This window comes from Lissotriton vulgaris, chromosome 8 (genome assembly GCF_964263255.1).
Source record: "Lissotriton vulgaris chromosome 8, aLisVul1.2, whole genome shotgun sequence".
NCBI lineage: Eukaryota > Metazoa > Chordata > Amphibia > Caudata > Salamandridae > Lissotriton > Lissotriton vulgaris.
The window spans coordinates 1,551,494,543-1,551,638,721 of NC_141696.1; the positions used below are offsets into that span (position 1 = coordinate 1,551,494,543).

At 46.4% G+C, this 144,179-nt stretch overlaps 1 protein-coding gene and 1 pseudogene across 1 annotated transcript; both read right to left on the reverse strand.

Moving 5' to 3' along the window:
• Positions 1-14,719: 14,719 nt before the first annotated feature.
• On the reverse strand, positions 14,720-68,877 carry LOC147700363 (uncharacterized). The gene is made up of 2 exons (XM_086935730.1): positions 68,774-68,877; positions 14,720-23,376 (listed from the first exon to the last, which is right to left on the reverse strand). Exon 2 carries the CDS (start codon positions 21,936-21,938, stop codon positions 20,529-20,531), a length of 1,410 nt encoding a protein of 469 aa, XP_086791856.1. The 5' UTR covers positions 21,939-23,376; positions 68,774-68,877; the 3' UTR covers positions 14,720-20,528.
• Positions 68,878-121,271: 52,394 nt separating this feature from the next.
• On the reverse strand, positions 121,272-126,707 carry LOC147700364 (ADP-ribosylation factor-like protein 6-interacting protein 6 pseudogene; annotated as a pseudogene).
• Between the last annotated feature and the right edge of the window lie 17,472 nt (positions 126,708-144,179).

Genomic DNA, 144,179 nt, shown 5'->3' on the forward strand with positions numbered 1-144,179 from the left:
TGCTGTCCTTTGTGTGCCTTGTATGAGAAGAGCCTTTTCAAACTCTTCAAAGAAGAGTGGGCTAGACGGGCAAGCCTCCTCCCTGCATTCCTGTCACAGGTTCATGGCAGCAAAGGTATTCATCATGATGGCGTTTTGATAAATTCAGTTTTGTGGACAAAGAAAATTACATGTGAACAGTTTTTTCCATTTAGAGGATTTATTTAAAAAGGGATTGTTGAATGAGAAACTCGTCCCGCAGGTTTCCATCTGACGCACAGTCCCTTTAGCAGTGTTCATTGTCCCCTATATCCAAAAGTGCAATGAAATCACCTTCCTTCTCACCCAAGTTCTTGTAAAGTCATTATAAATCTGAGATGAGTCAATCTCCACAGATTAAGGGCGTTTGGTTTTCCAACCTACTCAAAGCGTTTAAAAAAAATCTTTTCTTAGTTATTCAGTGTAGGGCATAAAAGAAAGCATTTGCCATGCAGGTACCTGTTTTTTCAGTCTAACAAGGAACATTCTGCAGGCCCTTTATCCATTAACAAGACTGTCGCCCTGCTAAGTCAGAGAATGGACGTGTATGGCAGGGACAGCAGTTTGCCTTGGATTTTTCCCTTCCTGTGGTTTGTGATGCATGCTCCAGAGCAGTGGATCAGCAAGCTTCCTGAGATCCTCCCCTGGACCCGGCTACATATAGATTAGGGGAGCTTAAAGTTACAAAAAGGGGGTGGGGTCGCACACTACTCACACACCGGCGGAAGTTGCCCCTAAGGACTCTGGTCATTGTAGTAGAGTGTTTGCGATGCATCATCTTTCGATCTTGCTATCTTCGCTGTCTTCGCCATCCCTGGACACGTGTTTCGGGTTTTCAACCCTCGTCAGCAGGGATAGGCAGCGTTCTGGGGTCGCCGAAGGCTGCCAATATCTGCCAGGTATAGTACCACTCCGGCGCGTAGGTGCGGGATCCCAGGCTCGTCAGCCTGCTGCTCAAGGGAGCTTAAAGTTACAAAAAGGGGGTGGGGTCGCACACTACTCACACACCGGCGGAAGTTGCCCCTAAGGACTCTGGCCATTGTAGTAGAGTGTTCGCGATGCATCATCTTTCGATCTTGCTATCTTCGCTGTCTTCGCCATCCCTGGACACGTGTTTCGGGTTTTCAACCCTCGTCAGCAGGGATAGGCAGAGTTCTGGGGTCGCCGAAGGCTGCCAATATCTGCCAGGTATAGTACCACTCCGGCGCGTAGGTGCGGGATCCCAGGCTCGTCAGCCCGCTGCTCAAGGGAGCTTAAAGTTACAAAAAGGGGGTGGGGTCGCACACTACTCACACACCGGCGGAAGTTGCCCCTAAGGACTCTGGTCATTGTAGTAGAGTGTTCGCGATGCATCATCTTTCGATCTTGCTATCTTCGCTGTCTTCGCCATCCCTGGACACGTGTTTCGGGTTTTCAACCCTCGTCAGCAGGGATAGGCAGTGTTCTGGGGTCGCCAATGGCTGCCAATATCTGCCAGGTATAGTACCACTCCGGCGCGTAGGTGCGGGATCCCAGGCTCGTCAGCCCGCTGCTCAAGGGAGCTTAAAGTTACAAAAAGGGGGTGGGGTCGCGCACTACTCACACACCGGCGGAAGTTGCCCCTAAGGACTCTGGTCATTATAGTAGAGTGTTCGCGATGCATCATCTGACGAGCCTGGGATCCCGCACATACGCGCCGGAGTGGTACTATACCTGGCAGATATTGGCAGCCATCGGCGACCCCAGAACACTGCCTATCCCTGCTGACGAGGGTTGAAAACCTGAAACACGTGTCCGGGGATGGCGAAGACAGCGAAGATAGCATAATCGAAAGATGATGCATCACGAACACTCTACTACAATGACCAGAGTCTTTAGGGGCAACTTCCGCCGGTGTGTGAGTAGTGTGCGACCCCACCCCCTTTTTGTAACTTTAAGCTCCCTTGAGCAGCGGGCTGACAAGCCTGGGATCCCGCACCTACGTGCCGGAGTGGTACTATACCTGGCAGATATTGGCAGCCATCGGCGACCCCAGAACACTGCCTATCCCTGCTGACAAGGGTTGAAAACCCGAAACACGTGTCCAGGGATGGCGAAGACAGCGAAGATAGCAAGATCGAAAGATGATGCATCGCGAACACTCTACTACAATGACCAGAGTCCTTAGGGGCAACTTCCGCCGGTGTGTGAGTAGTGTGCGACCCCACCCCCTTTTTGTAACTTTAAGCTCCCTTGAGCAGCGGGCTGACGAGCCTGGGATCCCGCACCTACGCGCCGGAGTGGTACTATACCTGGCAGATATTGGCAGCCATCGGCGACCCCAGAAAACTGCCTATCCCTGCTGACGAGGGTTGAAAACCCGAAACACGTGTCCAGGGATGGCGAAGACAGCGAAGATAGCAAGATCGAAAGATGATGCATCGCGAACACTCTACTACAATGACCAGAGTCCTTAGGGGCAACTTCCGCCGGTGTGTGAGTAGTGTGCGACCCCACCCCCTTTTTGTAACTTTAAGCTCCCTTGAGCAGCGGGCTGACGAGCCTGGGATCCCGCACCTACGCGCTGGAGTGGTACTATACCTGGCAGATATTGGCAGCCATCGGCGACCCCAGAACACTGCCTATCCCTGCTGACGAGGGTTGAAAACCCGAAACACGTGTCCAGGGATGGCGAAGACAGCGAAGATAGCAAGATCGAAAGATGATGCATCGCGAACACTCTACTACAATGACCAGAGTCCTTAGGGGCAACTTCCGCCGGTGTGTGAGTAGTGTGCGACCCCACCCCCTTTTTGTAACTTTAAGCTCCCTTGAGCAGCGGGCTGACAAGCCTGGGATCCCGCACCTACGCGCCGGAGTGGTACTATACCTGGCAGATATTGGCAGCCATCGGCGACCCCAGAACACTGCCTATCCCTGCTGACGAGGGTTGAAAACCTGAAACACGTGTCCAGGGATGGCGAAGACAGCGAAGATAGCAAGATCGAAAGATGATGCATCGCGAACACTCTACTACAATGACCAGAGTCCTTAGGGGCAACTTCCGCCGGTGTGTGAGTAGTGTGCGACCCCACCCCCTTTTTGTAACTTTAGGCTCCCTTGAGCAGCGGGCTGACGAGCCTGGGATCCCGCACCTACGCGCCGGAGTGGTACTATACCTGGCAGATATTGGCAGCCATCGGCGACCCCAGAACACTTCCTATCCCCGCTGACGAGGGTTGAAAACCCGAAACACGTGTCCAGGGATGGCGAAGACAGCGAAGATAGCAAGATCGAAAGATGATGCATCGCGAACACTCTACTACAATGACCAGAGTCCTTAGGGGCAACTTCCGCCGGTGTGTGAGTAGTGTGCGACCCCACCCCCTTTTTGTAACTTTAAGCTCCCTTGAGCAGCGGGCTGACGAGCCTGGGATCCCGCACCTACGCGCCGGAGTGGTACTAGACCTGGCAGATATTGGCAGCCATCGGCGACCCAAGAACACTGCCTATCCCTGCTGACGAGGGTTGAAAACCCGAAACACGTGTCCAGGGATGGCGAAGACAGCGAAGATAGCAAGATCGAAAGATGATGCATCGCGAACACTCTACTACAATGACCAGAGTCCTTAGGGGCAACTTCTGCCGGTGTGTGAGTAGTGTGCGACCCCACCCCCTTTTTGTAACTGTAAGCTCCCTTGAGCAGCGGGCTGACGAGCCTGGGATCCCGCACCTACGCGCCGGAGTGGTACTATACCTGGCAGATATTGGCAGCCATCGGCGACCCCAGAACACTGCCTATCCCTGCTGACGAGGGTTGAAAACCCGAAACACGTGTCCAGGGATGGCGAAGACAGTGAAGATAGCAAGATCGAAAGATGATGCATCGCGAACACTCTACTACAATGACCAGAGTCCTTAGGGGCAACTTCCGCCGGTGTGTGAGTAGTGTGCGACCCCACCCCCTTTTTGTAACTTTAAGCTCCCTTGAGCAGCTGGCTGACGAGCCTGGGATCCCGCACCTACGTGCCGGAGTGGTACTATACCTGGCAGATATTGGCAGCCATCGGCCACCCCAGAACACTGCCTATCCCTGCTGACGAGGGTTGAAAACCCGAAACACGTGTCCAGGGATGGCGAAGACAGCGAAGATAGCAAGATCGAAAGATGATGCATCGCGAACACTCTACTACAATGACCAGAGTCCTTAGGGGCAACTTCCGCCGGTGTGTGAGTAGTGTGCGACCCCACCCCCTTTTTGTAACTTTAAGCTCCCTTGAGCAGCGGGCTGACGAGCCTGGGATCCCGCACCTACGCGCCGGAGTGGTACTATACCTGGCAGATATTGGCAGCCATCGGCGACCCCAGAACACTGCCTATCCCTGCTGACGAGGGTTGAAAACCCGAAACACGTGTCCAGGGATGGCGAAGACAGCGAAGATAGCAAGATCGAAAGATGATGCATCGCGAACACTCTACTACAATGACCAGAGTCCTTAGGGGCAACTTCCGCCGGTGTGTGAGTAGTGTGCGACCCCACCCCCTTTTTGTAACTTTAAGCTCCCTTGAGCAGCGGGCTGACGAGCCTGGGATCCCGCACCTACGCGCCGGAGTGGTACTATACCTGGCAGATATTGGCAGCCATCGGCGACCCCAGAACACTGCCTATCCCTGCTGACGAGGGTTGAAAACCCGAAACACGTGTCCAGGGATGGCGAAGACAGCGAAGATAGCAAGATCGAAAGATGATGCATCGCGAACACTCTACTACAATGACCAGAGTCCTTAGGGGCAACTTCCGCCGGTGTGTGAGTAGTGTGCAACCCCACCCCCTTTTTGTAACTTTAAGCTCCCTTGAGCAGCGGGCTGACGAGCCTGGGATCCCGCACCTACGCGCCGGAGTGGTACTATACCTGGCAGATATTGGCAGCCATCGGCGACCCAAGAACACTGCCTATCCCTGCTGACGAGGGTTGAAAACCCGAAACACGTGTCCAGGGATGGCGAAGACAGCGAAGATAGCAAGATCGAAAGATGATGCATCGCGAACACTCTACTACAATGACCAGAGTCCTTAGGGGCAACTTCCGCCGGTGTGTGAGTAGTGTGCGACCCCACCCCCTTTTTGTAACTTTAAGCTCCCTTGAGCAGCGGGCTGACGAGCCTGGGATCCCGCACCTACGCGCCGGAGTGGTACTATACCTGGCAGATATTGGCAGCCATCGGCGACCCCAGAACACTGCCTATCCCTGCTGACGAGGGTTGAAAACCCGAAACACGTGTCCAGGGATGGCGAAGACAGCGAAGATAGCAAGATCGAAAGATGATGCATCGCGAACACTCTACTACAATGACCAGAGTCCTTAGGGGCAACTTCCGCCAGTGTGTGAGTAGTGTGCGACCCCACCCCCTTTTTGTAACTTTAAGCTCCCTTGAGCAGCGGGCTGACGAGCCTGGGATCCCGCACCTACGCGCCGGAGTGGTACTATACCTGGCAGATATTGGCAGCCATCGGCGACCCCAGAAAACTGCCTATCCCTGCTGACGAGGGTTGAAAACCCGAAACACGTGTCCAGGGATGGCGAAGACAGCGAAGATAGCAAGATCGAAAGATGATGCATCGCGAACACTCTACTACAATGACCAGAGTCCTTAGGGGCAACTTCCGCCGGTGTGTGAGTAGTGTGCGACCCCACCCCCTTTTTGTAACTTTAAGCTCCCTTGAGCAGCGGGCTGACGAGCCTGGGATCCCGCACCTACGCGCTGGAGTGGTACTATACCTGGCAGATATTGGCAGCCATCTGCGACCCCAGAACACTGCCTATCCCTGCTGACGAGGGTTGAAAACCCGAAACACGTGTCCAGGGATGGCGAAGACAGCGAAGATAGCAAGATCGAAAGATGATGCATCGCGAACACTCTACTACAATGACCAGAGTTCTTAGGGGCAACTTCCGCCGGTGTGTGAGTAGTGTGCGACCCCACCCCCTTTTTCTAACTTTAAGCTCCCTTGAGCAGCGGGCTGACGAGCCTGGGATCCCGCACCTACGCGCCGGAGTGGTACTATACCTGGCAGATATTGGCAGCCATCGGCGACCCCAGAACACTGCCTATCCCTGCTGACGAGGGTTGAAAACCCGAAACACGTGTCCAGGGATGGCGAAGACAGCGAAGATAGCAAGATCGAAAGATGATGCATCGCGAACACTCTACTACAATGACCAGAGTCCTTAGGGGCAACTTCCGCCGGTGTGTGAGTAGTGTGCGACCCCACCCCCTTTTTGTAACTTTAAGCTCCCTTGAGCAGCGGGCTGACGAGCCTGGGATCCCGCACCTACGCGCCGGAGTGGTACTATACCTGGCAGATATTGGCAGCCATCGGCGACCCCAGAACACTGCCTATCCCTGCTGACGAGGGTTGAAAACCGGAAACACGTGTCCAGGGATGGCGAAGACAGCGAAGATAGCAAGATCGAAAGATGATGCATCGCGAACACCCTACTACAATGACCAGAGTCCTTAGGGGCAACTTCCGCCGGTGTGTGAGTAGTGTGCGACCCCACCCCCTTTTTGTAACTTTAAGCTCCCTTGAGCAGCGGGCTGACGAGCCTGGGATCCCGCACCTACTATTTGATATTTTGATATTTATTGACATTTGTAAAGCGCTAGCTTTCGCTCCGGAGGGAGCATCTTGGCGCTGAGCACACAGAAGGTCGTCTATGGGGGGCATGGATCAAATAGCTGCGAGCACTGAGGAGTCGGACTGGGAATAAATCCAAGTTTTCAGGGATTTCCTAAATAGGCTTTCTGAGGGAGCGTGCCTAAGGTTGGGGGGGAGACGGTTCCAAGCCTTAGCCGCCAGAAAAGAAAAGGTCTTTTCACCCTTGGATTTTAATTTTATTCGGGGTTCAGAGATGAAATTGGCGCCAGATCACCTCAAACAGCGGGTTGGAGTGTAACGCTGGAAGCGCTTGGTCAGGTAGGATGGACCCATGCACCTGTTAGCTTTAAATACAGTGACTAAGAGCTTGAATAAGATTCTCTTATGGCGGGGCAGCCAATGGAGGGCGTTGAGGGCTGCAGAGGCCGAGGATCTACGGGGGAGTTTCAAAACAAGCCTGGCTGCTGCATGTTGGACACTTTGTAGTTTTTTCAGAGAGGATTTCTTGATGCCTGCTAGGAGGCCGTTACAGTAATCCAGCCGGGAGAGGATAAGCGCCACCGCGACTGATTTCCTGGCTGTGATAGGCAAAAAATTAAAAAATTTCTTTAATTGCCTGATCAGACTGAAACAGCGCCCTGCGGTAATACGCACATGTTCATCGAAGCTGAGGGACGCGTCAAATTGCACGCCCAGGTTGCGGGCTGAAACGACCGCGCTAGGTGGTGCTTCGGAGTTATGAGGCCACCAGTCTTTGGGGGAAAAGAATGTGCCTTTACCTAGGGGAATTATTTCTGTTTTGGCGCTGTTGCATTTTAAATGATGCAGGTTAAGCCAGGAAAAGACTTCTGACAGACAGTTTTGGAATCTGATGGCAGCATCCGGAAGTCTTTTATCGATAGTGACGACAAGCTGGGTGTCGTCAGCGTAGGATGTCACGAGAATCCCATGTGACTCAATCAGCGTGAGAAGGGGGGCCATATATACATTAAAAAAGAGGGGGCTCAGGATGGAACCCTGGGGCACCCCTGAGATGATGGATCGTTCACCAGAAAGAAAGGGGCCTAAGGAGACAGTTTGAGAGCGATTGGACAAGAATGAAGTTATCCAAGCAAGCGCGGAGCCCGAGACACCAATCTCACGCATCCTATTAATTAGAATAGCATGTGAGATGGTGTCGAAGGCCGCGGTTAAGTCGAGCAGGATGAGGACAGCCTGCCTGCCCTCATCCTGCAAGAACTTGATGGTGTCTGACAACTCAATCAAAGCGGTCTCTGTGGAGTGGCCGGAGCGGAAGCCAGATTGCTGTGGGTGCAGGATACATTGATTTTCCACAAAATTCTTTAATTCCTCATGGACTAGTTGTTCGGTGATTTTGCCTAGTGCAGGGAGAAGTGAGATTGGGCGCATATTAGACAAATCAGTAGGGGGTTTATTTTGCTTTTTCATGAGGGGCTTGACTGTGGCCTTCTTCCACTCAATAGGAACAATACCGGAGTCGAGGGATTCGTTCACAATCGCATTGATTAGAGGGTTGACGGACTCAATAAGGTGGTGCAAGATGACTGGGGGGCAGGAGTCCGTGGGAGCACCTGATTTGCAGGCTAGTATGGCTTTGTGCGTTTGCGATAGGGAGACTGCTGTGAATTGATTTAGTGAGGGAATAGTTATGTCAGGCTCTTGGGTTGGAATAGGTGCAGGGGGGAAGTCCTTATGGATGTTATTAATTTTCTCCTCAAAGAAATCAGCAATTTGATCACAGAGGGCTTGTGAGGGGGGGATTTCAAGTGCCAGTGCTTTGGGATGAGTAAAAGATTTTACGATATTGAAAATCGTTTGTTGTTTCTGTTTAGCTGAGTCTATTGCTAGAGTGAAGAATGCCTTTTTTGCTTTTTTTATATTGGAGAGATATTGCTTTCTCTGGAGAATGTATATAGATCTGGACGTGGGATCGTAGGTTTTTCTCCATTCTCTCTCCGAGAGCCTACACTTGAGGTGGCAGTCAGCGAGGGCCGGAGTATACCAGGGGGCATTGGGTTTCTTTTTTCCTCGGACGGGTTTTTGGATGACAGATTTTGCATCGGCAGAGATTACTCTCTCGATCCACAGGTGGAAGTTTGTGGAATCTAGTGAAGCGTCACCCATGATGGAAGGGGGGGGTACAGCCGGTTGTGGATTGAGTTTGATGTACTCAGCTACCTTCTTCCAATTAACAGGGAAGGGGGTGTGGGGGGGTTTAATGGGAGGAGGGGGCAAGGTTTTGTTATTGATGGAGAAGGGAATGAGACAATGATCTGTCCATATTTGTGGCAAGGGGATGGAAGCATCAAGGGAAGTCAGGTTTGTGCAAATGCCGTCCAAGGTGTGCCCGGCACGATGAGTAGGATGGAAGACTAATTGAGAGAGACCAAAAATCTCAAGAGAGTGGCGGAAATTGAGAGTGTGGGGGTCAGTATCGGATTCTAAATGAAGATTGAAGTCTCCAAAAAGGGTGAAGGTGGGGTAATGGGTAAGAAAAGCTGCCAGAGTTTCATCAAGGGAATCCAGGAATGTAGAGGCATTTCCGGGGGGGCGATAGACGAGTGCTCCTGAAAAGGCGGAGGAGAAACTGGTTTGGATAACAAATCCCAGGGATTCACAGTCCTTAAAGGAAGCCAGATCAAATGTGTGGCACTTGAGTGCTTTTTTTACAATGATAGCCAGTCCGCCTCCCCGACCAATGGGTCTATCTCGCCTGAAGATGGTGTAATCAGGGGGGAGAGCGGTGGCAAGATCGGGGTTTGAAGCATCATGCAACCAGGATTCAGTGATGAACAAGGCATCAAGATTGGCTGCTATAATAAGGTCATGGATGTCTTGTCCGTGTCGCGCTAAGGATCTGGCATTGATGAGGCCACCATTAAAGGAGGTTGTCTTATGCCGAGGAAGAGGGGGAGGGGGAGGAATGGGGCTGACGGGGCTGGAGGATGACCAACCACACGATCGGCAGATGTAAGGGCCCCAAAGGTGGTCGGAAAAGGAATGCACACAACAGGAAGGACTAGGTGGGGTAGGACGCATAGACAGCAGCTCGGAAGAGTCATACCTGAGTACAGGGGAAGTGAAAGCAGCATGGCCCGCGCCCGGCGCGGTCTTGGCGCGGACGGGCGCAGACGGGCTTGGCTTAGGCGCGGCTTCGGCGCGTATCCGGCGCGCCCGCTGCGCCAGCCCGCTGCGCCGTCTGGTTGCCTTGCACATTACGTAGGGAGATAGGAGGGTGGGAGTGGGGCGCGACTAGAGCGCTCTCCCCGACTGCCTCACTCAAGATGGCGCCCACCGCCGCCGAGTGTCGGCTAAGGAGCGGTAGGGCGGATTTAAAAGAGGAAGAGAGGTGTTTAGGGTGTCAGAGTGCCTAAGATATCAATTCCCCTTAATTTTAAAGCCCCCAGAGATGAATTCCAAACAATTTTAAAATATAGTTAAAAGCGCTCAAAAAGCGGTAATCACGATGCTATTAAAATTCAAAGTCCAGATTGCACGTTTTTGTAACACAACAGTCGCTCGCAGCCCCAGTTCCCCTCGCTAGGGAGAGCTTCTGAAGGGCGCCGAGCTCTGCACAAGTTCGATTAAAATACACCAGGAGGGCGGGAGTAGGGCGCGACTAGAGCGCTCTCCCCGACTGCCTCACTCAAGATGGCGCCCACCGCCGCCGAGTGTCGGCTAAGGAGCGGTAGGGCGGATTTAAAAGAGGAAGAGAGGTGTTTAGGGTGTCAGAGTGCCTAAGATATCAATTCCCCTTAATTTTAAAGCCCCCAGAGATGAATTTCAAACAATTTTAAAATATAGTTAAAAGCGCTCAAAAAGCGGTAATCACGATGCTATTAAAATTCAAAGTCCAGATTGCACGTTTTTGTAACACAACAGTCGCTCGCAGCCCCAGTTCCCCTCGCTAGGGAGAGCTTCTGAAGAATTAAACACATAGTACACATAAAATCAGTCTCATACGTTCAAGTCTTATTTCACCTGGCATTAAAGTCAGGGCCCGCTCCGTAGTCTGCTGCCTTGCTTCTGCTGCCTTAACAGTAGAAATCACCTGCCCGTCGACCTGGGTCAGTGGATTTGTGCCTTAAGCCTGTAAAACACATGTGTGGCAGGGCTGCAAAGTGGTGTACTGGCCACTCTCCTCGAGAGGCCTCCCGGTCCAAATAGGGATAGACTCAGTGGAGTCATAGAGCATGTTGTATGTGAGTGGACCCAGTGGAGGAAATTTGTTGTTGGTGCCTGAACCAGCCTCTCCTGTCCTCTAGCTGGGCTTCTCAAGGGATGAAAGTCAGTTCCTGGTCCAGCAACGCGCCGCGGTCACAAGCTGGTTAACTGCCACTATCACTGCCTACGCGCCGGAGTGGTACTATACCAGGCAGATATTGGCAGCCATCGGCGACCCAAGAACACTGCCTATCCCTGCTGACGAGGGTTGAAAACCCGAAACACGTGTCCAGGGATGGCGAAGACAGCGAAGATAGCAAGATCGAAAGATGATGCATCGCGAACACTCTACTACAATGACCAGAGTCCTTAGGGGCAACTTCCGCCGGTGTGTGAGTAGTGTGCGACCCCACCCCCTTTTTGTAACTTTAAGCTCCCTTGAGCAGCGGGCTGACGAGCCTGGGATCCCGCACCTACGCACCGGAGTGGTACTATACCTGGCAGATATTGGCAGCCATCGGCGACCCCAGAACACTGCCTATCCCTGCTGACGAGGGTTGAAAACCCGAAACACGTGTCCAGGGATGGCGAAGACAGCGAAGATAGCAAGATCGAAAGATGATGCATCGCGAACACTCTACTACAATGACCAGAGTCCTTAGGGGCAACTTCCGCCGGTGTGTGAGTAGTGTGCGACCCCACCCCCTTTTTGTAACTTTAAGCTCCCTTGAACAGCGGGCTGACGAGCCTGGGATCCCGCACCTACGCGCCGGAGTGGTACTATACCTGGCAGATATTGGCAGCCATCGGCGACCCAAGAACACTGCCTATCCCTGCTGACGAGGGTTGAAAACCCGAAACACGTGTCCAGGGATGGCGAAGACAGCGAAGATAGCAAGATCGAAAGATGATGCATCGCGAACACTCTACTACAATGACCAGAGTCCTTAGGGGCAACTTCCGCCGGTGTGTGAGTAGTGTGCGACCCCACCCCCTTTTTGTAACTTTAAGCTCCCTTGAGCAGCAGGCTGACGAGCCTGGGATCCCGCACCTACGCGCCGGAGTGGTACTATACCTGGCAGATATTGGCAGCCATCGGCGACCCCAGAACACTGCCTATCCCTGCTGACGAGGGTTGAAAACCCGAAACACGTGTCCAGGGATGGCGAAGACAGCGAAGATAGCAAGATCGAAAGATGATGCATCGCGAACACTCTACTACAATGACCAGAGTCCTTAGGGGCAACTTCCGCCGGTGTGTGAGTAGTGTGCGACCCCACCCCCTTTTTGTAACTTTAAGCTCCCTTGAGCAGCGGGCTGACGAGCCTGGGATCCCGCATCTACACGCCGGAGTGGTACTATACCTGGCAGATATTGGCAGCCATCGGCGACCCCAGAACACTGCCTATCCCTGCTGACGAGGGTTGAAAACCCGAAACACGTGTCCAGGGATGGCGAAGACAGCGAAGATAGCAAGATCGAAAGATGATGCATCGCGAACACTCTACTACAATGACCAGAGTCCTTAGGGGCAACTTCCGCCGGTGTGTGAGTAGTGTGCGACCCCAGCCCCTTTTTGTAACTTTAAGCTCCCTTGAGCAGCGGGCTGACGAGCCTGGGATCCCGCACCTACGCGCCGGAGTGGTACTATACCTGGCAGATATTGGCAGCCATCGGCGACCCCAGAACACTGCCTATCCCTGCTGACGAGGGTTGAAAACCCGAAACACGTGTCCAGGGATGGCGAAGACAGCGAAGATAGCAAGATCGAAGGATGCTGCATCGCGAACACTCTACTACAATGACCAGAGTCCTTAGGGGCAACTTCCACCGGTGTGTGAGTAGTGTGCGACCCCACCCCCTTTTTGTAACTTTAAGCTCCCTGGAGCAGCGGGCTGACGAGCCTGGGATCCCGCACCTACGCGCCGAAGTGGTACTATACCTGGCAGATATTGGCAGCCATCGGCGACCCAAGAACACTGCCTATCCCTGCTGACGAGGGTTGAAAACCCGAAACACGTGTCCAGGGATGGCGAAGACAGCGAAGATAGCAAGATCGAAAGATGATGCATCGCGAACACTCTACTACAATGACCAGAGTCCTTAGGGGCAACTTCCGCCGGTGTGTGAGTAGTGTGCGACCCCACCCCCTTTTTGTAACTTTAAGCTCCCTTGAGCAGCGGGCTGACGAGCCTGGGATCCCGCACCTACGCGCCGGAGTGGTACTATACCTGGCAGATATTGGCAGCCATCGGCGACCCCAGAACACTGCCTATCCCTGCTGACGAGGGTTGAAAACCCGAAACACGTGTCCAGGGATGGCGAAGACAGCGAAGATAGCAAGATCGAAGGATGATGCATCGCGAACACTCTACTACAATGACCAGAGTCCTTAGGGGCAACTTCCACCGGTGTGTGAGTAGTGTGCGACCCCACCCCCTTTTTGTAACTTTAAGCTCCCTTGAGCAGCGGGCTGACGAGCCTGAGATCCCGCACCTACGCGCCGGAGTGGTACTATACCTGGCAGATATTGGCAGCCATCGGCGACCCCAGAACACTGCCTATCCCTGCTGACGAGGGTTGAAAACCCGAAACACGTGTCCAGGGATGGCGAAGACAGCGAAGATAGCAAGATCGAAAGATGATGCATCGCGAACACTCTACTACAATGACCAGAGTCCTTAGGGGCAACTTCCGCCGGTGTGTGAGTAGTGTGCAACCCCACCCCCTTTTTGTAACTTTAAGCTCCCTTGAGCAGCGGGCTGACGAGCCTGGGATCCCGCACCTACGCGCCGGAGTGGTACTATACCTGGCAGATATTGGCAGCCATCGGCGACCCCAGAACACTGCCTATCCCTGCTGACAAGGGTTGAAAACCCGAAACACGTGTCCAGGGATGGCGAAGACAGCGAAGATAGCAAGATCGAAAGATGATGCATCGGGAACACTCTACTACAATGACCAGAGTCCTTAGGGGCAACTTCCGCCGGTGTGTGAGTAGTGTGCGACCCCACCCCCTTTTTGTAACTTTAAGCTCCCTTGAGCAGCGGGCTGACGAGCCTGGGATCCCGCACCTACGTGCCGGAGTGGTACTATACCTGGCAGATATTGGCACCCATCGGCGACCCCAGAACACTGCCTATCCCTGCTGACGAGGGTTGAAAACCCGAAACACGTGTCCAGGGATGGCGAAGACAGCGAAGATAGCAAGATCGAAAGATGATGCATCGCGAACACTCTACTACAATGACCAGAGTCCTTAGGGGCAACTTCCGCCGGTGTGTGAGTAGTGTGCGACCCCACCCCCTTTTTGTAACTTTAAGCTCCCTTGAGCAGCGGGCTGACGAGCCTGGGATCCCGCACCTACGCGCCGGAGTGGTACTATACCTGGCAGATATTGGCAGCCATCGGCGACCCCAGAACACTGCCTATCCCTGCTGACGAGGTTTGAAAACTCGAAACACGTGTCCAGGGATGGCGAAGACAGCGAAGATAGCAAGATCGAAAGATGATGCATCGCGAACACTCTACTACAATGACCAGAGTCCTTAGGGGCAACTTCCACCGGTGTGTGAGTAGTGTGCGACCCCACCCCCTTTTTGTAACTTTAAGCTCCCTTGAGCAGCGGGCTGACGAGCCTGGGATCCCGCACCTACGCGCCGGAGTGGTACTATACCTGGCAGATATTGGCAGCCATCGGCGACCCCAGAACACTGCCTATCCCTGCTGACGAGGGTTGAAAACCCGAAACACGTGTCCAGGGATGGCGAAGACAGCGAAGATAGCAAGATCGAAAGATGATGCATCGCGAACACTCTACTACAATGACCAGAGTCCTTAGGAGCAACTTCCGCCGGTGTGTGAGTAGTGTGCGACCCCACCCCCTTTTTGTAGATTAGGGGAGCTGTTGGTGCTCCCAGCACAAGACATATACTTGGTGAGATGTGCAGGACTGTGCGGTGAGTGCAGTACGGCTCCAGGGCCAGTGTCGAGGTGAAGGCTAGAGGGCAAAGAGCAGATTTGGAAATGACTGGTGCAGCTGAAACACACTCATATCAGGGGACTCCCCAGATGAAAGATGGTTGTACCTGATTAGTTTCACTCAAAAATTGAGACGCACAATGGTGTATGGCAGCTATGAGGAAATCCTCCCTCCGTGGCCGATTCTGTCACCAGGCCAATTGGAGGACATTCAAGTAAAAATAAATATAAAATGATTTAAAAATAAATGGTCCTCATTTCTGTTCAATAATGACATGGCCAGATTCGCCAAATTTTTGGGAAAGATTTAGCCTGGTTATAACCACTATAGAAAATTTGCCATATGTAGGTCAGCAAGCCAAAATGTAACCATATTTTAATTTTCTTTGAAGGTTTATCCTCTATGAAGTCTCACTGTTTTCTCCATACAAATGTCACAAACTTGTTATGTATAATAAAACTTTATTATTTTTTTCTTTTTCAGAACTGTTCGGTGTCCATGCTCTTGTCAGGGGCAACTGCAATGCATATCTTTGTACGGCATCAGAACACAATGCTCCTTCACGTCCAGCAGTTGCATCTGATCATGATATCAATACCAACATCAACCTATTTAGTAAATAATCATGCAACAATTCTGTAGTTTTCAGTATCTCGTTAGCCCCTTCTATGTAAACTAGGGTCTACACTCTGCTTCTAAGGTGGAGGCATGTACAAAGTACAAAATATATCAGGCATCTAAGGATGCTTTAAGTATTACTACCACCTTGTCATGCTCCTTGAGATGGGATCCTTGATTTTATTACACTAACTACTTCCAAAGGCAATGAGTCACAAATATTCAGGGGAGAGCTGCTCTATCTGCAATTATGTAAATGACACATTTTCAGAAAAACAATAGCCAAAATGCAGTGATGCAATAAATACCAAGTACACTCAGGAAGGGTAAATGGAGGGAAATATTAATTTTAAAAACACTGATGGCAACAGATCTGTCCCTTTGTCTCCGATTTCTTTGTCCCAGATATCTTTCCTCGCTGTGTGCCAAAGACCCTGAAGCTGCCAAGCTAACAAGGGACTGCAAAGAAGGGAGTCGCTTCATCAGTGCATTGACTGATTTTCAGATCCAATTAACTATTTCTGTTAATCCAATAATGTCTCCAAAATGGATTCATATTCACAAATATATATGTAGTGCCTTAAAGTGAAAAGCTCAGTTTCCAGCATTCTTAAGATAGAGAGATGCATTTTATGTTATATATTTGACTTCGCTAGACTGCAGAAATTTCAATTTTCTCTAGCTCATGATCCCAGTGTTTCTTCCATACTGTAATCTAGTATGTGGAACAATACTGGAATCTGGTAAAGGGACCAACGTCAGCTGTATCTTTCCTGTATTGCAGATCCTGCATCTTTTGGATTGTTCACTTTTCTCTACACATTTGGAAAACCATGTTTTAGAATGTCAACTAACCTAGTATGTTAGGAGTAATCTACCATTTCTGAGTTTCATTTTATCTTTTCATGAGCACATATAACTGCTTATGTCTCTATTTTAATCATTATGAGGTTTCTGTAGTACCTTATACTTTTCACTATATGTGTTAAGTTCCGCCCAAGTGTCTAGTTTCCTTCTGGTTGCTCTGTTGCTTAAAAGGTTATTCAGTTATTCTGAGTGATGTCCTGATTTTTCTTCATTTACTGGGTTTCTTCTATAATAGTTTTGAAATGTTCATTGAGTGGCGACATGTAATGATGAAATCAGCACATACTCTCATCTCCCCAGGCTGTACGGTATTCTGAACATTTAGGTCAGTACTGTTGGCGAAGGATGGATTCCTGTAGCCATGTAACATTTCTTTATGCTAAAGCCTCTGTCTGCTCTGTATCAGGTATAATTATTTAATTAAAATCATGTTAAATTGGGAAATATTTAGAGGATTTCCCTGGTGTGGAATTTCTGATGCCATGAGAGACGACATTTTTACTTGAAGGTCTTGTCATATTCAGAACATAAATACGGGTTCACACTCATGCGAGTTCTCTTGTGTATTAGTAGTGATATATTTGTAATGAATATTTTGCATTCAGAATATGTATATGATTTCAGTCTACAATGACTGTCAAATGATCACCCTATGTAGTGAAGGACTTTTTACACTTGGGGCCTATTAAGAGTTGCTTGTAATATTAACCCCTATTCAAGCATGGGTCGGAATTATGAGTTTGAACGTATTTACCACATTAGATATTTATAGGGTGCGTTAAATAACAATCTTAGTTAAATTTCAGCAGGTCATACCCACCAAAATTTAACTGGGGAAAACATACTGTATTTACAGTATTAAGCACATTTTGGTGCATCTGCATGTTAATCCCCCATAAACTCTTAACAGGTGGTATTTATCACTAATGAAAAGAACGTACCCTGTGGTATCGTCATTTATCAGTATCAAGCAGATTTTGGTCTGTTTAACACCAAAATCTGATTTCCCATATTTTAAAATATGGGAAAAACCTGAACTAGCCCCTCCCTGTAATTGTGATCACTTCTCTACCCAAGACACCATGCACTTTGTTATGTTTTGTGGTTTTTATTTAGAACCAAGGAAAAAATATCTGGTACCGGTATTGAAGGAGGCTGGTTTCACTCAAGTGAGACCAGCCCTCCTCTACCTACAATTATTGTCCAACCCACGTACCACCTTTTGCATGGCCAATTTCTTGGTAGCTGCAACAAGAATTAAGAAACATATCCATTAGTTTACGACCCCTGTAAAAAGTGTAAATTATGAAGTGGGATTCTGGTCTTTTACTAAATGAATTACGTTTTATCAATCCAACGCATACTCTGAGTTGTTTGTTGTAAATGTTTTGTAAATAGTTGTATTGTATATATTTTTTAATGTCTGAAATGTTTTTATCTCTTTGTGTGATTTTTAATTAAATCGAATAAAGATATTTTGACAGACTGACTGGCTATCTCTTTACTATTTCTGCCTTCTTGAGGTTGCCTGATTAACCTTTGTTCAAGTTTCCTATTGTACATAGGTTCCCTCCGTCACCATTCGTTATGCCTGAGTGGAACCTTAATTTGGGTCCATAACGGCTCAGATGAAAGGGAGTGTCTGACAGGGAACCAGGTGTGACTTAGGCATCTTGATAGTGAACCCTAGAGAGTGCAGGAGGTTCAACGTTACCTGGAGATGGGAAACAACAGCCTAGGATGAGCCCGCCTTCAACAGTCAGTTGTCGAGGTTGGGGAAGATTGGCACCCCAGATGAGATGCAACCACCACCATCAGCTTGGTGAACACCCAAAGGGCACTGGTAAGGCCAAAAGGGAGCAAAGTGAACTGAAAATGCTTGTGGCCTACACTCCCCTGCAGATAGCGCCGATAGGAAGGCTGGATGGGTGTGTGAAAACTGGCGTCCTGCAAGTCCAATGCTACCATCCAGTCTCCAGGGTCTAGGGAAGACAAGACCTGAGCCAACTTGAGCATTATGAATTTCTCATTCCTGAGAAAGAGATTGAGGCTTTGGAGACCGAGGATAGGATGAAGGCCCTTGTCCGTTTTGGGAAACAGAAAGTAGCGGGAATAACAACCACAGCCTACTTCTGGCACCGAAACCCTCTCAGTGGCCCCCTTGACCAAAAGTATTGTGACCTCCTCGTGGAAGATGGTGCCATTGGGGGAGGGATAGTCTCTGCAAAACTCACCAGTTACTGTTAGGAACTACTAGCGGGGCAGGCGATGGCGAATCCTGCCCCAAACTGGATAGCCATGGTGGTAAAGGAGTAGACTAGGAGGGTTTGGAGACTGTTGTAGTGGCGGTGAAGCTAGACAGACTAGACTGCTATCACCTGACCCAAGAGGTCGGTGGGTACCACGCCCTCAGCCACGCAGAGGCTGGGAAGCCTGCACAACACGGTGACTGGGCTAAATGGTCATGGCTAGAAGCTTTGAAGGCAGTGAAAGGCAGATTGCGGTGGACGTGGGGCCGCAGAGAGGCCTAAGGACCTGGCCGTAGTACAAGAATCCTTAAATCGATCGAGCACTATATCTGCCTTTTCCCTGAAGAGTTGGGTGCCTTCAAAGGGCATGTCCATGAAGGAAGCCTAGATATCCCCAGAGAAGCCAGGTGTTCTCAGGCTGTCGCTGAAATCACTCAGGGTCGCGCTAGGGAAAGCACCATAGGAGGTGGAGGCTTGGCCCACCAACCTCTCAGGGGTAGGATGTTGGGAGAGGAAGTTGAGATCCCCATGTGCAGGGCAATGGCAGCAGGCAATTGTCCAAATCACAAGACTAACTGTGTTTTGACCAGGTACCCAAAAGGACATCAATGAGGGCAACATCGAATGGAAGTAAGGGTTCCAAAGCGGAGATTCCTGGTTTCAGCAGAGACTCTTGGTTGCAGCACCTCTGTCAAAAGATTAGTCTGAACTACCACCATGGGAAACTGAAGGTTCAGGACCTTATCTGCTATACGCACCACCATTGTGTATGATGCACTCTCCTCCATTGCCATGATAGAAGGTAGACCAACATATGGAGAAGTATCCAGGCCACTGGCCTCCCACAGGTCCTCTGATCATCATAGGGCTGGTATTCTAAAGGGAACAGCGACCCCTCACCGCCCCCCCTACCCCCGAGGCCTAGCCAATGAAAATGAGACTCCAATCTGGGAGGCAGGGCTCCCGCCAGTGTCAGTGTGGGCAACGAGCGACACCTCTCCGGCTCCGTGAGGATGCCAATAAAGCCGGTCGTGTGGGGAGCACTGGTGCTGGGGAAGGTCAAGGTGGCTCAACTGGTGGCAGTCTTAATCCAGGAATGGATCCCATGGTGCCCCACCCGAGCTGGCGGCAAGAAACCAGAGGTGGTCCCCTTTGACCCCCACGGCACCTGAATGCACGTTATTGGGCCAGACCACCCAAAATTAAGTGCATGACCTCATTGAGCTGGGATGGAGGTGAGGGTTGATCCAGCCTTCAGAAGTTCAAGAAGGCAGGAAGTCGCAACAGAAAACGAGGCCTAGATCGCAAGGCTCTCATCTTCTCAGCAGTTGAACAAGAAGTCAAAGAATGCTTTGACTTCTTCTGCTTCTTCTTATGCCTCCTACCTGAATTTTTCAATGACTTCGAGCAGGACAAAGAGGATTTCGGGCCGCACAAATGATCCCAGGACCCTCCCCTCGACTAGGATTTCGTCTGCTGTGGAGTCGCTTGTCGGGCCACTATCAGTTGCAGGGACTGCTCCCTCTAAGCCTTTGGAGCCTTGGGGCATCAATCGGAGCATACCTTGGTGCTGTGGCTACGCTAAAAACACAAAAGGCAAACGAGGAGCAGGTCCGTCGCCATCATCGCCCGCTGAGAGGCACCACAGGGCTAAAAATTTGACTTATGCAAGGACACATCAGGAGGTAAACCTCAAAAGAAGTCAACATAACATTGAAAAAAAGGCCTGTCAAAAAGTGACAAAGGGGTAGCTCTTCTCGCGATCAAATTAGGCTGGCACAGAAAGAGAAGAACTGATGTCAGCACGCCTGAGTAACATATATATAGGTACCGCAATGTCATTTTCGGTGCAGACGAAGCAGATGGACGCGAAGCCGACCCGGCGTCACCTACTGGTGGCCAGGGGCACTCCTCATAAAAAATCTTCCGGATCCAGTCTGACGCATGATTGGAATTTCCAAGGTAAGGAATCTGCAGCTAGAAATCTCTATCATGTAGAAGATTCATATTGTTTCTTCCCTCTGTGGATTTTCTGATGAATTGAAAGATGACTCTTTTGCTTGAAAGCCTTGTCACATTTAGTACATTTATATGGTTTCTCCCCTGTGTGGGTTTTCTGATGAACTGAAAGATGACTCTTTTGCTTGAAAGCCTTGTCACATTTAGCACATTTATAAGGTTTCTCCCCTGTGTGGATTTTCAGATGAACTGAAAGATGACCCCTTCGCCTGAAAGTCTTGTCACATTCCGTACATTTATATGGTGACTCCCCCGTGTGGACTCTCTTGTGTATGTACAGATTATCATTCCGCTTGAAAGCCTTATCACATTCAGAACATTTATAAGGTTTCTCTCCAGTGTGAGTTCTCTGATGTACTGTCAGTCTTTTCTTCAGAACGTATGATTTGTCACATTCAGAACATTTAAAGGGTTTCTCTCCAGTGTGATATCGCTGATGTACTAATAGGTCAGTCTTCAGAACGAAAGCCTTTTCACATTCGGAGCATTTATATGGTTTCTCTCCCTTGTGATTTCTCTGGTGTAATGACAGTATATATTTTTGTTTGAATGCCTTGTCACAGTCAGTACACTTATATGGTTTCTCTCCAGTGTGATCGCTCAGATGCCGCATTAGAAGAAATCTGGTTTTGAAACCCTTATCACACTCAGAACATTTGTATGGAACCTCACCGCTGTGAGATATGTGATGTCTCCTTAACTGTTCTTTTGTAATGAAAGCCTTTTCACATTCTGAACATCCATAAGGTTTTATCCCAGTGTGAACTCGCTGATGTATTATCAGCGGTGCCTTTGTACTGAAAGCCTTCTCACATTCAGAACATTTATATGGTTTCTCACCAGTGTGAGTTCTCTGGTGACTGATTAGTCCACCTATTCCGTTAAAAGCTTTTTGACATTCAGAACATTCATATGGTTTCTCACCGGTGTGATTTCTTTGGTGTATTATTAGCTGGCCCTTTGTGATGAAACACTTGTCACACTCAGAACAGGAGTATGGAGTCTCACCACTGTGAGACATTTGATGTCTCTTTAACTGTCCTTTTGTAGTGAAAGCTTTCTCACATTTAGAACATCCGTAAGGTTTTATCCCAGTGTGAACTCGCTGATGTATTATCAGCGCTGACTTTGAACAGAAAGCCTTCTCACATTCAGAACATTTATATGGTTTCTCGCTAGTAGGTGTTCTCAGACGGCTTATCAGACCTGCTTTTTCACTAAAAGCCTCATTACATTCAGAACATCTATTTGGTTTTTTACCAGTGTGAATTTTCTTATGTGATGGTAAATCACTCTTTTGCATGAAAACCTTATTACATTCATAGCATCTATATGTTTTTTTCCCAGTGTGAATTCTCTCATGTGATGATAAATTATTCATTTTCTTGAAAGTCTAGTCACATTGAGAACATTTATATGGTTTCTCCGTAGTGTGATTTCTGTGATGTAGTATTAGTTCACCCTTTTGATGGAAAGCCTTGTGACACTCAGAACCTTCACCTGTAAGAGTTTGTTGATCTATCATCTTCTGTGCCTTTGTAATAAACATCTGGTCACACTCAGTGCATTTATACGGTCTTAGTTCAGTGTAGACAGACTTTTGTCCAATGAGAGAGCCATTTGTGATAGAGCCTTTACATTTGGGTCATTGAAATGTTTCTTTTCAGTATAGTTTTGTTTGCCTGCTATCAAATAGCGTTTTCTAATAAAAAGTCTTGATAAACACTGTAGATGTATTTAGTCTTAATATACTGAGATCTCCTTGATGTTTTTATATAAAAATCTCTATCACATTCGAGCATTTGTAGGTCTCCTCCAAAATGCACACATTATGTTTAAATAATTATTCCTTGAAATCCAATCCTAGAGTAACTGGGTAAATGCATGTAGCTTCTCCTGTGTCTGTCCAAGTTAGTACCTTCAAGTTAGATACATTTTACTTGCACATATAGATGAAAAATAACCTCTCTACACTCTAAAGTCTTACCAGTAGTGTTACAACTGCAAAGTTGTTCACCTAAATGAAGTGCCTTTGCATTGATAAACCAAATAAATAATTTCTATGGATATTCCCACTGTGTACAGGTGTTCAGCTAAGTTAACAGCGTGGTGGCATAATTTCTCAATTGGCTATCTAATTTCCTTTCTCGTCGTTATGAAGTCAATATTACAGCATTAGGTGCCATTTTAAAGCACATCTAGTGCACAAATATGATCTTTTCCCAGTATGGCACATGTGCTTTGTTAGAAGATATCTGTTTTTCATATTATGCACTCTTCTCATATCCAGTTTTCATTTAAATGGCAAAGCTCTGTGCTAGCCTATCAAGAGGGGATATTTTGATGTGTTTTTAGAGTCGCCTTTTACGCAGAAGACAGCAAGGAGTTGATTTGCCCATGGATAGTGTTCCGTGTATACATTTTCTATTGTTATCCTAGTTCCTTTAGCCTGGAAACATTACATTCTACACATTTGTGTGGTCTTTCTCCTTTGTAGGTCTCTTGAGTTCCTTGTAATGTTAATATGTAGACATACTCATGAGATACTCATTACTCCTTTGTTTTGAGGTACTATGTCACGTTCATCAAGCACACATCATTCCATTGGTGTCTGCTTCCAATTCTGCACTGTTTGCACAAGGAGCACACATTGGTAACAACTGTAGAGCTTCTTTAGTGGAATAAAGTCTCCAAAAATTGTTTTGTACTTTTCAGTGGGATAGAGTCTTTTAAGTGGGATAGAGTCTCAAAGGTTGAATTGCAATTCCTGGTGTCCACGATATTCATTGGACCATTGCTGTTATTCTGGATTTCTTTCACTTAATGGATGAAAAAATATATAAGTGTTAGCATTTTATGAGCCAAAATACCAATATCAGCATTAAAATAAATCTATTTGTTTCCATATATGGAAATGAAGTAACAAAAGCCAGGAACACAATTGTAAGTGATAGTTACAGCGCATTACTATAGAAATAGTATAAACATAATCTAGTACCCATAGCGTTTTATTCACATAAACCAAAACATTTGTAAACTTGTAACGAGCTCCAGAGCAGATTGTTAGTCTTCCACTAACAATGTTCACAACACAAATTATAATCCAAAAACCAGACACACAGTAAGAAGCAGGTACAATTTGTAAACATGACTCTGCTGACACCATGGATTAAAACAAAAACATAGATGTGAAATCCAATGAACAACATGAATTGACATAAAGACATTATCAATAAATGGTGATGTCCACAGCATGTATTGGGATAAATAAGAAAGCTTTAAAGACATTTATTTATTCCTGTTATTCAAGGAGCACAGCAATACCAACTGCAGTTTTCAGGTGCTAAAGTAGAGGAATCTGCAGCCAGAGGTTAAGGTTTTATTGAACAAATAACCAAGTTTTTTAGAAGCTTTATACAAACAAGGTTTTCAGGCATCGATCAGGGATATAAAGGAAGATAATTCCACAGTTTGGGAACAGTGTTTGGAAGGCACACACACTTTTCTGTGACTTGCAATGCAAGGCTGAAGAAGAACGAAGAGTTCAGGTTAGAGAGTACGAACACAACTACATGTTGAATGTTTCCATGTATATTTGTGTGACAGATCAGAGCTCTCAAAGGCAGAGTTTCAAACAATGATACCTGTAATCCAATTAGCAAGGCATGGATATGCCAAAAACAAAGATGCCTTATACTTCCTTGATCAGAGCTTTAATTAACACAGAAACTAAGGACCTGATCTTGTTTGGCAGACAATCATCTGCTACATTTATAGATCACTGCTGGCCCTGCAGTTACCGTCAAGGTACTAAAAGTTTGGTGGACAGCCGCTGTTGATTTTGACAGTCATTTACCAAAATTCACTACAGTTTATGATTTTCAACAAGTGGGAGCTTGTAATTGGAAACAAAAAACAATTCACTGCCACACTCAGGGAGTTTTTTCTGTCGGTATTAATGTCTCTGTTTATTTCATCCTCTCACTGCCAAGTTATATTGGCAGGTAACCGGGAGAAAAAAAAAAAGACTTCACACTGCTAACCCTAAATAAGGTGGACGGTGCTATGCCCTTGGTCAGATGTCCCGTATTATGTTGTGCCGCCTGAGGGTGCTTTCCGTCAACAGAATCAATGGGGGATTTGTTCACAGAAAGTTGTCAATTCTTCTGACTAAATAGGTTGGGAATACCATTTGTTTGGGGGGAAAGCAATCACCGTAATTTTTGTGATGAAATACCCTCCCTCCACTAAACTGTAAATTGAGCCATAAGATTAGGGGTGGGTGAAGAATTATGCTCTGCTGGCGGAGTTTGTGGAGTTTTTCCCACTCTAAGTGGAGGTCCGAAATACTCCGAAAAGTGACGCAGAGCAGAGTTTTTTCTCTTGAGCGGCTTATCAACGGTAAGTTGGCGAGGGGTCATGATACAATTGCACCCTGAACCTCCTCCTGGCGAGATTTTCAACACTGGCGATTCTGGCAGAAATCTGCTGCTCGTTTTAAGTAAGCGGTCACCCGAGTACAATGTCTAATCAAGCAGCAGCACCCTCTGGTGCAACGTGTAGTGCTGTTTGAGCTGATTATACAGCGTGGGGCAAATTCTCGGCGCTACAAATCAGTGCGAGCAGCGCAACTAAACAGACTCGGCCACTGGCGGACCGCGTAGACCAAGGTAAAGTTTTTCCGGCACTTCGCAGAGTTCTGTGAAGTAAAAGTCCATGAATTCCTCCCAGGCCTACATAAGTTTTCCGTGATCAAATGCGCACAGAACTGCACTATACAGAAACAAAGATATCTGTAATGCAAACACTGTGTTAAAGGCAGTTACTCAACCTGAGAATCTCATCACAGAAACTGAATTCTAATTAGATTTATTCATGGTTATATGAATGCTATAACATGCAAGCCATAAATAAATTAGCACAAATTCAAGCCTAACAAATTCAGTAATAATGAACAAATAAATTAGTTGCCTCTAGAAGCTTTAATCATATACTGCAACCTTTTGTGGGTTTCATAATTGCGTGGGTTTGATTAAATATGCTTAGCATTTTTGAAGGTGTCACACTACACTCTAAAATGACATGCAACTCATGTTGGAACCAGTAATGACTCGCTTTTCTTCAATTCCTCCATCTCAGAAGGGGGCAGCCAGAGAGCCCACGAAAACATGACTGTACATTAGTGTTGCTCTGCCAGCTGGGTTCTAAATATCCGTTTATGATCAGGCCATCCTCCACCATCTGTGGTAAAACCTAATCTCTACGATGGCCTACACTGACTGGTGTGCCCGGCGACAGACAAACCCGCTGGGCAAAGTGGAACACCACTGAGAGGAGGAGGGCATGAAGCGGCAGGCTGGGAGCTAAGGTCGGCTCCTTGGGCCACATAGTCCCTCGGTCTGCGAACCGAGACACAACCAAAAAACTGAGCGCAGCCTAAGAGTGTTGCGCAGGGTGTGACCAATAGCTGAGATCGCTGAGCGCACATGTGCACAGGTCGTCACGGCATCCCATCCGCAACATAGCGGCAGACGGCGACACCCTTGCAGGATGTGTGTACTAATCCAGGCCACAGCATAGGCCTACAGAGGCGCATATCAAAGTGGGTGGAGCCGGACCACGCTGTGGGCGGAGCCAGACCACGCTGGAAGAAGAGTGGGACAGGGCCTGCTCCGAGCTGCTGTGCGAGAGGTGAAGGGCCTAGGATTAGTGGAGCGTGAGCCAATGGCCCGAGAGCTGCGAGATTGACACCGCCGGAGATCTAGTAAGGCATTATGTCCACCTGCCTGTAATTGATTATTGGCAAGGCTGCGAGGCCCTTCACACCCTCAAATGAGGGCACATAGACCTTGTGCTGGAAACAATTCGCCGGAGGGCTGATAAGTGACTGTGCCTAACCGTTGCAAATAATGCGATGCTGCATACTTCCTGCATGCTGGGCCCTTGAAAGTTATGTCACTGTTGTAAGTATGCATGTTCATTGTTTATTGGGGATGTCATTGGCTATTTGGGCCTGCTTAAGTGTGAGTGGGTGGATGTTGGGCTACTGTGATGTTATATACACATGCATGACATATATGGCTCCCTGGCTCACACTGTTAGTGCAACATAAAAAGAATAGTACATCATTATGGAGCGAGAAGACAAATTGACCAGAACAAGTGATAGTATTAATTTTATTACATGGAATGTTCGTGACCTCAACGATTCCTCCTAAGGTCAGATTGGTGCTTCGGTTCCTAGAACGACACAATATACCCGTCGCTTTACTACAGGAAACGCACCTAGTTGGGCGCTTGGACTGCACTGTTGGCACTCGATGGGCGGCGTGTTGGTTGACCTCCTCCTACTCCACATTTTCACGGGGTTCTATTATTGATTACACGTGGGGTCCACTTCACGCTTGCAGCACACTATGCAGATGACCAGGGTAGGCGCCTCAAAGCGCAGAGGAAGTTGGCGGGCACTGCGTTTTACATTGGTCAATACTTTTGCACCAAACATAGAGGACCCGGAGTTCTTCATGTCCACTTGGAGACAACTACATTTCGCAACACCGACAGATGTAATTTAGGGAGGGGATCTAAATACAAATCTAAATCGGATGGAGGATCGCTCTGCAGACATGGTGTGGCTTGAGAAACAAGCAGCCAAGGTACTACGGAGTGAGATCAAGGAGTCTAGCCTGGTGGATACCTGGAGATTGAGACATCCCTCACAGAAGGAGGGCACATTTATATCCTCAGTCCATGGTACATGGTCCTGATTAGTTTACTGGCTCATCTCCGCTCAGGTGTGCCAGTGGATACAGGAGGTAAGGCATCTCCCTAGGACACTGTCCGAATATGGACCAATCCTGATGAGTTTACAAATACCGAATGCGACCATTACACAATTTACCTGCCACTTCCGTCCGACAGAGCTCCTTGATGGAGCCTTTAAAGAGGAAGGTCAGAGGGCGATTGTCGATTTTTTTGCATTAAACACAGGCTCTGTAGTTAGCCGGAGCTCTCTGTGGAAAGCCTTTAAAGACACGATACACGGGACATGCTTAGGCACTCACGCGGGTGTACAGAAAACTATTTGGATACAGTTAAACAATACCAAAGAAATGCTAAGTTAATTAGAAAGAGAGTATGAATGTTGACCAACTGAGGCCATTTTGGCAGCAATTAGAGAACACATGATAGAATTCGAGACCCTTGCAGAACAAAAATCACAGGCCATGTTCAAGTGTCACGTAGCTGGAGCATATGTGGAGGGTGGGAGAACTGGGCACTGACTTGCACTGAAATTGCTGAACAAGTGGGACACTTAGTAGACGAGGATGGCAATGCAATATATTCAAACTCAATATACTTGAGACCTTCAGGAAATATTACACGAGAGACTATGAGCCACAGAACACAGCACCATTCACCGAACTGAGTTAAAACTTTGGATATGTGGTTCTGGCAGCCTCTCGCCAGAGCAGAGACAATATCTAACGCAACTAGCGAGAGTTGAAGACGTAAAAGAGGCTATTCGAAATCTGCCGAATGGCAAAGCCCCTGGCATAGATGGGTTCACTGTGAAATTCTTACAAAGACCACGCTGAGTTATTGGCCCCACAATTATGAAACCTGATTAAGCTCCAGAAAGGTACGAATCGTATAGGCCGCTATCTCTCAAACATGGATGCAAAAATTCTAGCCAAGGTGATTGAAATATGTTTACAACCTCTGATACCCCTCTTGGTGCCACCAGATCAGGCTGGCTTTATAACTACTGGTTTAACCACGCATAACCTACGCACCATTTTTGCGCTATTACACCAAAGAGAACCCACATTGCAGGCGGCAGCGGTACCGTTAGATGCAGCTAAAGCCTTCGACTCCATTGCATGGACCTACATGTTCACAGTATTGGGCCACATGCGGATGCCAGAGTCGTTCTTGAGATGGCTTAAACTCCTCTATGAATGCCCAACAGCATGGGTACGTTTTAATGGCCACACATCAGATACCTTTTAAATATGCAGAGGGATGCAACAGGGTTGCCCCTTGTCGTCACTGTTATTTGTACTTACCATGGAGCCGCTTGCTTGCATCATTAGACATCTTTTAATTTGCATTAAACTCAAACAAAAATGTTCAAAGGGAGGGGTGTGTGGTTGTGATGAGAGATGTAAAAGATGTGGCACTGAGCAGGACCGCTATTGTACACATGTTTTATGCATGTCCAAAACTAGTGCTCCTGATACTAGGGATAGGTGGCTATTTGAGTAATTTCACTAAGGCACCAAGGTGGTCACCACAGTTATGATGATGCTGGGGGTGGTTGGGGAAAGAGGACGAGTGAGGATAAGTGATTTCGACCAGTTTTCGAAAAAACCTAAACTACACAATGCTTCCAAAACCAATGTCATGTTAGATTTAAAAATGTTGACTGCTCGGTTGCTTATCCCCTTTACTCGCTTTTAAAGCTTGAGGGACCTCTTCCAATGTAAAAGACAGATTGATGGGAGCTTGGGCGGGGCATAGGTGGAAGACGGTGCCAATAAGAAGCCGAAGACACTCCACTTCTCTTTCGGCATTTTAAAGTATTGGAAAAATGGCTTACCCATTAAATTTGCCCAATTGCAATATCTAATCGCGGTCTCAGGAAAGAGGCATTTATCGCAACCTAAAAAAAGCAGTGTTATCTTTGTCAATGCTTGCAAGCTTCATGCAAGGCCTCCAATGATTCATCTCTCTGTCCTTTTCTCCGTTCTTTTAAGGCTTGTTTATACTCCCATTTACCCATCTTTATTTTATATCTACACTTCGGTGATTTATGCAAGGCATCTTTCAGTTTCTTATGGGCCATAGTACATCTTGTGTCATACCATTGTTGCTTATGATATTTTGGATTTCTATTTGTTACGGATAAACCCTCCTTAATCCCGGTCGTAATTGGTTCGGAAGGTTCTAGAAATTTTGCATGATCCAATAGATCATCCAAACAATGTATAAAGGCTTTCTTGTATATATTCACTGCTTGTTGGGTACATTTATCAGGGTCAACTTTAGACCAAACGCAGGGAGTAGCCATTATTTCTATCAAGCATGATGCCATCAACCAATTGTGGGTTCATCATTGTCAAACAATTCAAGACACGCACTCTGGGGGACATAGCTCTGGCTAAGTGTCTATTAGACAGTAACACGTAATCTATGACAGTATTTGCGACAGTCCCGTAAAAAACACAACCAAATGGAACTGGCGGTGTACATAACTCATTACTAAATGCTAAATCATACTAAAATAATAATTCATTTAGGTTGTCCCCATAAGGCGTGTGCGGAAAGTGGGTATAATCAGTCTTTTCACTAGATATTCGGCCACGTGTTTTTCCGGTTTAAACACAAACTGGTATTAAAATCCCCACCCCAGAGAATGAACAAATCTTTGGCAGCACCACTCTGAATATACTCAAGCCCAGTTGTCTAAGGACTAGGCATATTTCCTTGGTCAACGCATTATTATAATAGTTCACAACAGCTAGTAAACAATCAGGAGATAATTTGATGGTGTTAACTTAAAAATAAACATTGGACACTAGCAGGTTTATCTTAATAAACATTCATGTATTTCGAAACATAAGTACACAGACCCCCTTCAGACCGTCCAAATATGGATGATATCGCTGGAGTATGGTATGTTTTAAAACCACTAATATGTATTGGGTCCACATCCAAGTTTACTGCAATCAAAAAATACTAAAGTTGCTGACAAAATCTGCCCACTCAGTGTGTCAGTCTTAGAACGCCAACCTGTGACATTCCAGAATAAGACCTTGGTTAGACCACCTGAGGTGTTAGTTATAGATGAGCTAACATTTGGGAGTTGGGCAGAGTTAAGTATCAATATGGAGGTACTACAGAAAGAGTATTTTAGTTGTCTCATAAATTCTTGTCACTTCCCTAATGAGGACAGAACAGTTAGCTGATCTGTCCCCATTACATTTGGGGCCTTAGAAGGTTCTAGGGCAAGTCAATCTACACCATCTAGCATTGTCAGGCTATCAAAGCAGTAATTAACTGGTATGTTATAGGGGGACCTCATATGTGCCCCCCCCCCCCTTTCAAACGTGTCGGATCGATGCTGGTTGGTGATTGGTAAATATAATCCAGCAGTAGAAAATTACACTTTGACGGGAGACTGTTGGTGTGCTAGCTCTTCTGACGATTTGAATGTGAAAGAACCACAAAATCTCCTTGTAAGGTTTCACTAACCCTCCCAATCCATCTCACTCTTCTGACCATTTTTAGATGAGAAAAAAGGACCAGTGTTAACCCATTTTTACTTCCCACCCAGTGCAAGGCTTTGGGACACTTCAAAGTGTCCTAAGATTCAGTTTCTGGTGCTGATAAAGTTGGGCCGTTACCCCAAATCACCACATATGGTGTTGTTGCTTGTGGCAAATCGAGGATGTCAGAGAGAGTGTACAATCTGACTGTACAGGATTGCCTATTCTGGGATGCCTATTTAATGGGAACTTGAATTTCCTGTCTTATAGGTATTATTGATCCTGCACAAGGCTGAATTAGGGTAGGATGGAGGTCCGACAGTGCACTCTTTACATAACCCCCTTAGATTCAATAGTTCTCTAGTAGGGCTCATCTGTATGTTTTTTCCTCCTCACTGTGTGCCCCTAAGGCTTTTAAGTGATTCTGAGTTGCGGCTGTGCCTGCTTCTCCATCATATTCATGCAGATGGTAGCTAGCGCTTCCATTTGATTAAATCTGGTGGTTAGGGCATTCATTGCCATCTTCACAAATGTATCTAGCAATTCTATCAAGGAGGTCAAATTTTTTATATCTCCAAGTGGTATTTTTGGTGGCCACTATAACTGGGTCTTGGTTGGAATAAATGATTTTTGTCTGCTTGCTTCCTACCCCCGTCTGTCCTAATTTAGGACTAATCGCTGGGTTCCTGGGGATTTTGAAGGAGGTTGCAAGTCGGGGCCACATATAAAAATATATTCGGAAAAAATTTGGACACAGCCATTTTTACTATTCTAGACAGACTCATCCCCATTCTCAAGTAGAGGATTGGAAGAATCTAATTCACACCCCTGGGAGGTTAAAGCTACAGAGCCCTCTGCACCAAAGGACAGGGTCTTTTCTGCGGTTAATATTTGCTTTTCTATTGCTCTCCTTAGGCTTTGTCTGATAATTAATTAACGTTGTGCATGCTTTCCCTTGAGATTTATTCTTTACCATGTTGCTAGGGGCCTTTCTTTTGCCCATCTCCAAGCAAAAGGGAACAAAATAGTCAGCATATTCATTATGGAGGTTTATATTTAACAATCCAGTGAAAAATTACGTTATTGTCAGCAAATAGCCCTGGGTCAATCAGGGATATTGACACAAGGTGGTTGAAATAGTTTATCACCTGTAGAAGATCTCCAGCCAACATCCGATGATACGCCAGCGTCCTGCAGAGTTTTATCCGTTGTCTGAAGTAAAGAACCAGTAGAAGAAACAAAGAAGATCATAAGTTGGAACTCCAGGAGAATTGCAGGTACATTACCAACTTTTCTACACATTTTGGTCTGTTCCGATATAAAATGCTGAGTTTCAGTGCGTCATCCACTGCAGAGCTTTTTCCAAGATGTCATTCGACATGCCATACAGCCTGTCATGAATGCTGTCAATTATAGTGATGGCATTTTGGTTTTCTGAGCTAAACAGAAGGAACACGATAAAGTTTACACAAAAGTGTGTCTGTTACTTGCTGATGCAGCTTTAACTTTGAATGTTGAGAAATGTGAGTTCAATAAGACAAAACTCAAATTGTTTGGCCATATCTTTTCTGATGGGGCTAAGATACCCGATCCTGCTAAACTGCAAGCCTTATCAACTGCCAGCCCCCCACAAGATTTGACCATGGTACGTTAATTACTTGGCATGGCCAGTTACTGTTCCAGATATAGAAGAGACTTTCCCACAGTGACTGCTCCGTTGAGAGACTTGCCGAAAAAAAATGTTTCCCTTCATTGGTAACATGAATGCAAGCAAAGCTTTAAGACAGGTAAACAGACCATCAAGTATGCCACTAAAATGGCATACTTTCATCCAAAACCTCACCAGTGCGCAGTTTAAGTGTGTATTCCGTGGGTGAAGCAGGCTAATACTGCAGTTCTGCACGATCTAACTTCCTTATTCCTTTGAGGAGAGCTTTTTTTGCGCTTATTTTTGCTAGCCTTTTAAACCCGTTTTGACTAACATGTAGGTTACATACATCGATCAGCCCTAGGGTTTTTAGCCCACTTGACAGGTAGGGATGCCCCGCTTGCCATCGTTATGTATTCAGATTGGACCATAGGTGTTCCGCTAAGCTGCCCTCTTTTGATGACCTCAGCTTGTGGTAGCACGTGAAGAAATTTTTCATTCTACCCAATGTTTGTTTACAGGTGCCCAATTCCAGACTGATTTGTGCCAGTGACGTGGAAGATGTCAGCTGGTAGAATGTTCTAAAATTTTAGTTGATTAAAAATGTGCATGTATTTGATAAGAATGAGAGGCCAGGAGGCTTGTCCGGAGTGAAACGCCCATTGAGGGCTCGAAGGCAAAGGTGTTCTAGGTTTCCTTGTAGGGTGCTGCCTTTCTAGTCATTCTTGCGCCATCCGGGGCAATACTGCGGTGGGATGGCCCAGACACTTTCCTGTGATGTGGTTACCTCATTATTTTGTAGGTCCGACATTGGCCACATATTAAAGTCTCAAGATAATATGATGTCGGCGTTCGAGAATCCTGATCTTATTCTTAGCACTGTGCTATCAACTCTTCTGAGAGTGTTTGCCTGGACACGGAGTTTGGACGAATGTAGACATTCAATAAAATGATGGTCCTGGGCTGGCCATGATGAGTGTTGAAAGAGATTCCCACAGACTGGAGAGAGTGTGAAGGGCTTGCGAGGTCCCATGAGGTAATTGTATTATTTGTTGATATATAAATAGCTAGACCTCCGCTACCACATCCTGGTGATTTCTTTTTGATGCTGCGGCTCTACCAGCAATGTCTCTTGTAGTAGTAAGATCTCAAATGACCGTAAGTAGGAGATCGTGGCTTCATCTCCCAACTTGTTTGATAGCCCTTTGATGGGCAGGCTTCTTGTTCCTTTTGACTGCTGTTTTGTCAGCGTAACAGCCGGGTTGAGTTTAATGAGCCCGCCAACCATGACCATGTGCAGGCCTGTTCCATTCCCCTGTTTGATGTATGCTGGCCATCTCTTACTTTTGGTTCTTACGAGTCGGGGTGGGAGTTTTATCCCGGGCACTCCTCAGAACCGAATAGACCTTTCTCTGTCCGGCTTGCGGGCGCTCGATGGCTCGGATTTTCTGCAGAACATGCGGGACATGTTGAAATTAGAGGACATTATTACACAGCGGTCGTGGAACCAGTACACTCGACCGCTTGCTTACGCCAGTGAATACCAGAAACTTTTAAATATTAAAGATGAACTGTCAGTTACTCAAGAAGGTTTTATCGTACGAGGTTCGAGAATGGTTTTTGCAGAGAGTCTGCGACAACAGATAATCAAAGTGTTCCAAGGAGGGCATTGTGGAATCTTTGCCACAAAATGAGCTCTCTGAGACCGAGTCTTGTGTCCTTATCTTGTTGACCAGGTTAAAACAGAATTGAAGGCTTGTCAGCTATGCAATTGCTTGTCATCAAAAACCACTCAACACAACTTAAACATGTCTGAGTTGCCAAAACATTTATGGGAAAGAATTACTGTGGACTTCTTTGGTCCCCTTGATAATGTACATCATCTGATGGTGATTGTTATGACAAGCAAGTTACCTCAATGAACCAACAAAATGTCTACTAATGAGGATGAAACTTGAAGAAGGACTTATATCAAACAGAAAATGAAAGCATACGCAGAAAACCGCAGATGTGGTAAGGACATTACTTTTACCAGAGGAGACAGAGTGCCTTTTGATGCTGGGCCACTCTATGTTGTGAGTAGTAAAGGACACTCATCGCTTATCAGTCCTTGATGTCACTGCAGAGACTAGTTCTGAGAAGACTATTGAGAACTCCCTGACTGCTGTTGTCCCTACATCGCCAATGCAGGTCATGGACAATTTTCCTGTATTTTCCTAGTTTTTGAAGACACGATCAGGATATGTGATTAGAGCTCCACGAAGACTCATTGTAGAGTTATAATCGTATATATTTGTAATTTTATTTTTATTTAATTGAGGTGGAATGTAGTGTCGTATGAGTTAGCAATGACTGAACCCTTTTGACTCCAGATGGTATTGATATAACTGGGACGTAAGTGTTAAAGTGTAGTGAAGTCAATGCAGGTTCAGACACTTTATGTGGTGTAGTGATTGGCGGGCACCCAAGCTCGGAAGGACGCTACAAGCTATCCTGGAGAATAGGAGAACTGAGCTATGGATGGAGCTTGGGAGGAATCTTAAAAGGCGGCAGGATTGAGGGACTCTGACGACCTTCGAAAGCGCTGCAACCAGTCCTTCTTCTGAGGGTATGAAATTCCAGCCTTGGACTCTCACATTTCTGTTGAAACTTGGGTGGACCATTTTAGTAGCATTTATAATCCAGGAAACATGGGGTTGAATATAGTAAGCAGGGAAGCAGATGTCTGTAATCAGGAGCTGTCTTCCAACTTCAGTGAAACTTATTGAAATCAAGGATGCATTTGCTGCCATTATTCAGAGCTCTGCTTGAAAGGCTACTAAACCCGATGGAGTACCAGTAGACCTAAAAAATATATATTGCACTATGGGTGTCTATTTTAACTAATGTTTTTAGAGTTTATTTGAAAGGGGTCCTCATCCCTTCCTGGAGGGAAGCTATAGTTGCCCCTATTTTTAATACAGGAGATAGGCATTCCCCATCTTGTTACTGCCCAATTTTCCTCCTTGGTAGCCCTCTCAAAATACTTGGTAGGTTACTTGCAGGTAAACTTGAGGCATGTTTGGAGGAAAATCAGGCCTTGTCCTGAGTGCAATATGGGTTTCGTCCTAGAGTTGGCATAGTTGAGCATTGCCTGAATTGATTATTGGTAAATTTGTCAAGACCGGGAGGGGTTACAATCACCTAACGTTTATGGACCTATCCTCTGCCTTTGACATGGTTAATAGAGCGAAGCTCTGGGACGTTATGGCCAGGATAGAAATCGACCAGGCTAACATTGGATTACTTCAAAGGATGAATTGGGATTGTATACTCAGGGTCAGATATGGAACAAAAGGTGACATTTTCCCTGTAATTAAATCTTCACTTGGGGCAGAGCCTGTCTACTGTTCCAGGTGTATATTAATGCTTTGGGATCCCATTTGTAGTGTTCTACCGGTTTTACTGTACAAGGATGATACAGGTATCATTTCAAGAACCGCAAATGGCCTGCAACTCCTCCTAGGTGCTTTTTATAACTTTACTGGGGGGTTATATCTCAAAACTAACCCTAGAAAATCTTTCACAGAGACTATTACCCCTACAAATGTGAAAGCAAGAGCACTTTACTTGGGTGGGACTGAAATTTGGAAGGTTAAGAGATTTACTTGACTTAGCTTTCCCCTGGATCAGAACCTAAATTAGCACAGTCTTTATACTAATAGGGTGTCTCAATGTCAAAGAGCTGTGGAGTCAGTTTTCACCTTTGCTCGTCGGTTGGGATCAAAACATGTTACCGGAAATTATCAATAATTTAAAAAGTGCATTTCTGTAGCAACTTATGGATCAGGTGTATGGGGATACAGGGGTGCAGGGACATTGCAGAAGGTTGAGAATACATCTTTGTGAAGAATCTTGGCCGTCACTCAATCCACACCATCCTTTATGTTATAATTTGAAGTGGGTTTGACCCAGGATAATGCCCTGGTGATAACTTGAATTAATTATATTCAAAAGGGCTTTTTAGATTTAGGCCATCCAGAGTTATTTTTCAATCTGGAAAATATAAATGGAAAAGCTGTGTTTAAAGAAAGGCGAATTTTGATAAACTTTGTTCTAGTGTCACTTATAACGGAATCATTATGTGGTTGGGGTGTGAACTTTATAGGTCAGCAATTCTTATAAGATTTTGTTTTAATATTACATTTCTTAATGGCATTTCCTAGGGAAGTTGCTTAGAGCTTACCATGGCCAAGTTACCCATGTGGCAATATTCCTCAACAAAGCACATTGCATGTTACACTATTTGTCATTCATATTCTTGTGCACCGAAACATTTTGTGACCCCAATTTAAAAATGTTCAAATGGGAGATACCATAAGGAGGCTTTTGCGCTGTTTTTTGATGCCGGAGTGAGCATACACGCTGACAGCAGACTGACGCGTACCAGCGTTCGTCTGACTAACACTTTTGAAGATGTTTATAACTGACTAGAAGAGTTGAAATACGATATTGATACGTTTGACTACTGATGTGGAGGAGATATACGATGTCTGTATTGTGATCGGGGCATACTTGGAGCCTATACTTTTTTGGATTATGACAGTGGATACATATTATGATTTCCCTAAGCAAGTGGAGTCTCGATCCTGTTTTCCCTACTGAAGAATATATTCCTTTTTTCAAGAAGATAACTTATTCTGCCCTGAAGAAGTCGGTATGGCATGATATGAATGCCCGACGAAACACGTGTTGGCTGCTGCAACCCTTTATTGATTGGGAGAAGTGTATAACAAAATCGGATCTACACTGTGATCAACGACGACTCTTGGTGTCTCAGTTGGAGTGACTCTTTGTCTAAATGGACATGATTTAGATACAATTTGCTTGATTTGGATTACCTGGACAGTTATTTGTGACTTGGATTGATATTGTATAGTAACTATGGAATTTGGAGTGCTCAGCAAGGAATTATTAAGAATATTATATTTCTTAATGGCAGTTCCTAGGGAAGTTGCTTAGAGCTTACCATGGCCAAGTTACCCATGTGGCAATATTCCCTAACAAAGCACATTGCACGTTACACTATTTGTCATTCATATTCTTGTGCACCGAAACATTTCATGACCCCAATTTAAAAAATTTCAAATGTGCGATACCATAAGGAGGCTTTTGCCTTCTTACAAAAATTGTCCAATATCGATCTGTGTGTTGCTGTGGCAAATTTAGTTCACTGTGCATTGGGGGATCAGAAATAGATATGGGACTTTGTAATGTATTATGCACAATGATTTTCATCTGGTTTCTTATTGCTTACTTTTTTTAGGATTTATTTTTAAATCTTTTTTAAGTTGGAAGTCCATTGCTTGTGTACTAATTTTAGATGAGTGGTTTAATGGCTGTTGATAAGCCGAATAAAGTTTATTTGAATGACTCACTTCTCTTCAAGTCCTTTAATATCATCCCAGAAACAACATTAAAAGGAGCTGAACCATGTACTGAGCATGTGAAAAAAAATGAATGAAATCAAATGTTAATTTATATAGTGCACTACAACCCAAAGTTTCTAGGAGCTGGTGCTCCATTGGTTTGGAAGTAAGAGAAGAGGATAAAAGACTAAAACCACTATTGGTTAAATAGTGAGGTTTGTAAGGTTTTACAGAAAAGGAGAAGCTGTGTGTTTAGGTTGAGCCTAGCGCAGCGCATGCGCTGCTTGCTCGACTTGTAGTAAGGGGGTTTTTCAAAGTTCTACCAGAGGCTTTTGCTGGCCTCCAGCTTGTGTACACGTGCGCAGCCAGCATCTGTGTTTTCTCCGTCACGGTAATTAAGTCACCCGCTAAGCTCTGCAGATGCAGTTTCTGCCTTCCACAGGCAGCACTTATGAGAGGCCCTGTCCCACGAGACCCTGCAGAGCACACGACCCCACAAAATTGATATAATCTGCAGTTTCTAAATGGCAAAAAATTGCACATTTTACTGAAATTTGAAAGTCGGTTGACGTCTAAGTTCAAAATATACACATTCAACCCATTCAGAAAATGTACAGTAGGTGATAAATGCCGAACAAGTTCAAGCTCAGCGAAGGAAGAGCTTCTATTGAGAAATAAAGCAGCGTATTTAATAAATAAGGTTGTAAGTAGCATGCAAAGCGTTTGAAATAGACTTGTGCGTTACTGTTACAAAAAAGAAAGCGAGTCAGCTTTGTTATCAATCCCTGTTTCTGGCATGGCTCATCGAGACGGAGGCAGCTGTCCAGTGGTATTGTTAACATTCCAGCCCAGTGAGGTAATCATGGGCCCAGCCGGCTGGGCAGACTCGCAGTTGTCATATCCTTCCGCACAGATGGCTGTGAGAGGAGACACCTTAGCGCGCTAAACAAGAACCAGGGGCGGGGAAAATCAGATATGCAAATTAAGCTGGATGCTCCCAAGGCAGCGATGCAGATGAAAACTTCACATTAAAAGAGGAGACAAGGCTTAAGGACATCAACGTACTTACACTGGTTCAATGTGGCATTTTTCAATTACTGGATCCTTTTGTAAATAACACTTACACTGTTTTAATACTATTTTTTAACAAAAAGATTAAGCAGATGGTCCCTAAGCGCTTTACAGTTGATGTCAGACAAGACAGTTCCTTTATTTAGATCATGCTGCACATGAACTGAAGAAAAATATTCATTGCATTGCAATACTTCTGTCATTCACCCGTCTGCGCTCAGATTCAAGAACTACGTTTTTTTTAGGTGAAAAACACTCTTAGAATAAGACGGCTGCAAAATAGAGCTAACAGTATAAGGAAATATTGCTGCCCCTCTCTGCATAGAGACTATCCAGAAATTATTGACAGCATAGCTTAGATATTCAATATAATTGGGTTTCACCAAGCTCACAACAGTGCCAAAATTATTAATAAAGAATCATACCCCCCCCCCAAAAAACAACAATAAAGGGGCATAACACAGGCCCTGCAGCCCCTACAGCGGGGGTCAGCCCTCCATGGCGTCCCAACCCCTAAAGCCCAATGAATATCTGTAATATTTAGGAGACTCAGGGGCCCTCAACACGTTCTGTAGGGGAACCCAGACATTTTGCATTACAGCACTATAACAATGCATACACATCTGTCTAAGTCTGACAGTACACCAGAGTTAGACCTCACCGAGCTCTCAAAAGCACTACACTCTTCATTGCACAATATATGACAACACAGAATTACTGAAACAAAACCAAAGCAACACCCCACAACAACTCTCATTTAAAGGGATACCATGGACTTTTGTGGCAGGATACCTTACTTACAATTATCTCATAAACATACTTTAAGCCAGACAGTCTTGATACCAATACCCCCAGATAGCAGGTAACGGAATTGCTAAAGACCACCGACTACTCACACCAAATATCACTAACATTTACAACACAACCTAACAAACCCATGCAACATATGAACAACATCCACGTTTCCTATAATTCAGCTTAACCCCTTCGATGCTGATGACGAGCTCAGCTCGTCATCACCCACGGGTGTCGTGTGCTGATGACGAGCTGAGCTCGTCATGGTGCCACTAAAATGGCATTTTCCAGCACAGGGGGGGAAAACGCCTAGCAGCCAAGTGGTTAAACAGAAAACAGATTGTCCTCTGAGATGTGGTGTGCGATACCAAAAGGGGGAGGTATACGAACACTCAACACTGCCAGGCCACACTAGAGTCACTATAACACTGAAAAAGTCTCTGTTATAAAACATAACATAATCTAGCAAATGTAAGGAGTACAGAGAACATTGTACATAGAAGAATCAACTCTTTGAAAGGAGTGATGCCAACATTGCTTACCGGGTTGTACTTAAGCATAAAGTTAAATAAAATAATGAAAAAACACCCTTTCACCTCTTCCTTTCCCTCACTCTCTGCACTCATCCCAACCCTGCAGTCTACTACCCTCTTAAACATGCTTTCCAAGCTCTTCCCTCTTTTCAATCCATTTCACTCCATTAACAGGCACACATATCCACCACTCCCTACAACATCTCACATTATTCCTTTACAAACTGAACTTCAATGAATCTATCCCTATTAAAAATACTAGAGAAAAATGCATGAGATCGAAATGGGACAAACTTAATAACCTTAACACAACTCATACTACTAGGAAAAATAATCACATTCCTCAACAATATTTGCGACTCACTTGGTGCCGGAGTGTCAAAGTTTGGATGTACTGAAAGTACACCATTTATGAGACTGTTAAAATGAATGGAAATAATAATTTGTGTCGCCTTTCGTAACAAGAATTTGCTAGTGCGTATTGAAAAGGTGTGCACAGTATTTCTTAACTACTGTATCGGTATTCATTCGGCGTAGAAACACAAAGCTATTTAACGTTTCTGAACAATTTTCAATAATTTGAAAGTGTTTTGTTGAACTGTATATCGTAGAGCTTGAAATGATTACCTCCAAGATGGCTGCTGTATTTACCCGTTTTCTCTCTTCCTAGTGGAGGGATGTACCGAGAGAAACATTTTTTTTCAAGCAAATCAGGTAGTGAGTTTATGCCTCTGTAAAAAGTAGTCCGACTGGGAGGAGGTGGTGGAATGGTGTAGTGAAGACACGGCTCCACATACACAGAGACTGAAAGGGACTGAAAAAAAGCATTGGCATAGCCAATAGGTCTCGCTTTTGGGACCTTATAAGTATTTAGTTATGCAGCACAATATGCATGGCTAAAAACTTATAAGGTCCCAAAGGCAAGACCTATTGGCTATGCCAGGGATTGTTCCTACGATCTGGTGGCATGGAGTTCCATAGCCTGGCAGTACAAGCTACGAAACTTCTACTGCACCAGGTAGCTCTTCTGACTTTGGGAATCACAAGATTGTGAGCAGATGATTGCAGGGTTCTATCGGGCACATACCTCCGATACCATTGCTTATATAATTCTGGACCCAATCCCTGTAATGCTTTAAAGGCAAAACAGAGAGCCTTGAATCCAATCTGTTTTGTATAGGAAGCCAGTGCAACCAAGGAAGAGCAAACGATACAGATTGTTATTTAGGAATGGCCAATAGCAGGCGGGCAGCTGTATTTTGAAGAGCCTGAAGTTTAAGAACTTTTTTGAATATTAAGAAAAAGCGCAGTGCAGCAATCGATTTTTGATAAAATGAGTGCAGAGAACACAGATTACTGTAGATCGTGTGGGATGAACAAGAAAAGTTTCCTCAATATTTTGAACGTAAAAAAAACAAGAAATGATACATATCAAATGGCCTTCAAATGAGAGCTTGTCATCAAAGTAAGCTCTAAGATGTTTTACCTTGGAGACTGTGGAAGGGAGCTCTCTGAACTCTTGCGGCCATCATATTGGTGACCAGAAAGATGTGTATACCTTCCAGTGCAGAAGGCCCTCTGCTGCTAGGGGGTGCCTCCGGTGTGCTAAAGGCAAGCCTTTCTGTGCTTGTATGCCTCTGTTTACTGCCTGAAATGCTGCCTCATTCTTATGAGGTGAGCTGGCTTTTCGTACTTACTCCTCTGAGCATCTACATTCATTGGCAAGAGCTGCCCCGGTCCGCTCTCATTCTCAGGTGGCCCGGTCACGTTTACTTTCCCCACCATCTGCTCAGCATCATATTGTTACAAAATCAAACACCAATATACCATCTGCATTCCTGAAAGTTGTAAAATAATAATAATCAATCAATAGATCATACGGGAGGTGGGATCGCCATTACTCACTGTTGTGACCTTCAAATCCTGCTCTCCTCATACCCAGGTTCTCTACTTCAGCAAGGCATCGCAAGTTCATTACAATGGAACAATAAATCTGTGCAACGAATTCTGCCATATCACCAACTAAACTTTGTTATTACCAAGATCCATGGAATTTACAGCCAACTAAACTTTGCTATTTCCAAGCTCCATGATTTGAAAGTGTTCCTTTGCAAGTTGAAGAACCGGGTTTTAGAACCCAGCAGCGCCAGGGAAAACGCTCGAAGACTTTGGATACCCCTGCCTCGGCAAACAGAGACACGGGACACTTCTCGATGACGTCAAAGACCAAAGTTTATTGGCTGCAACCAGGAACAGAGGTCTACGAAGCACAACACAGGTGGTTCGCTAGAGACTGCACAATTTCACTGAGCGGAGCATGGTCTTTTATGCCAAAAATCACATTCCAAAGTAGCATTGATTACATACAAACTAACCAATCACAGTGTGACATTTCAAAAGTAGCGCATGACGACAATCCCATTTTCCGTTGTCCAGCCCACCAGAAATGACCAAGCACATTCCAATATCCTGTCGGATCAGGCCGGACAAACCCATCATAAAACCTCAACCCAAATCAGTGATTATGTCATAAAGGAAGGAGCAGAAACAGATTAGAAGCAAGATAGAAAGGTGGGAGCAGTGTACTGTAAGCTCAGCAATGTCCTGCTCTTTGATCTTTATCTGACCAGCTGTTTAACAAGGAACTGGCTCAGTGAGGTCAGCCTCGGGCAAGGGAGTCAGTTCGGCCAGGTCATTCAGAAGTCAGCTAAGGTGTACGTGTCCCAAGGACTCGCACGCCGCAGTCATCGGCCTATGTGAGGGCAACCACACAAAATGGCTGCCGTACACAAAATGGAACCTGTAGGTTCAAACGAAATCCCTGAATACATAGTGTTCTCATTGATCGATTAAGACGAAAACACTCGTACACACCGCACTCGTGATTTGCGGTCCGCTGACAACAAAATCGTCTATTTCCGACGACCTTTATTGAACGGGTTTGGAACCACCGAACCACAGACCCTCGAACTACGGAACTACAAAGTTTGCCATCAATGAAGACCACATTACTGTGCTTCAGGACTTTAATTTATGACTTGAAAACCCATAGCAAACACAACAAGATGATGGAGGAAGTGCTGAAACTTTTCAACCACTCACCCCCGTCACAGATCTGGGTTTAACCCATTGTTCTTTTGCTCACTATGCCACCCCAGTTTGGACCAAGCCATATCCAAATCTGTTTTGACCCTGCTCCTCATGTGAACAGTCCAGCCCGACTGCTAGGCCGGGTCCACCCTGGACTGGAAACAAGCATTCTGGGACCAGTTGCCGGGTTTCACCCCTCATCAACCAGGCTTGCTTTAATCCAGTGTTACAACGAGCAAGGGACCCACGTCTGGACATACCTTGGCCACTCAGGGGGAACATAGCGAACACAACAAGATGATGGACGGAGTGCTGACAATTTTCAACCACTCACCTCCAGTAACAGATCTGGGTTTAATTCATTGTTCTTTTGCTCACTATGCCACCCCCTGTTTGGACCCAGCCATGTGCAAATCAGTCTTGACCCTGCTCTTCATGGGAACAGTCCATCTCGAACTGCCAGGCCAGGTCCTTCCTGGACTAGAAACAAGCATCCTGGGACCGGTTTTGTGGCCTCACCCCTCATCAGCCAGGCTAGTTTGAATCCATTGGCACAGCAAGCAATCACGTCTGTCTGAAATCTTCTACTCCACTCAAAATATAGACAGACTTAAACTTCAATCTCAACAACCCTAACATTAACCCTTTCCATGCTCATGACGAGCTCAGCTCGTCATGAGGCACAGTGGAGCTGTGCTGATGACGAGCAAAGCTCGTCATGAAATGATGTAAATCTGAAGTCTTCAGCACCGGAGGGGAAAATGTGCAGCAGCGATGTGGTTAAGATGGTCATTTTCTTGATTGCCTATTCGGTACAGACTACCTTGTGCACATTTAAATGCCTTTCCAGCTCTCGTGTCAGATCATTTTACTGTTACATTGGTAGTCATCTCCTATCCTTTGCAAATAATATTACTGTTCCTGTCATAAATCTACCGTAAACTGGAAAAAATTGGATGCCTCTCTTTTTCAAAAGCTCTAGACTAAAGTAATTTCCAATCAGATATGGACTGCAGTTGATGTATATGTTTTTCTAAAATGCTTAAACAAACTCTACCCATAATTCACATTCATATTATCTTGCAATCACTTTCAGTTGTTGGATTATGCCAGACTGCACAACTCGTTTGCAGTTGTTTTATCACTTTGTTGTTAATAGCAATACCTTACAAATAAACAAGTCAAGCGAAACCGAGGCAAAAGTACCGGCCTGGCCACAACCTCTCTCAAGAATCATGCTGATATACAAATAAAGTGTACAGGAGAACCAAATGGCCGCAGGTAAAATTACGACAAACCAGGAAGAGAAGACCCTGGATCTCAGATATACTTAGATTTCTTTTTGCAGAGTCTGTACTATAAACTGCCTGCTCTGTGGGTGCACAATAGTCCATGCTGCTCTGCCATTCATCTAAAGAGGGAGGTTCAGCCTGACATCAGTGGCGCGCAATATCAAGCTTGCTTATCAAGATTCCCAGCCCTGCATGCGATCTTTGCGCCCTGGAAGAAGACCAGGCTCTCTTATGCCCAAAACGGCAACTTTAGGTTCAAGGTCACGTGGCTTGTGTGCCATACTGGCCAGGGTATACATGGACAAACTCAGATCACATGGTAAAATGTAGCTGGCGTGGTGAGGGGGATTTTGTATTAGGTGCAAGCCAGGCGTCTGCTGCTAACCATCTTCCACACCTTGTCGTAAATTGGCCCGGCCGCGTTAGCGATTAGCTGAACCTACACGTTGTCCTCCTTAACTTGGCTATATACGAAAACGCCATTTTGAATGTTGCGGCGGCCATCTTAGATCATAAGCGGCCTCGTGGCCGGTGTGCCCTTTAGTCCGTTGTCCGTACCACTGACCACTCCAGTCTGCCCAGCAACAGGCTATTTTTAGTACTGGTCAAGCCGCACATGCGCAGTTCTAGCTGACCAGTAAGCCTTCAGGAATGTGCACTAAACTGACCAGCGGAGTTGTGCCCCCTCCAATGAGCTGGCAGTATTCCAAAACATGACCATATATGTCCTTAAAATGCGTCTTAACTTGTGCCGCCTATCTTTTATTGCCCCAAAACTGTATATAAAACGGGGTCACACCGGTGTTCGGTGTGATACCTCTTGCATTACCGAAGGGTGCTGTTTGAGTGTACCACCACCCCATGGGGTCTTAATAAACTTGTTCTTTGCCTTTTACAGTTTCCGTGCCAACAGTTCTTGAGTGTAAGTGGGTTATCTCCGGAGCGTGTAGGCCTTGGGAACCCTGATTTACTTCAATTGGCGACCACGAAGGGACTCATCGGCGACTCGGATGCCCGAAGGAGAGGTCGTGACGAAGGCTTGGAAACTCGCCATGGGCGCGCGCTGCCACGAGTGACCCGAGTCTTGGCTGCCACGGTGTCTTTTCCTTTCCTTCCGATCTGACCTTCCAGGTGGCGCCGGTCTCCGACTGAGTTTTCGAGTGTCTGCATCGCTGAGAAAGTGCCGTTTGGCTGATTTGGCTTACAAGACCTTGGCAGTTGGAATCTGGACATTTGGGAATTTGGGTAAGCTTTGTGTTCGGTAAGGTAGTCTTCGGACGCTTACTGAGGTCCTATGATTTGTGTTCGGTAAGGTAGTCTTCGGACGCTTACTGAAATTCTGTGATTTGTGTTCGGTAAGGTAGTCCTCGGACGCTTGCCGAAGTCCTACGATCTACGTTTTGATTTGAGTTAGCTAACATTGTGAATTTGTGATCTTTGAACTTATATGTGTAGTGCACTTCACATAGTCAGGCATGTAGAGATGTTTCTCTAACTTTGTTTTTTTCCTCTGAGCGGCACAATCGTGTGAAGTACTGTAAGTGCCATTGTGTGTGGTGTCACGCTTTCGTGATACTTTTCGAACATGCCTGTTTTCAGCACACTCCGAGGAATGTGCTGTCTTGGAGAAGGTACCTCAATTAGGTTAGCAGAAGCACAGCCGGCTCCCCCAGAGGGAACTCCAAATCGGGAGATGTACATCAAATATGGCCTTCCCCCTATTATGTACAGTAAATTATGGCATAAGTATACTAAGGCCGATCCTGAATTGCAATGGCCTCTACACGGGTCGTTCGATTTACGTAAAGTACAATTTGTAGAGCAATGTCTGTTTCAACGCAGGTCTAGACAAAACATGTTTGATTGCGTGCGAATGTGGGAGAAAGCGGTGCGTGAGCGAATGAAACGTGAAGTTGCCTTGGCGGACAAAGAGCAGCGCAAGGCTGCTCGGGATAAGGCTTTACAGCTTGAGGAAAAGGAGGCTCAGGAGAAGAAAGAAAGGGAGGAGCGGGAACATAAATTGCAAACGACTGGTCAATTTCCTATCCGCCGACCACTTTATCCTGTCCTTAATAATGAAACTGATGATTTTTCTTTGTTAGATCGGTCACCGCCTCCGTACGTTTCGCCGACGGCTCCAGCTGCGGATTCAGAGGACGATGCACAGGATAAGTTGGGCCAGAAGGGTATATCCGCTCTCAGGTTTACTGCGGAGAGGTCCGCTCATTTACGCAGTTGGGCTCGTAAAGTGAATAAGAATTGTGTTACTCAGGAGCAGTTGTTAACAGAAAAGAAAGCGTGGTCGGATCTTGAATTAATGTATTTTCTGTCCAGTTTGGCGGATGAAGTTGTAGGCGCGTTTCGTGAACTTTCTGATACGTTAGAGCCTAAATCGTTGTCAGTGTATCGTGAGAATTTGGCTAAAGGTGATTTTGATCTTTCAGATGTTGACGACCTATTCAAGCAACTGATCAAGCTGCGGGATGAGACAACCAGATTGCGGGAGGAACGGAAAAGGAGGCAAAAGGAGTCCGAGTCGGGGAATAATGGGCAGATTAAGGAGTGCTCTCTCCGTGGTTCAGATAAGAGTTCTGCATTGCATGTTATGCCTATGCGTGAAGCCGCGCCTTTGTATGTTCCACCTAGAGGGGAAGGTACGGATGATGACAAATTGTCGAAGGATGCGAAAGGGTATTTTGTGTATAATTGGGTATATACGCCGTGGAATAGAGCAGATGTCATGGCATTGAAAAATTCTTTACCCGATCTTCGGAAGAATCCGGCGGCATTTTATGAAGGGGTGGAAGGGGCTATATCGTCTTGTGTGATGACTCTTGTGGATATAGATTTGTTTTTTGGGCTAATTTTACCACCTGATATGTGGAGGCAAATTCGTAAAAATAATGATGAAACGATATTGGGGGGAACATGGAAAGAAATAAATGCTGCAGATTTAGATAGAGAACCAGCATGTAAGCCTTGCCAGCTCATTCTAGACCTTCCGGCAGCTATCTTGACTAAATTAAAAACGCTTGTTCCCTCTAAAAAGATTGATTGGACCATGTTAACGTTGTGCAAGCAGAAACCCGACGAAACGGTCTCGCATTTCTTTACATGCTTCGAGGAGGCATTTCATGATTACAGTGGTCAATCTTTAACTGACGATACGGGTCGGCATCTGTTTGTAGATAAGTATGTGGCTAATCTCCTACCAGAGATTGCAAAGCGATTGAAGTCGAGTGAAAGTTCCTGGGCCACGGCGACCCCTGCGTCCTTGTTATCTATGGCTCAATACTATGAGCGGCAGGAATTGGAGGCTAAAGAAAGTGTGGAGAAAAAGGCGAAGGAATTGAAAACGAAGGTGATGTTGGCACAGGTTCGGGGGACACAGGGTAGAGGGAACGATAGAGGTAGACGGGGTGGAGGAAACGCGTCGTATGGTCGTACGGACATAGCGGAGGATCAGTGTGCTTATTGTAAGGAGTTTGGGCATTGGGCCGAAGATTGTCCGGTACTTCGTGAGCAGCGTAGTCAGCGTGGTCGAGGAGGTGGAAGGTCAAGAGGAGGTTATACGGGAGCGAGAGGTGGCGGAAGTGATCGCGGAAAGGTTGAGGAGAGGGGCCGTGGCCAGGATGAACGGAACACGTTTGATAGGCGGAATCAATATCAGATTTTGGAGGGAGAGACTGTGGAACACCAGGATTATGTGCATGCATAGGACTGCGTAGGATGGGGTAAGGAATCAGTTGAAGTGCCGGTAGATCAGCAGGGTCCATATGTAACAGCGGGCATTCTGGGTTCTACTGATCAATTTCTAGTCGACACAGGAGCTACTCGTAGCGCTTTGTCGAAAAACTTGGTTCCGAGGGCTCCCCTGTCTGGCGAAATGATTACGTGCGTAGGGTTTGATGGCACACCCTCCCCCAGCCCATTGTCCAAGCCCCTTGCACTATGTCTTGACAAATACTTTAGTTTTGGCCAATTTTTGTTATCACCCCATACCCCAGACAATATCCTGGGTATTGATTTGCTTAAATATTTTCGAGCGACAATACGTTGCGCTCCAGAGGGAGTGCGGGTTATCCTGAATGACAATTATCCTGACCCCGACAGGTTTTATGCTATTTTAGATATTCCAGCTTTGGCCTCTCTACCGCATACGTTATGGGCGACCTCAGATACGGATGTGGGAGAGATGCGTATTCCACCAATACACATTACTGTCAAGGAGGGGGCCCCTCTACCACGAGTGCCACAGTATAAGATTTCGAGAGAAGGTGAAATTGCATTGACACATATTGTTCAGGATTTGATTTCTGCAGGGGTTGTGGAGGAGGTCCCTTATAATGTTTGTAATAGTCCTATTCTTCCGATTCTTAAGAGAGACACTGACGGCAAGGTCTATCGATTTATTATTGATTTGCGAGAGATCAACAAAATTGTCATTCCCCAATACCCGGTGGTGTCCGATATTACGACCTTGCTTACCTTGGTTCCACCGACAGCCACCACCTTTAGCGTTATTGATTTAAAGAACGCGTTCTTCTCCATCCCTGTTCATCCTGATAGCAGATATCTGTTTGGCTTTACGCTCAATAATAAATCGTATAGATTTTGCCGTGTTCCCCAAGGATATACTGAAAGTCCTAGCATCTACAGCCAGGCTTTGAAAAGACAGCTGGATTCTTTTAAATTGCAGTCTGGTGTTGCGCTCACCCAGTACGTGGATGACCTTCTGCTTGCCGCTGATTCCTATGCACAATGTGAACAGAGCACACTTGCGTTGCTTTCCTTTTTGGCACAAAACAATCATAAGGTTTCCAAGAAAAAGCTTCAATACTGTAGACCCCAGGTGACCTATCTCGGTCATCTGTTGTCTAAGGAGGGGCGTGCATTAACATCTGATCGAATTCAAGCAATTTTAGACACACCAGTCCCCCGCACGCAGAGAGATGTACGTGCCTTCATAGGGTTGACGTCCTTTTGTAGGCAATGGATCATGGGTTTTTCACATATCATAAAACCTTTGCTAGCATTACTGTCCAAAGCTACACCAATGCCCCTTGAGTGGACAGATGAATGTCAGAAGGCTTTCGAGCAGTTGAGGCAGGCCCTTTGTTCTGCACCCGTGTTAGGTACACCAGACTACACGAAACTTTTCACATTGTACGTGCACGAGAATGATGGGTGCGCATTGTCAGTATTAGTACAATTACATGGGGATAAGCAGAGACCATGTGCATACTTCTCTGCCATTCTGGATCCTGTAGCGCGAGGGTTGCCTGGGTGTTTTCGAGCGGTAGCAGCAACAGCAGTGGCCATACGACAGAGTGAGGGAATAGTGTTATCACACAAACTGTTGGTGTTAGTTCCTCACGCAGTAGATGCCCTGCTAAACCAAACAAAGACCCAATACCTCACGAGTGCACGGCTAACAGGATATGAGTTGACACTCTTGGCGCCACATATTACACTGAAAAGATGTGCTACGTTGAACCCTGCCACTTTATTACCCTATCCGGCCGAGGAGGGTCAGGAAGATAAACATCACGATTGTGTTTTCCTGACCGAGGAACAGACAAAGGGTCGTGTCGACTTACAGGATGTGCCACTTCCAGATGTGGATGGGGAACTGTGGGTTGATGGATCGTGTTTAAGGCTGCCAGATGGTACGACTTCCGCAGCCTATGCGATCACGACGCTTAAGACAGTGGTAGAAACAGCTAGGATACCACAAAAGTCGGCTCAGGCAGCAGAGCTGATAGCCTTAACAAGAGCCTGCGAATTGAGTACCGGTTTATGTGTGAACATATATACGGACAGCCGGTATGCCTTTGGAGTGGCCCATGACTTCGGACTACTCTGGAGAGAACGTGGGTTTCTGACATCACACGGAGAGCACATTATGCACGGAGAGCTAGTGCGTGATCTCCTAAATGCGTTGCTTGGCCCTAAGAAAGTAGCGATAGTGAAGTGCAGTGCCCACAAAAAGATCACGGATAAAGTGGGCCAAGGAAATGCCTTTGCAGACAGCATAGCAAGACAAACGGCTATGTCCCGAACTAGCTCCCCCATGTACGTGATACAATCACAGGCTGAGCGATGGAGTGACGCTAGAGCAGAAATACTGGATATTCAAAAATCAGCTACTGAATCTGAACTCGCGGCATGGGCAGCAGATGGGGTACTAGATGACGAGGGTTGTTGGAGAAGCAAAGACATGGAGAAGTGGAAATTGCCTGCGGCTTACTTACAGGCGATGGTCCAGATGACACATGGACTGGCCCATGTCGGAGCTCTTGCAATCACTCGGCTTTTAACACGAGTTTGGGAACATCCCGAGATTGCTAATACTGCAAAGAGAGTAGTGCAGACCTGCCTGGTATGTTTGCAACACAATCCTGGAAAGGGGACCCATACTCCAAAAGGAGGGTTCGTTCCACCTTCTGCACCATTTGAGGTGCTCCAAATGGATTACATCCAACTCGAGCGCTGCAATAACCTGAAGTATGTCCTAGTGGTTTTATGTGCTTTTAGCAAATGAGTTGAGGCCTACCCCACGAAAGACAACACAGCTTTGACAACAGCTAAGGTGTTGCTTAAGGAATTCTTTCCTCGCTTTGGAGTTTGTAAATTTCTGTGGAGCGATAATGGGCCCCATTTTGTTGGAAAGATTGTGGAATATGTACTGAAGGGGTTAGGGATTCAGCAGAAGTTCCACGCTGTATTCCACCCTCAGTCAGCAGGTCTGGTCGAGCGGTACAATGCGACGTTGAAGCTTAAGCTGGCCAAAATTGTGGCGTCTACATCGTTGAAGTGGCCCGATGCCTTGCCGCTAGCACTACTCTCTCTTAGATCAGTACCCCACTCACGAACTGGCCTTACGCCCTATGAGGTGGTGTTTGGGCGCCCTATGAATATCTGGGGGGTGCCCAAGCCGCGATTAATACATGATGTGCCTTGTGTTATGATGAATGACTATCTGGCACGATTAACAAATGATTTACTCTCTATTCATCAACAGGTTCGAGAAGCGCTCCCTGACAACTCTACTGGAGAGGGCCATGATCTCCGCCCTGGTGACCACGTGATGATTCGCTCGTTTGAGAGAGCAAGCAGTCTGGAGCCCAGGTGGAAGGGCCCCGAACAGGTCCTCCTTGCAACCCGCACCGCTGTACGAGTGACAAACAGGAAGCGGTGGGTGCATTCGACACATTGTCGCCGTGTCTCTCCGGATCTGGTGACTCCTGCTGTGCTGACTGATTACAAAGAGATCTTGGAGAAAGAAAAGAGCCCAGCTGTGACGCCGGCCGAAGTTGAGGGAGCCTTCCCGGACCAAGCTGCTGCCGGACGAGAGCGCTACAACTTGCGTCCTCGATAAGAAGATTTTTTTTTGCATTTTAAGACTGGTTGGTTACCGCTCCAGGTTTGTGAAACGGAAACCGGGAATTCCAAGGGGGGGGGATCAGTTCTGCCAGTGTAGCGACACCCGTCTTGGCCCGGAGAAGAAAACAACGGCTACCTCGGAGTTCAGCACCGTATTTTTCTTTTTTTAGGTATACACGCACGTGTATCTGAGACGTTGTGAACAATTTGTGCTATTTGAGGCTTTGCACGAACATTTCTGAACTATGGCATCAATGGCATCTCGTGATAAGAAAATATTGGGTGCCTTTCTCTTCGTCCTGACTATTGTGGTGATAGCTGTCATAGCCTGGGTAGTCGAACTTGTGGTGCCTGTACGTGAACATTTGCTGCCGACTACCCCGGCTCCGTCTGAACATTTTCATTTTACACTGCCCTTTCATGAAGAACGACACCGACAAACGTATTTAAATAACAGCTTCATTCAGATTCTTCACCACACACATAACATGACAAATACCTCAAATTGCTGGGTGTGTGGGATGTTGCCAGGACACCAGAAGAGAGGGGGCACCCCACTTATTCCACTCCCGTTTTCGCATAATGGATCATGCAACGCTTGGTACACCCTCCTCTTTACTTTGAGATGGCCAACAAAAGGGGGGGGTGCTTTTCCGCTTGAATAAAGTATGTTCCCATGACAAGGATGGGTTTCCACGGGCTGAGGGCACTCGATTTGAATGGGAGGAGTATAGGCCTGATAATGTGTCTGCCCCACGTGTATACAGCAATCAGCGGAACATTAATGTATCTAGTGCACATGTTATAAATGTCATTGCTACAAAAGCCGATTTATGTATTAGGAATAAGGGCTCGATTGCAGTGGGGAAAAGCGAATGTAACACTACTCTCACTTTTGATAGCCCGAATGGCATTTCATTTGTTGCATCACGAAATACGTATTTTATTTGTGGAACGAAGGGCTACCATCAGCTTCCATTAGGGTGGTTGGGCACGTGCTACGTATCGTTTGTGTTACCTCCTGTATTCATTGCCCCTCCAATGTATCACAATGATTACACCTTGTATCACGACTTCGTTCTGAATAGGGTTAAGCGAACTGTTGTTCTGGATGACATTGACCAGACAGACACTGCATTGCAACAGTATGTGGACTTCAATCTAGGACTATTCTCCTTTGTGGGGGCTGCATTGAACAGCCGGAAAATAAGACGACTGACACGTGTTGTCGAGGCTGTAGCGAATGACACTGCCATTGCCCTGGGGAATATTACTGAGGAACTACAGATTTCCAGGATTGTTACGCTGCAAAACAGGATGGTGTTGGATGTCGTTTTGGCTGATCGTGGGGGGGCATGTAGAATTATCGGAAGCAGCTGTTGTGTATATATTCCGGACAATTCTCCATCCGTTTATGATGCCATCTCCAAGCTTCATAAAATTGCAGCTGAAATACACCCGGACAATGGAACTTGGACACTTTCGGGATGGTTCTGGTCCATGCTTGCTACTTGGGGCTGGAAACTGTTAACGATTCTGTGTGTACTTGTGGGAGCTATGTTTTTTATATGCCTATGTATTCAATGTGGCCCAGTTTTATGTTCAATGTGTTTATCAGCTTGCATACCATCAAGACGAGCTCTTGCCCATGACAAAATGATGCTTCACAAAGAGGTGACACAAATTATGTTGATAGACATCGAGGACGAGCATCCTGATTATGTTCACTATGAGGTAGATTCAGCTAAACGCTAAAAGGGTCGTCTGTCGTAAATTGGCCCGGCCGCGTTAGCGATTAGCTGAACCTACACGTTGTCCTCCTTAACTTGGCTATATACGAAAACGCCATTTTGAATGTTGCGGCGGCCATCTTAGATCATAAGCGGCCTCGTGGCCGGTGTGCCCTTTATTATTATTATTGTTATTATTTATTTTTATAAAGCGCATAGTCACCCGGAGGTATCCCAGCGCTGGAGAACCCTAGAACAGTAAAACTGAGGACCGAGGCTGAGTTCACGGGGAGGGCAAAGGAACTAGGGAAAAAGATGTGTCTTTAATAACTTCCTGAAACGCAGATATTGAGGTTCGAGACGTAGGTCACGAGGAAGGGAGTTCCAAAGACGGGCCGCTTGTACCGAGAACCGTCTTCCTCCTGAACGAACTTTCCTAAATCTTGGGGCGTTGATGAGATTTTCTGCGTTGGAACGGAGGGATCTAGTGGCTATGTAAGGGGTGATAAAATTGCGAAGGACTGGGGGGCCTTGGTTGTTCAAAGTTTTGTGCACAAGACACAAGGCTTTAAATTTAATTCTCTCCCTTATGGGGAGCCAGTGAAGGAGTTTGAGAGCGGGTTTGGCCGATGATCTGGCCGGGGTGTTGGTAATAATCCGGGCAGCAGTGTTCTGAATTCTCTGCAGTTTATTCAGAGTCGCTTCCGGTGCGCCCAAATAATCGCATTACTATAGTCTAGTCTTGATATAATAAGACCTTGGACTAGTAATTTTTGCGATTTAGGAGGAAGAAGGGGCAGGACTTTCCTCAAGGATTTTAGAAGACCAAAGCAGGTCCCTACAACCTTCTTTGCTTGCGGGGCGAATGAGAGTTCAGAATCTATCCATACACCCAGACTTTTCACCTCTGTCTTTGGGTCTGGGGGAGGACCTAGACAGGTTGGCCACATGTCCAGGGGAAGTGAGGTTCCTTTTGGGCCGAGTAAAAGGACCTCGGTTTTGGTCCCGTTTAGTTTTAGGGCTGATCTATTCATCCAGTGATGGACCTGCGTGAGGCAGTTGAGGAGATCAGCTTTCTGTTGTTTGGGATGGGACAGAGACACCACTAATTGTGTGTCGTCAGCGTAGCTGATGACACTCACTGCGAAAGGGGTGATAACCTCCTCCAATGTGGACATATAGATATTAAATAATGTGGGGCTCAGGGAGGAGCCCTGAGGCACACCACATTGGAGGGGCATTTCGGAGGAGCGGGCGTTCTTCTCCCAGATCTGATAAGATCGTTGTGCCAAGAAGGATGAAAGCCAGGATAAGGCTGTGCCTTCCAGTCCAACTCTTGCCAGTCTTTCGATGAGGAGTTGGTGGTCAACGGTATCGAACGCTGCGCTAAGGTCGAGGAGGATCACTGCCACTGATCCTCCCCCGTCCAATAGCGTTCTGGCTTCCTCTACCGCCGCCAGGAGGGCGATGTCCGTGCCCTGTCCTGGTCGGAAGCCCGTCTGGGAATTTTTCAGTTTGTTATTGGCCTCTAGGAACTGCGAGAGTTTCTTGTTGACAAGTTTTTCCGCGATCTTACTAACTCCTGGGAGTAAGGAAATGGGCCTGTAGTTCGCCAGGTTCTCAGGGTCAAGAGTGGGTTTCTTCAGTAAGGCTTTTACCACCGCCTTCTTCCAGCTCGGGGGCACAACTCCCTGTTGGAGTGAAGTATTAATCAAATGAGTGAGGGAGGGGATGATAGAAGGGGCTACCTCTTTAAGGATCCGAAGAGGAGCAGGATCTCTGGGGGAACCGCTCTTCATGGAGTTGAGCGTCGTCCGTACTTCGTCTATCGTGACCTGGCCCCACGTGGACAGACCAGTAGAAGATGTCGGACATGGGAGAGCAATTTCTCCCCTCGGGCTCGAGGGAGGAATTGAATCCAGGATTAGTCGGATTTTGTCCTGGAAGAAGTTAGCCAATTGTTGGCATTTCTCCTGGTCGGCTTTGGGGTCGGAAGGAGGTCCCCGTCCTTGTTCTGGAGGTTTTGAGAGCTCTTTAAGGATAGCGAATGCTTCCTTCCCGGAGCATCCCGCTTTCTCTATTCTCTCCTGAAAAAACACGCTTTTGGTTTTGCGAATAGCGGTTTTATAAGTTAGAAGAGAAATGGAATAGATGTTTTTATTGACTCCTGATTTATCGCGTCTCCATGAGCGTTCGGTTTTTTTACACTCTTGCCGTAGGGCTTTAAGCTCTGGAGTGTACCATGAAGCAGGGGATATCCTTTTAGGCTGTTTAAAAGTAGTGATTTTTGGAAGTATAGTGTCGAGAGACGACGTGATCCAATCACTGAATTGTTTGTCGGCCGTATTAGAGTCAGAGGAAAGCTCGGGAGTGGAATCTGTAAGAGAAAGGGGCCATTTCTCAGATGACAGTTTGTGCCATTGGCGGTCGGTAACCTGGGTTTTAGGGGTTAGGTGACTAGGTGTGGGAGTTTCCCAGAAAAAAGGGACCAGGAAATGGTCAGTCCATGGAAGGGTCACAGGAGGATTGGTGGTCATCGTTGCTATATTGGTGAAGATGGGATCCAATAGATGGCCCTTCTCATGGGTGGGCTCGTTGTTCACTAGACATACCTTTAAAGATGTAAGGTCGTGTCTGATGTCCGAGGCTACTCGATCCATCGGGTCTAGGAAGTGGAGATTCAGATCACCTAATATAAGGAAGTTGGAAGTGGAAGAGGCTAGTTGGGAAATAGATTCGAATATGGAGTTGATAAAATTGCCTGGAGCCCCAGGGGGACGGTAGGTCAGAAGCCCTGCCATGGTGAGGGCTGGAGAGATTTGGATGGAAAACTGGCCACACTCACAGTCCTCGATATCAGCGTTAGTCATCCTACAGATGAATTGTTCCCTGTGGATTATGGCTACCCCGCCTCCTCTCCCTTTAGGTCTATTTAACGCTTGACAGAGATAACCTGTGGGGAGGGCTGTGACGACGTCCGGGTCGGTGTAGTCAGATAGCCATGTCTCCGTTAAGAACAACAGGTCAAGATCCTGATTCTGAATTAAGAGATTTACTTCGGTGGCGTGTTTAGGGAGGGAGCGGCAGTTGAGGAGTCCTGCTTTCAAAGCAGGTATGGTGGATTTAGGGGGGGGGGGGGGGGGGGGGAGTCGGATTGCAGTGTGGGCAAGTCGAGAAGGCCTTACCTGCAGTGACCGTGTGGTAGCAGGCCAGGATGGTTTTAGGACGTAGGGCGCATAATGTATCAGCTGTATACATCACTCGATCCTGAGGGCTTGCCTTTGGCGCGCCTTCGGCGCGCTGACGGCGCGCCCGCTGCGCCCGTCCGCTGCGCGTCCGGTGATTGCACATTTTTATGGGGCTAAGGAGGGGCGGGTGGGCGTGGCCTCAGGTAGGCGTGGCCTTGCTTCCTCGCCGTAAATGGCGGCGGGAAATAGTTTTCCTGGGTTTGATCGTTGCAGCGAAGGAGTCGCTGTTTAAGCGTGACTCTAGCCCGCTCTGACTGCTTGCCGGGTGACTGCTTTAGTCCGTTGTCCGTACCACTGACCACTCCAGTCTGCCCAGCAACAGGCTATTTTTAGTACTGGTCAAGCCGCACATGCGCAGTTCTAGCTGACCAGTAAGCCTTCAGGAATGTGCACTAAACTGACCAGCGGAGTTGTGCCCCCTCCAATGAGCTGGCAGTATTCCAAAACATGACCATATATGTCCTTAAAATGTGTCTTAACTTGTGCCGCCTATCTTTTATTGCCCCAAAACTGTATATAAAACGGGGTCACACCGGTGTTCGGTGTGATACCTCTTGCATTACCGAAGGGTGCTGTTTGAGTGTACCACCACCCCATGGGGTCTTAATAAACTTGTTCTTTGCCTTTTACAGTTTCCGTGCCAACAGTTCTTGAGTGTAAGTGGGTTATCTCCGGAGCGTGTAGGCCTTGGGAACCCTGATTTACTTCAATCTGACAGGGGCCGTTGGATGTCCTGTGCAGGTAACTGCACTAAATTACTCTTCGATTCGAGGGGAATGGCCTGGTACTGTGCTAACATCGCTACCTACTGTCAATCTTTGTCATGCAGCTCACCTAGATTTCACTCCCAAACTGCCCTAGTATTGACTTTGTTTGAATGTAAGGAGTAAGGACGTATACAGTCTAGAAATATCCTTGCATTCCAGGGGTTCAGTTACCAATTTGGCCTCCAGATGGTTAAACTCAGGGATAGTCTTCCGAGCCTCATGATGTGCAGAGTGCGTGGTGGAGCTGGAGGTATGTGAAAAACTGGGGTAAGCGTGAAAAACTGGGGTCAGAGTAACTTGTACGTCTGTGCGAGTTGCTCAACAGATTTTATCAGGTCATTATACCACATCTCACTAGTGAGACATCCTAATCAGATCCCAGGATTTAAAGCTTACAAATCTTCCGACCTGACGCAACTGAGTCCCATACCACAGAAAAGTCACATTTGTCTCCTTGCCCAGCCATTTATTGTACTTCAGCGCCTCACACTAGAACAGCAAATGAGTTATTGGAGGGAGAGAATGGGATGGGCAGCTCTATAGTGAGTGTAAGGCGCCATGCTATTCTGAGGTGTTGAGTTCAAGGTGCAACGCCGGGCATTTGCTATCCCAGAAGAACCAGTCTCCTGTTATCATCTGCACTGCCCAGTTTAAAGGCTTAAATCAAGAACCTCCCAGACCCTTCAAATATAGTCACAGTGTACTTCCATGAGACCTTGGTAGTTTACTGCCCCAAATTTACCTGGTACTTATGGCCTAAAAGTAGGAAAAAAACTGGCTGTAAGATGCAGGGATAATCCTGCAGGATGGACAGAAAACAAGTATAAAGCCATCCGTCCCGACATAGAGATGGGTAGGAGGGGCATATGTCCATATTAAGACAATAACCTTGCAGCACAGCGCCATGATTAAGGTCCCAGGCCCTTTGTTGATTCAGGGTGACCTCTGTACTCATGTATTTAAACTGATATTCAGCTATCTGAGAGGAATACATGGTGGTGAAGGCATGGCACCCCACACCTGTCTAAAGGTGGATTTTTGCCAGTTAACCATCAGTTCAAAGGCCAGTCCAGAGGCATCTGTGTAAACCTGCAACATATGTCACAGTCTCCTTGCGAACCCTCTAATTGTTGTTGGAACGGTCAGATGTCTGCGTAGAGGGATAGTGAATCTTCTGACAAATCAAGCCAACAGAACCCTATTAACTGTGCACCGCTTCTATCCACTCTGCCATGAGTTCAACAGTGAGGGCGAAGAGGAGTGGAGAGAGGGGACATCCCGGCTACATTAAACAATAGCCCATGATGCAGAACCTGGCTTTGAAATGCAGTTATAGGTCGCCGCCCGTGCTAGCTCTAATCTTGTGGTAGTCAGTCTTGCTTTGACTGCAGTGACGGTTCCTTGAGGCAATGATCTTCAGCTTTGTTTCATCAAGGAGATTTTTGAGCCTTGGCTTTTCTGCATGGCGTTTATGGCAGTCACCAGTACTACCAACTTTCTTACACTTTACTGTAGAGCTGAAACAAGATGGCTACTGGAGCTGGTCAAATCAAGGTATCTAGTGAGGGAACAGCATCCAGAGCTTAACGCAGCTCTATGCTCAAAGAAAGGTTACTCCTTAAAATAACTTCTATCTATTTACTCAGCATGGAAAATAAAGTGGGCAATGGGTAGAAAATGCTTCCATCATGACTTAATTTGATATTAAGCACCACAGCTCCTAGTCAGAGCCAAGGCGGAAACATTTACATGGAAGTTAAATTCTTTGGGTATTTTGACACTTAGGTAGTACACTAACAAAGAATTGCTACCAGTTCTGCAATAAGAATATATTTTATTAAATGATTTCTGGTTTATCATGTCATGAACCTTCGTATCTAAACCACAGGAGAATGATGCACAGAGCTGCCAGTTAAGCAGCATCTACATCTAATTAGTACTCAGACCACGTTCATTATCAGCTTCTAGGCACAGAAAATCGTGTTTTGCTCTTCTGTTTTATGCAATTAAATTAGGCGCTATGAGGCTTTTGTGCTATAACTCGATTGCAACATTCACAATAACAACAAAACTGAACTAAGATGTTTTGACCCTGCGCCCATGTTGCTCTTTTTTTGCAGTGATGTTCCACATTTGTATTTGATGCTGTATCTGTGTAAATACCAAGGAGATTTGGTTGTTTTGTTAAGTTACGAGAACTGTAAAGTGCTGTATTGGCATTAATAAAGCCTTTCAGCGCTAATGGGCTTGGGACCCCTCATGCCCAAGCCTGTCACAGACTGCAATTTGTTTTTATATCTGAGTAGAATCATTAGTAGTGCAGGTTTGGATAATAATTTGTGCACATATGTGACAGTAATTTTGTAGCTCTACTTTCATGGAAGTATGAAGTAAACCATTCCCATGACATACACCACATTTTGATATAGGCTGTGCAGCCAGTGTTGAAGAAATTGTGATGAAATGCACTGCTGTACCACAATTATTTCAAATCTTTCTTTGGGAGGATGAACCCCCTGAAAATCCCTGCTTTGGGTAAGGTCTGCCTGGCACAGCCTGAAAACATTGGAATATCTAATTAGTGCCCCTTCAGAACCTCTGGGTCTTAGGATATTTATGAAGAAATTGTGCTGATAAATTAACCATTTGACCGAGTGTTTTGAAAATGTTATTTATGTTAATGTTAATGTTGCTTATAAAGCGCAAACAATCATCCTGAGTAGGATATCACGGCGCTATAATGTCTATGGTGGGCGGTAGGCTAATACAGAGTGGTTTGTCTTAATCTGGTTTGGGGAAGAGAAAGGTATTCAGTTGCTTCCTAAAAGATAGGTGACAATCCGTCAGCCTGAGGTTCATGGGCAGCTCGTTCTATTTGGTTGCGGCTAGGTGGGACAAGGCCCGTCCACCCATCCTAGCTCTCTTTACTCGGGTAGTTCTTGCTCTCGCTGTTGTCTGAGACCGGAGGTTTCTAGATAGCACATAAAATTTGATTTTATTTTTTAGAATATGTGGGCCCGTGTTATACAGTGCTCTATGCGTTATACATAGCATTTTAAAAGTGGCTCTTTGTCTCATTGGCAGCCAATGGAGCTCTCTCATGCAGCTCTTGGCTGGGTCGTATTTCCTTTTATTGCAGATTGCTTTTGCTGCAGCATTCTGTACGACCTGTAGTTTGGCAAAAAGATAGTCTGCCATACCTACAAATAGGGAGTTTCCATAGTCCAGCCTGCTCATTAGTAATGACTGGACCAAGTGTAGACTCTTCTGAGCATTTTCAATAATGGAAAGCCTTTGCTGCAGCTTGTTGATACATGGGTTTTCATGGACAGGGTGTTGTCCAGTGTCACTCCTAAATTCCTTGCTGTCACTGTCGGGCTGGGAGGGGTACCCAGGGTTGTGGGTCACCAGCTGCTATCCCATAGCTGTGTATGTCTACCGAACAGCAGTATTTCGGATTTATCTGCGTTTAGCTTCAGACAATGGCTATACATCCAGTTGGATAGTTCGGTGAGGCAGTTCAATAACCTATCCTTTGGGTCATCTTTCTCATCCAAGGTAATCATCAGCTGGGTATCGTCTGCATAAGAACAGATATCAACAGCCCACTTTCTTCCTATCTCTGCCAACGAGGAGACAAACACATTAAACAAAGTGGTGGAAAACTCCTTCAATTTACCTTTTTAAAAGTTGCATGAAGCATTTAGGGCTCTTGTTTACCTCCCACACATTCAAAGTTGGCCAGTCACAACTGGATGACCGGCACCCCCTGCACATTACAGTGTTAACCACTTGGCTGCTATGCTGCTCCTTCAACTTCAATGTAATTTCCATTGAAATCAATGGAAACTCCATGACGAGTTACCCTTGTCATTAGCGGCGAAGAGGTTAACAGGCAAAGTCAGTAGGTCTCCCCTTTACGAGTGCCGAGTTGTTGCCTTTCACAAGGTTTGTCTGTGCAAAATATTGCTCAAAAAGGTAAAAGAAAAAACACAAAATATTGGAGGAAAAGCAAACCAATACCTTATGGTAAATTCAAAACTATACATTAACTTCAAAGTTTTCAATCTCGTGAAAGTCATGGTTTCTTTTTAGGTTTCGAACCTGGCGAGGGGCACAGCCCCTCCCAGTTTGAAAACTTTTGTTTTCAGTAGGGACGTCGGCCCCGCCTCTGCCTCTCATTGGTTAGCTCCATAAATGGAGGCTAGCCATTGGGAGACAGAGGCTGTCAATCGCGTTTTCTCTTGAAAACGCGATTCGGGGGCGTTTCTGGTGCTTTCTTTAAGCCCCGCCCCTTTGTCCCGGGCCGCGCTGCGATTGGCTGCCGGCCCGGGACACCCCGTGACGTCATTCCCGGGCCGCGCTGTGATTGGCTGCCGGCCGGGACACCCCCGTGACGTCAGCCAATCACAGCGCGGCCCGGGACCTGACTTGTCTCTGTTGTTGCAGTCGAACTGGCTTAGCAGATCAGCGTGTCATGCACTTTGCACTGGGCTACTTGTTCTTCTTTGACATCTAAAGGTAGAGCGCTAGTACTTTTACACGTGCGTTGCCTTCTTGCGACTCCGTCTCTGCAACTGCGTATTTAACGTCCCGGAGAAAAGTCTCACAACATTGCTCTGTTTTCCAGACACTTGAGGTCCCTTACACTGCAAATAGTCACTGAAGTTCAATAGGTGTGTGGGGGTGGAATCTGTAATTAAATTTGTCAGGCTAAAGCGAAATAATACAAGTTTCTTCCTCATCCAAGATGGCTTCTCCTAGCTAGTACTTTAGTCCCTTTTCTCTGTTGACAATAGAACTGTCTGACCTCTGACCCTTTCTGTGCTTGAAGACAGCGTGTGCGGTATACAGTGGTTCGTGCTTCAGGATGGCGGCTTCAACAGGACTGGGTTTCCACGAGATGGGACTGGAGGATCGACTACTTAAGGTGCGGGCGGAAAGGAAGTGGAGAGAAGTTGTAACGTCGCCGCTTCACATCAATCGCTTGCGCACCCGAATTGGAATTGTCCCTGGGCCGCCCTTTCTGATCTTGCCATGGGAGTTCTCCGCCTCTTGTCCCTGCGGTGCGTGCTAGTGACTTGCCATGACTGTGCCCCCTTGGTTCACTATCGACACTAAACTGTCCCTTGATTGCCCCTTATAAAATCCCGGCCAGCCCCCACATCAGATCTGACTTTTTTATGAAGCTTCCTACTTCCCAGACCCTGCCACTGAACTCCCCCTCCTAGTGTTTGTTCCCTTACAGCCTCCTCTCAGACTGTCACATTATGTATTTGTTCATTCAGTCGTGCTTTTGTATAAGCCGGGCTCTAGGGTATTCAGAGTGCGCATCTCGAGCAGGGTCGGGCTGCCCTGCAAACAGCGCCTTGACTTTTCTCATTAAGGATTCAACCTGTTTATTGAATCTGGTAATGTCTGCAAACAAGCTTTCCAGGGATTAAAAGAGGGAGGGAGGGAGGGCGGGGGAGGGGGCGGGTGCGGGCCTCCAGCGAGCGAGGCGCCCTCGCTTTCCTTCATGTAGGGCACTGTCACTCACAACCTCTTTTACACTCATTAGCAATTGTGGCCCCCAGGGGTCGGACTGGGGGCCCAAAATCAGTCCTGGTCCTGGAGAGACTGTTCAAAGCAGCCCCGCTTCGTATCTCTCTCGCTTTCTCATTTAATTCTCTCTGTCTCTCTTCCTGTCTCAGACACTCTCTCTCTCTCTCTTTTTCTCTCTGCCCCTCTCTCTCCCTCCTGTGTGCCGCCCGCCCGGTGCCTCACATCTTATAACGCAGCCACCCGATTCGTTCAACAACTGAGCAGCAAGAGTTGCAGCCCCCCGGAAATGCCCATTTGGACAAATAGTCAGTCCTACTCTGCGTGTGGGGATTCCTGCTGCATTTGAATGAGTATGTTTTGCCATGTATTACTTCAAACAAGAATGTGGCGCACATAGGACACGTCTGGCCCTCCCTGTGGGTAACATCCTTGGCAGCTACTTGCCATTAGATTGCTTGATAATATCCAGTCCACACACACTGCCCTCTGCTGGCCAGTGTGCGTCGTGCAGGGTAAAGTGCTTCTGCTATAGCAGTAGCGCTGGAATTAGAGCATCTGGGCTTCTCGGAGCTTTGTAGCATCGTATGTAAGCCATTCATTTCGCGCGCAAGACACTTATTAACGTTCAGGGCGAGGCGAGGCACTCTGTAAATGTTAAGAAAACACAAGCAAGTTACTCGGACAGTGTTTTTAAAAGTACTGTTTAACACCTGTCCTCGGCGCCCTTCCCTGTCTGCTCCTGCGCATCGCTTTCCTTTCTGCATCAGATCTGGAAGCGGCGAGGTCTCTGCAGCATGCCAACATCCCACCTTTAATCCTCAAAAATGATTGTTTGCAAATATGCCCCAATCTCAGTGTGGGGGAAGAAATCCTTTTTTGAGCGCTGTGTGCCCTCCAGTTAGATGGCGAGGCATTCCCACCGGCGCAGCAAAACATAAACTTCGTTCTCCTCAAACAGTAATCAGCAATTTTTCCCAGAGCAAATATTTTTTCCTTGCATCTGTTTATGAATTGCTTTTCACAGCTTGAAATCACATTAGAACTTCATAAACCTCCCTTGTCTGCCTGAAATAACCACACACGCTGCTGCCCTGTGACAGCATCACTCGAGAGATTGTACCAGCTGGGCACGGTGGCTCAGCTGTGCAAACACGCGCCGTGGCTGGGGAAGGCAGCTCACAAATGCCAATATATTCATTCACAGAAAAAGCAAAAAAATCTGATTTTACAACTGCCCCATGCTGCGAAAACGTACCCCCTTTGCTAAAAGCTTGATTGCTCATAGAAGGTCCCATCGGGGAGGAGGCGCTGTGTCGCGATAGTATGGGTCATACGCTCCTTACCCAGCATTCTTCTGGCACTAGCAGGGCAGGCTGCTGCCCCAAGCAGCCCTCATAGCAGGCCATGGAGAGCATTAGCGGGCACAGTTACCACTGGTCTGATAACACGGCAGGTAATAGTGCATGCAATATTACAAATAGAAGGCGGTGTTTCTGCGCCTCTGCCTGGACGCTGTGAATTTTCATGTCTACGATGGGGAATAACATGGAAAAGTTGTATTCATTTACCATTTTGAATTCTAGCCAATTTTATGGACATCATGCAACCCACTTTTTTTCAAATGGATATATCGCCAGATATATTGTTGAAGGCAAAAATGAGAGATTTTGTCTAAAATTAGGATTAACGCCCATTTTGGAACTAAATGAGGGAGTGATGGCTCAGTGGGTTTGTTTTGGTGGGGATTCTAATGCCGAAGGACAGAACGAGGCACTTGTCAGTGATGGCTCAGTGGTTTATTTTGGTGGTGATTCTAATGGGTTTGTGTTTAATCCATGGGATGATTAGAGCGAGTTTTCATTGGTTTGGTGTTGTATGTGGTTACTGGTGGCCCTGCGAGCTTGTGCATGTATGTACCTCTAGGCCCCGCAAGAGGTTCTGGCGGTCACACAGAGGTTTATGCAGTACCTTTTGAGATGGGTCACTCAGAGGTTTATGCAGTACCTTTTGAGATAGGTCATTCAGAGGTTTATGCGGTACCTTTTGAGATAGGTCACTCAGAGGTTTATGCGGTACCTTTTGAGATCGGTCACTCAGAGGTTGGTGCAGAACCTTTTGAGATGGGTCACTCATAGGTTTATAGTGAACCTTTTGAGATGTGTCACTCAGAGGTTGATGTGGAACCTTTTCAGATAATGAGGCTCTTAAGGCTCAGAAACCGTCTCCTGTGAGGTGCCTTCACATGGTAAAGAGGCAAAGCTCCATGGGAGGGATAAACATAGGGTTATGAAGTTGGGACATGAATAAGAAGCAAGCAAATCAGAGTGACGAGGGAAAGCCAGTCAATAGTGAGAAATGGGCGGGCTCTAAGCTCTTCTATGTTCATGGTAATGCACAATATGCTCGCAACAGACCGCGCATGCATTGTCTAGTAAGCTTGACCCAATCATCTTCCCAAGCAAAACTCCAAACGGAATTAAAGGAATAAGTAACTTCTCAAATTCTCCGGAACTTTCGTCGCATGAAATGTGTCAGTCATTAGCGGATAAGGGAAGGAAATATTTGTTGTTAACTAGTGAGTTGCTGAGATCAGTACATGGATCTTTCTACATGTAACTACACATTTTAAAGAACATAACTGGCTTTGGACCTGACGGATTAAAAAGCTGAAAATATGTTTGAAAGAAATTACAAGCAGCCCATTGGGAGATTCATGTCTATTGTACTTTCCACATTTTCTTGCAGCAGGAACAGGACAGAATGGGGCCCAAATACTGAAAAGAGGGCATTTGTGATATTGTGACCATGTAGTATGCTCTACCTCCACCCTCTTACTCATTTTACTTCGATGATCTTCCAAATAACCATTTCTAGACTCTTCCCTCTTCTATCCTTTTTTCATAGCTCTAATTTTTGCAAAGGCGAAACCGTTGCATTGTAAATGCTTGTTTAAATGAGGTTTCACTCAGGGAACTCTGAACAGATTTTAATAAAAATAAGAAAAGTGTCAGAATATAAAGAGAAAAGCTTGCCAAAGCCACCCAATCGTAAGGAATGGGCTGGTACCACCTATGGCATACTTCATCATCAAACTCTCACCCACTGCCCCTCGTGTGAGTGGGTGGGCTCGACGCGGTTTGTTACCGAAGCACTTAACTAAGAAAGAGGGATTTATTTGGAGATTAAAATGGTCCTCTGGAACCTTTCCTGATTTAACCAGAGGTCCTTTGTAGAGATATCCGTTTCATAAGTGTGATCTCTGGCAGCTCAGAATGTCACAGTGTTACTGCTCTACCATTCACAATGTGTGATCTATGGCAACTATCAATGTTACAGTGTTACTGCTCACCCGTTTTCATGATGTGTGATCTCTGGTGGGCTCAGAACGTTACAGCGTTACTACTCTTCCTTTAACGATCCGTGATCACTGGCAGCTCAGACTGTTACTGTGTAGTGATGTCCCTTTCACAATGTGTGATCTCTGGCAGCTCCAAATGTCATAGTGTTACTGCTTGCTCTTCTCACGATGTATGATCTCTGGCTGCCCTGAAAGATACAGAGCGACTGCTCTTCCTTTGACGATGTGTGATCTTTGGCAGCTCTGAATGCTACAGTGTTACTGATATCCCTTTCACAATGTATGATCTCTGGCATGCTACAGTGTTACTGGTGTCTCTTTTCACAAAGGACGTTTTCCTGCAGGGTCTCTAATCTGCGCACGCTCACGCATGCTCAGTAAGCTGTGCCTGGCTTGCTGTCACGAACATGTACGGTTTCCTCGAGCTCTGCAATGAACTGGGCTGGGGCCCAAGTACCCTGAGAGTAAGAAACTTATGTCAGGCCTTGAGCTGGTCCTTCGAAATACTACCTAAACGATTACGCTATTTGAAATAGCACCTTCCCAGAATGACAGACATCTGATGGTCCATACATGGTCCAGATATTTCATGCAAAATTGTACTTGGCATTGTCTCTTACAAAGTAAGACCCAAGGCAATAGCCAATGATCTTAGAGGTGCTTTTAATCAAATATCGAGGAATATTATTCACCTACAAGCAAGTGGGTGGATAATCACCAGCCAAGAAGCAACACTGGTAATAATACCCAATCAATAACAAGTACTTTAAAAGAATGTTGTATTGTTGGGGGCTGCCATTGGAGAGCGCATGATATATATAGCAGTCCAGAGGTTGCTCGTGACCCAAAGGATCAGTCAGTGACACTGCAAGTGCAGACCATTTTCAGAGGCATATATGACGGCAGAGAACCTTATGATCAGTTGAACAGGAAATATTTTTCAAACATATTCATTTATGTCACCATTTGAAACATTCAAAAGATATGCAGTCATTTGGGATTCAAAGCTGTTAAACCAGAAATTGCCAATGCATCAATAGACATGTCCGGGGACACCAAAGAGGGCAATTTATTTGCAGTGTTTTTTCATAAGCCAGTCATTGCTGTCTCAAACGAGTTATCTAGTGCCTTGTAATCAATAAAAACTGCAATGCCATGCATGCAATGAGTAACATAACAGTCATATCTCCCCACCTAAAGTCCATGTTCTCCGACCTTTCACTCATTCTCTCTTGATACTCATTCTAGGCATCAACAGAAATATGTTTAGGAAGAATCACATCCAGATACAAAGCTGTTCTATCTGTGGCAGCTATTAATGGGTTTCCAGAGGAGTCCTTGTCACTGGTACACCATAGTTTCCTGGCCAAAGCCTTCAGTCAGCACAAAAGTGCAATCATGGATTTGCAGCTCTGGTACAGTAGACTTAAACCAAATGCGCGAACACAACTGAAAACAGTGAATTACAAAACTAAAGCCAAGCACTTAAATGATTAACGTTACACCAAGGCATTTGGTACCTGGAGTTAAAGAGAGGGGTTTCCCTTGGCTGCTAGCTGAATAGAGATGTTACTCTCAGAAGGTTAACTAATCAATAAAATGTCTCTTTTGTTTACTGGGTTGGGCTTAATGTATCTAAAATATAACTCAGTAAACAAACGACACTGAGAACATTTTCATATTCCCTGGCGAATTGTGCTCCTGTACGCGGGATTGTGTACAGGATTGGCACCTGGCCACTTCAACCAGGATGACCAGTTGTAATATTTCAAAGCACGTAAAAAACTTGAACATTTGTAAAATCAGTCTCTCCCCCCCCCCCCCCCCCCCGACCCCTTCAAACAAATTCGTAAAACGGTGAATACAAAATGTAATTGCTTCAAAAAGTATCCCAACCTGCTCTTTAACAAACATTAGAGCAAATAGATGCTGAATTGAACTCTTGGCCTTTCCAGGATCAGCCCCAGCTCAGGGTCGGCCTTGAATCAGCTCAGGGTCGGCCTTGAATCAGCTCTGGCTCGCCCTGGTCTCCTCTGCTCTTGACTCTGCTATTTCTCTGCACACACCATCACTCACTTGTTGTGGTTTCCCGCCCCTCATTCCTCCGGTCTTTTCTTCTTCATTTTTTCCGCGTGAACTGAGGCCTGAGACCGGCTCCGAGGAAGGAGGAGGAACAGCACCGACGGCAGAGCAGGATGGAGACGGGGCCAGTGCGCAGGCGCGGAAAAGGCATACTTATGACTGCGCATGCTCAGAGATAAAAACACTGCATTCCGCGCATGCTCACAAAAACTGGTGTTCCGCGCATGCTCAGACAGAGTGATCCATCCAGGGCATAGTTTCATCTGTACTGACAGCTCCAGCAGGGGGCGGGCTCTCACTGGGCCATTTCTGTTGAGTTTTCTATAGCGCCAATTGGGCACAAAGGTATCGGAGCGCTTTACATGCGCACCACCTGCATTGCAGACGGACACATTCATTTTTACTCACGAAGAGATTATTGCCCAGAAATACAGGCTATTGAGACTCCCAGTGAGCCTCGAACTTGGTTCCCCAGCTTCAAAATTGTGAGCTACAGTCCTTATACCACATCCTGTCCACTAATTGGGGGCGTTGTGTGGTTCTGGAAATGCTACAGTTTATATAAATAGCCCTGAAAGAACCTTAAACGCAGCAGTGTAATATCATTAAAAGATGACTGCAACTGGTGATTGTAGTAGAATTCTTTATTAATGGACGGAGCGCCGGGGATGCACAACTGATAGCCTTGAAACGGTCGGCGCCAATGACCAAAGATGGCCGCCTTCCGTTTCCGTTTCCTGTGTTTCCTGTTCCGCCTAGCGGAACACTAGTGCGCTAACGCAAGAGCGTTACCACATATCTCCCCCCTTTGCTACAAATTGGATCAACAATAAAAGTTCTTACTTCCAGTCCATGTTAAAGTCCTTAAACCTCTCAGGTGTCTTCACTTCTCTTCCCACTCTGGTTCTCACCTTCATCGCTCCCTCTCTGCACTCTTGTTCCATGCCTTCTTCACCTTGATTACCACTCTTGTCCGTCATATCCTTATTCCTCTCTCCCTTCCGTTCGCTCCACTGTCCTTCTTGCCTTCCTGCGCCATTGTTATCCTCGGTTACTTCCTGCTGTCCTTCTTCTACGTTCACATTACTTTCTCTGCTACTTTCTTCTCCTCCATCTTCTTCGACGTACTCTGGACCATCTTCCCCTTCACATTCCTCCTTGATTATCCTGCTGCACTTTGCCATCCTGTCCTGCGACCATACCTTTCCGTCGCTCAGCAAAGCCGATCAGTCGTACGGTTCCAAAACTTGTAATGGTGGCGAGAACTTGCTCTCACCCTTCTTCTTGTGGACTGCTAGTTTGACTCTTACCCAGTCCCCTTTCTCTAACTCTGCTCTCTTCCCTTTGTGGTTCTTATTGAAGTGCGTCGTATAGATCTCCTGTGCTCTTTCCAGATTCCTTTTTACCACTGCTGGAGACCATCTGCTCTGTATCACCAACTTCCTCCACGCCTGATTGTCCTTGGTGAACGCTTCTCTCCCCCTCAAAACCTTGAAAGGGCTGTACCCGGAGCTTCCCGGCGTAATCCGGTATGCCCAGACCATTTTTTCCAGCTCCTTCTCCCAATCTAATCCGTTGTTGATGGCGGCTTGGATGGTTCCCATGATCACGCGGTTAAACCGCTCCACTTGGCCATTTCCCGCGGGATGGTAGATGGGTGGGTGCTTCACTTCTATCCCATTCCTTTCGGTGAAGGTTGTCCATTTTGTCGAAGTGAACTGAGGACCATTATCACTAATGATGATCTTCGGAATACCTTCTCTTAGGAATGTGGACTGTAGGAAGTTCACCACCGCCTCCGTGTCCATGTTTTCTCTTACTTCAATTTCCGGCCATTTGGAGAATTTGTCCACCAAAGCTACTACATATTTCTGAGTACCTGCTTTGTTTAGGGCTGGTCCTAAAATGTCCACTGATAGCATTTCCCACGGTCCATCTGGTATGGGGAATTTTCCAAGGGGTGGTCTGATTAGATTTTGAGATTTGTCTGCTTTGGCACAAGATTCGCACTGTCTCACGTGCCTTTCAACCTGTGTATCGATGGCCGGCCACCAGTAAGCTTGCCTGGCCAGGGCTTTGGTCTTGGTGATGCCCTGGTGTCCTTCGTGTAGTAAGGACATCAGATGTTCCAGTACGCCCTTAGGGGGTATCACCTTGTCACCTCTCATCATGAAGATGGAGTCCTCGGCCAGCGATAGTTCCTCTCTGACTTCCCAGTACCTTCGGAGCTCTTCTCTTAGATGTCTTTTCTCCGGCCATCCGTGGACAACATATCCTCTGATGGCTCCCAAATCAGTATCTTCTTTGTACGCCTCCTCCCACTCTTGCTTACTTATTGCTTTTTCTGCTTCTTCGATAGTGGCGACCACATAGCCTTCCCATTCTTGGTCCTCTTGGTCAATCCCAGCTTCCATGGCCGCTGCCCTGCTCAAAAAGTCCGCTACTTTGTTTTGTGGTCCGGGGATGTGTTCCACGTCGTACATAAAGTCTAACAGGCGCAGAGTCATTTTTGCAATCCTAGGCGTGGCATGCGCATGACCACTTGATGTCAAAACTCGGACTAAGGGCTTGTGATCAGTTCTTACTAAGAATCTCGCTCCCCACAGGTACTGACGAAATCTCTCCATGGCCCACACTACTGCTAGCATCTCCTTTTCCACCACGCTGAACTTTTCTTCGTTGGGGGCTAAGGATCTGGATGCGAAGCTGCCAGTGTGCATCTCTCCCTTTTCAGTTTTCTGCATTAGGACTGCCCCCAGTCCTCGGTCACTTGCGTCCGTCGTGAGGATTGACTCTGCTTGGGGATCGAATCCCTGGAGTGGGATGGTAGCACTCATCTCTTTCTTTAGCGTTTCGAACTCTTCATGTTCTGCCTGACCCCACTGGAATCTATTCTTCTCTTTGAGCAGCTGTCGAAGGTGGTGCGTCTTGGAAGCGAATTGTGGCACAAACTTGCTGTAGTATTCGGCCATTCCTAAGAATGACCGAACGTCCTCCTTCTTGCACGGGGTGGGCGCATCTTGAATGGCCTTCATGTTGGCGGTTTTGGGCCTGATCCCGTCTGCACTTATTTCGTGGCCTAGATAGGTGACTGATTTCACTCCCAATCTGCATTTCGACCATTCGGCTGTCAGTCCGTTGTCCTGTAGAATCTTGAACACTTTGTGGAGCTTCTCATTGTGGTCGTGCATGGACTTCCCCATGACAAGGATATCATCTTGAAAGAATTGAACGTCGAGGACTCCTTTCAGCAATTTGTGCATCATCTTTTGGAAGACTGCGGCTGCTGAAGCTAAACCAAACGGCATCCTTAAGAATTCATAACACCCAAATGGTGTGATGAAGGAGGTGAGGTGTGTACAGGAGGGGTGTAGCTTGACCTGATGGTAGGCCGACGACAGATCCACCGTTGAAAACCATTTGATGTTCTTGGTCTTCGACAACATCTCGTTTATGCGTGGCAGGGGGAATTTGTCGACGAGTATATTTTTGTTCAATTCCCTCAGGTCCACGCATAGTCTGACTTTGCCGTTGGGTTTTTGAGCTACCACCAAGGGAGAAAGCCACTCTGCACTTTCTATGGCTCTTATCACCCCTTCTTTCTCGAGTCTGTCTAGCTCTTGTTGTACTGCTTCTCTGTTCCTGAACGGGATGTTCCTCACTTTGTGCACCACTGGCGTTGCTCCTTCCTTCAGCTTGATTAGGTGCTTGTATCTCGCCAGCTCCCCGATTTGTCCATTAAATACTCTTGGGTACGCCCTCTTCCAAGACTCCACGTCGTCTCTCTTCTCCATGTCCATTAGCAGGATTTTCTCGATTCCTCCTGGATTCAACTGGATCCCCAAGGCATCCTGGTCTCTCCAGCTCAGCACCGATGGGCCTTTCTCTGCTATGTACAGTTTGCACACGGCTTGGCGGTCCCTGAACTCGAACGTCAAAGGACAGTACCCCAACATTGGGATCTTTTGCCCGGTGTATGTGACTGGACACAAGTCCATGGGACATAGTCTTTCTCCATGTGTGGACACAAATTTGTCTTCCCATACCTTCCTCTGAATTATTGAGATGGGAGCTCCGCTGTCCACTATCATCTCCAACGGTATCCCTCCGATGTGCATGTCTAATCGGGGTTTGTCATTTCTTGAGTCGTCCATCTCCAATACCTGGACATCTATGTACAGGATTTCCTCTTGGTCATCCGTTTCTTCAGACTCGTTGGTGTCGTCTTGCTGCTCTCTGTCAACGAACTTCACTGTAGTTCCTTTCGGTTTCCGGCGACACACTTTCTCGTAATGACCAAATATTCCGCAATACGAGCACTTTGCCCGGAACGCCGGGCATGCCTTGTCATTCCCCAGATGGTTGACGCTCCCACATCGGTAGCAGCTCAGACGTCCTCCCTTATTCCCTCTCTGGTCTTTGGGATTGGTGGACTTCTGCTTCCTGCCATCTGGATGTTTCGGCGGCTCCTTTTGCTTAGGGCGGTCCCCTCTTTGTCGTGTCGATATCTGGCACACCGACTGCGTACCTCCTGTTTCTTTCTTTGCTGCTTGGGCGCAGCGTTTTGACAGTTCAGCTTTCTTGACCATGGCCCAGATTTCTTTGAGCGGGGCATCTCCGTTCACCCATAATTTTATCTGGACATGGGCGCTCGACGTGTACATGATGATCTGGTCTCGGATTAGATCGTCGTGTAGTGCGCCGAATTTGCATGAGATGGCAAGTTTTTGCAGGGCAACTACATATTCATCTACCGTCTCACTGCTCTTTTGCTTCCTTTGGAAAAAGTTGTACCGGTCTATCGCGACACACACCACAGGCCGGAAGTGCGCATCTAGGTCGGCTATGGCGTGGCTGAAGACATCAGTGTCTCCGGCATCTCTTTCCACCTTCACGATGGTGTCGTAGATTCTGATCCCTTCCGGGCCTAGGTTGTGTAGCAGGATTTTTTTTCTTCTTTTGCTGGAGTATGGGGCGCCTGCCTCTTCCTCTAGCGCGTCGAGGTAGTTAAGGAAATACCTCTTCCAGTCCTCCCAAAGCCTCTCCGGTTCCCCTGGATTGGTTAGGAACGGTACTAGTTGCGTGAGGGATGACGAGTGCACCGCCATTCTTCTCGCTCTGTTCCTGGATGGTTGGACAGAGACTGTCTTCCCTTGGGGGCTGCCTGGGGTGTTATGCTTGGTTGGGTCCTCCTCTCCAGGGTCACTATTGCTATCTTCTCCTAGCTGAGCTTGGGAAGGGGTGGGTAGTGTCTGCGCTTCTGCCCCTCCTACCGCATGGGCGTCTGTTATCTCTTCAGAGCGAGCGGTGGATGACTCCCCTCTGCCACCTCTCTGTTCCGCCAGCTTGCCTGGCTGGTCTTATTCTCCTTGGGGTGATGCTCCCACTGCTCTTCGGGTCGCCCCCTGTTCGCTCGGGCACTGTCGCTATGCTCGCTCGCTCAAGCTGCTGTGGTGCTCGGTGCCCTGGGCGCTCGCGGGCCTACCTCCACTGCCTGAACCTCCAGTATACCTCAGGCTGGGGTGCGCTCCTTGAGTTGCCAGGTGTAGCCCTCTGCCACGCTCCGTCCTGGTGTGGTCAGCCTCTGTTGCTAGCACGCTCGATTCCTCGACCTCTATTGCTCTTCTGCAATATGTCCAGGGGTTCTGTGTTAAAACGGAAGCCTCGTCGCCATTGTAATATCATTAAAAGATGACTGCAACTGGTGATTGTAGTAGAAGTCTTTATTAATGGACGGAGCGCCGGGGATGCACAACTGATAGCCTTGAAACGGTCGGCGCCAATGACCAAAGATGGCCGCCTTCCGTTTCCGTTTCCTGTGTTTCCTGTTCCGCCTAGCGGAACACTAGTGCGCTAACGCAAGAGCGTTACCACAAGCAGTTTTGCCCTTGTTTCTTTTTAAAGTATTTGAAGACTGACCTGCATTGGAATTCTTTAGAGAGGTTTATATTTGTTACATTACATTTATATTAAAAAGTACTAGATTTTAATGATACTTTTATAGCTGTGTTGGTATGAAAATACAGGCCAGGCTGGCGAAGGTGACAAACAAGGCTAGGGGTAGCAGCTGCTAACCCTTGTGATCCTATGTTGGGTGGGACTCTGTGAACTATAATCTCACCCAACAGGCCTGGCCCAAGCACCATAGTCAGTGCCAGAGCTTCAGAAACACTGTGACAGTATGTAACAGAAAGCAACAAGATGGGTGAAGAAGAGAGGCTAGCACCTGGGTGAGTGTGAGGACCCCTAGGACGTCACCTGTAAAAGGCCGAGAGTTGTGAGTACCGAAGCTTAAGGCAGTGATAGCACCTTTTACCCCCTAGGAGGGTGGGTTTGAGAGGTCCTGGAGGATAAATCTCTAAACTTATTTACACAACCATTTTTTTTTGTTTTTTGGAGTATGGGGTATATTTTCAGGGTGGGGGATCCCTCTGAAATCTATGGGAAGTATTTCACTTGTTTGGAAAGTGGAACTAAGTCGAAACAGAGGGTAGCAGGTTCCAAATGAGAGTGAGTTGAGATATGTGCCTGCACAAGATGTCACAAGCAAGTTAAAAACAACAAGGCTATCTTAGAGGCAGTTGACCTTATGGCGTGTAGGTCAGACAAAATCTTTATTCCATGTCCATTAACCTTCAGAGCTCATCTCCAGCTTTCCTTTTCTTTCAGAGATCAAAGCATGTCTTTCATCTGGACTGCTTACCCCGAGTGCAAACAAACTGCTATGTGTGTCCAGGAATTCACAGCATAAAGGTGAACAGGACACAGAAAGCTTCCACATTCTTGCCGTAAAAGCCCTGATCTTGGGAAGTGCCCCACGAGAACACTATGCCGCACCACTCAGAAATGCAGAATGGATGGAGACAAAGCTCTGTACAAGACCACAAACTAATGCTGGAGAGCACATCACCTCTACCGCTGTAGCATGTTTACACAACCTTAGTCGTCTCAGAAGAGTCTTCCCTATCTTGCCACTTTCCACATGGAAAACCTCGATTCAGGCTTTAATATTAAGTCATCTGGAATACTGCAACTCTTTGCTGATTTCAGCTAATGAAAGCTCCTTAAACAATCTGCAGGTAGTCCGGAACACTGCAGCCCACCTGGTAGCCAATGCCCCCCTCTCCCCTTCCCCACCGAACAGCGTCTGTTCCCCTTCTTCAAAAACTGAACTGGTTACTGGTGAAGAAGAGGATCAAATTTAAGATCTGCTGCATTGCTTACAAATCCATAAACAACTTGGGTCTCAGTTACCTAAACGACAAATTTGTCAGCTACTTGCCTTCCAGGCACCTCCGTTCTGGGTTTAAAGCACTTCTCCATATCCCGCTCTTAAAAAAAAGCGTTTGGGTGGCAAAACCTTCTACCACCTAGCCCCACTCTACTGAAATCAACTCCCCATCCATCTACGTCAATGTACTGACTACCTGGTGTTTAGAAAGCTGTTGAAAACTATACTGTTCTGATTTGTTTTTCCTTGATAGATTATGGCAGTCTTAGCGCGGAGATACCCTGATGGGGTGATTCGGGCACTTTATAAATTAAATTAAATACGAAAATAAAAAATAAAAAAATTGCTTTTTTTTCACTTCCCCAATGTAACAACTCTTCTCTAACACCACTGATTGTTGCAGTACAATGAGTCCAGGTATTGTATTCCTGCAGGGATCAGTAATGTGGCCATAGGCATGGATTGCCTTCACCATATCCATGAACAGCTGTCCCCAGTCAATCTAGTGAAGTTGCTGTCCCATGAGGTGAATCATTAGTCTATCTGATTAAGCTGTAAGTAATTTTTGGATTGACTCACAATGCCTTGCACATGTTGGACGGGATTTTTACAACAAATCCAACATCGTCATGGAAAAAATACTGTTGCTAACTTGGACTGATCCTAGTGCTATTTTCTTCAAACACCTACTTCCTGAGGACTACGATGCCCTCCACTAGACCAAGATAATAAGGCCGCAGAAAGTGTTGACCGCTGGTTCAGGTTGGCAATCAGATCTCTGGCCCCAGAAAAATCGATTAAACACCGGATGAATCAAGCTTCAGCCCCATGGTAGTCCGCCGAAGTTAGAAGCAAAACATTAGAAAATGCTACAGAAGACGGCAGCCGGTCAGTGAGTCCGGTCGGGAGCTCCTTGTTGCTTGGATTGAAAATTCGCTGAAAAATGCTTTAAGAGGGACGAGGTGATGCTGCTGTTTATTGGAGGAGTGCTCGTGGTAAAAACTGAGTAGTACGAGGTGCCTGGGGGAGGGGGAAAGTCTTTGTTAACCCCTCCTTCAAAATTTAATTATACTTAACCGATACAGAGCAGTATTTCGGCGGATGTGAACACAAGTTCAATTTTTTCTTTCTCCGCCCCCCTTCCGGACGTTGCCCACATCCCGCGTCTCAAAAGAGCGTACAAAACAGTTGGGAATGGTAAATACCACTATCGACACCATCTACATACCGGCTGGGGTGGAGCTGTCAGGCGAAAGTTATCGGCAATCTGCACTACGGAGCTCAATTCTCCGCAGCTCCGTGCTCCAGGCTTACGCCGACTGGTGGGAGACGATTTAGAAAAGGGGGTGGTGATGAACAGAGTGTCTGAATTAAGCAGACCACTCTTACCCAGTCCAAAGATCAGGGCTTGATCCATCACCGTTATTTATCTCACTGCCCCATCCCAGCTCAGAACCTGGCTATATGCAAATCAGTCTGTCCCTGGCCCAGTGCATCATGGGAACAGGGCAGACTAAACTACCAAGCCAATTCTTTACCAGAAAGGAGAGAAGCTACCGGGGACCGGTTTCTGGCATTTCAGCCGTCTTCGGCCCGGCTTGCTTGAATCCTGACGGAGCAGTGAGAAAGGGACTCATGTCTGAGTATACCCTGCCACACCTATAGTGGCCAAAAACGATTTAGAAAAGGGGGTGGTGATGAACAGAGTGTCTGAATTAAGCAGACCACTCTTACCCAGTCCAAAGATCAGGGCTTGATCCATCACCGTTATTTATCTCACTGCCCCATCCCAGTGTAAGAATTGGCTTCTGTAGTTTGGTTTGTCCTGTTCCCATCATGCACTGGGACAGGAACAGACTAACTTGCATACAGCCAGGTTCTGAAACTGGGATGGTGCAGTGAGCTAAAAAACGGTGTTGGATCTAGCCCTGATCTTTTGACTGGGTGAGAGCTTTCTGCTTAATTCAGAGACTCTGTCCCTCACCACCCCTTTTTGTAAATATTTTTGTCCACCCTAAGCGTGGAAGGGTATTCTCAGATGTGAGACCCTTGCTCATTGCACCATCAGGATTCAAGCAAACCGGGCCGAAGACGGCTGTAATGCCAGAAACCGGTCCCCGGGAGCTTGTTTCCTTCCCAGTGTAAGAATTGGCTTCTGTAGTTTGGTTTGTCCTGTTCCCATCATGCACTGGGACAGGAACAGACTAATTTGCATACAGCCAGGTTCTGAAACTGGGATGGTGCAGTGAGCTAAAAAACGGTGTTGGATCTAGCCCTGATCTTTTGACTGGGTGAGAGCTTTCTGCTTAATTCAGAGACTCTGTCCCTCACCACCCCTTTTTGTAAATATTTTTGTCCACCCTAAGCGTGGAAGGGTATTCTCAGATGTGAGACCCTTGCTCATTGCACCATCAGGATTCAAGCAAACCGGGCCGAAGACGGCTGTAATGCCAGAAACCGGTCCCCGGGAGCTTGTTTCCTTCCCAGTGTAAGAATTGGCTTCTGTAGTTTGGTTTGTCCTGTTCCCATCATGCACTGGGACAGGAACAGACTAATTTGCATACAGCCAGGTTCTGAAACTGGGATGGTGCAGTGAGCTAAAAAACGGTGTTGGATCTAGCCCTGATCTTTTGACTGGGTGAGAGCTTTCTGCTTAATTCAGAGACTCTGTCCCTCACCACCCCTTTTTGTAAATATTTTTGTCCACCCTAAGCGTGGAAGGGTATTCTCAGATGTGAGACCCTTGCTCATTGCACCATCAGGATTCAAGCAAACCGGGCCGAAGACGGCTGTAATGCCAGAAACCGGTCCCCGGGAGCTTGTTTCCTTCCCAGTGTAAGAATTGGCTTCTGTAGTTTGGTTTGTCCTGTTCCCATCATGCACTGGGACAGGAACAGACTAATTTGCATACAGCCAGGTTCTGAAACTGGGATGGTGCAGTGAGCTAAAAAACGGTGTTGGATCTAGCCCTGATCTTTTGACTGGGTGAGAGCTTTCTGCTTAATTCAGAGACTCTGTCCCTCACCACCCCTTTTTGTAAATATTTTTGTCCACCCTAAGCGTGGAAGGGTATTCTCAGATGTGAGACCCTTGCTCATTGCACCATCAGGATTCAAGCAAACCGGGCCGAAGACGGCTGTAATGCCAGAAACCGGTCCCCGGGAGCTTGTTTCCTCCCCAGTGTAAGAATTGGCTTCTGTAGTTTGGTTTGTCCTGTTCCCATCATGCACTGGGACAGGAACAGACTAATTTGCATACAGCCAGGTTCTGAAACTGGGATGGTGCAGTGAGCTAAAAAACGGTGTTGGATCTAGCCCTGATCTTTTGACTGGGTGAGAGCTTTCTGCTTAATTCAGAGACTCTGTCCCTCACCACCCCTTTTTGTAAATATTTTTGTCCACCCTAAGCGTGGAAGGGTATTCTCAGATGTGAGACCCTTGCTCATTGCACCATCAGGATTCAAGCAAACCGGGCCGAAGACGGCTGTAATGCCAGAAACCGGTCCCCGGGAGCTTGTTTCCTTCCCAGTGTAAGAATTGGCTTCTGTAGTTTGGTTTGTCCTGTTCCCATCATGCACTGGGACAGGAACAGACTAATTTGCATACAGCCAGGTTCTGAAACTGGGATGGTGCAGTGAGCTAAAAAACGGTGTTGGATCTAGCCCTGATCTTTTGACTGGGTGAGAGCTTTCTGCTTAATTCAGAGACTCTGTCCCTCACCACCCCTTTTTGTAAATATTTTTGTCCACCCTAAGCGTGGAAGGGTATTCTCAGATGTGAGACCCTTGCTCATTGCACCATCAGGATTCAAGCAAACCGGGCCGAAGACGGCTGTAATGCCAGAAACCGGTCCCCGGGAGCTTGTTTCCTTCCCAGTGTAAGAATTGGCTTCTGTAGTTTGGTTTGTCCTGTTCCCATCATGCACTGGGACAGGAACAGACTAATTTGCATACAGCCAGGTTCTGAAACTGGGATGGTGCAGTGAGCTAAAAAACGGTGTTGGATCTAGCCCTGATCTTTTGACTGGGTGAGAGCTTTCTGCTTAATTCAGAGACTCTGTCCCTCACCACCCCTTTTTGTAAATATTTTTGTCCACCCTAAGCGTGGAAGGGTATTCTCAGATGTGAGACCCTTGCTCATTGCACCATCAGGATTCAAGCAAACCGGGCCGAAGACTGCTGTAATGCCAGAAACCGGTCCCCGGGAGCTTGTTTCCTTCCCAGTGTAAGAATTGGCTTCTGTAGTTTGGTTTGTCCTGTTCCCATCATGCACTGGGACAGGAACAGACTAATTTGCATACAGCCAGGTTCTGAAACTGGGATGGTGCAGTGAGCTAAAAAACGGTGTTGGATCTAGCCCTGATCTTTTGACTGGGTGAGAGCTTTCTGCTTAATTCAGAGACTCTGTCCCTCACCACCCCTTTTTGTAAATATTTTTGTCCACCCTAAGCGTGGAAGGGTATTCTCAGATGTGAGACCCTTGCTCATTGCACCATCAGGATTCAAGCAAACCGGGCCGAAGACGGCTGTAATGCCAGAAACCGGTCCCCGGGAGCTTGTTTCCTTCCCAGTGTAAGAATTGGCTTCTGTAGTTTGGTTTGTCCTGTTCCCATCATGCACTGGGACAGGAACAGACTAATTTGCATACAGCTAGGTTCTGAAACTGGGATGGTGCAGTGAGCTAAAAAACGGTGTTGGATCTAGCCCTGATCTTTTGACTGGGTGAGAGCTTTCTGCTTAATTCAGAGACTCTGTCCCTCACCACCCCTTTTTGTAAATATTTTTGTCCACCCTAAGCGTGGAAGGGTATTCTCAGATGTGAGACCCTTGCTCATTGCACCATCAGGATTCAAGCAAACCGGGCCGAAGACGGCTGTAATGCCAGAAACCGGTCCCCGGGAGCTTGTTTCCTTCCCAGTGTAAGAATTGGCTTCTGTAGTTTGGTTTGTCCTGTTCCCATCATGCACTGGGACAGGAACAGACTAATTTGCATACAGCCAGGTTCTGAAACTGGGATGGTGCAGTGAGCTAAAAAACGGTGTTGGATCTAGCCCTGATCTTTTGACTGGGTGAGAGCTTTCTGCTTAATTCAGAGACTCTGTCCCTCACCACCCCTTTTTGTAAATATTTTTGTCCACCCTAAGCGTGGAAGGGTATTCTCAGATGTGAGACCCTTGCTCATTGCACCATCAGGATTCAAGCAAACCGGGCCGAAGACGGCTGTAATGCCAGAAACCGGTCCCCGGGAGCTTGTTTCCTTCCCAGTGTAAGAATTGGCTTCTGTAGTTTGGTTTGTCCTGTTCCCATCATGCACTGGGACAGGAACAGACTAATTTGCATACAGCCAGGTTCTGAAACTGGGATGGTGCAGTGAGCTAAAAAACGGTGTTGGATCTAGCCCTGATCTTTTGACTGGGTGAGAGCTTTCTGCTTAATTCAGAGACTCTGTCCCTCACCACCCCTTTTTGTAAACATTTTTGTCCACCCTAAGCGTGGAAGGGTATTCTCAGATGTGAGACCCTTGCTCATTGCACCATCAGGATTCAAGCAAACCGGGCCGAAGACGGCTGTAATGCCAGAAACCGGTCCCCGGGAGCTTGTTTCCTTCCCAGTGTAAGAATTGGCTTCTGTAGTTTGGTTTGTCCTGTTCCCATCATGCACTGGGACAGGAACAGACTAATTTGCATACAGCCAGGTTCTGAAACTGGGATGGTGCAGTTAGCTAAAAAACGGTGTTGGATCTAGCCCTGATCTTTTGACTGGGTGAGAGCTTTCTGCTTAATTCAGAGACTCTGTCCCTCACCACCCCTTTTTGTAAATATTTTTGTCCACCCTAAGCGTGGAAGGGTATTCTCAGATGTGAGACCCTTGCTCATTGCACCATCAGGATTCAAGCAAACCGGGCCGAAGACGGCTGTAATGCCAGAAACCGGTCCCCGGGAGCTTGTTTCCTTCCCAGTGTAAGAATTGGCTTCTGTAGTTTGGTTTGTCCTGTTCCCATCATGCACTGGGACAGGAACAGACTAATTTGCATACAGCCAGGTTCTGAAACTGGGATGGTGCAGTGAGCTAAAAAACGGTGTTGGATCTAGCCCTGATCTTTTGACTGGGTGAGAGCTTTCTGCTTAATTCAGAGACTCTGTCCCTCACCACCCCTTTTTGTAAATATTTTTGTCCACCCTAAGCGTGGAAGGGTATTCTCAGATGTGAGACCCTTGCTCATTGCACCATCAGGATTCAAGCAAACCGGGCCGAAGACGGCTGTAATGCCAGAAACCGGTCCCCGGGAGCTTGTTTCCTTCCCAGTGTAAGAATTGGCTTCTGTAGTTTGGTTTGTCCTGTTCCCATCATGCACTGGGACAGGAACAGACTAATTTGCATACAGCCAGGTTCTGAAACTGGGATGGTGCAGTGAGCTAAAAAACGGTGTTGGATCTAGCCCTGATCTTTTGACTGGGTGAGAGCTTTCTGCTTAATTCAGAGACTCTGTCCCTCACCACCCCTTTTTGTAAATATTTTTGTCCACCCTAAGCGTGGAAGGGTATTCTCAGATGTGAGACCCTTGCTCATTGCACCATCAGGATTCAAGCAAACCGGGCCGAAGACGGCTGTAATGCCAGAAACTGGTCCCCGGGAGCTTGTTTCCTTCCCAGTGTAAGAATTGGCTTCTGTAGTTTGGTTTGTCCTGTTCCCATCATGCACTGGGACAGGAACAGACTAATTTGCATACAGCCAGGTTCTGAAACTGGGATGGTGCAGTGAGCTAAAAAACGGTGTTGGATCTAGCCCTGATCTTTTGACTGGGTGAGAGCTTTCTGCTTAATTCAGAGACTCTGTCCCTCACCACCCCTTTTTGTAAATATTTTTGTCCACCCTAAGCGTGGAAGGGTATTCTCAGATGTGAGACCCTTGCTCATTGCACCATCAGGATTCAAGAAAACCGGGCCGAAGACGGCTGTAATGCCAGAAACCGGTCCCCGGGAGCTTGTTTCCTTCCCAGTGTAAGAATTGGCTTCTGTAGTTTGGTTTGTCCTGTTCCCATCATGCACTGGGACAGGAACAGACTAATTTGCATACAGCCAGGTTCTGAAACTGGGATGGTGCAGTGAGCTAAAAAATGGTGTTGGATCTAGCCCTGATCTTTTGACTGGGTGAGAGCTTTCTGCTTAATTCAGAGACTCTGTCCCTCACCACCCCTTTTTGTAAATATTTTTGTCCACCCTAAGCGTGGAAGGGTATTCTCAGATGTGAGACCCTTGCTCATTGCACCATCAGGATTCAAGAAAACCGGGCCGAAGACGGCTGTAATGCCAGAAACCGGTCCCCGGGAGCTTGTTTCCTTCCCAGTGTAAGAATTGGCTTCTGTAGTTTGGTTTGTCCTGTTCCCATCATGCACTGGGACAGGAACAGACTAATTTGCATACAGCCAGGTTCTGAAACTGGGATGGTGCAGTGAGCTAAAAAATGGTGTTGGATCTAGCCCTGATCTTTTGACTGGGTGAGAGCTTTCTGCTTAATTCAGAGACTCTGTCCCTCACCACCCCTTTTTGTAAATATTTTTGTCCACCCTAAGCGTGGAAGGGTATTCTCAGATGTGAGACCCTTGCTCATTGCACCATCAGGATTCAAGCAAACCGGGCCGAAGACGGCTGTAATGCCAGAAACCGGTCCCCGGGAGCTTGTTTCCTTCCCAGTGTAAGAATTGGCTTCTGTAGTTTGGTTTGTCCTGTTCCCATCATGCACTGGGACAGGAACAGACTAATTTGCATACAGCCAGGTTCTGAAACTGGGATGGTGCAGTGAGCTAAAAAATTGTGTTGGATCTAGCCCTGATCTTTTGACTGGGTGAGAGCTTTCTGCTTAATTCAGAGACTCTGTCCCTCACCACCCCTTTTTGTAAATATTTTTGTCCACCCTAAGCGTGGAAGGGTATTCTCAGATGTGAGACCCTTGCTCATTGCACCATCAGGATTCAAGCAAACCGGGCCGAAGACGGCTGTAATGCCAGAAACCGGTACCCGGGAGCTTGTTTCCTTCCCAGTGTAAGAATTGGCTTCTTTAGTTTGGTTTGTCCTGTTCCCATCATGCACTGGGACAGGAACAGACTAATTTGCATACAGCCAGGTTCTGAAACTGGGATGGTGCAGTGAGCTAAAAAACGGTGTTGGATCTAGCCCTGATCTTTTGACTGGGTGAGAGCTTTCTGCTTAATTCAGAGACTCTGTCCCTCACCACCCCTTTTTGTAAATATTTTTGTCCACCCTAAGCGTGGAAGGGTATTCTCAGATGTGAGACCCTTGCTCATTGCACCATCAGGATTCAAGCAAACCGGGCAGAAGACGGCTGTAATGCCAGAAACCGGTCCCCGGGAGCTTGTTTCCTTCCCAGTGTAAGAATTGGCTTCTGTAGTTTGGTTTGTCCTGTTCCCATCATGCACTGGGACAGGAACAGACTAATTTGCATACAGCCAGGTTCTGAAACTGGGATGGTGCAGTGAGCTAAAAAACGGTGTTGGATCTAGCCCTGATCTTTTGACTGGGTGAGAGCTTTCTGCTTAATTCAGAGACTCTGTCCCTCACCACCCCTTTTTGTAAATATTTTTGTCCACCCTAAGCGTGGAAGGGTATTCTCAGATGTGAGACCCTTGCTCATTGCACCATCAGGATTCAAGCAAACCGGGCCGAAGACGGCTGTAATGCCAGAAACCGGTCCCCGGGAGCTTGTTTCCTTCCCAGTGTAAGAATTGGCTTCTGTAGTTTGGTTTGTCCTGTTCCCATCATGCACTGGGACAGGAACAGACTAATTTGCATACAGCCAGGTTCTGAAACTGGGATGGTGCAGTGAGCTAAAAAACGGTGTTGGATCTAGCCCTGATCTTTTGACTGGGTGAGAGCTTTCTGCTTAATTCAGAGACTCTGTCCCTCACCACCCCTTTTTGTAAATATTTTTGTCCACCCTAAGCGTGGAAGGGTATTCTGAGATGTGAGACCCTTGCTCATTGCACCATCAGGATTCAAGCAAACCGGGCCGAATACGGCTGTAATGCCAGAAACCGGTCCCCGGGAGCTTGTTTCCTTCCCAGTGTAAGAATTGGCTTCTGTAGTTTGGTTTGTCCTGTTCCCATCATGCACTGGGACAGGAACAGACTAATTTGCATACAGCCAGGTTCTGAAACTGGGATGGTGCAGTGAGCTAAAAAACGGTGTTGGATCTAGCCCTGATCTTTTGACTGGGTGAGAGCTTTCTGCTGAATTCAGAGACTCTGTCCCTCACCACCCCTTTTTGTAAATATTTTTGTCCACCCTAAGCGTGGAAGGGTATTCTCAGATGTGAGACCCTTGCTCATTGCACCATCAGGATTCAAGCAAACCGGGCCGAAGACGGCTGTAATGCCAGAAACCGGTCCCCGGGAGCTTGTTTCCTTCCCAGTGTAAGAATTGGCTTCTGTAGTTTGGTTTGTCCTGTTCCCATCATGCACTGGGACAGGAACAGACTAATTTGCATACAGCCAGGTTCTGAAACTGGGATGGTGCAGTGAGCTAAAAAACGGTGTTGGATCTAGCCCTGATCTTTTGACTGGGTGAGAGCTTTCTGCTTAATTCAGAGACTCTGTCCCTCACCACCCCTTTTTGTAAATAGACTGGTGGGAGACGGCGTCCACAGCCCAGAGGACCTGCCGGAGGGCAGTGGTCAGGATCTCGGTCTTCTTCCGGGGAAGGGTGGAGGAGCCATAACGCAAAACTGCACGGGAGCAAATGCGGGCAGAGCAGAGTATCAGGCGGGCCAAAGGTTTAGCAAAGCAAACTTTGAGACCCGCGGTTTAGTAACAGACTCCAAAGAGAATCCTGATTCAATTCTCCGGTCGAAGGCGAAACCGATAGTGAAACTACCGGAGGAGGGGCTCTATTACCATCAGAACCAGCACATGAGCCGGGTAAGCAGGGTATTCGGAGCAAAGGTGGAGGGGGGGAGGAAAACACAGAAAAAGCAGAAAAAACTGCTGAACCCATTGTAATTAAGGGGGATATTAATAAGAAGAAAGTATTTTATTTTGACCAGTTGCATGCCCAGAAAGAGGGGAAAAAGGGATCAAAAGGAGATGAGGGTACTTTAAACATAGCTTCCTCGGTTGGGGAAACCTGCAACTGTAGAAACCCCTGCTGCAGAGAAAAGGGTGGGCACAAGTCTAGACGTGAGGGGGCAATCCTCCTATTGTTTAAGGAACAGGTATTTTCTTAAGTCGAACCAACCCCCAGCTGTCAAACAGCCTGTTATTCCACGTATTACGAAAAGAATTTCCCAGAAGACTTCAAAACTACAAGCAAAGTCAAGCTACAAAAAAGGGCAGCTAGGGGAGAAATTGGATACAAGTGAGGGGGTTAGACCATCAAAAATAAAGATCACCCCATCCCTAAGGTCCTATTTCAAGATACAAGAGCGGGGCCAAAGTCAGGAAAAAAACCAAGAACAAAGTCAACAGGGAAAGCTGGTAAACTCAATGCGAATAATGGAAAAATCTCTAACCCCTAGTTCTCAAGATGGCACGGCAGACGTAATAGCAGAACAGACTTGCGGCCCTAGTCAGAGCCCAGTCTAAAGTACCGTCCATATAAGCATGGGCGAATTTTGTGAATCTCGCGTTCGCGAATTTTGCGGATTTGCGAACTCGCAATCCGCAAAATCCGCGAATTCCCGCGAATTTGCAGATTTTTTTTTTTGTGTTCGCGCGTGTTTCTGCCAGTTCGCGAGGGTTTTTACAATTTCGCAATTTGCGAACTTACCTGTCGGGTCGCAAGTTTTGCGAACTTGTTGTTTCTACGTGTCCAGCCTGTTTGGGACACTCTTCTTCATCACTGCCACTCTCTGTCACCACTGCCACTCTCTGACTACTCATGCCACCCTCTGGCCCACCCATGCCACCCTCTGTTTCATCACCACACCCTCTGGTTGTCCAGTGTACATTATTTTCGGCAAAGCAAAGCACACCTTCCCTGCCTCAAGTGACCTGAATTAATTTGGGGCTGATTAATGTGTCACAGAATATTTTTTTAGCTGGCACCTGCTTCCTTAGTGCTTCCTGATTAGTGATCTTTTGCACTTGCTAAGTGCTTTCATTGTTGCAAAATTAGTTACAACACCTGCCCTGCCCCAACTGACAATAATGAATTAGGGGCTGATTAATGGATTTTAACTTCCAGCCTGGCTCCTGCTTGTCTCCCTTAGCTGTAATTCAGGACCTTTGTGGCATATGTGTAACTATTCTGAGGTTCAGAGCAGGGTCACATAATAGTTGCAACTGGCAACTGAACTCTGGAGGGGCCCCTCAGGAAGCACTACAGGAAATGGCTACTAATGATGAGCCTGAACTTTTGAACCTGGTAAGTAGTTTCAGTTTTGCTAAGATCGTATTTCTGCAATTTAGCACTTACTCGCGGGGTGCGAAGTTGTACTGGCAAGCCGCGAACTCACGCGAACAGTGCGAGCAAGCCATAAAATCCGCTGCTCGCGGATTTGGCGGGAGATTCGCGGATCTCGCGGATTGCGAATTTACCGAAAATCCGCAAAATCCGCGAGCGAAACGGATTTTCCGCCCATGCTTACGTCCATAGCCCTGTTCATAGCCCAGTTCAGAGTCCACCTACAAGTCCGAATAAAACCCAGAATAAATCCCGAAGTGCCACAGATGACTTTCTGCAAAAGATGCTAGATGAGATTAGGTCAAGGTTTGAAATCTCAGAAGGGAATCAAAATAAGATTCAAGAAAAATGTGAGCTGCTGGACACCAAATTAAATGCCCTAGGGGAGAGAGTAACAGCAGTGGAAGCAGCAGTTGACTCCTTAAGCAAAAAAGTAGAGTCGAACCAAGAAGAAATTAGAACCTTGAAGGCAAAAGACAAAAGCCTCAATGAGAAGCTAGAAGCACTGGAAAATCAGTCCAGAAGATGTAACCTTGGAGTTCTCAATGTTCCAGAAGGGCGAGAAGGAACAGACATAAAGAAATTTATAATTACACTTCTGGAGGAATATTTTCCTTGGATTAAAACTCTCGGGCTGGAAGAGGACATTTAACGGGTACATCGAGATCCGTTTGGGAAAAATAAGGAGAGAAAAAATCCTAGGAAAATATTAATTAACTTTAGAACATATACTCTTAAAGAGAGAATACTAAGTGAGGCTTTGAAAACTGGGTCATATAATACAGACGACTGGTCTTTAAGAATACGCTCTGACATCGTGAAAGTAACGCAAGATAGACAGAGGGAGCTGGGGCAGATGATGCCCGAATTAAAGTCCCTTGATGCCACATGTCCAAATGAAGTTCCCGGCCTCCCTCAGGATCATGTGGAGGAACATGATGTATAATATCAGAGATCCAAAAGAAGTTGAAACCTTCCTAGAACAAATACGTGACCAGATACAGATACAGAAATAATTGCTTACTGAAGGGAAACAGCAGATCATTCTCAGAAAAACTTTTTAGGTAAACACGGAGCTCAAAGTAGGCTATTAATAAAGCCCAAAGAAGAAAAAGGGAGGCTTCTACAGGAAGGGGTGACTCCTGTTTTTCCTTTATCATATTTGTTTTAACTCACACACTTAAACAAAAAAAAAAAATAAGGAAAAAAAAAAAGACAGAAGAAACTATGCACAGGAGATGGGAGCAAGTTAGGAAAAAAAAGCCATGTCCTCAACAAAACACAATATATAAGAAATATGGTAAATTAATTTTACCGAATCATTTTTCCATATAATTATTAATAAAAGACAGCTCATTCAAATGAGAGGCAGAGTCCGTGGGATCTGAGTCATACGGGCTTTAATGGAAAATCCTCGAGGATTGGATATCATGTTCCATCACCTCTAAGGTTCAGGAAGGGACATTCAACGTTTTATTAGCATTACACATTATATATAGTAAAATGGTACAATTGAAACCAATACAGTAGGCGTAACAGGTGAAAGAGAGAGATAAGAACACATGTGCGTAACAGGAGGCGTGTAAGAAGGCGTACACATGGGCGTGCACTGGACATGTCAGAGAAACGTCACAAGAAACGTCACATGTGGGTGGATGCATAGAGAAAGTTGCAGGATCAGCAGAAACCTATGACCTGAATGCACGCGCAGCTGGCATGACGTGTAACTGGGGAGAACTGGGGGCTTTGACTTTAGCACTAGTAGAGGAGACTGGTGTCTGGAATGTCAGGGCAATCTGTACCTATAACATATCTGGTATCTCATGTTTGGAGGATGTAGTGTCTGAAGTAAAAGATCTCTCGGGCAGAGGCCGTTCAATACTAAATGTTAGTGCGTGCATACGTGTCTTGGTGCAACGTGCGGAGCCATGGGCCTACCATGGTAACGGGAGCAGTAATTTACTTGCAAGGAGGACAGGAAGGCCGGGCCCTTTGCTCTGCAGCCAGGAATATGTTTACCTATTTCACTAGACTGGAATGTGTTTTCGAGGAGGCTGAGCAGATAACTGTAGGCAAAATACGCTTTTGGCAGGCAGTCCAGGCCGAGCCGGGCACCGCTTCGCTGGCAGGAAGTAAGGCTGGGTCAGGGATGCATACAGCTTTCGGAGACAGGAAAGAGGAGGCTCGGGGCCTCGTTTAAGGGCCTAGCTCGACTGGGCCAGAAAACATGGAGAAAACGTGTGCGAGATTCAGAAGTGCACCATATAGAGACGTTGGCACCATATGCCTAGAAGCCTAATTAACGGGATTTCTTTGCATGACTGGATAGCTGACATGTTAAGGATGGACGCAAATGTATTTGCGTCTTTCTAGCATGTACGGAACGGAAGTTACACGACATACAAGGAACATGGGTGCATGGATAGGGTGCGAATGGGGGACACATTAGCTACCTGAAAATTTCTATTACCTCATTCCCTCCTTGGACCCTACTACACCCTTTAGGATATATCCATGTTCATGAGACCATCTATCTGTTCGTAAAGCATCATTTGTTCTTCTTTCTTTATTCGGGAACGGGAACGTGTACTTGGATGGGGGAATACAAGCTGTGGCGCACAAGCCGCAAATCGCTGGCCCACATTGCAGACAGAGACAACAACTGAATACTATGACCAATATTACTCCTAGGAATGATAACAATTTCCATCCCCAGGCAGAGATTACACTCCAGAGCCAACCGGACCAAGTCCAGGAGCCTGGATTCTGGTGTATCAGGTGAGCTATTTCATGAAGCCGAGTTATGGCCTTATACACGGATGGCGCGTTATTAGGAATAAACACGCAACAACTGGATCCGATGACTCTACAAGCCCCGCCCATATCTGCCAGGATGACGTCAAGGACAAGGCGATTTTGAAGAACAACAAGTCTCATAGCAGACTGTTCCTCGGTCAGGTTACCTAAAGCAAAAGTAGTCTCATTCACTACTGCTTCCATAGTTCTGGTCAATCTTCGAATTATCTTACTATTTTGGACAGGACCTATGAACCAGAAATATCCTTTAATGTAATCTTTGTACTGATCCCATGATGATTCAGAATAATCAATAACAGGAGGAAGGTCTCTCTTATGTCTCACATGTACAAGGTTCGGATTTCTATGATAATCAGGCGGGGCTAGGAAAACAGGTGGTAATAGGAACGCAATATAACACGTCCCATCCCAATCCAATGGCAGACGTACATAGGCTGTCTGACCACATATGAAATAAGAATGGCGGGAAGCTTTGAAAGTAGACTTTCCTTTATCACTAAATTCGACAACAGTATTACAATCACTGTGTCCTAGATGTACTGAACCATTCTTTCTGACACATAATTCACCTTTCACTGGCAAAACTGTAATAGACGGCAAGTCCGAATTAGTCTCAGACTGCACATTCAGGATCATGAGGTTAAGTGTAAACTTACCCAATCCATACACTTCATTTTCTAGATCGGTCCCTGTCCTTTGGGGGAAGACCTTCTTGGTCTGGGAAACATATTTTATTCATAACTGTATTCAGGTTCCCCCATATCCAATTGCCTTGGGAAACCTTGGACTTACTATCTAGGGAAGACATTAAAGTAAACCGTGCACCACACGAACCATTATGTGTGAACGAATAAGGAAAGAGGGGCAGAGCTCCCTTGTATTTCTGATAGGGAGGGAGTCGGCCACATACCAAGCAATTGGTGGCATTGCTGGTTTGGTGAGAATGGTGTAACATACGGATGAATGTATTGTTGCGCATTGCTAAACGATAGGATAATTCGTGTGGGGGCAGGTCACTAAAAGTGTGCTCTACAGTGTCATTAGAGGAAGCATGTACATGTGAATCAAGAGGAAAAAAAACATGTAACATTAGACTTATGCATATAATCGTAAGACTCAGAAGAAACATGGAAATTAATGCGATAATGCATCTGCTGTGCAAAACTTTACAGTACTGTTTTCTCTTTTCGCTACGCCTATCTCTCTGACTACTTGGGTCTATCTTATTCATGTCAGAAACTTGTCTAACCGCTTCACCCGAGGGAGACTTAAACAATTAAACGCTGTCTGACTTACTAGACCTTAATTTGGAACGATACTCCTCTTGGGGAGTTTTCTCTAGTAGGGGGAGTTTAGAGTCAGTCTCTGAAAGTGGGCAGTCCTTAATCAAAATTTCTGGACACAGTCCGTGAGATTTCTTAACGTGGCTCGAGTGCAGCCACCCTTTTCTTCCTTCCAGCTTGACTGCAGTCCTCGTTGACATCAATACCAATTTTGGCTGCTTCCATCTGGGTTCCAGCGGACTTTTCCTATCAAAGTTCATCACGAAGACATAATCGCCAGGGATGACCTCATGCGGTTTCACTTGGGTGTTGTCTGGAAAGGCAGCCGCGACCTGTGAACGACAAGATTGTAGTGCAGACATCAAGGAAGCCAAGTAATCTGTCAGCATAGTACTATCAACATCAGTTATGCGTCTAGGCATAGGCGTACCCCACATGTTCGGGGGACGACCAAAAATAACTTCATACGGAGACAATCCTGTCCTAGAATGGGCTACCATTCGCATGTAAAAGAGTGCAACTGGCAAGGCAACTATCCAATCTACACCTTTCTCTGCACAGATTTTTGCTAGGCGTGTTTTCAGGGTCTGATTATGTCTCTCTACGAGACCTGCGGCTTCGGGGTGTCGGACACAGTGGAACTTCCACTGGTAACCTAACAGGAGTGATACCTGTTTCATAAGCTCGGACGAGAATGGCTGTCCATTATCAGAGTACACGACACGAGGCAAGCCATATCGTGGGAAAAACTCATGTACCAGCTGTTTGGCAGTGGTTACAGCAGTGTAATGTCCATCGGGAAAGAGCACATACAACTACGAGGACATACTTGAATCCTCGGCATCTGTCCATCTGGATATAATCCATCTGGAGGACTTCAAAAGGATGGTCAGGAGGATGAAATCCACCTTGTTCCACGGGAACACCTTTGCCTGGATTGAACTGACAACAGATCATGCAAGTACGCACTTTCTGTTTTGCTGCTGCTCGTAAATGTTTGTTGAACCAAAGATTCTGTAAACTGTCTAACATGGCTTTCTCTCCTAAGTGTGCTGGACTATGTGCTGTGTTAATGATAACTTGAACCATAGAGTCGGGGAGGAACCATGTGGCTCTTCCCTTCGTCATCCATCCCTGATCTGTTTGGATCCCTCCTTGTTCAGTCCATTTCTTGATTTCATCTGGCGTTGCATGTGTCTGTATGTCGAGTACGTCTAGAGTGGGATCCTTAACTGTCAGGCAATGTGTCTGTGACGGTACTTCGGTCTTTGTCATGTCAGTCGATATGTCTGTCTGAGCTGTGAGTTTGGCTGTTCGATCTGCCAGGTCGTTACCCTGGGAAATAGTGTTGGTGACTTTAGTATGTGCTTTGCACTTCATAACGGCTATGGCTGTAGGAAAGTGTATTGCTTCTAACAGGGCTTGAATGAGGGGACCATGCTGGATCTTGGTACCGTGAGAAGTTAAAAAACCTCTCTCTTCCCATAGAACACCGAAGTCGTGAACGACTCCGAATGCATACTGTGAATCTGTGTATATGTTAACTTTCTTGTTCTTGGCTAGTATACAGGCTTGGGTCAGAGCAATGAGCTCTGCAGCTTGAGCAGATAGTGTGTCAATACGGTGTGTTTCTATAACTTCAGTTTCAGTGGTCACTGCATAGGCGGCCACTAACTCTCCTGTGCTTGTTCTCATACATGAACCATCCACGTAAAGTGTCAGGTCTGGGTCGGTCAATGCAATGTCTGTCAAGTCTTGTCGGGGCTTTGTCACTGTATTGATGACTTCTACACAGTCATGTGGTGCTGGATCAACTGTACTCGAGGGTAACAATGTGGCAGGATTGAGTATGTTGCAGCGTCTGATTTCTATGTGTGGCTGGAACAGTGTCAGTTCATAACCTGTCAATCGTGCTATGGTCAAGTGTTGAGTCTGGGTACGGTTCAGAAGAACTTCCACGGAGTGTGGAACCTGTACTGTCAAAGGATGTCCTAACACTATTGAATTGCTTTGTCTGATAGCTAGAGCTGTTGCTGCAACTGATTTCAAGCACGCAGGCAGAGCCTGGGCTACTGGATCCAATGTACTAGAAAAATAAGCACAAGGCTTATGGTGTCCTGCTTGATCTTGTGTGAGAACAGATAATGCTGTGCCATCACGTTCTGTGACAAAAAGTGTAAAAGGCTTGCTGTAACATGGTGTCGCTAAAACTGGTGCTTGACATAAAGCTTTCTTCAAGTCATTAAAAGCTTGTGTATGTTCCTGAGTCCAAGGGAGGACAGTCGAAGTCGCTGCCTCCTGTGTTGTCAACTGTATGAGTGGTTTGGCTAGAAATGCATATTGGGGAATCCATTGTCTGCAGTACGAAGTGAGGCCAATAAAGGCCCGTACTTCCTTTTGGGTCTTGGGTTGTGGCAGATGTGCAATTAACTGGATACGATCTGGTGTCAACTGTCTACCCCTCTTGGACAGCAAGTGTCCAAGGTATACCACTTGCTGGGCACAGAATTGGAGCTTCGAAGGGGACACTTTATGCCCCTTTTCGGCCAGAAAATACAAGACTGTCAGTGACGCGCGCTCGCAGTCACGTTCTGTCCGTGCGGTGATTAATAGATCATCGACATATTGCAGTAGAGCAGTGTCAGTAGGCATGTGAATACTGTCTAGTTGTCTTTTCAGTGCTTGGCTGTAAATACTAGGACTTTCCGTGAACCCTTGAGGTGCACGTGCAAATTTGAAGCTTCGGCCATTTAAACAGAATCCGAAAAGGTATTGGCTATCGGGATGAATGGGGACACTAAAGAAGGCGTTCTTAAGATCGATTACAGTAAAGAACGCAGCTTCGGAATCAATGGCAGTCAATAGTGACGAAATATCTGGGACTACTGGGTACTGTGGTACTATGCATTTATTGAGTTCTCGAAGATCGATCACCAGTCGGTAAACTTAAGGTGCATTCGGGTCAGTTCGTTTAAGAATCGGAATGATTGGGGAATTCCATACATTGGAGTCAGTTTCTACAACTACTCCTTGGGCAATGAGTTCGTCAATAATTTTCAGTAAGGCTGCTACAGCCTCGGGTGGCAATTTGTATTGTCGGATTCGGGGCAGTACAACACCTTTTTTGAGTGTGACACGATAGGGAGTAATGTGCATACAACCTACATCAGTTGGACCTTGCGCCCATAAATGCTGTGGAACATTTTTCAATCTTACATCAAAATCTCTCAATACATAATGACCCTTAAAGTCACGTAAAAATAATCTCACTCCTTCCGGAGAACAACATATAACAGCTCCTAGAGCTTTCAGCGTTTTAATACCAAGCAAGTTTTCGGGACATGATTTCGTAAGTAACAGATCTGTAGTACGGGACAATGGACCAACTGCAAGGGGAACTGGCTTTGATACTTCGTTAACAATAGGCTTTCCTGAAAATCCAAGGGAAACATTCTGTGAGCCTGAGAGGGGTGCCCCTGGAACCTCGTCATGACTAATGGTAGTTCTGCTCGCCCCTGTGTCAATCAAAAATTTTCTGTCTTTCCCTAATACCTGACTATGTACATAGGGACCATCTTGATCTACAGGAACCTCGATAAGGGGCAAGCCAACCTCTCTCTCTAGGCTGTTTCATGTGTACTGCTGATAATCGGGGTAATCGGACTGTGCATACTGGTACATTTGCTGTGTGACGTGTTGTGTTGCGGCAATGGGTTGGGGTTGGGGTACAGCTACTGTCTGTTGCTGTGCATTCTGTGGAGGTTGCGTATTCTGTGGAATATTCTGTGGGACGTGTTCTGGTCTAGGCGGACGTGGTCGTTCTTTCGTTTTGCCTGTAGCAATATTGTGTCTGAGAACGGCACATTCATTTATGAAGTGACCTGGCTGTTTGCAGTAATTGCAATTCCCTTTAACAGGAGCTGCAGAATGACTAGTCTGTGGGTTCTGCGTGTTACCCCTCTTCTGACCATCTGCTGGAACGGACTGGGCAACTAGTACTCTCATTTTCGCGTCTTTCATACGTCTCTGTTCATGATCGTGTTCTTCTCTAATTCTGTTCTGGTGGTACTGTAACATTTGTAACATTTGGGAAGGCGTATTTGCTTGCCATGTGCTTTCGACTTTCAATACTCTGTTTTTAACCTGTGGTAAGGAATTCTCTACTAATTTGGTTACAAAAAGATGCGGATATGATTTGCTACTTGTTTTCAGGCCACTATTAATAATAAAACATTTCTCGAATCTGGAATAAAAATCACTAGTGTCTTTGTCTTGTTTCTGTTTGCAGGCTGAGATTGCATCCCAGTCTTCCTTTTTAACTGTCAATAATCTAGGCAAGACTTGTACTAATAATCCGGGTAATGCTTTAGTTTTGTCCCCAAGACCTAAACCTGGGGTACGTGTCTTTTCCTCGTCTTCTAATTCAGTCCAGATAATCTTTTTATCTCCCACCTCCCATTCTTTTTCTTTCAGTTTTTCGTAAATCCCTGCTGGCAACAATACTTTTAACATTTTAAGAATGTCGGAATACGTGTAATCTCCCATCAGTAACATGTCTTTTAATTCACGGTGGAACCCTGCAGGGTCTTTATCGTGACAAGGCACTATTTTCTTCATTTCCAATAATTCCATTTTGGTCAAAGGAGTGTATACAAATACGCGTTGAAGCGTACCCCCTGTAGTCTGGACAGGATGAACTTCTCGTAAGGGATTCTGTCTGTCTAGGTGATATGGCTGTCTTACTGGAGGTGGAACAGAAACAAAATGTGGAGTCAGGAAAGTTCTGTATTTGTGACGCTGTTCTAGAATGGTATTAATTAAATCGGTACCTAGGCCTCTCCATCTTCTCAGGAGTAAGTCTTGCAATATATTATACAATGGACCTGGATCGGATTGTTGATTTTCATATAGAGTAATGAGATGTTGGATCATGTATATACCAGCTAGTCGCTGTTCGTCTGGAGAGAGACTCAAAAATGTTTGCGCTACTGAATCATCTTTATATATACCGTCATTTCCAGCCCATTGGACTGCTGACCGGGCTAGTTCCTGATCGCGCATGGTATTAAGTTCATGGTAACCTATTCTTTCTTTCAGTATTTTATCAGTATCTTGAAATACATGTTCAAGAGAACATTGCTCTGGTATCGAGGAAAGGAAACGCTTCTTGTTTTCTAGACGAATGGGTCTGTCAAAAGGTCTGTCAAAAGAATACTGTTTAGGGAGTTTCACTCTACCTACGTACGCTATTGTACCTTGATTTTCTACTGGATTATCTATTTCCTCCTCCTCTGAGGATTAATTTTTGTCGGACTCGGCTTCCCTTTCAGCCTTCTGTCTGTCATGCATTGTTACTATTTCTTTACGGACCTTTCTGGACATGGCATCTATACAATTCTGTTTATCATGTTTACAATCTGCAATATTCTGACTCCATTTTATCAGTGCATCCATCTCTTCATTGACAGCACCTGGCCGGTCTCGTTCCCTTATCAAACAATTAATCAAGAACCGTAAGATAAATCCTTGTGTCTCAGTCTTTTGATATGCCATGGCCTCACGAATACATTCTGGTCTCTCCCCCGTTCTAATAAAATGGTATATTTTGTCTAGATGGTTTGTCATTTCTGGTAATAGCATCAAATAATCTGTAACACGTCGTAGACGTAGCGAGGCTAACATCATGTCTCCTTCCTTGCCAGGTACTGGGTCATATCTACAATCTGTAATATACTGTCTAAGGTTTTCGTATGCAACCGCTTTCGGTGTACGTTGTAATGCTAATTCTCTGACTGTCATTCGTTTCACTTGTGGCGGGGTGCGGAGGTGGCCTCCTACGGCACCTCCTGAGGCAGAAGCGAGGGCATGAACTGACAGGGTTGTAGCTGCTGATGTCATGGCGGGTATAAGAGGTATATGTAATGGGGGTGGACTCTGGGTTGCAACTGTCGAAAAAGGATTGAGAGGACCAATAGTAGGGGGACCAGTAGCAGTAGCAGCAGCAGTAGGGGAAGTGACAACAGGCGCGGGAAGATGGAGACGTGGAGGGGTCGTGGCTTGAACAGACGGAGCAGGCTGCTGTACATTATTAACGGGTGGTACGGGTACATTAGTATATACTGGAGCTACGTCATCTAAATAGGAAGAAAGGAAAATGTCTGCTGCGGTCTGTTTGTGACGGAGTTTAGTCGGAACCAATGGTGGTGGCAAGTTACGGGGTACGTCCGGGGTCGCTTTGGGCAGGCCCTCGGCAAGAACTGGATACATGCCTGTAATGAGTGCATTTCTTTGGCGGTCTAATTGTTCTAATCTGACTTGTTCTCCTTCTTCTAGTAACTCTTTTTCTCTGGCTTTTTCGGATTCTTCTCTACTTTTCTCTGTTTTTCTGAATTCTTTCTCTGTTCTTCTATGCGATTCTTTATGCCACAATTCTATGGCATCTTTCTGAGATTGTCTGGCTTTCTTTTTCCACAATGCTTCTTCTACTCTCATGATGCATTCAGCATCCCATGTCCCTGAGACAGGCCATCTATACTTCTCTTCCAGATCCTTAGTGTAGTCCACCCATAAATCTAAATACAGTACGGCATCTAAGCCATGCTTGTGGTACATAAAATATCCTGGAGTGTCCCTAGGCGGGACGGGAACTGCTTCTTCGAGTATCCCTTTCCTAGTACCTATCTGACGTAATTTCGAGAACAGTGGCATGACTGGAGTGATTCGGACGTGAACACAATAAACACAGTAATGAACAGCAAACAATCATTCATACCACGACATTAAAAACACATTAAAACATTTCAGACTGAATTACCTAGTACACAGAAAACACATATTCTGAAAATCTCGAGATAATACTGAATACTGAATAACTAGATGCACTGCTAAAACAGTACAGACAATACCGGTCCCATAAAGAGACACGTCGGACCGTATTCACCTAAGTGAACACGTCAGGACCAGATCTGTGTACCCAGACCTGTCTTGACCGGGGACAAATTAACGAAACCCGTCTAGATGCGTTCCCAACAACGGTACTCACCGGGAAGCAAGAAACTGAAGGCCTCAGAAACTGGACTGGACTGGACTGCTACGACATCTGGCTGTTACGCATCACGCTACCACGCATGCGCTTCGGAACAGGTGGGCCTCCGGACTCCTCGGACCTTGCTCTCTCGACTAGGGCTCTGGTCGGGATCCTCCGCATTCCTCACCACCTCGTCTGGACGCCGGACCGCAGTCTCCGTCTCCCCCGTAGGCCTGAGGGAAGATAGCAGGAAAACCCGCAAACGTGCACGGTTTCCGTCGCGGCTGTAGAAGGGGTCAAAGCCTGCGTGACTTCACCGGCGAGTGGGGAAGGGGGGGTCCCTATTCGGGTGCCAAATTATGTGGTAAATTAATTTTACCGAATCATTTTTTCATATAATTATTAATAAAAGACAGCTCATTCAAATGAGAGGCAGAGTCCGTGGGATCTGAGTCATACGGGCTTTAATGGAAAATCCTCGAGGATTGGATATCATGTTCCATCACCTCTAAGGTTCAGGAAGGGACATTCAACGTTTTATTAGCATTACACATTATATATAGTAAAATGGTACAATTGAAACCAATACAGTAGGCGTAACGGGTGAAAGAGAGAGATAAGAACACATGTGCGTAACAGGAGGCGTGTAAGAAGGCGTACACATGGGCGTGCACTGGTCATGTCAGAGAAACGTCACAAGAAACGTCACATGTGGGTGGATGCATAGAGAAAGTTGCAGGATCAGCAGAAACCTATGACCTGAATGCGCGCGCAGCTGGCATGACGTGTAACTGGGGAGAACTGGGGGCTTTGACTTTAGCACTAGTAGAGGAGACTGGTGTCTGGAATGTCAGGGCAACCTGTACCTATAACATATCTGGTATCTCATGTTTGGAGGATGTAGTGTCTGAAGTAAAAGGTCTCTCGGGCAGAGGCCGTTCAATACTAAATGCTAGTGCGTGCATACGTGTCTTGGTGCAACGTGCGGAGCCATGGGCCTACCATGGTAACGGGAGCAGTAATTTACTTGCAAGGAGGACAGGAAGGCCGGGCCCTTTGCTCTGCAGCCAGGAATATGTTTACCTATTTCACTAGACTGGAATGTGTTTTCGAGGAGGCTGAGCAGATAACTGTAGGCAAAATACGCTTTTGGCAGGCAGTCCAGGCCGAGCCGGGCACCGCTTCGCTGGCAGGAAGTAAGGCAGGGGTCAGGGATGCATACAGCTTTCGGAGACAGGAAAGATGAGGCTCGGGGCCTCGTTTAAGGGCCTAGCTCGACTGGGCCAGAAAACATGGAGAAAACGTGTGCGAGATTCAGAAGTGCACCATATAGAGACGTTGGCACCATATGCCTAGAAGCCTAATTAACGGGATTTCTTTGCATGACTGGATAGCTGACATGTTAAGGATAGACGCAAATGTATTTGCGTCTTTCTAGCATGCACAGAACGGAAGTTACACGACATACAAGGAACATGGGTGCATGGATAGGGTGCGAGTGGGGGACACATTAGCTACCTGAAAATTTCTATTACCTCAGAAAGAGGAGGAAATCGGGGGCTGGTAGAAGAACTTGAAAGGCAGGAAAAAAGTTAGAAAGAAATGAAAAAAGATCTAAAAAACGTGAAAATAACTTCCTGGAATGTTAATGAGTTACGAACTAAGAGCAGGCGAAGGAGAATACTAGAGTATCTGAAATCGATTGATAGTGAAATAATAATTCTTCAGGAAACCCATCTATTAAAAAAACAATGGGAGGAGATAATAAAAAATTACACTGGGTCGACACATATATATGCACAAATCAAGAGTGCTTTATTAAGGGAGTAGCTATTCTCTTTAAGAAGTCTTTAGAAGCGAGAGTGGAGTTGGTAGAAACAGATCCAAAGGGAAGGTGGGCAGTAGCCAATGTAAGAATACTCAGTGATGTCTTTACGGTGGTAGGCTATTATGGCCCAAATACGGACGATCCCTCTCCCTCTCCCTTACAATCTTTATACTCACAATCGATCTTGGCTACATCCCCAATTATCGTAGGAGGAGACTTTAATATTATTCTAGACCCTAAAGTGGATCGGTTCCCTCGAAGGAGACAAACAAGTTTGCCAAAGATGAGGGATTGGTTAGGAGTGTATATGAGGGACCTGAGTTTAGTTGACATCTGGAAAGAGAAAGGTGACAAGCAAGACAACTTCATATTTAAAAATAAAAAACTGGGAATACAATCCAGAATTGACTACTTCCTGGAAGATCAAGGGTAATAGAAAAGACTCTAAAAGTGGTTCACCTTCCAGCTCACCTTTCAGACCATTCAGCAGTCCAGATTAAGCATGGGCGGAAAATCCGTTCTGCTCGCGGATTTTGCGGATTTTCGGTAAATTCGCAATCCGCGAACGCTCGCGAATTTACCGAAAATCCGCAAATTCGCACGCAGCGGAGTTTTTTTTCTTGGTGATACAATTTTGCAGCGTGCAGTGTAAGTTCGCAATTGCGAACATGTAGGTGCGGCGGGCAGCAACAATCTCGCACTCGCGAAATTACAAAAATTGCAATTCTGCACAACAAATCCACGAGCAAGCAGCATAGACCTTCTGAAAATGATGATTTTTATGAGAATAACTCCTCAGGTTGACATTTGCCTGCACTTTTTTGGATTTGAGGCCTTTTGACTTCTTTGGATCCCTTTTGGATTAGAAATCAACTTTCACAAGTAAGCTTGTTTGGGGCATTACAGTTGCTGTAATGCTGTTCTGCAGAAAAACGAGTTTTGCTAAACTGAAAGCACTCAGCAGGTGCAAAAGTTCAAATTCATCATTAGTAACCATTCCCTGTAGTGCTTCCTGACTGGGGCCCCTCCAGAGTTCAGTTGCTAGTTGCAACAATTGTATGACCCTGCTCTGACCCTCACAGCCGGATCATAGAATCGCTACAAGTAGGCCACAAAGGTCCTGGACACATTAATTAATCAACCCCAAATTAATTCATGTCAGTTGAAGCAGGGCAGGTGTGCTTGCTTTTTCCCCCCATAATCTGCAGTGATGATGAACCAGAGGGTGGCATTGATGTACCAAAGGGTGGCATGGGTGAAACAGAGGGTGGCAGGGGTGAAACAGAGGGTGCTGGGAACCTGTGATGATGAACCAGACGTAGAAACAACATAATCGTGACCGTTGCGAGCCGACATGTAAGTTCGCAATTGCGAACTGGTACAAAACCCTCGCAAACTGGCAGAAATCCTTGCGAACACAAAAAAAATCTGCAAATTTGCGAGAATTCGGGGATTTTGCGGATTGCGAGTTCGCAAATTCGCAAAATTCGTGAACGCCAGATTCGCAAAATTCGCCCATGCTTAGTCCAGATTACAACACAACTAAAGGACGGCTTCACGTTATCGAGATGGACAATGGATCGCACTATTCTTTTGGAACCCCAGATCATTAAACAACTTTAGCAAGAGATAGATCTATACTTTGAGAATAATAATGAGGGCGTCTCAATTCAAACCGCATGGGACGCATATAAAGCTGTGATAAGGGGAAAAATCCTCCGTTTGGCAGCATACAAATCTAGGGGTTTTAAACAAGAGATCCACAAGCTGGAATGTAGCATCGAAGCACTTGATTTGCAGATATTTGCGGATACATCTCCTTCTAGCAGACAGTGGCTGGAAGCTGACAGACTAAAACAAAAAGAAAAATTTGCAGAAATATTGGAAGATAGAGTCAGAGAGAAATGGGAAACTAGCCCACTATGAGTATGGTGAAGGTTGTGGAAAAATGCTAGCCTGGTAAACCAAAACCGATCAATCCAGAAACAAAATTGCTAGCATAGATCCCCGTAACGCACTACATAATGGGTCAGAGGAGGCTGTAATAAAACAAGAGTTTACCGCCTTCTTTTCAGATTTTATACGAAGGACTGCAACCCTGCAACTGAGGAAATAAGATACTTTCTAGATGCCCAAAATATCCCTACTCTGTCACTTGAGGAGAGAGAAAAGTTCAGCTCAGAGATAACAATCCAAGAGGTAGAAGGCGTCATAAAAAATCTAAAGAGAGGTAAAGCTGAAGGCCCAGACGCCCTTCCAAATGAATTCTATATAAACTTAAGAGATATATTGGTCCCCCCTTTAACGGTCCTTCTAAATAAAATCTTTTTGGAAAAGGGTGAACTCCCTGAGTCCTGGAATGATGCCACGATTTCCATCCTTTTAAAACCTGGTAAAAATACCTGGTAAAAATCCTAAACAATGTGAATCATATTGTTCAATATCTATCTTAAACTGTGATTATAAGATCTTCACCCAAATAATGGCAAAAAGATTGGGGAAAATAGCAGGGTAACAGATAAATACCAATCAAAAGGGCTTTGTGGCAGGAAGACACCTACAAGAGCTGGCACACAAATTAATTGGAGCAATTGACATTGCCATTAGTGAGAGTTTACCCCTATCGATAATAACCATTTATGCAGCCAAAGTGTTCGATAGAGTTAATTGGACCTATCTAATTGTAGTATTAAAGAAATGTAATCTAGGGGTTAATTTTCAGAACATGGTGGAAAAAATCTATAGCTCTCCTAGGGCAAAAATCTTAGTTAATCGCAACCTCACTGAGAACATCCAGATAAAGAGAGGAACAAGACAGGGGTGTCCCCTCTCCCTTCTGCTTTTCAACTTTTATATTGAGTCAGTGGCAGAGAGTCTTTAATATCTCCCTTTTTAATCAAGGTTGGTATAAGAAAGTGGCCCTTAATGCTGATGATCTAATGATTTTCACCAGCGACTTGAAGGAAGACCTAAAGATAATAGAAGAGACTCTGTTTAATTTCGGGAAAATCTCTGGCTATCAAATTAAGCAAGCTAAAACTGAAACCATGAGCTGGAACGAACACACTACTAGTCCTTATAACAAGGATAAAATCAGATACTTGGGTATAGATCTTGTTAAGGATCTGGGTAAGGGAGCCCAAATTAATTTTCATTGATTCGAAGTTGAAGTAAAAAAGCTGTTGAAAGTTTGGGGCGGCTAACCTTTAACGATGTTGGGTAAATCAAATATAGTCAAAATGTCAATCATACCGAAATTCACTTTCGCTTTTGGCCCCATCCCGTTAGACTTCAAGAGGGAAAATATAAAGAAAATCCAGGGAGAACTCTCGAGTTTTATCTGGTCTTCAAAAAGACCAAGAATTGCCTGGAGTAAAATAAGGAGAAGGAAAGAACAGGGGGGAATTGCTAGCCCTGACCTCTTGGAATTTTGTAGAGCCTTCCAATTTAAATCCAGTAGGACGCTGCTAGGCCTATATAATAATTACCCACTGTATCTCCAGATAATGACCAAAAGAACTAGACATTTTCTATTTAAATTCGGTCACCCGAAATACTTCAAAAAGGTGAAACTGAAGATATTAAAGTCAGCCGCTAAATCGTGGTATTGTATAAGATCTACCTTGGATATCCCCTATTTCAGTGACTTGGCCCGATATGGGATTCGCCGGGTACCCCGGAGTGCCTCAGAGACAAACTTGTGCTCCCTTTAAAACAGCAGGAATAACAGAGTGGGGGCAACTTTTGTCTCAGAACAAAATATTGGATTGGGAGATTTTATCCCAAAAAACAAATGCTTCACTATCAAAGTTTAAATATTATCAACTTTCAAGTTGGGCGAAATCATTAAAAGAAGTCAGAAAAGGAAGTCACTCTCTAGAACTAAAGATGCTGGATAAGGACCCCTTCCAGAAAGAAATCTCCTATTGGTATTGGGCCTTAATCTCAGCCGGGGAGGAGGAATTCCGGATTCCAGAGAAAACATGGGGAATGAACTGCCGACAATGGATATAAACAACCTATGGCAAGTATCAATGAGCAAATGCTGGTCAATTGTAACATCTGCCGCTTTAAAGAGAAATCATTTATTTACCACTCATAGAGCGTATTGGACACCGATAAAGCTGTCCAAATTTAACGGGTCCACAGTGAAGAGCTGCCCGAAATGCGGACTACACATGTTCCGGCAGTGCCCCCATCTCGATGGTTTCTGGAATGATGTGGGTAAGACACTAGAGGAGGTATTGGGAAGACATCTAATTGTAAGTATTGATTTAGTAATCTTTGGGGTGATGGGATCAAATGTGTTAGAAAAAATAACCAAAAATAAATAATTTGGATAAAAAAACGAAAATTACCGTTTAAGAAGTATAAATTTTGGGAGATATGGGAAAAATATCATATGGGATAATTACAGAGAATTTCCTCTGTAAGGTCGTAGTAGCGTGGACTGGTCTTTTCTCTCTCTTAAGTCCAATGATTATGTGTTAGCAATGCAAAATCAGGTGAAGGCCTGTAAGAGTATCCAAAATGGCTAGCTCAACCCCCTTGGAAAATCCTTCTTCAAAGTAAATGGAAGTAAGGGGATCCTTTTTTTCTTTAAAGCTTGAGGGGTACTGCCTAGACCCAGCACCAAGGCAGTGAAGGTAAAGGATGGAAAGAAAAGGGACCCCGAAAACTCCTTACTATTAATGTTGCACAATGAGGACAAAAAAAAAGAAAATGCTACATTTCAAAAGAGCACATTTTGATAAAACATTTGAATTAGCAGACAATGGCAATCTTAAGAGGCATTTCATAGCTTCATACAGATTTTTGACCCCCCACTCCATCACAGTCTGCCTCTCTCACAGTCAGTAAGTCTCTCGCTCTCAGTCAGTCAGTCTCTCTATCAGTCAGTCAGTCTCTCTCTCTCTCTCTGTCAGTCAGTCTCTCTCTCTCTGTCAGTCAGTCTCTCTATCTTTAAAGAGCAACATACAATGGTCCAGCACACCGACTGTAATTGTAATTCACAATAAAGATAACAATTTTTTCATATATATTTGCAGAGCTCATTCCATACAAATGAGAGTTGTTCAGTGGAGTTGTTTGAAGTATATTCTTTATTCATAAATTGTCTTCCAGTGAGATAAAAAGACCATAGCCAACGCGTTTTCGTCCTTCTTGGACTTCTTCAGGGCAGATGAAACATTTTCTTGTGGTCTGTACACTTTCTCTATAGTATCTAACTTGTAGGACTCGATATGACTCTAATATATCTTAAGAATTTTTTTTCTTGTATAATGATAATGTGATTCAAGAATTTCTCGCACTAGTGGGTCAGTTCCAGTCAACCGTCCTCATTCCCTAATAAGCGCAGATACGTGGTTTAGCCGGCACCATAGCGTGGCATCCATCGCGGTCGAGCTAGATAAAGGACTTACTGAGGATAGGTGCAATTGTGCTTGGCCCCAAACCCCATTCGTTTTGTATTGTAGTCTCTCTATCTCTGTCAGTTAGTCTCTCTCTCTCTGTCAGTCAGGCTCTCTCAGTCAATCAGTCTCTTAGTCTGTCAGTCTCTCTCAGTCAGTCCGTCTCTCCCTCTCTTTCTGCCAGCCGCTCTCTCTCTCTCTCTCTCTTAGTCTCTCTTTCTCTTTCTCTCAGTCAGTCTCTCTCTGTCTCTCAGTCAATCTCTCTTAGTCAGTCTCTCTATCTCTGTCAGTCAGTCTCTCTCCTCTCTGTCAGTCTCTCTCTCTCTGTCAGTCTCTCTCTAATTTTCAAGTCTCTCTCTCTCTCAGTCAGTCAGTCTGTCTCTCAGTCTCTCTCTCTCTCAGTCTCTCTCTCTTTCAGTTAGTCTCTCTTTCAGCCAGTCTCTCTCTTAGTCAGTCTCTCTCTCTTTCTCTCTGTCAGTCTATCTATCAGTCAGTCTCTCTCTTTTTGTCAGTCTCTCTCTGCCAGTCAGTCAGTATCTCAGTCTACCAGTCAGTTAGTCAGTCTCTCTTTCTACTCTCTCTCCACTCTCTCTCTCTCTCCATTCTCTCTCTCCACTCTCGCTCTCTCTCTCTTCTCTCTCTTTCTCCACTTTCTCTCTCTCTCTCCACTTTCTCTTTCTCTCCACTTTCTCTCACTCACTGAGAGACCATGGGTACATTACCTGCAAGGTCCACAGGCGCCAAGGAAGGCGGCGGCCCGCAGGCCGCACTATGAGTACCACGGTCCTAGACCAACGACAGTAGTCCACTGTCAGTGAAATGATGGCATGCTTGGGGGGAGCATCTATCCAGGTCACAGGACAGGTCCAGGACCTTTTTAATGACAAGGGGCAGGCCTACACCTCTGCACACACTAGATTAGAGTGAAACCACAACCAAAGTAAAAAAACGGATACCAGATGAAATCATTTGGGGACGTAAGGCAGGAGAACACATCTGTACAACCTGCAGGGGGCATTCCCATCCCGACAGGGTGCGCCAGTCATCCCCTAGGACTTACCTAGAAAATACAAAAAGAATGCTAGCCTGTAACAGTTCTTCCTTCTACAACAAGTTAAATCAATCCTGAGCTCAAATGTCCACGGACTCGATAATTCTCGCTTCGGTGCCTGACCTAATCATGGGTTCACACTCTGCAACTCTGGGCATTAAGCTTGCTTAATCTCCACAACGGCCCCCCGCGGCGGGATGCCTGGTTTTCACATTGGGGATGCCCAGTAGGGGTTATCTCACAGGGAAAAGCCAGGACGGGTTCCCAAGGCAAGCACTTAGAGACCCCTGGATAAGCGCTATATAAATTTAATATACAATACAATACAATACAATACACTGTTCCAGGAAATGCATCATTGACACCAATGTTCAATTCGACAATATCTCAAGCTGTAATTGATAACATTTTTGCACCGCTAGGTCATCGCAAGCACCTGGTTTTCCTTTCCCCTGGTGCCTCTTTTGTGCATTCCTACTGCGCGATCGTGCAACAGGAATGCCCACTAGAGCCAGGGATTTTTTTTTTAAAGCGCAATTGAATTTCGATGTTTGGGGGAGTGGCCCCTTAGGCAAGGGTCGCTCCCCTATGGGCCCTATATTTTTGTGTGCCGATTTTTAATTTATGTGTGTTTTTTTTGTTGTTTGGGGGAGCGGCCCCTTAGGCAAGGGTCACCCACCTTATGGGAATCATTTTTTTGGATTTGTCTGCCCCCCTGGGGGTGGGGGGCAGATTTCTCATATAGTTTATACAAAAATGCCAACTGGACTACCAGGGAGTGTTTGTTGGGGAGTGGCCCCTTGGGCAAGGGTCACTCAGCTTAGGGGGCCATGTTTGTTTGGTTTGGGGGAGGAGCCCCATTTGGCAAGGGTCGCTCCCCTAATAGGGGCTATTAATTTAGGCTTTGTCTGCCCCGTTGGGGGGCAGATTTCTTATATAATTAAAAAAAAAATGCCCACTGGACCACCAGGGAATAATTGTTGGGGAGTGGCCCCTTGGGCAAGGGTCACTCCCCTTAGGGGGCCATGTTTGTTTTGTGTGGGGGAGCGGCCCCTTTGGCAAGGGTTGCTCCCCGTATGGGGCAAATAATTTAGGCTTTGTCTGCCCCCCCTAGGGGGGCAGATTTGTTATATAATAAAAAGAAATTGCCACTGGACCACCAGGGATTGTTTGTTTGGGAGTGGCCCCTTGGGCAAGGGTCACTCTCATTTAGGGCCCACTAGGCCTCCAGGGTGGAGAAGGACCCCTTGGGCAAGGGTCGCTCCCCTTTTGGCTCAATATTTGTGGCTGTCTCTGGCCCCCAGGGGGCCAGATCGCCATTTTTTTTGTACAAATTAGGCCCAAGACCACCAGGGATTTGTTTGTGGGCAGTGGCCCCTTGGGCAAGGGTTGCTCTCCTTTTGGGAGCATTAATTAATTTGTAGTGCCACTAGGCCACCAGGGTTTTTTTATGATTGAGAGCAGCCTCTTGGACATGGGTCGCTCCCGTTTGTGGGAGGATGATTGTGGCCATTTCTGCTCTCTTTGGGTGGCAGAATAGCAGTATGTGTTTAGGACCATCTGCCCCCAAGGGTAGCAGAAGCCAGTAGACACCAGGGCTTTTGAAATTTTTGTGTTGAGGAGTGGCCTCAAGGGCAAGGGTTGCTCCCCTTTTACGGAGTGAATATTTAATTTATACTCTTAGGCCCACCTACCTCATAGCTTGGCTGCTGGATTGTGTGTGGACAGGTGCTTTATTTGCAAATTTGATTGTTATGTTTTTTTCTCCTTTTTATTCTAGTGTAAAACTTTTGCTTCCTGTCTGCGGTTTCGACAGTGGTGATTCTGCAGTTTTGCGTAGTTGCATTTTTTTGGTAAGAAAAACATGTTTGTTGTATTTGCTCCAAATGAGTAATATTGTAATGTATGAATGAATTTCTTTGTAGGTGGTGTCATAATGGCAGCATATTTAGTTAGTGTTTTGAACTAGAAATTCTTTGCGATGTGTTTTGCATGGTCTTATGTGCAATTCTTTTTGCTTTCTTTTTTAGGGGGATATTGTTGATCCATACTGTGTTTGTGCAGAATAGGTGGTGGTGAGTTGTTTAGCTGCCTCTGGCAAGTGAATGGTATCATTTTTGAGTATATATGTGTTTTTGATAAAGGTGCTTTTTGTTTATTACTTATTTTACATAGTGTTTGTTGTTGTTGTCTTTTTTGACAAGTGACCTTTATTAGTAATCATTATGGCTAGCCGTAGAATGACTGCTCAGCAGGTGGTTGGTATGCTTCTTGAATCTTGCTCGGAGCATGATTATGAGACTGACAGTGCGTCTGAGCGAGAGGAGGTAGGAGAAGATTCTGGCAGTGAGTTTTCTCTCCACATGAAATCATCAGATGATGAAGGTTCTCTCAGTGCAGATGAAGGTACTCTTCGTGTTGATGAAGCAACTCTCAGTGCAGATGAAGTGCCTGTTTTAGAGGAGGAAACAGCTGTGCCAATGGTGCAAGAGGCATCTGGATTGCAGCCTGAGGCTGCTAGGCTTCCTACAGGAAGTGCTGGACTCTGGGTTGATCCAAACATGGTGCAGCCGGTGTTGCCTGCCTTTAGCGGTGATGCAGGGTGTAGAATGGATTGTGAATTTTTTTTGCCTATTCAGTTTTTTCCGTTGTTTATGGATGATGTATTTTTGGGTGAGATTGTTGACCAGACTAATTTGTATGCTGAACAGTTTTTGAGGGACAACAGTGACAAACTTAGGCCCCAGTCTAGAGCTACCCGGTGGACTCCCACAAATCTGAAAGAGATTAAGAAGTTTTGGGGTTTGACTTTATTGATGGGTGTGGTAAGGAAGCCAAACCTGGCTTCATATTGGTCTACTAGCCCCTTGTTGGAAACAGCCATATTTCCTGCAGTTATGACTCGTAATCGGTATTTACTTTTGCTACGTATGCTGCATTTTGTTGATAATTCTATGGTGTTGCCACAAGATCACCCTGACTGTGACAGTCTTTTTAAGATTCTGCCAGTTCTTGATCACTTTGTAGATCGAGTTTCTGAGATCTATATTCCTGGGAAAGAAACATCTATTGATGAGTCTTTGGTCTTGTTCAAGGGCCGTTTGGTTTTTAGGCAGTACATCCCTAGCAAGAGAGCACGCTATGGAATTAAGCTGTATATGTTGTCTGAGAGTAGGACAGGATATGATTTTAATTTTCGTGTGTACACTGATAGAGATTCTGCTATTGACCCCCCAGGATGTCCGTCCACGTTTGAAGTTTCAGAGAAAATTGTGTGGGATCTTGCTAGAAGACTGTTTAACAGAGGCCACCATTTTTACCTTGATACCTTCTACACTGCTGTGCAATTATTTAAGGAATTGTTTAAAATGGACACTTTTGCATGTGGCACAATCCGCTCTAACCGTAAAAGTAATCCGAAAGAGCTTGTTTGCAACAAACTTCAGAGGGGACAGTGCAGTTCTTTGCGTAGTGATGAACTACTAGCTATGAAATTTGTGGACAGGAGGGATGTGTACATACTGACTACTATCCATGATGAGAGTACTTCACCTGTGGCTGTTTGGGGTCAGGTTGCTGAAGTGCACAAACCTGTGTGCATTCTAGACTACAATAAGCACATGGGTGGTGTTGACAAAGTAGATCAGAGGTTGGAACCTTACACTGCTATTCAGAAGGCTATGTTTGGTATAAGAAGTTGGCCATCCATCTCTTTGAATTAGCAAGTTTCAATGCTTTTATTGTGTTCAAGGAGTGTTCTCCTGCGTCAAAGTTGACATTTCTTCAGTTTCAGCACTCTGTGATAGCTAGCCTTGTTCTTGTGGAACAGGCAAGTGTTCCTGGATATGGAGTGATGGAGGATGTGGTTCGATTGAAAGATCGCCACTTTCCATATTGAATTCCTCCCACATCTTCAAAAGACTTTCCCACTAGGAAATGTAGAGTCTGTTAGCGAAGAGGTTTGCAGAAGGAGTCTCGCCTTTTCTGCCCCGGGTGTCCTTCTAACCCTTGGCTGTGTGGGCCTGTTTGTTTTAGAGCGTACCACACACAAAAGAAATTTTGGAAGCATCCATGAGTGGTAAAGTGAACTACCTGGTCTGTATTGTTTAAAAAAAATATTCAGTTTCAAGGTTGGCATTAGTGCAATGTATTTCGTTTCAGATTTTATGTTAGTAGATTTGTATTTATTTGCAATTTGTTTGTGTATGTTTTGTATATAAAATCCTAAATGTGATGGTGGTGTGCGTGGATTGGCGCTTGGCTGGCAGTGTGCGTGGATTGGCGCTTGGCTGGCAGTGTGCGTGGACTGGCGCGTGACTGGCAGTGTGCTTGGACTGGTGCTTGGCTGGCGGTGTGCGTGGACTAGCGGTCGGCTGCCAGTGTGTGAGTAGTGACTTGCTGCTGGTCACTACACACACTGCTAGCTAAGCGCCACTTCACGCAATCCATCAGTTTGTGTAGTTGCTGTGTCAGGAATGTGGGCGTGTGGAAGTGATGGGCCCTTAAATGGCGCTGTCTGCTGGTGTGAGTGTTGTAAAGGGATGGGTCCGCGGCTGGCGGCGTGAATGTTTTGTATGTGTCACACATATGAAAGGTGTATGAATGGCCTTTAAAGAGGTGGGTGCTTTGTCGTGGCTTTACAGCTCACGAGCTGTGAGTCAATGGTTCAGTTTCTCATCCTTTTAATTATTAACAGTGCATTTCATTTTTGTGAAATCACTTGCTAATACAATTGTATATAGTGAACCATTACTCACCCTCGTGCCAAATCCAACCAGTATGTGTGTGTGCTTTAGGATGATATGGCTGTGCAGTCATATTTGTCTTTTTTGTCTTTCTGAAGCAGGGTGTACCTTGTCCCTTTTTAGGGCTCGTCCCTTTCTATTTCGAAGAAATAGATCAGGGGTGAGCCCTCATGTCGCTGATCTGCTTCTTTCCCCAAAGGCTCGCTTCAGGCAGCTGATTGGCTCTCTTCAAGGATTGCCAACAGTTCATGGGAATCTAATCACATGACAAGCTCCTCGTGGACGAGCTTGCCCAAGCCTTCCCCCTGCCAGCAGCATGTGCAACATCAAAGGCTTAATTGCATCAGACCCATTTGCTCCCCAATCTCCTCCCATCTCCCACGGCCGTCCTTTCTGCCCACCAGCACTTCAGTTCTGTCCCTCCTCCCCCCTAATTACATCCCTGTTCACGGCCCTGTCTCTCTCTGGCTCGCACTTTACTTTTCTCTCTCTCTCTCTCTCTCTCTCTCTCCTTTTGCCCCCTCCTGCTCACGCTTTACTTTTTCTTCCAAATGTGGTACAGCGTGAAACAGCCACCATCTTGTTTTATCCATGTCTCTTCTTGTTAGGTTTCGCTGCAAAGCATGGCTTTACATCGCTCTCCATCAGAGCCTCCTCTCCGCCCCCTTCCCTGCTGCTGCTAACATCGCACTCCCTCCTCCCCCTCCCTTTTCATCAGCTTTAATCAGGCTCATCTGCTGCTGCCACTCTCCCCTCCCTTCTCGCCCAGTCCTTCTTGTTATAGTTAGCCAGTGAGGATTTGTATTTCTCTCGTGGTTCAGACTCATCAACAATTGTGCATACTTCAGACTGTAAACATGCTCATTTAAAACAGAAACCCAGCTAGCTGCCTTGTACACTTGGGGGTATTACTTTAAATTGATTTGTACTTTCGGGATAAAGGTATTTCTTTCCACCCAATTGCCAAACGCGTTCCGCGGGACAGGGGGGGTTGGCACTACACCGCAACACACTCCAGCCGCAGGGGCCGGTGCCGATGAAATTAGCTCTGTTCTCGTGTGACTGCAGCGGGAGAGGGAAAGAGGGAAGAAATAAATAACAATGGGGATACAGTACTGATGGTGTCAACAGAAACTGCAAAATCAAAACATGGTGTCACTGCCGACGGCGCATAGTCAAATAAATCGCAATCCTGATGAGAAAAAAGTTTGAGATGCTACCATCACGCAAAGAATTAGTGTTATAGCAACACCGTTTTGTTTTCACATCTGTAACGCGACAGATATGAGTGCCACTGTTTGCGCTACACACAGACTTGGGCAACTTTCAGTGATTAAAAACCAACGCCTCCAATATCCCACATTCGATGTGGAGAAGTGTGGCTCAGGGGTTAGAGGTGGCAGACCCGGAAGCTGAGATCGGCCCTGGACCAGGGTTCAATTCCCCGCCTCGGCGGGTCTTCGGCTCAAAAATTCCACGGACTCGACAATTCTCGCTCTGGTGCCTACTTGACTCACGGGTTCACACTCTGCGACTCTGGGCAATAGCTTGCTTAATCTCCACAACGGCCCCTCGCGGTGGGATGCCTGGCTTTCACCTTGTGGATACCCTGCTGGGGTTATCTCACAGGGGAATACCAGGACGGGTTCCCTAAGCAAGCGCTTAGATACCGGGTCGGTGATATAAATACATGTACATTTACATGTTTACACAGCAACAGCATTAAGAAGTAAATGACAGCATGCTTTCAAACTCAACATCTTTGCAAACATGCTATAGAGAGGCCAGCAGTGCCACTCATATCAAAGCATCTGGTGTGAGCGAAGCAAAGCTTGCCCCTTCATCCAGGCAGAGCTGCTGGAAGAAGCAGCGCACCGGACTGGAGGTAGCCACGAAAATCCATACACAACTGCTTTCCTGCTTCCATCACTCCCCTTCAGACCTGACATGTATGTTCCGCTTCCGTTTCAGACACCCCAGTGTACAGACAATACCACATATCAGAGGGAAGCCATTCTCCTAGCCTTGCCACTGTAGGGACGTGGGGCTTTGCACTGAGGAGACCCGTGATAACAGAGGGGCTGGTCCAGCCACACAGAAGTGTACATGGCAATATTTTGGAAAAGAAAAATTGAAGATTTTTTTTAAATAATCGGGATTATGTATTTCTCCTATTAACCTCTTCTGCTGCCTACATCAGTCTATTGGCATGTATGGTGACCTGCAAGTGTGCTGCTGCAGGAGTGGATATCAGAAATACTAATATAGATTTTTTCCTTGCCTGTCAGGAGCACAGAGAAATTGCTATGGCAGGTAGAGAGAACGTGATAAAAAGGGGGCCTGCAGGAGCAGTTTACTGGCAGTTCATAATTCGAGTAAAACAAGACCAGTCCTTGCTGTCTGAAGCCGCCAAGGAATCTGGTTTTTGCAGGCAGCAATCAGCAGGTGGAAGTCTATCCTTGAAATCGGTAGCCTCCCGCCTGATTCGGGGATGTTGACATGTATGCTTAAGTCCGGCACACAAAGGCGTGGTGCAGTTGCACACTCGAGGCCCTTTAAAGCTGCTCGCCCAAACCCGGGAACCCTGCCTAATGTCACAGCACCAAGCTTGTTATTTTTTTGCGTGCAACTGGCATAGCGCTCAATAGGCCATAAGACCGGCATCTCCGCGCTTTTGTTTGTCCACCCCTATCCGACTTGTTTCATTTCGCTAATGCTTGTTTTTTGTTTTCCTTGAAGCTCTTTTTTTGCACCCATCCCTTCTCGCTTTGCATTGAGCCCCCCCCTGACCCCTGCCACCCTCACTCGGCACAAACACAACCTCACCCTTAATAAGGCGACAATGCCTCTTCAATACTTACTCATCCCTTGCATCATTTGCTGATTGGCTGTCCGAATGCAGCAGACATTGTACCTCAGATTGCAAACAGATTCGCACCCCTGCTGACTCCGGGAACTCCGCCTCCCTGCCCCCTTAATGCAGCCAGCGCCAGAGCATTCCAAATCCTGTTCCAACAATTGGACAAATAATTAGAGAAACACTCGTTTTTTGGGGGGAAAGGTCACATTGGGTTGTTTAAAGAACATGTCTGTCTTTAGAAGAAAGGGCCACTAACCAGATGACTCCCTGTCATCAAGGACACCGTGTTGTAGTCATGGGATTTTATTTAACTCTGCAATGAATTCTGGGACTTGTAGTCAAGATGCTCATATTGGATGCACGTTCTATTTCGTAGACATTTGAAGGGGGAAACCCAGGACAGAAACATTGAGTTCCTATTAATGATGCGAAGTCGTATGGTAATCTTATCATACATACAATACAGTAAAGGTGTACTGATGCCATGTCTGTGCCTGTCAAGCACACAGCGCTGCTTGCACACAGTAAAGTTGTCCCAGCAAGTTTGTGAGGCAGATTAAAAAAAATATTAATAGAGGCGGTCAGGTGGCCCAATTTTTAATATTAATACATCTAAGTCATGTAAATATAACACATATTGCCTTACAAATGCTATAGGTGTCACGTTTGCAAAAGTTAACACTATTGGCATTGTAAATGACAAAGTTATTAATTTCGCTATTTTCAAAACAAAAACATAAATAAAAAATGTGTCATTTACAATACTAATACCTCTAACTTTACTAATGCTGCACTGGGGCACTGGGGAGGAGTTGGGAGGGGGGGACTGTTCATCTGGCTCCACACCATGGTGGGCGAGGGCTACCGACCTTTGTAGGGCTATCTCGTAGGACCTTCCAATGTCACCCTTATCCTTAGGAACATGGAATGTGAAAGAGCTTAACTCCCCCCAAAAACGCCAGAAGGTCTGGAAGTATATCATTGATCATCATCTCGATACTGGGCCTCCAAGAAACCCACCTGCCCAAAAAAGAGGATTCCCGCCTTAAACACAAGATGTTCCCATTAATCTAAAGATACTACGCCGCCACGAAACACAGGGGGGTGGCCCTTATGTTCCGTTCAACCCTACACTTCCAACCAACCTATGGGGGTGTCGAGTGACAGAGAGGGACGCTGGGTCATGGTTAAAGGCCTCTTGAGAGGTAGACTCTGCACATTTCTTGTCCTGTACGCACCTAACACAGGGCAAAACGCCCTTCTACATACGCTGCTGAAGGTCGTTGTTGATTTTGTAGAGGGGCCGTTGATTGCTATGGGAGTCTTTAACATGGTATGGCAACCGGACTTAGATAGCACACACTCCGAAAGATCAGCTACGGGCGTGTTCTCCCCCGACACGCAGCAACGGATTTCTGACCTGGGCCTTGTTGACGCCTGGCACTTCCTGTACCCCCAATCCAGAGATTTCACCTTCTTCTCCCACGTCCATCGCACCTATTCAAGGATCGACCACTTCTTAGTGAGCCAGTCTCTGCGGGGAGATCTGAGGGAGGCCAAGATTTACCCACTATCCGTTTCTGACCACAGCTTACTTGCGATAGGACTCCAGTGGGGTGTGCGGAATAACGGTAGCTCCAAGTGCTACTTCCCAGCTTCCCTGGTTCGGGACAAACCTTCATGCACCTCCTTACGGGGACTTATTAACGAGTTCTTCACACTCAATGCCCCAGGAGACACATCAATGTACACCACGTGGGATGCCTTCAAGGCGCATCTTTGTGGACACTGCATTGCACTGAATGCCGCTTTTAATCGGCAGCGCAGTCGGGAGCGGGAACTCCTAGAGGCAGAACTCTCATTCTTAGAGCAGGCGCACAAGGAGAATCCCTCCAGGTTGGGACTCAGGCAACTAACGGCCGTCAGGGGTAAACTCCGGGCCCACTATGACAACAGAGCTGAATACACCCTGCTGAAACTGCGGAGGCTCTCTTACTCCCAGGGCAATAAGGTGGGGAGGCACCTGGCCAGACAGCTGCGGGATAAAAGGGAACGTGAGTACATTGGGGGTATTCTGACTGCACGGGGTGAGGTGACACATCAGGATGAGACTAAGGCGGAGCTCTTAGGGGCCTTCTACAAATCCCTTTATACAGGGGAGCGCCTGGAGGCTACAGCCCAAGCCGAGTATCTGCAGGGGCTGACGTTGCCTCAGGTGTCGGCAGAATGGAATGAGGCACTGTCCGCCCCCTTCTCCAGGGACGACGTGCTGACAGCCATTAAGGCCTTAAAACCCCACAAGACCCCGGGGGCGGATGGGTATACGGCCATCTTCTATAAAACTTTTGCCTCTGAATTATGACTGCACCTGGTACAACTATTTAATCACATGGCTGAAGAGGGCGGAACCTCCCGCACCATGGCGGAAGCATTTATTTCCGTCATCCCTAAGCCCGGTAAAAACCCTAGTCAATGCGCGTCCTATAGGCTGATTGCCCTCCTGAATCTGGACGCAAAGCTCTATTCCTCCATCATCGCCCACCGGCTCAACTATCTTATGCCCGCAATTATAGACCCGGATCAGTCGGGGTTTATTAAAGGGCGCCAGACCCATGATAATACAAGGAGGGTGGTACACCTTATTGAGAAAGCAACTAAATTTAAAATCCCAGCGGTCCTGGTGGGCCTCGATGCCGAGAAGGCGTTCGACAGGGTGGACTGGGGATTCCTGTTCAGCACCCTGGCTGCATTCGGCTTCTCCTCCAAATTCATAACAATGATACGAGCGAACTATCTCTCCCCCCGTTCTCGAGTGGTGGTGAACGGTCATTTCTCTCCATTATTTGACCATTCCAGAGGCACTAGGCAGGGGGGCCCCCTGTCACCGCTGCTATTCGCCCTTAGCATTGAACCTCTGGCAGTGTCAATGAGAGCTAACCCTGACATCTGTGGGATACCCTTCACTGGGGAATCCCACAAGATTACTCTCTTTGCGGATGATGTTCTCCTTTCCCTATCAGATCCGGCTCATTCTCTCCCTCATGTGCAGGCGGCATTGACGCGCTTTGAAGCAGTAGCCGGTTTCAAGGTCAACTATGACAAATCCTATGTCCTCAACCTTCCGATCCCCCAATCGGACATCCCCCATCTTAAGTCACTCACCCCCTTGCCATGGACAAACTCCTCCATTCAATATTTGAGCATCCACTTGACCCCCACATTGGGGAAACTGTACTCTGCTAACTTCCCCCCGCTACTTGCTAAGATCCAGTCAGATCTGGCCAGATGGAAACCCATGTTCATCTCCTGGCTTGGGAGGATCCATGCGATCAAAATGACCTCCTCAAGAAGCTCTTATACCTTTTCCAGGCCCTTCCTATAGACCTTGACGCAGAATTCTTTCGGCAGGTGCGGTCAATGATGCTGCGCTTCATTTGGCAAGGGGGCCGCGCGCTTCTCTTTCACCGTCCTACGCAGACCGAGGAAGGAGGGAGGTGTGGGACTGCCATACATGCATATGTATTATAAAGCAGCGCAACTCCGCATGCTGGTCGAGTGGTCACAGCGAGAATCAGAAAAACACTGGCTGCATATGGATAGAAGCGTGGCGGGGAGGTCGATTTGGGATTTGGCGTGGCGACCCAAATGTGACCGACCAAAGAATGTTTACCTCAGCACCCCACTAGCACCGTTCTGAAGGTCTGGGACTCTGTCTCTAAAGATGATAGATGGACCACCTTTCCCTCCCCCTTCACGCCCATACACTTCAATCCTGCCTTCCCCCCAGCATCCCTTGAGGGGCCCTTCAGAGCTTGGAACGACGGAGGGTTTCTAGCTCTCACGCATCTGTTCCACAATTATGACCCACTCAACTTTAAGAATTGCAAGAGGGACTACGAGGTATTGGAGACCAAGCTATACCATCACGCTCAACTACTACACTGGGCGCTCTTGCCCCAGGTGCGTGAGGCGGCCACCCAACCCCTCACGCCATTCGAGGCCTTTCTGACCAAGACTGCATTCATGAAGCGGGCAATCACTTTCATCTATGGGTACCTCCTCACCACCGCTACTTCCCCTAGGCCCAGGTATATGCATATGTGGGAAGGGATCCTCCAACATGACACCTCTGACGCCGAGTGGTCTCACCTATGGTCCGATATTGCCACTCACTCGGTGGAGCTTAGGGAGGCACATATGAAAACCATGATGGATTTGTACTTACATCCCGCCAAATTAAAGCTGATCTTCCCGGGTACCTCTGATAGGTGTTGGAGGGGATGTGGGTTCTTAGGGGATTTCCAACACATCTGGTGAGACTGCCCCATTATCCGCCCAATCTGGGAAGAGATCCTGGCCCAAATTAAAGACATCCTGGGATACCCTATCCCCACCACGATGGCTGCCACCCTGTTGGGCCTCCGTGATCCTGATCTTGAACACCATACCAGGGTAGATAAGAGGATTTTGTGGCTCAGCCTTGGTGCAGCCAAAATTACTTTGGCGGCGGCCTGGAAGAAGAGGGAGGCTCCGGCCATATCTCTCTGGCATTCGAGGTTGTGGAGGTTGCTTAGTATGGAGAGGATGGCTGATATATTTTTAGACGACTTTAAAAACTTTGAATTTCGCTGGGGCCCGCTGGTAGCATTCCTCTCCAAAGGTCTGCCTTCCGCAGTCTGCCCACCTAGCACCCGCAGGCTACATCTGTTTCAGGTCTGAATCCCTATCGCTACACATCGAGTTCAGTGCCAATCTAATGGGGGATGAACTGAGGTTTTCGCGTTGGTGGACTCCAGTGCACCTGTGACTTTTCAGCGCCCTCCACCCTAAGTGCTTACTGGCTACTATCCCATATGTTGGAAGAATGGCACCACCCTGGGCGTTAGGCCGATTACAAAGACTTGAACGCAGATGGCCCACACCAACTCTGTTGTATCGCCCTTGGACTCTTGTTTAGCTAACCCCTGCGTGGGCTGAAATGCGGGATTGTCGCATGTTCCTTTCTTCAGGTTTTTCTTTCTCTTCTACTAAATGATCAATAAAAAGACCTTTGACAAAAATTTGCTAAGGACCTCACAAAGACTCACCACTCTCCCTATACTCATGCAGACACATCGCTCCTCTCACCCTGTGTTCACAGATGCACAACGCTTTGCTCAGCCTACACTCACAATAGGAAATACCTTTCACCCTGCTCTCACTAGCGTACACCATTCACTGAGTGCATTCACATCCCTCATCCAGTATACTCATATTCACACAACTCACTGTACGCTCACCCAGACACATCGCTCACCATGCACCCCAGCACTCACCCCAGCTCTTACAGAGGCACAATAATGAACCTCCACACACTCACTCACACAGGCACATCCTTTGGGTTGTGCTCATACAGTGGACATGCATAATTCGCTCTGGAGGCACAAAGGCACACAACTCACCCTGCACTCGTACAGTCCCATATCTTCCTTTGCAGTCACACGGGCACTTCACTCACCCTGCATTCATACAGTCACATTACTCTGTATTCACCCTGCACGCACACAGAGGCCCCAAGGTTGCAGCTCCAGTCCAGCCAAGTGCTCTTCCTGTGGTGTGTTGGTAAGGGTTGTTGTTATGTAGGCACTCAGAGGAACAGCTGGGCTGCAGGAGTTTGGGAGTCCACGCTGATGGCTACCCCTCAAAATGCAAGTTAAGGGTAGAGAATGTATATGTTCTGCCCTCCGGGTGCCTCCCTTCCCTTCTGACACTGCAGGATCCTGAGCCTTTGGAGATAAGGGGAGGAAGTAAAAGCAAGGCTATTACTAACTTAGGGCATATCACTTGACTCACTTGTTTGTGGATGATTTTTGTGCACAAATGTGTGCCATCATTAACTTTACACAGCTATATGCATTTCCCCCATAATATCAATGTTTTACAGATCTGCAAATGTCCTACAGTATATGTCTTTCCTGTGAGCCATTTCTCTCCCAGTATGTCTAGTCTTACAGATGTCGATATGTTTTTCGGCATTAATTTGACAGCGGTGCACATTTTCTCCATTATTACTGTTCTACAGATATGCATTCCTCGCCATTAATACTGTCTTTGAGAACTGTCCATTTCTCGTGCAGTATTGCTTTCGTATTCATAATGGTCTATCTCAGTATGTAATATTTAGAGGTGTGCCTTTCTCCCCAGTGTTAGCATTTTAGAGTGGTGCACATTTTCTCTTGAATGGAGTTCTTGATGGTGTGCACATTCACCTCCCGTTATGCTCCTGGCTGATGGGCACAGTTCTTCCTCAGTATAAATGTCTACTCGGGCGAATACCTCCCCCGGATTGGAAGCAGGGCTGGGCAGGAGTCAAACAATATCCAGAGGCTCTGTCATTTTCAACTTTTGTTGCTGCGAAGAGTGGCGCTTCCTCCCTTCCCAATCCCAAGCCCTCTGTCCTCATTCAAGCTAAACAATTTTTAAAGGTTATGTCCATTTTTTCAAACAGTTTGAACACATTCCCAATGACAAAAACGCAAATACCCCTATACTAACATTGTGGATCTTGGTTAGCAACATTTCTAAGAATTTTTATTTTGTAAAATTATGGGTAACAAAAGAGTCCACGGTCACTCGTCCATTAAAGAGGCAAATTAGGTGGTTGCAACGACACCCTCCTCCTAACACTTTTCACAATAAGTTGCAAGTTGTGTAAAGAATTCACATTCTTATGTGAAAGACTGAATGCTGTTCCAAAGCGGTACAAAAAACAGTCCATACTGCAGTTTCCGTTAAAATCCTTGAGTATTTCCTTTGAATGTCCCACATAATGGCAAAGCACAGAATCATATCGAACTCCATACTACTGCCACGATGCCATTGAGAAGTGCCATGCTATAGCCCATGTGAAAAGAATGTCCTGCCACTTGCCTGAACCTTGCCGGCGACAGAGGTGTTGGTGGAAACATTCCGGGCTCAAAGGAATCAGAGTAGGTCCCGGTCCCAGAGAAGCTGCAACACGACAGTCAGGCTGCCAGAGACAGCCCCAGCAGACTCCCGAAGCCCAACAAAAGAGTTTCCATTCCATCTTCATTCTTTGTCTTCTCGGATGGCAGCTCTTTCAGGAAAACAAAGAAAAACGCCAGAATGAAGGCCAAACCAGCCAAAAGTATCAAGCAACATCTTGTAACTGATGTGCTTTAGAAGCTTGGTTGCAGAAGGCTCGCCATCACAGTGTCATCCTACCTCCTATCCCTTACGTCATATGGAATGTTCACACACTATTTAGTGCACGTCACATGACGCTCATGTCATTTCGTCAGCTGTTCATCCTCTTTATACCCTTTTCCTACCGCTGCTGGCGGGCCTTATTAATTCAATAAATACTTACTTCAAACTATCGACAAGGGTGTTATTTGTATGAACACTGACAGTAGTCTCGCTGGCCACCTCTTTCCACGGGCGGGTGCGGCGACGGGCTGGGGGGACTCATTGGTGGCTAATAGGTCCTCTCTCAAGGGCGTAGGAGTGGCAAAAGCCACATCGGGATCCGAGCTTCGGCGCACCTCTTGCCACATCGAGCCTCCTCCGCCCTCCTCAAGCACCATGCCAGATATCAGGACCCCCTCGTCTTGTGCTCCTAGTGAGGGATGTCTTCCTCAGGCAGTTTGCAAGATCAAACAACTACAAAACACAGATGTCAAGTTCGAGGCTCTCGCCACAATTTGCCGATAGGGGCACACTGCGCATCACGATATTAACTTTACTTCTATTTACATGTACATTGCCCAGGCCGTTGGTCCGCGAATATGTCACCTGGTCCCTGGAAGCAATTGATGCGTTTGTAAGCTTGCTGTATTTCTTCCCTTACTAGAGCACAACTGCAGGGTGATTGTGCGCCTTTCTTAACGTTTTCATGTTAATGGCAGCGACCATCATGAGCTGCAATTAACATGAAAACTTTACAAAAAGGCACACAATTACCCGCAGTACAGCACTATTAGGAGAAGAAATGCAGCAGGTCTACAAGCACAGCATGTGCTTTTAGGTGATTCTGAAAGCACACGCTGTGTTTGGTGCTGCATTTCTTTTGTTTTCTAGAGTGTGGCTGTAGGGCCGATTGTGTGTGTTTTTTTTAAAGCATCCATGTTAATCGCAGCTCCTTATGGGCTCTGCAATTGACACAAATACTCAAACAAAAGCGCGGAATGAACCACACTTTAGAAAACAGAAGACATTTACCAAGTGCTCCCTCTCCGGAGCACTTGGTAAATGCCTCTTCCTACGCGAGATCTAAATGCCAGTTTTTCACGCTGCAGGGTGGCGCGAATGCTCTTGGATGTGTGTGCGCGCCACAGACACAGCACTGCGCACTCTGGGGCACTGATGTACGCGTCCGCACAGGCGTGCAGGTTCGAGGGAACACTGATTATAAGTTAATGGTAACTTGCGACTGTGTTTAGACAATGCACGCGTCTCCCGTGAGTCTCCTACTTCCTAACTTTTGGTTGTTTAGTGTAGCTCCAGCGATTCCCTAGGCCCTAGGGCTACTCACTTTTTCTGTAGTGGTTCTTATACGTATGCTAATTGAGTAACTTATGATGTATTTCAATCTCTGACCTCATAAAGAGTGCAGAAGGGTTGTGTTAGAAATAAATACATATATATTTGATATATACTTTGTGTGGGGTCCTTTCATTTGGTATTCAAGGGATTATAATTGGTAAAACAGCTTGCTTCACATGCTCTCTGAAGTCTTAGCTTATGACTGCTGCTCCATGCTACCACTAGGATAGCTTGTCTATAAGGTTGACTTTACAACCACCATCAATAAGGGTCGTTTAGACTGGTGCAAAGTGCCCTCTAGATTAGTGGACATCATGTGCCAGGCTAACTTCTCACAAGTTCCCATTTTTCTCGGAAGACTTTGGGGAACGCGGGGTGGAAGGAAATTTGTGGATACATGCAGTCTCCAGAACTTTACCCCACAGAAATGTGGGGAAATGTTTTTTTTTGACAATATTTTAGGTTTGAAAGGTATTCTGGGTAACAGAACCTGGTGGGAGGCCGTCAAGTCAACCCATCCTGGATTCCGCTGGCTGTCTAGTTTTCAAAAATGTATAGGTTTGCTAGGTTTCCTTAGGTGCCGGCAGAGCTAGGGCACAACAACTAGAGCTAGGCACTTTGCCAAAAAAGGGTAATTTTTCACTGCAAAATTGAGGTGTGACCACGTTGCGTTTTGCGCTGTTTTCTGTCGCGGGCACTAGGCCGACCCACACAAGTGAGGTACCGTTTTTCTCGTAAGACTTTGGGGAACGCAGGGTGGGTAGAAATATGTGGATCCACACAGATTCCAACTCTTTCCACCACAGAAATGTGGGGAAAATGTGGCTTTTTTGACAATTGTTTAGGTTTGCAAGGGATTCTGGGTAACAGAACCTGGTGGCAGTCAAGTCACCCCATCCTGGATTCCCCTGGGTGTCTAGGTTTCAAAAATGTATAGGTTTGCTAGGTTTACCTTGGTGCCAGCAGAGCTAGGGTTAAAAAACGACAGCTACACACTTCGCAAAAAAAGGGTACATTTTCATTGTGAAAATGTGATGTGTTCCCGTTGGGTTTAGAGCCCTTTCCGGTCGTGGACTCTATGCTTACCCACACAAGTGAGGTACCATTTTTATCGGGAGACTTAGGGTAATTCAGATTTGTAAAGCAACTGTTATTACCTATTGAGCTTTGATGCATTTCTGCCTTCCAAATGAAAGACATTGTGTAAAAAATAAGTAATTTTGAAAAATGACCAATAATTCTCATGCTAGTATGAGTATTCCCAATTTTGAAAATGTGCAAATATGTACGGTTTCTAAACTCAATAATTTGTACCCATTTCAGAAATACATAGGTGTATTTCATACCGATTTTTCCATGTATACATTTTCACACAATAATTGCTGTATACCCGGTACATAATAAAACGTCATTGCAAATTGCTACTCAGTTTTTGACTCTGGGTTCGTCTGGTTCTTGGTGAACCTACAAGTCCTACATATCCTCACAAGCAGGAAGGTCCAGCAGATGTAACAGTAAATTGCTTTCAAAGAGCTGTCATAATTACAAGAAGTTACAGGTGAAAACGTTGACACAAAAGGCTTTTCTTGCTTCGTGGATTTTATTTTGTTACTTACGCTGCTGCTGGGATATTATTTAACAAAAAAAAAAACTAACAAACATTATTGTTTGCAATTCGATTAGCTCAAACTGTTAGTAATGCCAGACCTTTTCTTCCTTGGGTTCTTTAGATTCCTTCTTTGTCCTGCTGTTATACTTAATCGAGAGAGAGTTGTATATGTCACTTTCTTGGGTTATAGGTCAGGTTGCTCGGGCAGTTGCGTGAGCTTCTTTGTAAAAAATTAGGATAAGTGGTCAATAGTCACAGGGTTCAGGCACTGATCCCAAAGGATGAGGGCACTGATTTGGGGGAATTTGGAAGAGGAGGAGCATGAGAGCAAGTTGGGGGTGAGGTTGGAAGGATGGTGAGTGTGAGGAAGGGGTTGGGCAGAAAGTTTGAATTGTTTAGGTTGGGGAGTTCTTTGCAAGTTGAGGGGAGGTTAGGGGTGGTGGGGATAGGTTGTTCTATGTATTTGTAAGGTGGGATTTCATGTAATGTGATGTTTAAAAGAGGTTCAACTGCTTGCCTGTCTAAATAAAGCAGCCTTTTACTCTACCTGGTGGTCCTGTTATTGTCCCTATTGGCGATCTATCGTTTGCAGTATCTGGGAGCAAAGCAACACTAGTCTGGCGGTAGACTAACAAAAGATACTAAATATACCGGATTCTATGACTGGTTGAAGCTGTCAGTAAAGCATCAGGTGTAGTGCTACAACGACTCAAGGATGCGTGGGGCTACTTCCACCACAATTAACAGCTTTTTACTAATGAAAAGGGAAAGATAGGCCATTTTACTTGGTTTGTCTGAAGGCCTCTTTAGTAGTGTATAACTGGGGTTTCTGGTGTTTAAGACCCTTTTGTATTGTATTTACCTTCAATGTTTAGTTTTCTTAAGACCCTAGGCTGTTGGTCAGGAGGGAGCAGAGTATTCCTTTGTTCCTAATGCTTCTTCACAGACCACTGGTTAAAGTGTGGATGGTTTAAGGGGCTCCTTCATATTGTTTTGAATTGACTTTCTGCCCTTATTGTGCACCTTTTTGAATTTGTTTTGTATAGTAGGTAGATGTGTAGTAGTCTCGGGCTGTCTTTTCCTCTTTAGTGGTCTAGTGGTTATGTTTTATTTACATTCAAACGTGCGCTGCCTTGAGGCCCTGGAAACTGGTCTTAAGGTAGATGAGTATCCAACACTATATTGATGATATTAGACTGAGGGAAGGGCTTAGGAGTTTGAGTAAACAATATGAGACAGCTTCTGCAAAATCCCACAGTAAGAGGTCATGCCATGAGACTCAAAGGTAGGCTCAAGAGACAACTGAACCACCACTACAAAAATCATTACTAAACAGACTTTGACTGTATACTAGAACTCAGTTGAAACACTACTGAGGAGATTGATAAAATAAAGAGTAGAGGTTGAAATGGACTTTAGGTTGTAATTCAAGAAGTACATCAACTATGACGCATAGGAATAGGGCTGAAAGAAGGGCCACAGCTGCCCTGCCTCACTGAATTTGCAAAATTATACATTCTGAATTGTCTAAGTGCCGTCACAACTCTGTGTTTTTCCTCAATAAATGTGTTTCCGGGGACAGGCTTTGCATTAAATAAACTGCTCCCTTGGAATGAAAGGTGTACTGGCATTCAACGTCAATACTATTTACAGGGATCAAAACTGATATTTCCTATTATGGTTATGATTGAAATGATAGCAAGAACTTGACTCAAGAGATTGTTTGAATGAAGATTACATGTTGAAATTACTGTGAGTTGAAAATTTAACGAGAATATTCATCATAAAACAAAATTGTACCTAGCTCTACGAAGGTTCAGTTTTGTACAGCCTCACTGAATTCCCACACAATATAATTAAAAGTACTGATGGAGCAAGGTCTCTAGAAAAAAAGAGACTTGCTCGGAAGCAATCCGCTCGTTTAATTCACTAACAAGTTATTAATAAAGTTTTGTGAAAATTAATATGCATTACACCAACATGTGGGGTAGTGAAGCTTGTGTATGCATGCCTAACATGAATAACTCTGAAATAGGTCTAATACCGCTTTAAATCTGGGAATCTGTTTCACATATGCGTCAACTACATCTCTGTAGTATGGAGACATAACGCTTGGTGGGAAAATCCTGCGCATGAGTAGAAGATTTAAAAATGGCGTCTTAAAAACTCTTGTGCATGGCACCTGCATGCTTAAGAAAATAAGGATGTTATTTACTAATGCTAAAGCGGGGAAAAGAAATAATAATAATAATCATGGGATAGAGTAGAGGTGGGTAGTATACAGTGTAATCAATTATTTGAGAAGTTAATACTTGTCTTCTGACTTTTATTACTAGTGAACATTTGGGCCTTCTCGTATGGCTAGACTGAACTGAGTGACGTACAGGCATATGCATCAATATTGCTTTTTGCGATTCGTTAATTGCTAACAATAAGGAATCGCAATTAAGGAATTGCAAAATGCAATGCATCAAGAAATCGCTAAATAAATTGCGATTTCTTAATATTCCTTAATTGCGACTCGCAATTAAGGAATAACTCCCCATTCATTCCTATGGGCCGAGAGGCCCATAGGAATGAATAGGAAGACTGTCTCAATTTGCGATTAGCAATTAGCGAATCGCAAATTGAGAATGCCATTTCAAGGGTGCAGGGGTGTCCAAAGGACACCCTGTTGCACCCCTGAAATCAATCTGTGCACATATGTTGTGCACACACATGCCCTAAGGGCATGTGTGTGCACAACATAAAACTTTGAAAAATGCACAAAAATGCATTTTTCAAAGTTTTCGCAAATTACCCTGAGGTTCAACCTCAGGGTAATATGCTCCCCTTAATTGCGAAATCGCAATTTTTTAAAGTTTCTTGCATTGCATTTAAGGAATCGCAAAATGTGATTCCTTAAATGCAATTGCAATTTGAGAATTCGCAAATATTTGCGAATTCTCAAATTGCGAGGGCCCTCACCCTTCATGCATTCCAAAAGCAGATTTTGCGATCGCAAACAGCCGATTTTTGCGATTCGCACCGTTTGCGATCGCAAAATCCTTTGATGCATGTGCCTGGTAGACCCTGCGCATGTCCATTAAAGCGCAACCCTGAACCAGTGACAGGGTGACTGGGACGGATGCAAAGGACAAAAAGAACGTTTTGTGGGAAGGGAACTGTCCAGCGCTGGAATATGAATTTTCGCATTTAATAAAGTTTACTTGTTACCAATAAGGATACATTTGATGTATGGGAATGAGATTTATGAATAAAAACTAAAGGGACGGATTATTTACTAATGAATGAATTGAATATCTGTCATATAAGCATGGTGTGATGAAGACCACCCCTTGCCTTGTCCAATCAAACTCAGAATTTCCCCGATATTGAAACATTAGTTGGTGGAACTTGGTGAAATGAAAGGTATATTTGAGGTAGTTTAGTTAGTTAGAAGAACAAGAGTCGAACCTTTGCAATGAAGGGAAGAGCGTGTTGGAGTGATTTGCTGCTGGAGCAGATGCCTAAGAGGGTGGAGGGAGCTGAATGCAGAACCTGAAGATCATCTTATCCTGATCCAATTGGGTTAGTTCTGAAGATTCCGGAAGCAACTCGAGGAGGGAGTGAGTGCCAGAGAGGGGTGCGGCCTTATTATTGGCTTTAGAATGATGCATTGTATCTGCTCATTGAATTGTTCTATCCTAAGTATTTGGTGTCTACGTTGTATTGAGATTGTTCACATGCATTTTTGACTTTAGATAACATTTTAAAACTATTCAGAGTCTGTGGTTATTTGATTATAAGGTGATATCAAAGTAGGTAAGTATTAAAGTTAATATCACCATCAACTAGCTCGACTAATGGTCCATCGACCAGAGGAAAGAGATTTTCATAGAAATTAACAGAGACAATTGAATGAAACTAATAATAAATGGTTAGTGAAAATGTATAAACTTGACCCCCAGCAGTTTACATATGGTGTGAATTTATGGGCCCAGGTGAGTATATAGTAGTGGAGTGTCTGTTGATGCTGTACCGCTGGATCAGTACCATCCTGGCATCTGAGACACACACACCTGTTTTTTTTTTGATAATCAGAACCTGCACAGACTTCACTCCAGCAATGAAACCAAGGTCCTTGACCAAACGCATAACCCCAGCACTAAAAATTTATGAGGCCAAGGTCAATGCAGCAACCCTGTACGGAGCTGACATATGGGGTTATAAGGACTTGTCAGCCTTGGCCACTGCACAGAATAGGTTCCTACGGAACCTGGTAGGGCTTCCACAATCCTCACCTATTACACCACTGCTATTAGACCTAGGTTGCAGACCTTTAGACGAGATGGCACAGTTTCGTCTAGTGGCACTCTGGCGTCGGCTTTGGACGACTCCAGAGCTTAGCCTCTTTGCCCATGAACTGGATGAGGTGAAATCACTGTGGGGCGCTCATAGAATCCCTTGGCTCAGGGAAGTCAAACAAATACTGTATACAATGGGTCTCCCTGAGCTATGGATAAACCCTGGGTGCTCCAGTTTTCCTTCAAAACAAGAGTTTAAGGATCTTTTCTGGGCTTCGAAAAAATCTATACTGGTCACCCACTCTTCGGGCAATAACCTAACGGGACTCTTTTTAACACATAAGGTAATTCCGTCCCTTGAGCCCTACTGGGATTTGATTTGCAAAACCCTAGACCGTAAACTGTATCACCAGTTTCGTGTAGGTACTTTGACCATCAACTCCTTTACTGCAAAGTGGGCGAAGAATGCAAGCAATAAATGCTTTTGGTGTCCCGACCAGGTAGAAAGCATTGGCCATTTGTTTTTTGCATGTCCAGCATATCGATCCCCTCGTTTTAAATGGCTGAAACCCATATGTGTAACTTTGGATTGTGGGGGACACCGCGAAGCCCTACAGAAATTACGTGATATTAGAACTGAAATGTCTGTGATTTGTGTAGCTAAATTTCTGGGTTGGGCGTGGCTGATCCGTACAAAGAAATGGAACTCTCTTTTAAATTAACTACTATGATATGATCAGATGTTGTTTGCTTGCCTCACTCTTTCTTTTTCTCCTTACAATTGGGGACAAATCTGTAGTAGATTTTATATATTTTATGTATTGTATGTCGTCTTTTATGAATTTTATTCGAAATAAAGACATAATGAATTGAATTGAATTGAAACCAAGGTCATAACATGCATCCCTTATCCCACTCAATTGCACAGTTCGTGGTAAGTCCCAAGACCAGTCACCCCTATAATGATAAGCAGTAACCAGAAGTAGCAGTCAGAAGAGACTGAGAACATACGACCACCAATAAAACCACAATCAAGGGAGGAGGTAAAAACACTAAAGTTATAGTGATAAATGGCTCACAACTAAACAAAGTGGATTCATAAACAGACACAGGGAGACAGTGAGGATCGCAAGATTTAATCCTCTCCTGGGCACCCTACACCTGGAACAACTCACAATTACAATTTAGCGATGTTCTGTAATATTGTAGGTACATTTGGGGTTTATGTCGCATATATATTTTATCAGCACCACTGCTTAGCTTATCATCTGGCTATATTTACAAACTGGATAAAATAACCAGGCGTGCAGCATTTGCGTTAATAGTAAACAATATGTCAGAAATATACCAGTTTTGCAGCATGCATCTTTCTGGGTTCACTATGCTGCGCACTATTCCGCAGTCTAGTTGTTGGGTCCGGAATCGTAGTCTTTTCTTTTTTCTTAGTTTTTTTCCGTAGCCCAGGTGGGCGTCGACGTCCCTCCTTTTGGTGTCCTTCCGTGACGTCGGCACGCTTCCTGCGGAAGCTCCCACCCATGGGCGCCATCTTCAGATTCTTTTTTCCGCCGTTGGGTCTGGATCGCTCCCGAGAGGCTCCAGAGTTTTGGACGGAAAAGACAAAGAAGAGTCAAATTTTTGCAGGAAAAGACTGAGAAGATGACGAGGAAGAACATATAGAAGCCGGGACGACGAAAAAGAAGGAGAACTTCAAGAACTTCGACGTCCAACGGACAATGCGCATACAAGGGGCCCCCTGAGCGCGAGAATGGAAAACACCCCTTTCAAATTCTGCGTTAACTGCCACCACAAGTACGCGCAGAAGGACCAGCACCCGGTTTGCAAAAGGTGGTGTTGAGGTTTCACATCAAACAAACAGTTCAAATTCCAAGTTTCTTTCAAAAACCAACCACAAGCGCAGAGAGGGCACTCCACACTCTGGACGCTAGAAGGGCAGTAATGCACTACATTGAAAGAACGAAGGAACACAGGAAAACAAAACAGTTCTTTGTGTCCTTCGCAAGCAGTTTCCTGGGTAGACCAGTAACAAAGGGGACCATCGCACGATGGATCGCACAAACTATTCAATTCTGCCACAAACAAGCAGACCAAGAGCTTGTGGAGGGGGCGCGTGCCCACTCAACTAGGAAAAAGGGAGCTACGATAGCCTTCCTGGCTAACACACCCATTCAAGACATTTGCCTGGCGGCAACATGGGCTTCAGTGCACACGTTCACTAAGCACTACAAATGAACAAGGAAGCACAAGTAGGACAGAAAGTGCTTCAACATATGTTCAACAGCTCATCTTCCACGCTCATCTTCCACCCAGCCGCCACAAAAGTAACAAACCGCTACAAAGTCTATGAACAGCATAGTGAATCCAGAAAGATTCATGCTGCAAAACGAATCGTTTCTTACCTGTCGGTGTAGTTTTGCAGCTTGAAGATCTTTCTGGATTCACTAGCGAACCCACCCACCTCCGCCAGAAAGATGAGGCTAGAGAATCAGGTGGTAAAAGACAAGGTCAACACTGAAACAGATACCTTAAACGACAAAGCGGATTAAATACCTTACCTGAACATTGCCAAGGATTCACAAAAACACAAAACGAGGAAAAAAAGAATCCGAAGATGGCGCCCAATGGAGGTAGCTTCCGCAGGAAGCGCGCCAACGTCACGGAAGGACACCAAAAGGTGGGACGTCGACGCCCACCTGGGCTACAAAAAAACCACAAAAAAACTAAGAAAAGACTATGATTCCGGACCCAACCACTAGACCGTGGAAAAATGCACAGCATAGTGAATCCAGAAATATCTTCAAGCTGCAAAACTACACCGACAAGTAAGAAACTATTAGTTTCACTAAAAGGTCCTGTCTAGAAACACATCACGCCTACGTTTAAGACCCAAGATGATGCAGGAAGGCATTCAGAGGCTTGTTTCCTGAAGTGTTGGGCCTGCCTCACCATGTTAACGGAACTTGAGGGTTATGTATTACTGCTTATGCTTTATATAGTGGTTTACGACACCATCGGCGCATCAGGGTGCTCTCTTGTATTCTGTCAACACTGACTTCTGTATGTACCATAAATTACACATCGGCTTTGTCTTTCTATCAACTCCCAAATAATAGTGTTATCAGTAGATGGCACCAGAGACTGTTTCATATATTCACTTTTCAGGGAGAGCCAGGCTTTATGTTGCCATTCTGAAGTTTAACAAAAGAGCTCATCCGTAGGCAGGAACACTGGAATTATACTATTTTGTGGCCACAGTATTTTTCTACATAATTATGGATTTGCAGAATGTGCCAAATAATTTATCATTTGCTGTATGAAGATAATATCAAAAGCAAGTTATCTGTTCGCGTTTTGTGAGGCATTCTGAAAAGACGAGCCAAGGCACGCGAATGCCATGTGTGTTTCCACCCCAAAAAATAATCATCTTTTATTTATTTATTTATTTTTAATATTTATAAAGCGCTGCATATACCCATGGGCGTCTTGGCGCTAAAAACCATTATAAACTCAAGAAATGTGAGGGGGTGAGCCAGTTAAATAAACAGATGTGAGGGGAGATAAAGGAAAAAAAAAGATTAATGAGAGAACAGCCAGGTTTTCAAAAGTTTACGAAACTGAAGAAGTGTGACACTTTGTCTGATGTTAACAGGCAGGGTGTTCCAGAGTTTGGGGGCCGCCACCAAAAAGTGTTGGTCACCCCAGGTAACTGTTTTGGTGCGAGGGACGACCAATTGGCTGAGAGTGGCTGATCGTAGAGCTCTTGTGGGTTTGTAATGTTGTAATTGGTCTTTTAAAAAATGTGGTCCTTGATTGTTGATTGTTTTAAATACAATGCAGAGGGATTTGAAATGAATTCTTTTTTGTACAGTAAGCCAGTGAAGATCTTTTATGTTTTTGGAGATGGATTCAAACTTTGTTTTGCCGGAGAGAAGGCGAGCTGCCGCATTTTGTATTGTTTGGAGTTTTGCAATTACTCTAGTTTGAGCATTAAGGAATAGCCCATTGCAATAGTCCAAGGATGAAAGGACAAGGGCAGAAACCAGTGTCTTAATGGCAGAGTCAGGGAGGAAAGGGCGTATTTTCCGGATCATTTTTAATTTCAAATGTGCTGTCGATACTGTTTTGTTGGCGTGGTTCATGAAATGTAGCCCATCATCAAAGATGACACCGAGGTTCCTAACCTTCGAGGTGGGAGTGGGAGGAGTACCGAAGGTCTCTGGCCACCAACTGGTAGGCCAGGCTGGTAAGAGTGGTCCAAAGATGAGTACCTCGGTTTTTTCCGAGTTTAGCTTTAGGCAGTTGGTAGCCATCCAGTCTCCTATATCTAGGAGCCCTTTCTTAAATTTTTCAGCTACTTGCTCTCCATCCCCTTTAATCGCCAACACTAGTTGGGTGTCGTCGGCGTAAGAGGTTAGGCTCATCCCATGTGCTTTGATGGTCTTAGCAAGGTCCGACACATAAATGTTAAAAAGTGTCGGACTCAGGGATGAGCCTTGAGGAACTCCGCAAGGAGCAGAGAGTTGGGCTGATTGAAAGGGTCCCAGAATGACAGCCTGCGTTCTTTTGGCTAGGAAGGACGCAATTAGGTCTTTGGCAGTGTGGCAAATGCCAAATCCCTGGACACGGTCGACGAAGGTGTTGTGGTCGACCGTGTCGAAAGCCGCCGATAAATCTAACAGAACCAGTATGGCAGTGCCACCCTGGTCCCTGATTACCCTGATATTATCAGCGGCTTTAATCAAGGCTGTCTCTGTCCCGTGATGTTTCCTGAACCCAAACTGCGTGTTGTCGAGGAGCTGATGTTTTGCAATGAACTCGGAAATCTGGGTGTTCATAATTTTTTCAATCGCCTTCGCCATGAAGGGTAGACTGGCAATTGGGCGATAGTTTTTTAACTCACTTTTGTCCAAGGAGGGTTTTTTTAACAGAGGTTTTAGTAAAGTGTTTTTGAGGGGATCCGGATAATTGCCTGACAACAATATTAAATTGCAAACCTGCGTGAGTGCCGGTATGATGGCATCCATTACCGGTCTAAGTACAGAGAGAGGGCAGGGGTCCAGGGGTGATCCTGATTTAATAGTAGATAGTGTATTTTTTATTTGGTCCGGGGTGACCGGTTGGAAGCTGGGGAACGTGTTGGCTGGAAAAAAAGTAGTAGATGAGATTGTACTGGGAAGTGATTTGGAAGAGAAAGCCTGGTAGATATCATCTACTTTGGTGAAAAAAAAGGAGGCAAGAGAGTCACATAAAAGTTGTGACGGGGGGGGAGTAAGGTCTGGGGAATTACCTGATAGAGCTTTAGTGATTAGAAATAGTTGTTTGCTAGAATTCTTAGCTTTCTCAATTTGATCACTGTAGTATTCTTTTTTTGCTTCCGCTATCATGGTTTTGTATAGTGCTAAGGATTTCTTATAGACTGATTTACTGGTAATGTCATAGTCTTTTCTCCAGGTTCTTTCCTTACTACGATTAATCTGTTTTTGTGCCCTAAGTTTGTCATTGTACCAGGGGGCGGTGGGTTTGGCTCTATTACTAGAATGTTCTTTGGAAGGGGCTGATTGGTGTGTTGCCTGGCCCATCCAGTCGTATAATTGCTGGAGCGCTAGATTGGGGTCTGAAGTGAACACTGGATGGGTTTGTTCCAGTATGAGTTTCAAATCGTCATCTGTGGGCGAATGCCGTGTGTGTTTAGAAACGAAACACAGAGTCATCTGATTGTTCTTTTGTTTGTCTTTCTGGAAAAAATGCAATCTGAAAACATGAGCTGAAGCAATCATAGTTGTGTGTGTTTCCAAACTAAAAATGCCAACCTCTATCATTGAATGCGCTGTGTTTGGAAACTGAAAGTACTGTCGTCTGATTGGAATTTTTTCGGAAAGACTATAAAAATTATATTTTGAAAACATGACCAAAGGCAATCAAATGCTGTGTGTGTTTCTAAACTAGAAAGGAAAGAAATCAAGAAAGACCTCATGAAACGTGATGTTAGTTAATTTCCAAGATGGCCGCCAGGTTTTCAGCTCTATCGGCTCCATTGCAAGCACCTGTCTCTTCTCTGTGTCTTCGATACAGCGAGGCAGACAGCGTGTGCACAACTGAATGTAATTTAGTACACAACGCTTGCACAAATACAAAAACATGGTAAAGCCATCCACTATCTGGAGAAGTGTGGCTCAGGGGTTAGAGGCGGCAGACCTGGAGCTTGAGTTCGGCCCTGGACCAGGGTTCAATTCCCCGCCTCGGCGGGTCTTGGGCTCAATAATTCCACGGACTCGATAATTCTCGCTCCGGTGCCTTCTCGACTCACGGGTTCACACTCTGCGACTCTGGGCAATAGCTTGCTTAATCTCCACATCGGCCCCTCGCGGTGGGATGCCTGGCTTTCACCTTGTGGATACCCTGCCAGGGTTATCTCACAGGGGAATACCAGGACGGGTTCCCTAAGCAAGCGCGGAGATGCCCAAGGGTAAGTCATGCGCTATATAAGCTTCATACATTTACATCTATCAAATGTTTTAATTTAGAGAAGTTCAATATTGACCCCTCACCCCCATGAACTCGAAACAAAAATGGGAAATAAGCAGCTGCCTGACACTGGAGCTCAGGGCAACTGAAAGCATTGAGCACTCGTGCTCTTTACAAACAGGACAGGGGTGGGAGATGTTGTTCCGGGAAGGACACAAAGATTAAGTGAACTGGGAAAGCGTTGGAGCAGAGCAGATTTAAGAAAATAGTGCTGACAGGCTGTAAGTAAAACATCCTGCGTAACAACACATGTACCAGGGGGTGTCCCCAGGGGAGGTTACAACAGGTGAAAAGGAGGCACTACGGAGGAACTACTAAGCCTATTGCCTAATCAAAAGCCACCATTTACAAAGGACAGTAACAGGAGCCAATTGAAAAGATGGGTGGAAAATAGGCAGAGCTTAAAGTCCATATCTGAATACAGCATGTCTCGAAGAACCCGCGCAAGAAGCGCTGCATAGACGAGATCTAAACAAATAACCAATTTCTAAACAGATTTTAAAGCACCAGGAAAGGCCTAAATGGAACAAGATGCACAACGTTTGCCACAGACAAGAGTATTGAAGCAATCAATCAAATAAATCAATCGTAGAATTTGTAAAGCGCACTACATACCCGTGATGGTCTCAAGGCGCTGCGGGGGGGGGGGTGCTGCTACTGTTCGAAGAGCCAGGTCTTGAGGAGTCTTCTGAAGGTTAGAAGGTCTTCGGTTGCCGTAGGCGGATGGGGAGGGTGTTCCACGTCTTGGTGTCGAGGTGGGAGAAGGATCAGCTGCCAGTGGTCATTCTTCGGATGCGGGGGACAGTGGTGAGGGCGCTGTCTGCGGAGCGGAGCTGGCGGGCGGGGGTGTAGAGGCCGAGTCATCTGTTGAGGTACGCTGGTCCGGTGTTGTGGAGTGCCTTGTGTGCGTGGGTGAGGAGCTTGAAGGCTATCCTCTTGTTGATGGGGAGCCAGTGCAGGTCTTTCAGGTGGGGTGTGATGTGGCTGCGGCGGGAGATGTTGAGGATCAGGCGTGCTGAGGCATTCTGGATGCGTTGGAGTAGTTTCAGGAGTTTGGCCGGGGCTCCTGCATAGAGTGCGTTGCCGTAGTCCAGTCTGCTGCTGACGAGGGCCTAGGTGATCGTCCTTCTAGTTTCGGTGGGGATCCGTTTGAGGATCCTGCGAAGTATGCGGAGGGTGTTGAAGCAGGAGGAGGAGACTGCGTTGACCTGCTGTCATGGAGAGTGTGGAGTCGGGGATGACCCCTAGGTTTTGTACATGGTTGGTGGGTGTAGGGGGTGCTCCTAGTGCAGTTGGCCACCAGGAGTCGTCCCAGGCCGAGGGGGTGGAGCCGAGGATGAGGACCTCTCTCTTGTCCGAGTTCAGCTTCAGTAGGCTGTTCCTCATCCAGTCGGCGATGGCCTTCATTCCTTCGTGGAGGTTGGTTTTGGCGGTGTGGGTGTCCTTGGTGAGCGAGAGGATCAGCTGGGTGTCGTCGGCGTAAGAGATGATGTTTAAGTCATGCTGTCGGGCGACGAGTGGCGAGTGGTGCCATGTAGATGTTGAACAACATTGGTCTGAGAGATGAGTCTTGGGGTACGCCGCAGATGATCTTGGTGGCTTCAGAGCGGAAGGGGGTGGTCCTGATGTCCATAAGAAGAAGCAACACAAGCATTTCGCTGCATTTGTATGCAGATGCTCCAAGAACTTTCCTTATTACAGTACATCAAAATTCTGAAATCATGATCTAGGAACCACGATCCAAAAGGACACCTTGTTTAAATTAGGAAAGGAGTAGTTTCTTTTCTGTAACTCCAGTTCTGTAGTAGGGGTATCTCTGTTATAGTCATAATCTAGTGAATAGTCCCGCCCATGTGCGTGGACCCCGGAGCAATCAGAAATAATCTCTAAAGTGTCGAAAAAATGCAGAACTGCACAGACACTTAAGAGAGAATTTAAAGACATATAATGCAGCCTATAAAAGGCTACACTGTCCAGTACTTCAGCTAGAAATTCCACCAAAAATCCACAAAAACAGCAAAGCCTGTCCAGATTTTCATTGTCTACAGTACAAACCCCTCTGGAAGATAGAGAGGAAGGCATGGACAGACAAGCCCCATAGGCTGCCATTATGTGGCTCAGAATAGGATACTGTGCCTTTAAGAGAACTTTCCAGAACTTCACAGTATCCCAGAATGCCTTGCAGGTCTCTCTTACTTTCAGTTCTTTTTGAAGGCGTAACACGCCCGACCTGTAGCATTCTTTACATGAACATCTCTCCACCGGGGAGGAGGGCGGGCGCTTATGACTATAACAGAGATACCCCTACTACAGAACTGGAGTTACAGAAAAGAAACTACTCCTTCTGGGGGTCTCTGTGTATAGTCATAATCTAGTGAATAGAATGGCAAGCCCATCCCCACACCAAAGCGGCGGTGGAGAAAAGAAACCAACACCACTATTGTGCGAACAAATTCCGCAGCGAAGCCTGTCCAACCTGAGCATCTGCTCTGGCATCAGCGTCCAGACAGTAATGCTTAGCAAAGGTATGAACTGACTTCCAAGTGGCGGCCTTGCAAATTTCTGCAATCGGCACATTACGGAGCAAAGCTGTCGTGGCAGCTTTGCCCCTGGTGGAATGAGCCTTAGGCTTACCCCCTAAGGTCTTATTAGCTTTCTGGTAACATAGTTGTATGCAGGACACAATCCACCTAGAAATGGATTGCTTAGAGGTCGCAAGACCCGTCCTGACTGACCCGTAATTGATAAACAATTGGTCTGACCTACGAATATCTTTAGTCTTATCCAGATAAAATTTCAACACCCTCCGAACATCCAGGGAATGTAAGGACCTTTCCGCTGGAGACGAAGGATTCTGAAAAAACATAGGCAAAGTTATAGTTTGGTTGACATGAAAGTCAGAAATAACCTTGGGAAGAAATTTAGGGTGAGTACGCATAACAACCTTAGCAGCATGAAATACAGTATAAGGTTCATTACAACACAACGCCTGAATTTCACTCACCATGCGGGCCGATGTAATGGCCACGAGGAACGCCGCCTTCCAGGACAGGTGCTGCAACGAAGCCTTATGAATGGGTTCAAAAGGCTCCTTCATCAAACTGGACAGCACCACATTCAATTCCCATGAAGGCGAAGGGAGCCTGACAGGAGGGAACACTTTCTTCAAGCCTTCCAAAAAGTCTTTGATCACAGGGATCTGAAAGAAGGAAGTCTGTGAAGGGCTTTTCCTGTAGGCAGTCAATGCAGCGAGATGAACCCTAATAGAGTGAACATTAAGGCCAGATCGCGCCAAATGTAGAAGGTAGGGAAGGATGACATCTTCCTTGCACGTCGTAGGATCAGAGTTCCTGGACGCACACCAGATACAAAATCTCTTCCACTTGTAAGCGTAGGACGTCCGAGTGGAGGGCCTCTTAGACTCCTTCAGTATGTCCATGCAATCTTCTGGTAGATTCAAATGGCCATATTGCACTACCTCAGGAGCCATGCCACCAAACTCAAGGATGAGAGGTTGGGGTGCACCATCTGCCCCCCGAACTTCGTGAGAAGGTCCGGCCTGCACGGCAACCGTATGTGTGGAAGGAGGTACCGGTGTAGAAGGTCCGTGAACCACCACTGTCTGGGCCATTCCGGGGCAATCAGGATCATCCGTGCCCTGGACCGGGACAGCTTGATGAGCACCCCTGGAATCAGAGGGATGGGCGGAAAAGCGTAAACAAAGCTGTTCGACCAGTTGATCCAGAGTGCATTCCCCAGCGTCCCTTGCTGGTAGTACCTGGAGGCGAAGTCTCGGCATTTGCTGTTTTCGGCGGTGGCGAACAGATCTACATCTGGAGTCCCCCACCTTGCGAAGACTTCTCCTAGCACGTCGTCGTTTATGACCCACTCGTGGTTTTCCAGAATCAGTCTGCTGAGTGCGTCTGCCTGAACATTCTGCACACCCGGCAGATGTGTAGCCGTTATCGTCAATCCTCTTGCCAGAAGCCAGTGCCAGATCGTCTGCGCCTCCCGAGACAGGGTGCGCGATCTCGACCCCCCCTGCTTGTTGAGAGAATACATCGTGGTCGTATTGTCCGTCTGTACAAGCAGAGAGTTGGTCCGGAAGGACGGATGAAAGGCCTTCAGCGCCAAGTGAACAGCTCTGAGTTCCAGGAAATTGATGTGATACGTGGACTCCGTCTGAGACCACGTGCCTTGGATCTGTAAGTCCCCCGAATGCGCTCTCCTCTGAGGAGATTCTCCGCTGAACACCACCACGTCAGAGACTGAAGAGCATGCAGAGACAGTCGTATCTTGTCGTCCCAAGATCCTCTCCTCTGGTCCCAATGGTCCTCCAAGCACTCCTGCAGAGGTCTCATGTGTAGTCATGCATGAGGAGTGAGGAAGATACAAGAGGCCATCGACCCCAGTAGAGAAGCCACCGTCCTCACTGTTGTAGATGGAGCGGTCATAAGAGCCTGAGCCTTCCGAAGGATCGATCTCCGTCGCTCCTCCGAAGGAGACACGCTTGCTGACAGCGTATTGATGGTGGCCCCCAAGTATTGAATACATTGGACCGGGATCGGGACAGACTTGGACATGTTGATGTGCAACCCCAACTTGTTCAAGAGAACGCACGTCTTCTGGAAGTCCGCTTGGGCTTCTGAGAAGGAGGAGGCCTTGATCAACCAATCGTCCAGGTACGGGTAGACAAACACCTTGCCTTTCCTTAGGTGTGCCGCTACCGCTGCCATGCACTTCGGGAATGTCCTGGGTGCAGACTTCAGTCCGAAAGGCAGCACCGTGTATTGGTAATGATTGGTGCCGACTTGAAACCGCAGAAACTTCCTGTGCTTGTGCGCGATGGGCACGTGGAAGTACGCATCTTGTAGGTCTATGGCACAAAGCCAGTCCCCCTGTTGCAACTGAGGATAAATCTGATGCAACGACAGCATGCGAAACTTTTCTCTGCGAATCCACTTGTTTGCCTGCCGCAAGTCCAGAATGGGCCTGAACTCGTTCTTGTCCTTTTTGCGAACCAGAAAGAACCGGGAGTACAGACCTCTTCCTCTTTGAGACAGAGGTACGTCTTCTATCGCCCTTTTCCTTAACAGAATATCGGCCTCCGCCTGGAGCTCGCGTAGTTGATACTGCGAGCTGACCGGAGGGATCACTGGAGGAGGGCTGATGAACCAAAGACTGTATCCATTGCAAACAATATTCAGCACCCACTTGTCCTGAGTAATTTTTCTCCACTCTGCCAGAAAAGATTGAACGCTTCCCCCCACCGGAGTGGGTAACGGATGACGGGGAAGTAACCGCTCAGGGTCGAGACCCGGCCGGGCCCTTGTTCGCGGTAGAGGGCTGTTGTCCACCTCTACCCCTCTGACGTTTTTTGAAAGGTCTTCGGAACTGCTGCTGTTGTTGCTGCTGCTGTTGTCCCGAAGGCTGACCTCTTCCTTTCCCCTGCGAGCCGAACCGCCGTTGGAACTGGCGGTAGGGTTTCTTGTCCTTGGGCTTCTCCAAGCCCACCGCCGTCAGGGTTTCAGCCTCGGCCTTCATCCGGGCCATCTCGTCATCTGCGTGTTTACCGAAGAGCATGTCCCCGGAAAACAGCAGGTTGGCTTGGCCACTCGCTGTTGCGCCTCAGGCTTGAGAGACGTAAGCCTGAGCCATGCATGGCGGCGCTGGTTGATACCGTGGCAGTAGCCATGTGCAGCTAGCAAGGCGATATCCGCCGCGGCACTGATGGCCTGGTTCGAGACCAGCATCCCTTCCTTGACAATTTCCATGAAGTCCTCCCTCCTTTCACGCGGTACAAGGTCCGGGAACTGCTCCATGGAATCCCAAAGCGCACGGTCATATCGTCCCAGCAATGCCGAGTCGCTGGAAGCCTTCATTGTGGTCGAAGAAGTCCCACATGCCTTCCTTCCCGCCGAATCAATCCAGCGGCTCTCCTTGTCTGGAGGCACGGTGGAGGACGGGGAGGTAGAATGCTGTTTTCTGGCCGCCGTAACTATCACTGAGTCGGGGACCGGGTCCATCCTCAGGAAGGCAGGGTCCGAGTCCGGTGCCCTGTACTTTTTCAAAAGTCTAGACGGGGCGGCCTTCACCACCGCCGGTGTAAGAAACAGTTCTTGTGCCGGTTCAACCAGTCCCGGAACCAATGGCAACAGAGGGCGAGACAGGTGCTTCTTGTGCAAAGTCTCGAATATCACGGACGTCGTAGGTGTAGGAGCCGTCAGCGTGATACACCACTTCGCGGCCCCCCTCAGGAGAACCTCCTGGAATGTACCGATGTCATCGATAGGAGACACCCTAGTCTCCGGGGAATCGGACAAAGTAGGGGAATAGGAGCGGGTCCTAGAAGACGTATCGGTCCTGGATCTATGTCTCCTACGGTGCCGTCTGGAACGGGTGGAGAACCTGTGCCTACTCTTCGATCGTTCCCTCCGTCTGGAGCGAGACTTCGATCTCCTGGGCCTCGGCCGGTCCACCGGTTTCTCCGGGGTGGCCGACTTGGGCTTACGTGGTTCCTTAGACTTAGGAGTCTTCTTAGGAGGGGTCGGGAGATCTGGCAACGAGGCCGACCTCGGCGGAATCGGTGGAGGTTTTTCAGGCAGAGGAGGCAAAGGAGGAGGGGTAGGAGTCCTCGGACGCGGGCCTCGAGGTAGCGGAGGAGGAGGCGGAACAACCTTCTTTAGAGTATACACCTACGAGTACACCGATCCCCGTGACCCACCATCCTTCCCGGGCTGAGGGGAGCCCCCCACAGCCCTAGGCCGTGTAGTACGATCCTTCGACACCGCCGACCGGTGTTCAGGCGTCGACCGTCGGCCCCTCGACGTCGAGCGACCCCTCAGCGTCGACCTTCTCCTTCTCTTCGGCGTCGAACGGCTGCCGCGTCTCGACGTCGACCCGGACCACCTTGACGACGACCCTCTGCGTCTTGACGGCGATCTCTTGCGCCTCGACGGCGACGCCTCGACGTCGTCTTGGATCGTCTCGACGTCGACCGGGACCTCCTACGCCTCGACGGCGAACGCCTCCTTCTCGCCGGCGAGTGCTTCTGCGTCGACGGCGGGCTCGACGACGAGGACCCCCTCGACGACGATGAAGCCTTGTGTCTTGACGGCGATCGACGGTATCGCCTCGGCGGCGAGCGTCGACGCCGATCCTTTCGACGCCGAGAGCTCAACGTCGACGCCGAAGACAGCGACGATGACAAAGTCTCTGTGTTCGACGGCGGCCTGTGCAGGTCCCTCAACGTCAACGGGCGACGTTTTCTCGACCCAGAGCCCTGGGGAGATAGGGAGCCGGCCTTGGACTTCCCCCTCGACGTCTTGGTGGGTGCCACCGACCCAGACGGAGAATGGGGACGTGTGCTGGGCTTCCTGCCCCCGGGGAGCCCCCCAGGGGCCTCAGCATGGGCAGAAGAAGCCCCTCCAGACCCACCTTGCGTCTTCTGTCTTCTTTCCTCCAGTCCCTGAAGCCTGATCTTCAGTCTGTCCTTCAGGGTTCTGCCAGAGAAACCTTGGCAGATCTCACACTCCTCAGGGATGTGGGAAGAGGGAAGGCAGAGGATACAGACCTCATGGGGGTCTGTCTTGGCCTTCTTCCTGGAGCACTCCGGGCATTTGTCAAATAATGCAGGCATTATGGACAACAAAAGGGTGCAAAAAACCAAGAAGAAAGACACCAAAGTACTTTAAAAGTACACAAAATCGAATTTAGTGAAAAAATACCAACAAAACCCTTGAAAAGGGAGAGCTCAATGCTCCAGGGTCCTGCTTGCAGGAGCCGGAAAAAAGAACTGAAAGTAAGAGAGACCTGCAAGGCATTCTGGGATACTGTGAAGTTCTGGAAAGTTCTCTTAAAGGCACAGTATCCTATTCTGAGCCACATAATGGCAGCCTATGGGGCTTGTCTGTCCATGCCTTCCTCTCTATCTTCCAGAGGGGTTTGTACTGTAGACAATGGAAATCTGGACAGGCTTTGCTGTTTTTGTGGATTTTTGGTGGAATTTCTAGCTGAAGTACTGGACAGTGTAGCCTTTTATAGGCTGCATTATATGTCTTTAAATTCTCTCTTAAGTGTCTGTGCAGTTCTGCATTTTTTCGACACTTTAGAGATTATTTTTTATTGCTCCAGGGTCCACGCACATGGGCGGGACTATTCACTAGATTATGACTATACACAGAGATCCCCTACTACAGAACTATAGATTATAACACAACAAAGACTTTTAAATACCTGTTTGTATAAAGCCCAGAAACATGTTTCAAGATTGATATTAGCCTTTCAGCATTACGTCAACTTAAGAGGAGAGTGTGGAATAAAATAATTGGCTTCCTCCAATCAACAGCAATTGCTGAGTTAGAAAAAGATCTCAGGTAGACACAAATGCACAGTCCTTCAATGCCATTAAAAAGCAGTTTAGTATATCGAGCCACCATAATGGTACATAGTAACACTCTCCTCATAAAAAAGCATCTGGCGAAGGGACAACTCATCATGTAATTGCCATGTACATGTATGGATACTGGTCCCAATCCAGAATTCCCTTTGTGTTACTATGTAGAATTTAGAGAACAAACAACAGGAATACACCCATATACCCAGTTGAGAACTGGGTGATGAACGCAACATGAACAATGTCTCAACATTTAACATTCAATTTAGGCTATTGTATAAGTATGCACATATAATTGCAAAAGGAAAAGACAAGAGAGACTCCAGAGTAGGAGAATGCGCCAATGGCACTATGT

What these genes read in the sequence shown, in the direction of transcription:
- LOC147700363 (XM_086935730.1), bottom strand. Translation starts at nt 21,938, where the DNA reads ATGAATAATTTATCATCACATGAGAGAATTCACACTGGGAAAAAAACA.